This window comes from Podarcis erhardii (assembly GCF_964252035.2).
Source record: "Podarcis erhardii genome assembly, chromosome: 4".
Classification (NCBI taxonomy): Eukaryota; Metazoa; Chordata; class Lepidosauria; order Squamata; family Lacertidae; genus Podarcis; species Podarcis erhardii.
This window is the reverse complement of record NC_138508.1, coordinates 58,914,963-59,059,141: the sequence shown is the minus strand read 5'-3', so window position 1 is coordinate 59,059,141 and position 144,179 is coordinate 58,914,963. Positions and strand designations below refer to the sequence as shown.

General features: G+C 40.2%; 1 protein-coding gene and 1 long non-coding RNA gene across 4 annotated transcripts; one reads left to right on the top strand and one right to left on the bottom strand.

Annotated features, from left to right (window-relative positions):
- Window positions 1–21,165: 21,165 nt before the first annotated feature.
- LOC309340120 lies at window positions 21,166–26,329 on the bottom strand. Its single transcript, XR_014155814.1, has 2 exons — window positions 24,813–26,329; window positions 21,166–22,003 (listed from the first exon to the last, which is right to left on the bottom strand). It is a non-coding gene; the product is annotated as an uncharacterized lncRNA (long non-coding RNA).
- A 6,370-nt stretch (window positions 26,330–32,699) lies between these two features.
- On the top strand, window positions 32,700–142,459 carry KDM6A (lysine demethylase 6A). Of its 3 annotated transcripts, XM_081858569.1 has the most exons (31): window positions 32,700–32,925; window positions 33,226–33,289; window positions 60,349–60,457; window positions 70,438–70,487; window positions 78,895–78,953; window positions 80,778–80,898; window positions 87,463–87,517; window positions 90,854–90,888; window positions 91,832–91,925; window positions 93,966–94,092; window positions 95,965–96,063; window positions 96,552–96,771; window positions 97,307–97,441; window positions 97,883–98,032; window positions 98,516–98,611; window positions 100,206–100,310; window positions 102,203–102,598; window positions 107,885–108,660; window positions 117,409–117,538; window positions 119,299–119,404; window positions 120,205–120,410; window positions 121,464–121,622; window positions 122,761–122,825; window positions 123,743–123,817; window positions 126,209–126,357; window positions 130,406–130,520; window positions 131,868–132,055; window positions 133,371–133,512; window positions 137,752–137,878; window positions 139,903–140,073; window positions 141,582–142,459. In XM_081858569.1, exons 1-31 carry the CDS (start codon window positions 32,759–32,761, stop codon window positions 141,609–141,611), a joined length of 4,521 nt encoding a protein of 1,506 aa, XP_081714695.1. In that variant the 5' UTR covers window positions 32,700–32,758; the 3' UTR covers window positions 141,612–142,459. The 3 variants fall into 3 exon arrangements, with proteins under 3 accessions (XP_081714695.1, XP_081714693.1, XP_081714694.1); XM_081858567.1 differs by lacking the exon at window positions 121,464–121,622 and having other exon boundaries at window positions 32,701–32,925; XM_081858568.1 differs by lacking the exons at window positions 97,307–97,441; window positions 121,464–121,622 and having other exon boundaries at window positions 32,701–32,925.
- The last annotated feature ends 1,720 nt before the right edge of the window (window positions 142,460–144,179 follow it).

Genomic DNA, 144,179 nt, shown 5'->3' with positions numbered 1-144,179 from the left:
CTGACAGAAAAAAAGAGTTTTATGCATAAAGCTGAGTGGAAATTTAGAGGTAGCTGCTTGGAACATAAATCTCATGTATGGCACATGGCCTTGAACAGGCATGGGGGACCTGTGGCCCTCCAGTTGTTACTGGACAACAGCTTCCATTGCTCCTGACCATTGGGTGTGCTGGCTGTAGCTAGAGATGAGAAGGCCTGCAAAAAATCCCCCTTTAATACAAAAAACACTCCCCTTCCAATTTTCATCTAAAGCTTTTTTGCCCGCCCCCGCCCCCGCCCCCAAAAAACCCAGGAAAATTGAAATTTTGGATTATGAAATATTTATAAAATGCTTAAAGCAAGGTATTCATGCATTTACTCCCCCAAAACAATTTCAAAAAACTGTAACAGAAAGACATTAATATAATATGATGTGCATATCAGATTATTTCACTTCCTGTATGCTGAGAACTTTGACCTCTCAGGTTTTCCCTGATCAACTTCTGCTCCCCCACCTCTTAGAAGACAATACTTTTAAAAATTAACTGGAATAGCTCTGCAGTGTCCCCAAATATAGCATCAGAAGTCTGGAAGCAAAGTTGCTGTTCCTGTTCCAGCTTAAAACAATGACTGGGTGCTGCTAAATTGTCCAGATCTGGAAGGACCCTCAGATTCTATCAGTTCTAGGGAGGGCTCTGATGACACTAGTGATCCAATGGTGAGCTGACGGCTTCTAGACCAGGGGTCCCCAAACTAAGGCCCACAGGCCGGATAAGGCCCGAGGGACTCGTTTATCCAGCCCGTGGTGACCCCCGCTGGCTGCTCTTACTGGCGCTGCATTGCACAGCTGCCCAATTCCAGGTCGGAGGAGCACCGGAAATAGCTTGTGTGCATGCGCAAGTGTTATTTGCACATGCGCAAGCATTATTTTCAGTGCGCATCCAGGTCGGGGGAGGCTTGTGCACATACGCACAACCTATTTCCGGTGCTCCTCCGACCCGGAAGTGCACCGGAAATAGCATGTGCGCATGCATATGGGCACACGCTCCCCCACCCTCTGGCCTGCCGCGTGCTCGGTGCTGGAGACACCGGTAAGTTTGCTGACCCCTGCTCTAGACTGTTCACCCCAAATCTGTCTACAATTCTGCTTTTGGTCACTTACGTATATGGCTCTGTTACAGGGGTGGTTCGTCCTGTTTCGCCACCTGAGGCAAAAGAAGAATTGCCCCCTCCTGGCCCCACCCACCACACCCCACTTCCACTGCTGTGGTACCCTGGTTCTCCAAGTGTTGCCAATCAGCTACCTCCTCCCACCCCAGGGCGGGGGGAGCCAAGTGGCAACTGACAAGCAGGGACACCCCAGCTATTACCAATCCTGGCAGGAGCCAGGGAGCTCCTCCAAGCTGTGCCTCTTGCTGGGCTTCTCTGACCGGGTCTGGGGAAGTTGACTGGCAATGCGACATGCCAGAACACTTCCCTCTCGGCAGTGGAAGTGGGGTGGGCGAGCAGAGCACCGCCTCTTGCACTTCTGCTGCCTGAAGCGAGTGCTTCACCCCGTGTCATGGGAGGGCCGGCTCTGTTCTGTTCCATATGGGATCAAAGGAAACTGGCATACCTGTTCTGACGGCTGTTGCAGTCCTGTGGTCCTAAACGCAACATCTTTTCAACAGCGTTGTCTACAGAAGGCAATACACGGGATCTGTACATACTTTGCTTTAGGAGCAAGTCTTCTAGATAGCAGAAGGATTTTGTCCCCAGCAACTACGAAGAGGAGAAGCACCAAACTCTCTTTAAAAAATGACTTACTTGTTCACAACAAAGGAAAAGGTTTTTGTGATTTCAGGCTGCTCTCAGGATGTGAAAGCAGATGCACTGCTGGTGTTGTCAGCCTTGAGGTTATACAGGGCTGTTCCCAAAAGCCCCATTTCTTTCTCAGTATTTCTTTCTCCTTGTCATATGCAGATCCCAGAATAACATTTCCTGTCTAGAAGGCTATGATACTGATGCATTCCTTGGATTAGTGGAATTGGATCTGTTCTTAGATGTCAGTTTTCTTGTAGAGATTAAGGTCTGCTCCAGCTGGGGAAGATAGTCAGCAGATCAAAGGTGTATTTTTAGCAAACTTCCATGGGGTAATATTGCTTTAATGATCATATACTTGCATAATATTTAATATCATTAAACATTAAATTATCTAAAGCACAGATTTAATTCTCAGTATCTTCCCTAGGGAGCTGGATAATAAATGTTAATTTTCTATTTTATTTTTAAAGTTTGGTAATATACTGCCCAAATCTAGCACTTGTCACATAACAAATTAGTATGGCACTACTAGCTAGGTTCTGCATTGGATATGAATAAGATTCAAAGTTGGTATTTCAGGAAGAGCAGTAGCTCAGTGCTAGAACATCAGAAGGTCCCAGGCTCAACTCCTGCCATCTCCAAGTAGACTTCTGCCTGAAACCCTGGACAACTGCTACCAGTCACTGTAGATAATGCAGAGCTACATGGACCAATCTGACCCAGCTTTCTATGCTCCTATGTTCTGAAGAAAGTCACTTCAGAAGGTTCTCTCATGAAATCTGGCATTGAGCCTTCTGCGTGTTCCATGGGTGGCTGGTGCCCATTGGCATTTGCAGAGCAGAAGACAGGGAGACTACCAATAGTTGGAGCCAGAACAAATGATAGGTAGAACCAACTAAGGGCTGTCAATGGCTGCTGGTCATGATGGATGTACTGCACACTATTTTCCAGGGTTAGAGCTATGGTTCCAAATGTCAGTTGCTGTGGGACAAAACACAGAAGGGCTACCACCCCCATGCCTTCTTTGTGGACTTCTTAGACGCATCTGGCTGGTTACTTTTGGAGACAGGTGGACTTTTCATCTGATCGAGGATAGTACTTACATTTTTACATTCTTAAGCTCCCGGGGGATGCTATTCAGGTGGCAGTGGCAGGTGGCAATTAATCATTTGGATGATTATTAGTCTTTTCATTTGTAATTTTGCTTCACTCTAATAATAGGTTATACTCAAAATCACTAATAGGTTATTGCTTTGTCATCACCAATCATATCCAGACTTTGCAGCAATGAACAGTTTTAATTGCATTAGCCTTCTGAGTTCTGTGTAATTTTGAGGCTTTCCCCTTGTTCATCAATCTAATAGCTCATCTGCGGATGTTGATTAATGGTCTGTTTCCTAGCATATTTGAGGAAAGTGGGTGTCATCTTCCTGATGTCATTGGAAAAGAAAGAAAGAAGGTTAGGATGGCCTTTGTTAGAGAATACTTTTATTATTTTAAGCCTTCAAGTAGGGATACTCCAAGAGAGTCCTAACTGATAATCTAAGTACAGAGGCTGAGTAACAGCTAGTAGTAAAGTTAAAAAATTGTTCAAACATGTCCAGTTAAGTTAAACACTGACATCAGCTCTGCCACCCTCTCCAAATTATGATGTACTGGTGAAAGAGTACTGAGTTCTAAAAAGCAATTAAGCTTTTAAGAAGAATAGTGTTCATGTATGAGAAAGTGAGGAGAGAGCCTATAGATGAATTCTATATGATCTCTTCTGCATTCAAGTGCAATTCTGGGGAGCTGATCGTTCTTATGATAAGACACCAAATTGTACTTGGTATCAGAGTAGCTGTACTCTAGAAAAGCCTACTAAGAAGCCCAAAGCTCACCTTTGAAAAGGCTATTGAAATCTGCCAACCTTATGAAGTAGCTCATAGCAAGCTATATGGACTATATATGTTACTTCAGAATCTTGTCAGATCCAAGCTTAGGGAAACCTGATTTAGTAAAAAGGATCCAAGGAGCAAAATTAGAGGAAGCAATGCAGAAATTAGGGTGCCCATAATGCACAGTCCAGACTCGGATTACAATCCAAGTTGGAGACGAGCTATTTTAAGCAGAAACAACAAATCCATTTTGTTTTAAACTGGACCCTTTGTGGTTTGGAAAGTGATAAGAAATTGCACTGGAAAAGGGTGGGAAGACAGATGAACACCCTCCAAGCAATGCAGGATGAATGCAGAATGAATGTTCATTGCGGTATACCCATTCCATAAACAAATCAGAATAAATGCTCAATTAAGACCGGATATAATTTGACCTCTGTGTAAGCTTTGTGCAAGCAGATCAGGATGAATGTTCAATAAATAAGTCATCTGGAGGAGCCTTTAGTCTGCAATATGCATAATTCTCAATTATTTCTATTGTAAATTGTAGTGTTATGAGGCTAAAGGGGGGGGGGAGTAGACTGCATGCTAATGTCTGGATCCAGCAAGTGTAAAAATATAACACAGGCTAGCTTCCTGATGAGTTGATATCCTAGGTAATGGGCCATTAAGGGAACAAAGGAAGTGAGACTGTCCTAGGGCCTTTTCTTAATTCACTGGTAGTTAGAAGAACAAAGGTGAGAAGGGAAAGGTGAGTGGTGAGCTAGAAGTGGAAAAAGTAGCACACTGGGAAGAGAGAGAGACAGATGTTTGATTTCTATTTGAATCCAAGGCTGCAGCTATGGAGGAAACAAGGCCCTCCCAGGGTGTTAATGCTTTGAACTCCATTGTAGGCTCAGGTTGGATATACCGGTATGTATAAATAGACCATATATCATAAAAACACCACGGTCTCTGCTGTGTCTCATTTCCAAAAGGAAACATGGACCCTGAGTAAGCACCTGGAACCCCTGGAGTCTCGCACCACTTGGAGATTGGGGTGGCATATAGCAACACGGATGTCTTCTTGGAATGCTCCCTATAGACCACGGGGGCAGGGATTCATTTGAATGGGTTATCTAGCCCACCTCTTCAAAGATTATCCCATAAACTGGATCTGGTATTTTTATCCAGCTTCTGCTCATGCAATTGGCTTTGAGCAAGCTGCATGGATGACTTCTTCCAATTACATTTTGCATGTGTGTGTAATTTGCTTCTGTGGAAGCCTTCCAATAGTCAGCCTGTGGATATACACATTATATTGGGAATTGGCTCATAATCAGACAGTTTAATTCTCTGTCAGCCCATGCTCCAGTTAAGTCAAGAACCTGAACCAGCACAGGACTTTGAGAAACAGGTTTAGTGCTTCTCCCAATCTTTTTCCAGACTTGCTCAATTATACAAATGTCAGGGGCTTCTGTTATATTTTAAACCATGCACTTAATGCATACATACTTTAATCTTAAAGAGCTCAAGAAGCTGAGGGCAAGTAATAGGTTGAAAACACAATATAATTACTAGCTCTTGACTCACCCTGAATTCGGCAGGGCTCCCCCACAACAGGCATAGCAAGCCATAATCTTGCCAAGTGGCATGTCACCAACCAGATTATTAGTTGTCCCATGATGGGCAACTTCTACCAAAGATGTTTGTATGAAGTGGTTTTTCATGCAGCTTGAAGGTAGTTAGTAGTTAGGAGCTTGAGCTACAAGTTGGGAAATGCCTAGTTCAAATGAGATCTCAACTCAATGAAAAGTTGAGGCAAGCCACTACAGCTGTAACAGTGGAATAATGACACTAGCCTATCTTGCAAAGTTGGGTGAGAAGCTGTATGCAAACTGCTTTGGGCACGTTGTAAAGTGAATTTTTGGTAAAATTTTGATGTTTAAGTTGTTCTTCACTGTTACAACCATGTTATCACATCTTGATTGGCTTGGCTGAAAATGAATTACTTGGGGAAATGTTCAAAGAAATTGCTTTTTTACATGGAAAGATGCCCAGATAGTTACTTTTTCAATTCACTACCACCCTACTATTGTAGCATACAAATAGGGTCTTACATTATTTTTGGAAACTAAAGTGGTAACATGCATTGTTTGTTACTTTCATCATCACCATAAAAATAATAATAGTAATAATAATACATTGATAATGACTTCTGGACCTTTAAGAAATCAGTATTGTTTGCTGCATTGGCTTTGATACTAGGTAAAGGTAAAGGTGACTATGGGGTGTGGTGTTTATCTCGCTTTCAGACCAACAGAGCCTATGTTTTCCCACAGATAGCTTTCCGGGTCATGTGGCCAGCATGACTGAAGTGCTTCTGGTGCAATGGAAAACCATGACAGATGCCAGAGCGCACGTAAACGCCATTTACCTTCTTGCTGCAGCGGTACCTATTTATCTACTTGCACTGGCGTGCTTTCAAACTGCTAGGTTGGCAGAAGCTGGGACAGAGCAGCAGGAGCTCACCCCGTCACACAGATTTGAACTGCCAACCTTCTGATTGGCAAGCCCAAGAGGTTCAGTGGTTTAGACCACAGCGCCACCCACTTCCCTTTGATACTACCTGGTAGAGTGTCAGCCTTCCTTCCTTTCTTTCTTTGCAGTCACAGATTATAAGATTCCTCCTTTACAGCCCTGACTTTAATGCAAGTGTGGGCTGCAAAGGAAGAATTGTGAATGTACTTAAAGAGTGCTCCCAATTTTTCCATTGAAGTTGAGTCAGCTGATGTCATATGATGCCAGGAGATTAATATGAGGGTGGTCACACTTACCTACCTGTTAAAAGTAGTTCACTCTGATTTTGGCTCAGAGCCTCCACGGCTTGTGCCAGTAATCTTCCTGGTCCAGTTGGTTCCTCTTCCTCTGTGCCAGAGGCCTGATTGTTGCTCAGGGCCAGAATAATGACACCCATCCCAGCTTGCAAGTCTTTTAAAGCCACCCCCATGAGGCATGAGAGGATGCTTTCAGAAGAAATGTTTTTCTCTTGTGTGAATGCAAAAGCACTTTCCCTAGAAATCAGTGAGATTCCAAGGATATATCATAATTTCTCTTTCAGAACTCAGATCCCAGTTTCTTCCCCTTCCAGTATGGCACTGCTGCAGCTTACCTGGATAGGGCAAGATGTCTGCAAGGTCAGGGCACTGAGGGAGTCTATCAAAGATTCTGCACCTGCACAGCCCTGACCTTGTCACTGCCATGCCACATCCTGATGCTGGTGACGGGAGGGCAACTGTACCCTACCCCATAAGCCACAACTGTTTCTCTCTTTCTTTATTTCCACAGCCTCTGATGGCAGTGCTACCTATATAAAAAAAAATAGCATTTGTCCACCCCACATTGCATTTTTGCCTATTCCACACTGCTAAAAGCTCTAAAATATAGTCTTCAAAGGAAGAGTGGACAAAACTTCACTAGAACAGCTGGTGGTTTTTCAGTTTGACATGTTTAAATTATGCACTTTGCATAGAAAGCTTTCCTTATGAAAGAGTGTAGGATCACATGCATTTTATCTCTGCTAGTTGGAGCCGAGTTAAAACCAGAGCCCCCTTCAGAACAACCTAAAGTAGGGGAATCCTTCAGGCCAGATTCTAAACTGACATCCAGAATTATCCAGCCAGAAACAGAAACATGACAAATCCTTTAAAAAGTGGTAAAATTAAAAGGAGGAAAACTCCTTCCTCCTTCCATAGGTGGAAAAAAAATTAAAGGAGGCAGCAAAGTGAGGTGGAAAAAGAATAATAGGAACAGGGTTGCAGAATGATTTAATCCATTCAGGCAGGTGCATTCGGGGGTTTTAGCCAGGCACTCAAAAAGGTGTGTGCTGAATGCTTGATTGGTACATTTTGTGGATTTTTTCTTAAAGAACAAAGAAGAAATATTAAAGATTCCAAACATGTAGGCAAAACCTAGAGATGCTAGGTCTTTACTGTATCTACATGACTATTTAACTTTTGGAAATAAATCATAGCGTGCCCTATGTCAGGAGCCACCCTTTGGGAAAACCTCACATTATGCTCAGGTTGGGTGCCCACCATACGTTTTAAGCACCCCCATAAAGAATCGTGGGAACTGTAGTTTGTTTAAAATGTTGTAAGGGGTGAACTACAGTTCTCGGGATTCTTTCGGGTGCTATAAATGTACGGTGTGTGTGCAGCCTGAGACGTTTAAATTTATTTATTTGAAAGATTTATTTACTTCCCTTCAGCAAGGTTTCGTTGGCAGCTGGTGGCGGCAGCAGCAATATAAAATACATAGTTAAAATGTACTAAACAACAGCAAGCAGAGAAAAAGCCTTCTTGGTGGTGATGCCCCATTTCTGGAATACTCTCCTCAGAGAGACTCTCCTGACATCAACACTGTATTATTTTCAGTTCCGGGTAAAGACAGTTTTATTATCCTAGGATGTTAAAAGTAGTTTCTAGCCTGGAGGAAGGGTCCAAAAATGTAACAAAGCCCAAACTTTTTTGAAATGAAATGCAGCATCAGGAGGTTGGAATTGAGAGCAGAGAGGTGAAGAGGGATGAAAAGCAGCAGCAGAGAAAGGGTTAAATGCCCCCCCAAAAAAGTCGCTCCATCTTATTCCAAATCTCCTCCTCCCCTGGCTGCTATGTTGCTGAAGTTTAAAGAGTCTCCACCGTCCTGCCTGGCTTGGTCTCTGGTCTCCCAGAAAAGAAACAAAGAGCAGTGATTGATAATGCTGTGTCCCACATATAGATATAAAATATTCAGCACAGCTTTCTATATATTTAGCCTATATTTCAGAGGACAACTTCAGTTTTGTACCTCACAGCCCACTGTTAACAATTAAGTTGTCAAGCAGCATATTGTTCTGTCACGTTGGTTGCTAGAAACATTTGATGCCTACTTTTAGAGAAAATAAGCCTTAGTATTGCAAAGTTCTTGAGCTGCCATCGCCTTTCACACTTGATTTGTGCCTTACGTGCCCCCTAGCTAGTAGGTCCCCTAGGGTTATCATATTTCAAACAGTGAAAATTGTTGACCTTTTTAAAAAAAATTGCCCAAATTCCCGTTTTGGAGCTATTTTTATGGGAAATTGCCAGTTGCCAAAGACGTGCACTGCTGCCAATACAGTGTTCCGTATATGTCTGGGAAATTCCGGGTGTTTGGCAACCCCTCTTCACTTGGCATCCATTCCTTCCCCATTGTAGCAGTTTCCCTCTCTTCTCCCCAGAGTATGATTCCTGTGCTGCATTCAACATGGCGCTAGGAGGAACATTCCATGGGTGTCCATGTCTTTAATCTGTGGAGCTTGTCAGATCTTAATGAGGGGCATCACAGTTGGATAGACCTAGGAAGTAACCAGCAGAGGAAGCAAAGGTCAAAGAAAGGGGATAGGAAAGGCTAAGGCAGGGTGAGGAGTGGTGCAAAAGGATGAGCAGGGGGCAAAGGGAAGATTTTGAGAGGAGGGAAACTGGAGGAGACCCTGGGCAGAGAGAGGAGAGCTGCATGTGGCTAGGAGGCGAGGAATATTGATGTTTGCTTTGAACTAACCAGACAAGACTTTGGCTGCAGACCCCTGTTCTTTCTACAAAGGAGTTGTTCGAAAAAAGTACATTCTGCTCCTGTGTTATATTAAACTAGCTGTAGATGTTTTTCTCCACCGCATTACACTGTAAATGGATGTGGTCTATTGTCTCTTGTTATTCCCAAGGTCTCCTTCAGCATTACTGCAGCCCATATTTCCCCCCCATCCCATAAAATATTTAGATTCTTGGGGTTTCCCTTTTTGTATTGCATCCAGATTCACGCATTCTCCTTGTGTTTCAGTATATCCGTGAAATGCAAAGACTGATGCATCCACAGCTTCTTGCATACTGCTCCCCACACTAAGAATCCAGCGAGTTGCCAACTGCTTGCAAAAGAGAACAAGGAAAGTCCCTGGACGTGCATTGGAACAACTGGATTTGAAGCTATGTCTATAAGCTTTGAATACATTTTCTGTTATGAACATTCAAAATCTATTACTGGGCAGGATGCAGGAGAACTAATATTAATCAAACTACCCTGCAATTTAAAGGAGACGTTCTGCCCATTGTTCAATAAGCTGACTTGAAAAAAAAATATATGCATGTATCTTTTTGCAAGTGAGTGATGTGTGTCTCCCGTTATAATCCACAAAAGAAACATTGTAATAAACCCACCAGTGGCAATATTGATTAGATTCAGTGGAGCAACTGAAACATGCATGTTTAAATGTATGTTTGAAAACTGACAATTGTTTCTTGAAGTTATATCATATCTCACTGCTCCATCAGCTGCTAGTTTTGTGAGTTCATCATCAAAGCAATTATATAATTCTAAATTTATTTTTATGATTTGTCGGGGGGCGGGGAGGGGCGGAATCATGATCACAGCAGTTATTTAGGAGATGGATAGCTGGAAAGGCAACAGCTATAAAATACATCAGTGCCCGCTATGAAAAATCAACGAAAACACTATTGAGGTATCAAGATTAAAAGCACAAACTATTGAAAAGTACTAAGAATAGCAAGCTTTTCAAGGAAACATTTATTCTAAGTGAGTGCCCCAAGGTTTATTTTGAAAAGGGGAAACAGGATGATCTTTAATAAAACATGCTCCAGCTAAAGGAGGAGGCTTCAATCTGAACATTTGTCTCTGTTTTTTATCCTGTAACCAGAGATAACAGAACAGCCTCATCGGCACAATAATTAAACAAGATATATGCATCTGGCTCTCCTAGGTCTCATTTGGCTGGAAAAAGTTTTGGAAACCCAAGAAAGCAAGTTCAGAAGATAAAGTTAACAAATGTGTATGGCTGTTATGGGTTATCATGAACGAATCTAAACAAAATGAAGTGTTTTCTAATAATAAAAGAGAAACTTCCCATACCCTGCTGCTTTCCAAATCTTGTTAATGAGTTGTTTTTCACAAAGCACTAACAAGTTTGAGGATATTGGAGATAGTAAAAAGCAAAACTCCAGCTGCTTGAAAGCCATTTGTAGTTTTGCCATTGGACTTCAAGGGAGCCAGAATTTCAGCCTTTGAAACAGAAGTTATGATGTAAGCTTTCTGTTGAATTATAGGTGGTGGTGGGAATCCTGTTGTTTAAACCATGAATTGGAAGGAGTTTAAGTCTCTCCACCCCCCCATACCTATCTCTCATGTCATATGGGGGCCATGCGGTGCGGGGTGACCAATGGGTTTTCCTCACTCAAGTGAAATGGAAGCTGTTGCAATGCTGCTCTTTCTGTATCATGTTTGGGTAAATGTAGCTCTGAACCAGCTGGGAGGATCTCAAGATGTTCCTCCTCTGCACCCCAGCACTGGACCCCCAGAAACTGGGGGGAAGCTGGTGTTGGGAGGACTGACAACATGGGGTCCATCGTACCGTCTAGGACTTCTCTACTGATGACATAGGAAGGAATAACATTGTGCTGGCTGCCACACCAATTGAGTACAGTGGTACCTCGGGTTACAGACGCTTCAGGTTACAGATGCTTCAGGTTACAGACTCCGCTGACCCAGAAATAGTACCTCGGGTTAAGAACTTTGCTTCAGGATGAGAACAGAAATCGTGTGGTGACAGCGGGAGGCCCCATTAGCTAAAGTGGTACCTCAGGTTAAGAACAGTTTCAGGTTAAGAACGGACCTCCAGAACAAATTAATAACCTGAGGTACCACTATAATGTAAAAGAGTAGTATAAAAGAGCCAGTGTAGTGTAATGGTTAGAGTGTTGGACCTGGGAGATCAGGGTTCAAATCCCCACTCAGCCATGGGCTCACTGGGTGACCTTGGGCCAGTCACACTCTCTTAGCCTAACCCACCTCACAGGATTGTTGTGAGGCTGAAATGGGGATGAGGAGAACCCGGTACACTGCCTTGAGCTCCTTGGAAGATAAAGGTGGCTTACAAATAAATAATAAATAAAATAGAGAAAAGCTTGATGCAAGCAATGTGAACAAGGCCTCTGGGAAAGCTATGCTAGCTAGAGCTAAAGTGCTAAAGAGCTTAATGGGTTGTTGTTTTTTTACATTTTTTTTTAATGTAATAATAAGTTTTGAATACATTTTGGTACATTTGTAGTATAATAAATATTTTCAGTGTTGCTTACCATGACTCTCATATTTTTAGAAAGCAAGTCTCGTCGTAGTCAATGGCAAAGACTCCCATGAATGTGCAACCAACTTTTTTGAATTATATCCAGGATATGGAAAATGGCCCAGGCATTTTAAGGGATGGGGAAGCTAAAAACAAACCCAGAAGGTCAAACTGTGGGATATCCAGTCTCATATAACCAACATGCTTAACTCTAATTAATGCATGCAGGGGATAAGACCACAGAGTAAACTTTTTGCCAGGCTTAGCTAGGTCACACACCCTCACCTTGGGAGGAAGGGTTATCAAGTACTTTGTTCTCTCATTTTCCACCATGTAAACTCTACTAGTAAGGAGGTCTAAGCTGGATGCTCCATATTTAGACTGCATGGCTTAAGCAAGCCATCTTTGTGTTTCTATACAAATAATTTAGAAACATGTACCATTTTGGAACTTGTACAGCCTGTCTTTTCTTGTTGATGTATGGAACAACACATTAATCTGACCTTTGAAGAGTTTGCAAGAAACCATTTTAACTTACTAAACATGCGGTCTCTTTCTACACTAAGGGAAGTGGGAAACTTTGGGAGCAACTTAGATGGGGATATTTTTAAGGCCTATATTTCCATTCTTCACTTTTCTGCATGTTTTGTTATCTTAAATCTCGGCTGGGGCTCTCTCAATAAAGAGTACTTGACTCAAACCTGGATCTTAGGCATCCAGGGAATACTCATTTTTATTTTTATTTTATAAACCTCATTTACAAGGTATATCTATTTTCCCTTTTATGGGACGCGGGTGGAACTGTGGGTTAAACCACAAAGCCTAGGGCTTGCCGATCAGAAGGTCAGCGGTTTGAATCCCCGCAACGGGGTGAGCTCCTGTTGCTCGGTCCCTGCTCCTGCCAACCTAGCAGTTCAAAAGCAAGAAGTGCAAGTAGATAAATAGGTACCGCTATGGCGGGAAGATAAACAGCATTTCCGTGTGCTGCTCTGGTTCACCAGAAGCGGCTTAGTCATGCTGGCCACATGACCTGGAAGCTGTACGTCGACTCCCTCGGCCAATAAAGCAAGATGAGCGCCAAACCCCAGAGTTGTCCGCGCTGGACCTAATGGTCAGCCTTTTTATTTTCCCTTTTACCAAATTAACCACCACAAACAACCACCACCTAAGATAAGCTGTCTGGGGATGATTAAAGCACCTGCTGTCTGTGTGTCCTACAGAAATGTTAGCAACATTGAGAGCTGTGAGCCGCAGCAGCAGCCCAGGGATGGCATAATTCCACCTACATCAGCATGTGGTTCATTACCTTCACACTTAACAGTACAGCACTGTTGAAAATCCTTTTCTGAACACTGCAGCATAACTCTTAGAACTGTGAAAAGCATGCACACACAATCCCCATATGGGATATCTTCCTTTTATCATGATCTCTCATAGCTATTCTCTTCTCATGTTCCAGTTTTACCAGTCTGCATCAGCAGGGCTCCCACCTCAACATCCCTTCCTGTTTTTAAGGAAACTTCAGTTCAGACAGAATTGGGATTCAAGATGTCCTTAATGGATTGGAGGGCACAAAAAATAAGGAACCCACTGTACAGAAACATACACAATTAGAAAAAAACAGGTGATCAGGCCAACATACAAAGACACAATACATGGCAAGCAAAGTACAAAGAATGTGTTCTTCACAATGTACCCACTATTATAAGGCCTACAGTACATATAAGGGCTGCTCCAGTATCAGCAAAATAAGTACAATATGTTTTCATTATCTCTGATGCAAGGAAATCTTGGAGGTGGCGGAGCAGCTGTAGCAAACAGGACTGCAGCCCGGTGATCCCAGTTTCAAAGAGAAACTCCTTCAGCCTGTGAGGTTAATAAGGTCCCACATTGGGTGCAAGTTGAGGCAGCTGCTGTATACGGATTGGAGAACTGGGCCAAAATGAACACAATGAATTTTAATAGGGGCAAATGTCTGGTTCTTAGGCAGAATGAACCAGCTGCACAAATATAAGATGGGGGACACTTGGTTTGCCAGTAGTACGTGTGAAAAGGATCTAGGGGTCTTAGTAAACCACAAGCTTAACATGAGTTCACAGTATGATGCAGAAACAAAAAAGTGAATGCTTTTCTAGGCTGCATCTACAGAAGTATAGTGTTATGATGAAAGGAAATAATAGCGCCAGTCTATTCTGTCTTGGTCAGACAACACATGGAATACTGTGTCCAGTTCTGGGCACCACCATTTAAGAATGATATTGACAAGCTGAAACATGTGCAGAGGAGGGTGAGCAAGATGATCAGGGGTCTGGAAACCAAGCCTTATGAGGAACAGTTGAGGGAGCTGAGTATGTTTTGCTGGGAAAAGGGGAGACTGATATGATAGCCATCTTGAAATATCTGAAGGGCTGTCACATGGAAGATGGAGCAAGCTTGCTTTCTCCTGCTCCAGAGGGTAGAATCTGAAACAATGGATTGAAGTTACAAGAAAGGAGATTCCAACTAAACATCAGGAAGAATTTCCTGACAGTAAGAGTTGTTTGACAGTGGAACAAACTCCCTCGAGAAGTTGTGGACTCTCCTTCTTTGGAGGCTTTTAAGCAGAGGTTGGATGGCCATGTGCTTTTGTGTTGTTAAAGGCAAGGTGGTTCTTTTAAAATGAGATTCAGAAGCAATACAAAATACACAAGCGAGTGAGAAGATTAAAGATTTTCTTCCAAAACAGCAAGCAATGTATGCATACCAAGCAAGCACTTCAATCTGCCACTTGGAAGCCCTCTAGAAGCGGCAAAGTGACTCCCTCGTAGCCTCAGTTTGCGCGGCCCTGCGGGCAATCAGTCTGTACATGAGCTTCAAAGAAACTTTGCCCAAACTGATTTTATAGATAGCCTGTGTGGCTTCCAAGACTGGCTACGTGCATACCATCCATTAGCCACCCCCTCCCAAGGCCTCCTTTTCTCAAAACAACGTCCAACATCAAAGAAGGTACCCAGCATTATCCACAACTGATGAAGACAGCTGGGGGGGGGGCTTCTCCTCCCAATGTTCTCAGGACATTAAAGGTTGTTCTCACACCATCAAAAAAACTTAACAAGAGCGAGGGAGAGGGAAGGAACAGAGGCAGGAAAGGTAACCCTGTCAGAGCACTAACTCCTTAATACATTTTTGTCTTCCAGATGCTCCCAAACAGTTATGGATGCTTTATGAGATTCCTGCATTGCAGGAGCTTGAACTAGTTGACCTTCGTGGTCCCTTCAAACTCTAGAATTCTACGATTCTATGATTCTAGTTCATCTTCACCTCACATAATGTCTCTATGCTTAAAGCATCTGCAAGAACAGCTTTGGGTCTTGCACAGGAAGCGAGCAACACAAAGTTCTTTTTGTGCTTCCTGTAGAAACATGCCAAGTAAGAATGTCCCTGTCTCCACCATGGTAAAATGTGTGAGCGTCACACAATCTGGGACTTGTGCATTTTGCTTTGGGAGTGATGTGTGACTGTAAACCTCACAGTTGCACAGGAAGCATAAGTCACTGTCTTGGCTTCTGTGAAGAGGGTAAAACTGCTCACAGGGCACTTAAAATCAGTGCTGCATGTCTGCAAGAATCCCAGGAATACCAACTCTTTAAAGCAGGACTGACTAACCTGTGACCCTCTAAATGTGGCTGTGCTGCAAGTCCCTTCACTCTCGACCATTGGCCATGCCATTTGAGGCTCATGGGAATTGGAGTCCAACATTTCCTGGAGGGCCACAAATTAGGTCTCCTTGCTTCAAAGCACCAAACTATGTCTACTGATACAGGTCCTTCTGCTGTAAAGCTACAATGGGTGGCTGGGTGGCTGAATGGGACAACAACATCTTCTAGGAAGTTACAGATAGGTAGCCGTGTTGGTCTGCCATAGTCAAAACAAAAAAATTCCTTCCAGTAGCACCTTAAAGACCAACTAAGTCAGTTCTTGGTATGAGCTTTCGTGTGCATGCACAGAAGTGTGCATGCACACGAAAGCTCATACCAAGAACTGACTTAGTTGGTCTTTAAGGTGCTACTGGAAGGAATTTTTTTTATCTTCTAGGAAGCTGATTCTCATTGGAGCTCTGGACGTGAAGACATTCGGAGACTCTACATTGGGAATGATGAGCATAGTGATGAAAAGCAGCTGGCAAAAATGTCTGAAATTTTTAAGGAGCCCTTTCCTTTGGTAAGGTCAAATCATGAACCAACGGATGCACCAAAAACAAGCATGGCAGTGGCAGGGAGGAGCAGTGGCGTAGCGTGGGTTGTCAGCACCCGGGGCAAGGCAAGTAATTTGCGCCCCCTAACCCGTGGATTTGCGCCCCCTAACCCTAACCCCCAGATGTTGTGCCCGGTGTGGCCGGCCCCCCTGCACCCCCACGCTACACCACTGGGGAGGAATCATAGAATCATAGAGTTGGAAGAGACCACAAGGGCCATCGAGTCCAACCCCCTGCCAAGCAGGAGAGAGCTGCAGAGGCACATAGACTAGCCTTGTTATCGTGCTGCATCCATGCCTATCAGGCATGTGTTGAGTAATCACAAGGGACCTATGTGCATATTGATGTACATGTGTAGAGCTACTACAGATGAGGTGGGATCCTGAGTAGTGTCATCAGTCTCTCCTCAAGGATTGCCAACTTGTGAGTGACTGTGTGGAGGTGAATGGTGAATGGAAGCCTGCAAGGCCTGCTCACAAGCTCTTTCAAGACATGGCAGGACTCATTAAAACCTGTCCCCCAACCACCAGAGGTTCCCACACAATGACTTCCTAGGAAGAGTTGTTTCCTAAAAGGGCAGTATTTTAGGGAAATGGATGGGATGGGGCATAATCAAGCCCCATCATCAAATGCATGCACTTTGCTTTCTCATCGTTTTGTGTATGATTTTGTACAATTATGAGCAACTGCCATTTGTACCCTCAAGTTGTAGCAGGTGATACTTAGTGGAGTCTGCTATTCCAGAAATATTCTTTCGTAGGACTAAGTACAGTGCATTTAGGGGAAGTTAATAGAGAGGTGTTCGTTCCTCTGAGTGCCATAACTGTTATTCACAAATGATGACAGCCTATATGTCAAAACATTTCTCTTAAATGTGTACATGGAGATGCCTGAACTGGCAATCTGGATTTGGAACCAGGAACAAACTTGCTTATTCTGAGAAAATAGGAGGAGAATAGCTGATCAGTCATAGTTGGGCAATAGCTTCCAACCAAAATGTCACAAAAGCGTTTGCATTCTCTAGAATTCTTAATCAGGCAAGACGCTACAGAAAGTGGATGAGGGGAAGACAAAAACGAAAATAGCAAAAATTAGGCAAATGATGTAGTCATGAGCCATGGGTTATGTCCAGTGCTTTTTTCTGGGGGTACACAAGGGTACGCATACCCCTAAATATTTTGTGAATCTTTGTACTTTTGTCCATTTACTGTATTTATTTTCCCCGATCTGAACTATAAAATTGTGATTTTCTTGAGTCAAAATGAGAGTACCCCTAAACCTTTTTAAGGGGGGGGGAGCACTGGTTATGTCCAATGTAGTTCTACTCATAGTAGACTCATTAAAATTAATGAACGTAAGCTAGTCATGTGTACTATTGCCAATGGATCTACTCTAAGTATGACCAATGTTGGATACAACAGAGCATCTTGACAGATAAACTATTATGTAGCATTTTCACTATGCAGCATTTTCATGTCATTTATTTAAAAAGTGATTGAACTCATAGACTCATGAATATATGTTTGTTATTTGAAAGCAATAATTTAATTTTAGACAGTGCTTTTTCTGAATTAGCGGACTGATCCTATGAAGAACTGCTATATGAGTGATTGGGTACAATAGTTGTTATGCTAATGAGATGTCTAAATGTGTAATATGCTAACACTGTAACTTGTATTGCTGTTGCAGCAACAGCCACCATCTATAGTTTCTGGTGCAGTGACCTTTAACAAAGCGTTATGTAGTTCAGAGTTAGGCAGAAGGATTTGAGGTGGGAAGCAGCAAAGCAAGATTTTATTCAACGCAAAATTTTTACACAACTAGGTAATACTTTTTATCGAAATCTTATTTATTCAAGTTCATGCTGTTACTGAAAGAGGATTAATATATAACCTAAGATTTATTTGAACCGATATCCGTAACAGAAAAAGTACATAATATTAAACATGTAATCAGCCTTTATATATTTTGTGCTCTCCACTTCCTTATTTTTTTGGAATGCCAAGACTTTTTGCCTGCCAGCAACAAAAACCCAGACTTGATTTGAAAGCTACACCCCAAACTGCAGAACAGCTTTTTTCAACCTCCAATCAAGCAAGCAGAATTTGCCCAGTAACAAATAACCAACATCTAAGGTGGTAAACACCCTCAGGGTATACTCTCCAGGTTCAGAGAGTGGTGACAAAAGATACAGCCTCAATAGTCTGATTTAAGATGCCTTGAGTTTTTTTTTAAAAAGAAATAAGCATTTAATAAATTTAAATTTATATGATGTCAGGTGGTTGTGACTTGGGAAAAACAGCTTTGTAGGCCAAATTAGGATCTCTGCCAGGCCTAATGAAACTAGTGGGATGAAAGTCCATCACTGATTCAGTGCTGCTCATCCTGTTTTACTATAATCTACCCATCTTAATTTAATGTGTACATCAAGGCCTTTTATGCACACAGTTGAGCAGGGGCTGTCTCATTTTCTTGAATATTGGGAAAGCTCTACATTTCCTAACTCATTGAAAAGTATGGAGGAGGAAGGTGAAGAGATACCAAAAGAAGATAAAATACTTTTTATGTAGGCTAGGATGGCAGTGAGAATGCTACTAGCCCAGAGATGGAAGGAAGGAAGAAGTACCGACAAGAGAAAAATGGCAGACTAAACTGATACAGTATGCAGAGATGGCAAAACTGACGGGGAAGATCAGAAACCAGGAAGATCAAGTATTTTTAAAAGACTGGGGTAAATTCTTAATTTATTTAAACGACCACTGTAAAGAGTTAAAATCATTGGCAGGGATGTAATGACACTTGTAATGTGGAATTAAGTATGGTAACTATAGATATTTAAAGGAACAAGATGCAGAAAACCTTACTTTGAATATGGAACCCATGGAGGCAGGGAAGGAAGTCTGAAGGTTCAATAGAACCTTTTATTTCTTAAAATGTATAAAATCTTGTCAAACCAATAATTATTTTTTTTATAAAAAAAGGTAAAAGTATGAAGGAAGACACTCTTGCAGCAAAGTTTCCATGTAAGTTCTGGTCAATTGATGCAGAGCTATTTTAATGCTTTCAGCTATTTGTTCAAAATCTGAAAACATTTCTTTGCATTTGAATGATAATCTTATAAATAATATAAAGTATGATAATCAAATACAACTCATTAGATTGGGGTAAGTCTGGTCCTTTAGCACAGGAAGCAGAGAACAAAGTGTAGTTTGCAATCTACATACAGTAAAACTATAAGATCTGAGCAGGGGTTGGGGGGAATAATCACAAAGGGGGCTTTGGAGGAATATTTTGTTATTAATAGTGTTCTATAAAGTTTTTAGTGGTGTAGGGAATAACTGTTTCCTCCTAATTTCTAGTCTGAATAGTGTTAAAGCACAGAACACAGGGAAGGATTTAACTGAGAAAAATGCAGTGACCATCTTTTTAATGGATTTCCATGACAGAACTACATTTTGAACCACAAATCAATTTGATTAAAAAAAATGGAAATCAGTTTTAAACAATGGCCATGACTCTAAAGATTAGCAAATCCATGCTGAGATGCTTCCTGATTTTTGCTGGAGCAGAGGCAGAGGACAAATATAGCACAATCTTCTGTTTCTGATGCAACCAACAGCACAAAATACTATAAATCATGCAAAAACAACTGTTCTGATGTTTTTCTGCTGTTTCCTGGCTAGAGGGGAAAGGGTTCGTACTTATCTGATTATTTTGAAATCTGACACGCATATCAGCATGCCATAAATATAGAAAGCCACATATAAAACTTTGGTATGCAGTAACTATTTGTTCCTTTCCAGAGTTTCCCAATTCTAAATAATAGTAGAATGAACCTTTGTGTAAGGATAAGAGTAGTAGATCTCAGTGGTAAAGCACATGTTTTGCATGCATGTCGTAAGAACGTGAGACGAACTCTACTGGATCAAAATGAAGGCCCCTCTCAACATCCCGTTCTCACAATGTAAACCAGATGGCTATTGGAAGCCTTGCAAGATGGACCTGAGTGCAGCAGCACCCTCCCCAATTGTGATTCCCAATTGCTCTGCAGAGGCATACTGCTTGGGACAGTGAGGTTAGCCGCTGGCACCTCCTGTTTAGAGGTTCTCGCGTGGTATGATAAAAGGAAAGACCCTTTCCCCGGAGAGCTGCTGCCAGTCAGACTAGGCATCACTGGCTGGCTGGATCAACGTTCTGACAGCATAAAGCTTCGTGAATTCAGTTCAGGACACAACTACGCATTCTGAGAGTAGAACGTTAAGAGAATCCTTCTTGCCATCTCTCCTCTGTAAAGCGGACTGGGAGTGGTGGCGATTTATATAGTAGTGTGGGCTCCTACTTAGTGCTATTTGCTTTGCAACTCACCTTATGCACATTTAGGTTAACTTTGCCTGTGTACATGGCTTTGCTTTACTCGATAATGTGCAATCAATTTTTGTAAAGGTTGAATGTCTTGCTCATGATATGGCTTTTAAACTGAGGCGCCACACACCACACAGATACATTTTTATGTGAATTTGCAATATATAAATGAAATAATAATAATTTTAGTAGATGATGAAATAACAATGTGAGAGGATCCCAAGGAGTGGTGAATGCTATTTTTCAGCAGATCAATGAAGGAAAAGACAGTAACTTTTCACCTAGGCATTTTCAAAGAGGAGTGGATAGTTTGTAATTAATAATGGTTTTACAATTAATTATTGCTCCTTTAAGATATTCAAACAATTTTATGTTTTATTCTGCACCACATCAAAATTATTTAAGAACAGACAGGATTCTGATGACTCTAAATGACAAAAGATAATACAGAAATAGAAATTCAGTCTATGTCTGATCATATAAAGATTTTAGTGATGTCAACCTTTCATTGTCATTTCACATCAAGGCACTGGAGTGCAGAGTAACTGTGCCATCTTGTTTACTCATAAGCAACAAGACTGTTTCCCACTAGTTAAACACAGGATTACAAACAAGTAAGATGGCATTTTTTCACAATAGCAGAAATAATTCAGATAACAAAATCCTGGGAGGAAATTTTAAACATTCTAGAAGTCAGCAGGAATAAAATTAGGATAGGTAATAATGATAATCTGTGGTTCCAATATTTTCCATCCAGGATGAACAAAAGGAATGAGACTTTTAAGATTAGTATGAGAACATTTTAAATAAACTAATATGAATTAGTCAATATGAATGTGACAAAAACATACTGTCTCTTAATAGATCTAAAAACCAAGTTAGGAAATTATCTGGGAAAAGTCACTGGGAAGGTAATAACAGAGAATGAATAGAACTGGTTTTGGGGTTTTTTGTTTTTTACTATGCCCAGCAGCATTTCCTATTATTAGTCTCAAGAAACTCTGGTCCGGTAATGGAATTTTACTATTTTACAGTGAAATAAAGATGGCCAGGATGATTGTTGGCATTGTAATAACCTGAGATTATGCATGGTGAATATGCCTAAAGAGAGATTTGAGTGACAAACATTTATGCTATTCAGATAATGATAAATTACATTTCATTTAAACATCAATGTTTTGTGGGTAAATGGTAATTCAGTTAGTATTGGGCACAAAATCTAATTCTGGAATCTTTTCAAAAGAGCAAAATCTTAGTGACTTTGAAATGGTGAACAATGGACTCACAACTAGGGAATGATGAGGTAAGATCTGGAAAACTAAAGAGATGATCAAATTAGTATTGTACGTTTGCAGGATAAAGGAAAAATACAGGAAGTCTTGAAACCTGCTGGTTATTACTGTTAACTACTGCAGGTGGTAATATCTTCAAGTCTCTTGTTTAAACTCTTCATTCTGGTTGTTAAGTGCACTTGGAGAAAAACTTGTGCGGTATGGTTAACTTATTATAGAAATCCTAGCTAGTGGTAGCGGAGCTGCAGAGGAGAAGGTGGTGTGATGAGGGTCAAGCACGCGCCTTTTACTGGTGATTTTTATCCTGCAGTTTGCACTCTCTGGATGTTGTACTGTGGAGAGGCAGAAGGGGGATAAAATAGCAGAACGTGCATCCCAAAACAGGACTCAGATCTAACACAAGTCAAAAACTACAGGCCGATTTCACTCCTAAACCTAGATTATAAGATATTTGCTGCAATTCTAGCAAAGAGGCTGAAAAAGATTCTGTCAGAAATTATACATAAAGACCAGGCCGGCTTCTTACCAAACAGACAGATGAAAGACAACATAAGATATATAGTTAATGTGATGGAATACCTGTCTGATAGGATTGATAAAAGAGCCGCAATGATCTTTGTAGATGCCGAGAAGGCATTCGACAACATAATATGGGACTTTATGATGAGAAACCTAGAATATATGGAGATAGGCGAAGACTTTCTTAAGGGAGTCAGAGCTATCTACACAGATCAGAAAGCTAAACTGATTATAAATAATGTAGTTACAGAAGGAATAAGGATACAAAAGGGAACGAGGCAGGGATGCCCTCTCTCGCCGTTACTTTTCATAACGGTATTAGAGGTTCTTTTGAATTCGATCAGACAAAACAAGGCTATAAAGGGAGTGACAATCGGACAGAATGAGTACAAGACCAAAGCATTCGCAGATGACTTGGCTATAATGATTGAGGAACCAACAAGTACGATAAAAGCAGTTTTGGAGGAAATGGAACAGTTTGGAAATCTGGCAGGCTTTAAACTCAATAAGAAAAAAACTAAAATAATAGTAAAAAATATGGATCAAGACCAAATAGAAGCAATGCAACAATTAACCCAAATAGAGGTGGTCAAAAGGGTAAAATATCTGGGTATTTGGATAACTCCCAAAAATATAGATTTATATAAAAACAACTACGAACCAGCTTGGAAGGGAATCAAAAAGGACTTGGAGGTGTGGGCAAAATTGAAATTGTCATTTTGGGGAAGGATCTCTACAATCAAAATGAACGTGCTCCCAAAATTACTGTTCCTATTTCAGACTATCCCCATAATCAAGGGAATTAAGATCTTTAAGGAGTGGCAAAGAGTGATCTCAAAATACATCTGGCAGGGCAAAAAACCAAGAATCAAATTTAAATTGCTAACAGATACAAAAGAAAGAGGAGGTTTTGCCCTGCCAGATCTGAAATTGTATTACGAGGCCTCATGTCTTTGCTGGACGAAAGAGTGGATTAAATTGAAGAATAACGAATTGTTGGATTTGGAGGGATTCAACAACAGATTTGGGTGGCATGCTTATTTATGGCACGAAAAAAAGAGAGTCCATAAGGGCTTTGAGAACCACATATTCCGAGGTCCCTTAATTGAGGTCTGGGATAGATACAAAAATCTATTAGAACCTAGAACACCACGCTGGTTTTCACCCTTAGAAGCAAAGAGTATAAAGAGATTAAATATGGGAAGTAAATGGATAACATATGACCAACTGTTATATAAAGAAGGGGAAAAGTGGAAAATAAAACCGTATGAGCAGGTGAAGGAATATGTTTATGACTGGATGCACTATTTCCAAATGAATGAGGTGTTTAAAAAAGACAGTAAAGAACGAGGTTTCATGGACAAAGAATCGGTATTTCAAAGCAAGGTTATAGGTAATGATACGAAAAATTTATCAAAAATGTATAAATTGTTATTGGATTGGAATCTGGTAGATGAAGAAGTTAAGTCGGTAATGATTAGTTGGGCAAAGGATGTGGGCCACAATATACAATTTGAGGAATGGGAAAAATTATGGAAGGAGGGCTTAAAATTCACGGCATGTATGACGTTAAAAGAGAACACGATGAAGATGTTTTATAGATGGTATATGACACCGGTGAAATTGGCGAAGATGTATAAGACATGCAATAGATGCTGGAAGTGTAAGGATAAGGAGGGCACATTCTATCACATGTGGTGGGGCTGTGGGAAGGTGAAAGACTTCTGGGAGAAAATATACAATGAGTTAAAGAAGATCTTAAAGTATACGTTTAGAAAGGAGCCAGAAGTCTTTTTACTAGGACTAATAGGAAAGGAAATAAAAAAGGAAGACTGCAAATTTTTTAGATATGCAATCACAGCCGCAAGAGTGGTATTGGCCCAGAGATGGAGACAACAGGAAATACCGACCATAGAGGATTGGAGAACAAAATTGTTAGAATACGCAGAGTTAGATAAATTGACAGGAAAGATTAGATATTTAAGAGACCAAAAATTCATCGGGGACTGGAAGAAATATGTAGATTATCTGGAATGCTTAAGTAAAGGAAAGATGACGCTTAAGGGATTTAAAGAAGCACTGTAAAAAGTAATAAGTATTGATTAAAGGGAATAGGAGGAAAAGAGATAAATAATGTCAATACAAGATTGAGGAATGCGTAATGAAAGTGATGAATACGGATGATTTACGGGACAGCTGAGGGAAGTTTGAAAGAAAATGTAGTGATGAAAATGATGTGAAACTACTGTATATATATATATTATTTTTTGTTGTTGTTGTCGTTTGTCTTGTTTTATGTTTATGTTTCATGTTTCATGTTTAATAATAAAAATTATATGGAAAAAAAAAAAATAGCAGAACGTGCAGTTCCATCTTTAGTGCACATTTTGTAGGAAACCCTGTGCATTACTGAATGACTTTTGTATGCTACAAAGATAATTATTTCCCTTATCAGATGTTGACACGTATGTTCCTAATACCTACCCCAATATGAATTATGATCCCCATATTAAAGTAATATGAGGAAACCAAGTTGTTCTAAGAAATTTATGACAGAAATTATAGTACAGTAGGCTGTCCTTGAAAATTGCTCTGTAAATTGTGCAGAATCAAGTGACTTACCTGTTGGTCAGAATGAATCACCAAGAAAGTGTTCCTTCTGAGCTTATGTTAAGCATTTGTATTTGCAGATCTCCAACTGTCCTGGAATAATACAAGCTATTGAGATTAACCTATAACCCCTTGTACACTAAAGTGACTACCTCCTTCCCTATCATGACTGTTAAAATAACAATGAGCACCCCTTAGCTTAGCCATTCGTGTAGCCTATGTATAAGAAAGGCACCCAGTGAAACATTATTAGTGGCTAATCCACAATTGTTGGAACAATCCCTTAGGTAGATTTTCTTCTGAAATTGATTTTATTTTTGTCAGCTTTGGGGACATTTTAAAGGAATTAAAAATTAGCAGGGTTTTAACTTAATATCCTAGATTTGTAAACAATGATAGAAAACAAAAATCTTATTTATTGTAAAATTTCTAACCTGTCTTTAAATCTAAATTGGGCTCACAAGGTGCCTTAAAGCAGAAAACATGAAGCATTTAATTTCTATATGTAAAAAACAGGATACATGCAAGTAAACATGCATAAGCCTGCATTGGTAACTATTTAACATATATTTATAACATTTCTTCCATTAAGAAATTCTCAAAGTAATACACAAGATTTACAGTACAATCTTATACATATTTACTCAAAAGCATTACTCACTGAGTGCAACAGAACTTATGCACGGGTGAGCCTTAAAGACATATCTCAGGTGTGTGATAACTTCAGCCTTGTCTAATTCCACTTATACAAATTGACAAAACTAGAAGGTATGTTGTACAGTATAGCATCTCTTAATGAGGCACAGCTTTCCTGTATTAAATGACCTCCTTCCTAAAGTGTTTTATACAAGCACTGCTCTGGGCTGCTGCCCCACTTCTTGGGAAGCTGGTGTTTTATGTATTGATTAGAATGTTTACATCTTTACAGTTATTAACAATTCTGTATATTTTAAAAATTGTCTGTACATCACTTAGAGACTGTCGTGTTGAGTAACTAACGAAACAAATAAATGCTGGTGAAGGTAACTGGAAGTTGTGCTTTCCTGAATCAGACCAAGGTCCACTAGTCCAACATGCTATTCAAAAATTCTAGCACCTATTAAATTGCTGATTGGCCAAGGATGACAAATATAAAGGGATGGTTTCTGCTTTCCTTTAGTACTGTGTTTACTACGGAAAGTTTATTGATGACTGTATACTGGATGCCCATCCATCAGTTGTGAATATACAGTACTTTCATTTATGAAGACTTAGTGAAATCAGTTCTCTCCTATATCACCAACTGGAAATTATATATGACAGTGAAACTGTACTTATTTAGAGCCAATCACCACCAACAATATGTTCTCCAAAACCCTCAGCCTTCATTTCTGGCTTTCCATGTGATGAACCTGATTTTGAAAGTATATCCCAGTTGGTCAGATAGTGAGTATACCTCAAAATTGTATTTTTAATTTAGCTATTTAGCAAAATATTTTTACCACTTAATTGTAGTAAAATCTCTAAATTTTACAATATTAAAATTTTCTATGAAACCCCCCCCGTTTTTAGCAGTTCATATTTTATCTGTAAACCACCTTGACAGGGGAAAATACAGGATATAAATATATAATAACAGGAATCAGTTAACACAATTCAAAACACTTAAATATAATTAGAATTAAAATATTAAGACATGTCAACGTCTATTCGTCTGGAAAGGCTTGTCTAAACAAAATTGCTTTAAGTGAAAGCACTTCCCTGGTGTCAAAGGTGAACTTTCAGTACATATATTGGAAGAAACACACACTATATACATGCTATATTACAGATAGGTGTCAGGAACCAATATTTACGAAGCATGTAAATGTCTGGAAACCACCCCTGAGTAAGAGAGGCACATAGTTTCAAAGGCCATCTCCCCAGTTGCCTTGCCTCCAAAGGTCAGTTGGAGGAGGGATTCTGAGAAGAAGAATGTTATAGGAGCAAGTGGAATGTTATAGGAGCAAGTGGTTCTTCAGATACCGGATCCCAAGAGTTTTTGAGGGTATAGCTTCAATCCAGCAGCCAGACACAAAGTGGCAGCCAATGCAAATCTTTCAGTATAATCAGGTTAACAACCTGCTGTGTTCTGAAACAGCTGAAGTTTACAGGGAAGTTTAAGGGAAGCCCCGTATATAAATTTAACCTAGACGCAGCCAGAGTATTAGTAACTGTGGCAAGGTCATCTCTTTCCAAGAAGCAGTGCAGCTGATAGGCCAAAGTTCATGGAAAGTACTTCATGCTACAAAAGCCCTTTAATTATCCATTAATTTGACCAGAACATCCTTTGGCATCTACAAAGATTCTGAGCCCCCCACCCCACTGCCTCCTTTGACATAAGATGGTGAGGGTGATTACAATTTCCCCCTTTGAAAAGTACATAGAGCAAAAAGACTGAGAGAAGAGTGGGTACATTTTCCTATATCCTCTTTCAGCTCTGCTTTTCAAGGTCACATTAGCTGCACAGCAATGGATAAGAGAGGGTAGGAGACAAAAAATAATAATCTGGGAGACTGAGGGGAGGAAAACAGAGTGGTGGGGGAGACAGGAAAGATGGGTCCTGTGATTTGTTGGTGGTTTTGTTGCTTTCCAATAGATTTGTCCCCCGCCCCGTGCAATATACCAATGTAAGTTTTAATATTGTTGTGGGCACCCCTATCTCTGAGCAGTGAGACTCCGAACGTGCTAGCAAATACCGTACTTCTGGCGATCACCGGAGACAGTGGTGACTGATACATGGTTTCATGTATATATATATCTATGTGTGTGTGTGTGTGTGTGTGTATATATATATATATATATAGGCTTAATTTAAGAACAAATTTAAGAACAGCGATAACAGTCCAACGGCTTTGTTCCCCCATTAGGTTTCTAGCACCCCTCCTATAGTCCTGGATTCAGCACAGACAGCAAGTCAAGTTTGTGTTCCCCAGCTCCATAGAGACCGGACTGAATCCTGTTCTGCTGTTCTCTTACACCCACCAGTCAACATCTCCAGACATGCACTGGCAGAGGAAGGGGGGCAGGGGAGTGGTCAGCTCTGGGTACTATCCAGGGTGGGGTGCCATCACAGCCACCTCCCCGACGCATGCCGCACACTGCTGGGGCAAGTGCCACACATCCCTGTGGCAGGCGCCACGCCCCTGTGAGCAGTGCACCACGCCCCCGCAGGCAACATGCCACGCCCCCGGGACATGTGCCATACCCCCCGGGACGTGCACCAGCTACACCCCTACCTGTTCCCCATCCCTGGTGCCGGAGCATGCAGCTCCGTCACTGCAGACATGGGGAAGCATGCCCCCTTCTAGAAGCATCACTAATTTATTATTTATTGCATTCATATGCCACTTCTTCTCCAATGAGTTCAATTTGGTGTACATGGTTCTCCCCCCTCATTTAATCTCCAAAACAATCCTGTGAGGTATGTTAGACTGGCTGAAGGTCACCCAGAAACTAGCCACGTGGGTATTTTAACACTGGTCTCTGAGGTCCTAGTCCAGGCTTCTTCAACCTTGGCCCTCCAGATGTTTTTGGGCTACAACTCCCATGATCCCTAGCTAGCAGGACCAGTAGTAAGGGATGATGAGAACTGTAGTCTCAAAACATCTGGAGGGCCGAATTTGAGGAAGCCTGTCCTAGTCCGACACTCTAACCACTATGCCACACTAGCTTATCATGTCCATGGCACCTGTACTTTGCAAACTCCATAGTCATGCACACTTAATAGTCTCTGTTAGGGCCAGCCCTTAACAGAGACTGGTTTCACCATGTCAGCAGTTCCTTCTACTATAGTTTCATATATAAAACCACAGTCCAAGGATGATATCTGGATCAACACCAGAATCCTAAAACAATATGATGGCAGGGTGCCATGTAAAATTATGCAAATTCAAGAAGATCCATTTCAGTTTTACTGGATGCCGTTTTTACCCAGACCCTTGGAAAAGCTGTTTGTGTGCATGTGCTCTGGGGAGGGGAGAGGAACAGTGAACCAAGGGAGAAGAGAAACAAGCAGAGAAGGTGGTGCCTACAGCTCTTCCAAACTTCACATTTCCAGAAAGTTGGTGAATGAAGTCCTTACATTCCAAAATTAACGCCAGTCTTTATAAATTAATGTGGTACAGCATAACGCAATGGCTGTGGTATGGCTCAGCAGAAATACAGAGTCAATTCAATTTTCAGAAGCACCACTCCCATTTTCACCAATTAAAACCGAGGAAAAATACAATATGCAAATATGAGAAGAAAAAATGACCAAGTATTTTCAAAGGATTTCACAAACGAAACTATACAGTATTGAAGCAGAATACTTCTTCAACATGCAAGTCTTCACCATACTATTATGAGGTGTGGCAGTACTACGTGCAGCTGGAAAATAAAGAACTAGGGTAAAGACTATTTGCCTCTGGTCTACCTTTAAGTCAATTTCAAGAACTCTACAGCAGCTCGTAAAAATTCATTGGATGAAATTCTTTCTTACCTGAACATCACAAAAACAAGGCATTACACTAGTAACTGTATCTAAAAGTACTTGGAGACAAAGTTATTATTTCCCAGCTCACTCTCACAAGGACCATTTTCATTCGACAAGAATGTAGCACACAGCTATTATAGTGTAATAGGGAAATTCTAGTTAGGTTGCTCAGAAGAAAACCCTGTTGAGGTAGACAAGGCTGACTTTCAGGTAAGTGTATATATACAGTATTAGACTGTGTTTGATATTTTAGGAAATTGGGCAGTTTTGAAAAAGCCTGTTTCCATTATGTAAAACTATTGACACACACACTTTTTCGACAGACGATTTTAGATAAATACAGAATTATTCATACGAGAAGTCTCCCAGAGCGGACCTTGGGGGAAGCAAAGCAAAACATATCAGCTTTGCACTTTCTTCCTTCCGGGTGTACTGAGGGGAACTAAAGACGCGTGAAAGTGCGTTAGTTAGGGCATGTGTACGTGTGTGCGAGTATGGCGTTTGTTGTTTTTCCCCCGTAAGCGCCAGGAAACGTTTATATTTGCGCTGCCCTGTTTTTCACAGCCCAGGCTCGCCGCTCTCCACCCTAACACGTGTCTATTCTCAGGAAAGGTAATCAGCAAGGAAAATGGAGGAAGCCCTCTCGAAGCGGCCTCTGTCACACGTTCTCCCTGGAGTCAGAGGCTTCCACGCACACGGAAAGGCTGCTTTCTGCTTCGGGCTGAGGAAACACATTAACTCGGGAGTCGCTTATTTGTGTGTGTGGTGGGGGGAGTGGGGAGGCCTAAGGCAGGGCTTGCTGCTCCCTGACCCCACTTCCTAGGAAAGGGGAAGGGGCCTGCCAACGGAGCCGCGAGCCCAGGCTGGCTTTCTGGAAGTCGCCCCCTCGCCTCTCACGCGGCCAAGGCGAGCTCCCGGCAGGCGGGTCGCTCCTCCGAGGCGGCAACTTAACGGTTCGCCCTCGCTGAGAGGGACTCGGGGGAAGAGCCGCTGCCGCCGCCGCCGCAGAGGAAGCGGAGCCCCTGCGCCCAAGGCGGCCGCGCGCAGGCTCAGCAGGGGACGCCCCGCCGCCGCTTCGCGAACCGCCCCCTCAGAGGCGTCCCGGCGGGCTCGGCTCCAAGCCCCGGCCCACTCCTCTCTCTCCTCGCGCGCACACGCACCGCGCAAGGGAAGCCATTATTATTCGTTGGTGCCAGAAGAACCACGCCCCAGACCCGGCCCAAGGGAAGGCGGGAGGAAAGCAGGGCGGGGGTCGCAGCCGTTGGCCGAGAAGAGCGCCCCCTCCCCGCACCCTTCTGCGCAGGAGGCGGCCGGCCACAGGGGCAGTAACGCGCACAGGCTCCCTAGCAGCGTCTCCAGACCAGCCGCCTGTTTAAGCGCAGCAGCCATTTATGCGCACGCAATCCCAAACCTATTCCCCCTCGAGCAACTGCTGGCCACCGCCGCCGCCGCTGGGGCCTCCCCGCACCTAATTTAAAGGCCGCATACAAACTTGCTGCTACTTCGGTAACTGACAAAGTCGCTTGATTGACTCACTGACGGTTGAATAACAGCCCATAGTGTACATAAATCCCGCCCTCTCGACCAATGGCGTACGGCCAGTGATGAGGGCGGAAGCCGAAGAGATAGGGGAGGAAAGCGACTTAAGCTTCCGGTTTTCGATTGACGAAAACTCCTCCACTAGCGGGGAAAGAGTCCTAGACGCAGGGACTGCGCGGAAACCAACCTCAGATAAAATAGGACCGGGTTACACGGCCCCATTTCGTTGCAGGTTTTAAAGTTTTCGCGACAGTTCCCCCACAATCGTTTTTGCTCATTGGATGGGCCTGCGCCCTCATTCAGTGTTGAATTGCTTTTTAAAAATTATTTAATAAAGTTTTGGAAATTCAGTGCTCCCCCGTCTTGCTCCCAAGTCGTGCTACGCAACTGGGAGAATTTAAAGCACATTTCACTTCTTAAGCAAACGGTATGATTCGTTAGGCCGACGGAAACGAGTTTGTAACCAGTTATGTAACCCGTCTATAAAGCAGTACAGTATATAAACTTCGGTAAATAAATAAAGTGGGCCTCTTAAAAAACTGAACAGAAAAGGAAAGTGTGTATTTGGCCACATAAATGAAGAGGGCTGGTGTATAGGTCCTTTAACATACAAAAGTACACGTTTGACCTCGTGCCCTGACAGAACTGAAACGGGTTGATACGGAATAATGAATCTACGAATCTCATGTTTAGAAATATACTCTCGTTTTTCAGATCCTGTGTTGTTCGTCCGTCCAAGAACCAATTTGCTCTTTGAAAGTCGGCAAAGCTGGTAAAAATTCAACAGTGCAGCTTTTTACATCTCTATGAACAGGGAAAGGCCACATGCGTTGAATTTCTGCTTGCAGAACTACCTAAAAACAACAGAGTAAATGCCAACGTTTTTAAATCCTGAGTAACTTGGCTTCTCAATCCCTGCCCTTCTTCCGCGCGGGAGGTCATAAGGCTTTCAAAGCCCTGCCAGACTCTGAATGACCTGAAGAAATGCTTCCGCAGAAACCTCTGCTGTCTCTGCGTCTCTATCCGTTAAATATCTGTCCCGAAAATGTAGATGCTGTGCCGACAGGGTGTGAGGAAGGTTTGGCTCCTTTTTTACTTTTTAGAAAAGTACAGTAGAGGAAGTTTCTAACGCCACCCGCCCCGCCCCGCCCCGGTCACACATGGAGGATTCCGCGCTCCGGCTGTAATCGGGGTACCCGAAGTACAGCTTCCCAACTCCGCAGCGTAGCCGCTACGTGAAAGGCAGCGCGGCTACCAAGCTCGAGCGTAGCGGTAGAGGAGCGCTATGACTGACGTAAGTCAACAAAGGTCACGTGGGCGCGGCTGGGCGCGGCGATTGGCTGCGTGGGCACAGGCAAGCGGGGTGGGGAGGGGGGGGGTCACGGTGGCGGCGTGGGGTTCGCTGTGTGACACAATTACAACAACTTTGTGCAGCTGCTGGGGAAGTTTGTACAGGCAACAAATACACCCCGCGCGGGCGCGCGCGGGCCCCTGTCACTCCGACTCCACTCACTCCTCGCCGCCGGGGCTGGCGGCTCAGCAGCGATGTAAACACTGCTCCGCCGCCGCCGCCGCCGCCGTCACCGCCGCCAGCAGCAGCAGCAGCAGCAACAGCAGCCGCCTCCTCCTCCTCCTCCTTATTCTCCTCCCCCTCCTGCCTCCCCCCCCCGCGTCTCCAGCGCTGGGGCTCCTTCCCTCCCTCCCTCCCTCCTCCTCCTCCTCCTCCTCCTCCGAGCAGCGGGGCTCCCCCCCGCCTCTCCCTCTCCCTCCCCCTCCCTGCCGGCTGTTGTTGTTGTAATAAAAGTTGTGTTGGTGGCGTGTGTGTGTGTCGGGCACCCCGCCCCGCCCGGCACTGGGGGGGCCTTGGGGTGGGCGCGCGGGGAGGGGGGGCCTTGCGATCGCGAGTTAATTGCGCTGCGTTTCCATGAAATCGTGTGGAGTGTCGCTCGCCGCCGCCGCCGCCGCCGCCTCTACTGCTTCTTTCGGTGATGAGGAAAAGAAAATGGCGGCGGGGAAAGCGAGCGGCCAGAGCGAGGAGGACTTCGCCAGCCTGACAGCGGAGGAAAGAGAAGTCCTCGCCGGCCTCGACAGGTACCCCCAACGGCAGCCTCCGCGCTCGGGCTCGTCCGGTGTTCTCGCTCGGCCGGGGTGTGTGTGTGTGTGTGTCTTGTGTGTGCGTGCGCGTGTGTGTGTGTGGGAGAGAGAGAGAGAGAGAGGGGGGAATATAAAAAAGCGGCGGCGGTTGTGGTGCTCTGGTCAGGTCGGAGCGCGGGCGGCGAGCGCGAGGGAGCGGATGAAGGCGTCCGTGTGGGGCGGGCGAGGGGGGCAGCCTCTCGGCGGACGCGGCTGTTTTTCTCAGCCTGTCTCTCTCCCGTCTCCCCCCTTCTGCAGCCGACTCTTCGGATTTCAGAGGCTTCATGAAGATGGCGCCAGAACGAAGGCCTTGCTGTTAAAGGTAAGGGGGGATTGGGCTCCGGTGGGGGTGGGGAGGAGGCAACCGACGAGGGAGCCACCCTCCCCTCGCGTGTGTTGTGTGGGCTTGTGTGTGTGTGTGTGTTGTGTGTGGGGGGGAGCAGAGCTGGAGGAATTAAACGGCCGCCGCCGCCGCCGCCGCAGCGCGCCCGTGGGACTCGCCAGGAGACTTGGGTCGAGCCTGCCCTGCGCGGCCACCACCTCTTTCCCTGGCTTTCGGACGGGAATGGCTCTCTTGGCGCGCGTGTGGTGCCTCCCCTGTGCGCGGAGGAGGAAGAGAGGGGCGCGTGGCGTGGAAAGCTGCTCTCGGTCACTTTCTGGGCTTTGTCCAAAAAGTAGGACAGAGAGTGCCTGCGCATCTGGCCTGAATCCCTCCAGCTGGGAGCAACCTCGCGAATAATCGGGAGATCGGGCGTTCCTTATCTGCCATTGGCCACCTTGGACCTCCTTTTTTCCCTCTTGGTTTTTTAAAGCCCTTTTGCTCATATTTACTCATAAAGCTGGACAGGACCGAAGCGACCCAACTTAATTCATATAAGCACGAAAGAAGGGCTTTAGAAGAAGCGGGATCCCTTTTCTTCCATGGTGTGTCACTTTGGGGAGTCAGTCGCCAAGTGATTTGTTTACTCTCGAGCCATCTTCCTCCCAAAGTGCATCTTCCTTGAGTGAGTCTTCTCTCCCAGGCTTTCGCCTCATCATGCTGTTTTGTCAGGCCATGGGGGAGAGGCTGTTGCTGCTCACCTGAGCGTGTGGAGAGAAATCTTGTTCCTATATTTAAAAAAGTTCTTGGTCCTGTCATTTAGTTAACTAATGGCTGCTCCTGACTGCCCAAGATGGCCGGATAGGGAGGGGAAAGAACAGGGTGGGAGGAGGTAAACAGGGAAATAAATAGTAGGGATGAATATGTATATCAGTTGAAGAGCGTGGCTTTTTGGAGCTGCAAATCCCACTAATGTATTGAGAGCTCCTGCCTCCGGTTTTCTAAAGCAGAATATTGCACTTTTACAGCATGGGTAAACGGCATCAACCTGTGGAACATGCAGCTGTCTGGCGCCTAGATATGACCATTTAATTTTCTGGACAGTTTTAACCATTATTATGCTGCAAGAAAGAGTATAATGCTTATTCATTTGACACTGCATTTTCAGAGCTAGAGTCTATATTTTGACATCTTAATGTTTTGGACTGGAAATAAATGCAATTATTTCCTTATTTTAAAATTGGCATTCCCATTTGGATTTAATAGTCTACTTTAGACCTTAATGCTTGCTTACATATTTTTCCTTTTGGTGTAATTGGTGAACTTACTACGTTGTGAATGATTTTTTACGTGGATATGGCTGTTTTCTTTTATGTAATGGCGCTTTCCTCTGTTCTGTTGGCTTTCATTGCAATGTTAAAATAGACAGGTTCTCCAAAGCATTTAATGTTTAAGTAGTTATTTTATTTTTTAAAAAATCTGCTGTGCGTATATAGTTTCTGGTATGTTAGAGACTATCAGAATTTGAAATCTTACTGAAAACTGTTTTAGGATGAGACACATATGTTTTTAAAAAATGGATGAGTTTCTGCTGCTTAAAATGTTAGGCCACAATCTGCAAAGATGAACAGCCTGAGTACTTTTGGTATTGTGTTCTTTTTAATATCACATGATATAACTGTAATGTGTTTTCATTTTTCTTGTATATTTAGTTCAAATGTGTATTTATCTTTTGTATATAACTTGAGGCTTAGGTTCTTGTGACATTATTAAAACAGAGTTTGGTACTTGTGGATTTTAAGGGTTAGAACTGAGAAGGTTTCTTTTCCTATTGAGCAGAGCCCAGCAATTGGGTAACATTGCTAGAGTATAAATGAAAATGGATAGTATATTGTTATCTTGTCATTGTATGGTTTGGATTGACGTTTCTGAATATGAAAAAATATTAAGGTTAATCCTATGCATGTTTACTCCAAAATAAGTCCCATTGAGTTGGTTGGGGCTTACTCAATGGTAAGTGGGGACAGTATTGTAGCCTAAATTAAAAGTATGCAGAAATTGCAAACTAGGGCAGATGGATTTAAAACAGATGGGTTCTGTTGAAAGAGTGATGTCCCAGGCCTTATGTGGTTGGGGGCTTACTTTCCAGAATGGGCTGTCACCAGGCAAAGATTGCAGTGAGAGAGCTTCATTGAAAGTTGGTCATAGTCAAACATGTGTATAAATGTAAAACTCATGGCTGACATAGCAAAAAAACCAGTAAGTTCACCTATAGTTTGTGTCAAAACCATGGATGGTGCAACAATTTATGCCTTAAGTGATAATGTGTAGTAGGTAATGGTCATGGTGTAGAACTCTTCATTCTTAGATGATAACACCAATCCAAACCATCTGGGAACGAATTGCTTCCTCTGAGTTATAATAGTTTTTTAAAAGGCAAGATCTAAGCAGCCAGGTGAACACTTCAGTCATTTTTAGGTTTCAGCCTGGGTTCATTTACATTGTTCATCAGTAGTTCTGGTGAGGGCTGTGGGCCTTTTCAGATGCGCAAGGCCAGGCCTATGAGATGCTGAACAATTTCAGAGGAAAAACTGCCTGTGTGGAGAGTCTGACTTTTGTGTCAGAAAATAACTAGGTTCTATTTTGCTGTTGAGCAAAGTATCACTGAGTTGTGGGGGAACCTAAATGACTTTCCTGTTGGGTTACTTCCTGGGTCCATGATAATCCTGAGATATCTGTCCTATGGATTGGTAGCTTTAAGTTTTTTGTCATGTTACTCGCTCAGGTAAGCTTGTGGTTTATGATAGGAGCAAATTCATAATGTGGTCATTATTCTGAGTCTATTTTACTCCCCCTCCCCCACTGTTAGTTTTTTTTATGTAAACAGTGTTGCTTCAAGTTTGCTAATCAGTACAGTTTTAGAACATGCAAGTACATTATGGTACCTAGTGACAACAATGGCAGTCTCTCAGGAGCACTTTTCTAGGCCTGTTGTAAGAAGTTCCACTGTTTTTGTTGGATATGAAAATTATATACTTCTTGATCTAAGGTGCAGGGAGGGATATTTAAACTATGATATATGTCTGATTCTGCTCTTAATTTCCCCATGCAGAATGCATTTCCTACTCTGTACAGGGGGAAAACAGCACAGGAATATGTGTTTTGTACTTCTCATACCAAGTGAAATACTAGTGTAAACAAATCCTCAGGGTCTGATTTAATGTTTACAAGCAGTTCTTCATTTGAAGCATTGAGCTGATAGGAAAAAGGTGTTGCAAACATTTCCCTGATACCCTGCTTTGGATAAGGCTAGTGCATCTGCTTCTGTTCTTAATATGGGGGCAGGGCATAAGAGTATGATGACTCTTACTTCCTGGCTTGCAGTTAGGCATTGGTGGGTGTATATGATAAGCAAGCTTCTGGTATTGCACTCTGGTTTTTGGATCTTCTAGTTCCTCTGTGCACTTGCTTAGGTTTCTATTTGTGCTGCAGCAATTGTTTTGTTATACTGTAGACCTTATTCTAATGAAATTTGTGATAGTATGGTGCTCGAACCTTTCAGGCTTAAAGGGCATGTTAAAGAAGTGTGGTAGGCCCAATATTATCCTGGGTCATCCCTCCCCCCATGCACAATTCAATATAAGAAATTCTAGTATAAAATCTATTTATATTGCTGACTAGTGTGCCAACTAAATTCAGTATGTTGAATAACTGTGTGTAAATACATTGTATTTATATTTCCTTATAAAGTATGTGTAAAGGTATTGTTTATTGTATGTTAGGACAGAAGCCTGAATATCTAAATATCAATATCCATGTCTGTAGGTTGGTGTTTTCTCCTTGTAGCAGAGGGCAACTTCTATCTCACTCATACTCAGAGGTTTATATGCTAATGTCAGTGATAATATATTGCCAAGGAAGCTCTTAAGTAAGGTTTTACTGTTATGCAATGAGAGGTATGCCTATGCGTGTGGTTAGATAGAATTTGCCATCAGATATATTCAGTGCACTTTGAATCCATCCTCAGTCATTTTTGCCAGTACTTTGTATAATGTTTATGGTTTGTTACCCTAATGTTTAATGGGAATTCTTGTTTACTGTTGGAACAACTTTGTTTCAAAGACAGTTGCATGGAGTGAAATGTATTTTATTTTAAGGTCTCCACTTCAGTTTCATGCATTTTAGTCTTCTGTTTATTTTCTTTTTTCTCTTTTTTAAGGTAACAATTCATTGGTACATTGGGTGTGTATACAGTGGTATACGCTTCAGGTTACAGATGCTTCAGGTTACAGACTCCGCTAACCCAGAAATAGTACTCTGGGTTAAGAACTTTGCTTCAGGATGAGAACAGAAATCGTGTTCTGGCGGTGCGGCAGCAGCAGGAGACCCCATTAGCTAAAGTGGTGCTTCAGGTTAAGAACAGTTTCAGGTTAAGAACGGACCTCCGGAACGAATTAAGTATGTAACCAGAGGTACCACTGTATAACAGAAATCATATTGACTGAAGTTAGTATGACGGTAATTGACTATGTTTTTATTTAGTGTATTGATAAAATTAGGCCATAACCAATAAGTTTGTCAATGTTTTTTTAATAGAATGTAATGGACATACTGTTCATACAATGGATACACTAAGCTTCATTCTGTTAATTTATTTTTGCACTTATTCAATATAATAGTCTAGTTTTGCAAACACGTGTGTGACTAGGATTATCAGAGAATGTGTAACTTATTGTTAGGTCAGTTACAGATAGGTGTATGTGTAACTTATTGTTAGGTCTTTACTGCTTCTATTTGGAAATAAATCAATTTGATTTCTTGTGGAATTTTTTTTTCTGTTTGGTGATACAGGATGGTTAAAAAACCAATATTTTTAAAAAATAGATTTTGCTTAGTCATATTTTGGTATTGTTGTGATCTGAGGTATTTAGACAGTGATATTCTGTAATTAATTTGTTGCATTTCTAAAAAAGTAAGCCGTTTCAAGTTTCATGTAAATTGAGTTGATGGTTTAACAGCAAAAAAGAAAATATCTCTTGCAGGACAGAATCAGCTTCTCATTGTGACATAAGCTAGACAGTGCCTTATAGAAATTTGGTTTCTCACGTTCCCCATGCAGCTCAGGAGTCTCTTCTGAATATCCTGCAAGTCTTTTGTTGAATGTGTGGTCATATTGCATTTACACAAGGAATTCTGGAAAATGCCCTGCAACCCTATGCTTGTTTTCTCAGAATTAAGTCCTACTGGTTTCAGAGGGGCTTAACTCCTAAGTAATGCATAGGCCTTAGAAATGTGACTTCTCATGTGGAGCTCATTCTGTGGTTCCCTGGATTGAGGCCTAATTTAGCTACAATAATGGAAACTTTCCTACAAACACCATGAATCAGAATGATCACTGAGATACCAGTGATAGTCCTGTACCTGTAAGAGATTTCTGTAGGAATGCCATTACTGGTGGCATTTTCTACTTGGATAGATTAGACAGAAATTATATAGACATCATAAGCAGGTTGGCACAGGTCTGAGGAAGCAATATTCCAAAATGGCCATTGGCCATCCTCCTATTGTGCATCTACATCCATAAAATTTATATCAAACTATAATTAGGGAGTGTTTCATTATATTATTATCATTTTCACTAGTTATCATTTATTTTATTTTATTTCATTTCATTTATATCCATCTCTTCCTCCCAGTGTGGCAAACATATCAATAACAATAAAAACACTATAAAAACAGTTAAAAACAATCATTCTTTCAATCAATGATTCCAGGGTTTCACAAGAACATGGTGCCATCATGCCTAAATAAGAGAATAAAGAACTAGGGGTGTGCACCTTTAAATAAGCTTTGGACCATCAAAACTGATACACCCATACAGCCTAAGATTGTAATCTAAGAGGTGATGCTATACTTTAGGCCAGTACTTTATTTGGATAGTGCGTAAGTGTGTGTACACATGTACCAAGAGTAGCCGAAATAAGTAAAAATGCATAAGAAACTCTTGAGTGTGCTCCCTAAATTAAGCTTTGACACACCCCAATTAACACATCCAAAAAAGTCTTTTTTCTTCAATAGTGATCTTTTTCTTAAAGTCTGTTCATGGAAATATGAAGGAATCACTATATACATCATTCTAGGTCATTTTTGTCATTGTATGTTAAAGTATAAATCTTGGAGCTGGCTAGTTCTTTTCAGCCACCTTATGTTTCGGCATATGGCCATAAGATAGCCACATCATTTTTAGACAGGCTGCTATTGCATTTTCAGAATTACACCTTGTATTTCATTTGAGTATATATTTTTAAGAGAATCACAATTTTTAGATCTCTTGTTCACATTCATATTTTCCATTTTTCTGCAATAGGAAGTATACTGAATGATTATAATAATCCAGCCTTTTAATCTCTACTTGATTTAAATGCACGCGCGCACACACACACACGTATATATATATATAATTTTATATATACAGTTTTATAACTAGATCTGAACTATTTGGGAGCACTCTGATGAATGTGTTGCGGGAGCACCTTAAAAAGCTAAAGTTTAGAATGACTGCATTTTTAATTTGCTTGGCAAACTATTGAAAGCTGAAGGTGGAATTACAGGCCTTAAATTTTAGTGCAATTACGTTTCATACAATAAACATATTTTCTTATCAGATAGGATTCAGATTGCTGCACTAATATAGATTAAAGGTATTGCTCATAGAAAGGATAGACTCCTTAAGGATAATTTCTTGAGTTCTCTGTGGCCAGCGTTATGGATTCCTGAAGGAATTGGCGCTGTGTGTGGTAAATTATGATGTGAAGCATTTAGTTGTTTGTAAGAACCTGTGGATGGAACTTCCTCAGCAGTTCTTACAGTTGTGGTTACCACGGTCAGTGAGGGAAACCAGTGCTTTATTTTTAAAAGACCTTTTCTCCTTGGTTGTAGGAGGAGTGGCAGTTAACTAAAGGACTATAGTGGTGCTCATCGTTCCCTTGTGAACACTTCTCTTGGATCTTGTACATCAATGGTTGCAACTAATCTAACCCAACAGGCTATTTAGTAAGAGAATGGGAACAAACCCCCACCCTCATGTACCTGCTGACAAGATTAGCCACAGTTTGAACTCATTGTGTGAAATAGATGGAAGTGAGAGGAAAATTCTAAGGAGTGAGAAGCAGGGCTAAACCCTCCTCCTCTTTCATGCTCATGTCTGACTTCACTTCATTGCCATTTACTGGAAGGGTTAGACTGAGACGCACAGGTATATGAGGACAATAATTTCCATCCACTGTTCTGTTCTGTTTTTGTGTGTTCTTGATTATGTTTCATTCAGGAAGTAACTAGGGGTTTGTTACGTTATTGTTAGTGCTAGTAGTAGTTAGGACTAGGCATCACTTAACAGTGGTGCAGAGGAGCCATCTTACGAAGCGGAATTGATATTTTCAGTGTGGGAACAACACAACAAAACTACAGTGGTACCTCGGGATGCGAATGGGATCCGTTCCAGAGCCCGTTCGCATCCTGAATGGAACACAAGACGCGACGGTGTGTCTGTGCGGGTCGTGTTTTGCCGCTTCCGTGCATGCGCGTGATGTCATTTTGACCATCTGTGCATGCGCGAGTGGCGAAACCTGGAAGTAACGCGGTCCGTTACTTCTGGGTTGCCGCGGAGCGCAACCCGAAAGCGCTCAACCTGAAGCACATTTAACTCGAGGTGTGACTGTATCTGAGATCCAGTAACGTACAAGTAACTCCCTAAACAAACATAAATGGCTCCAGTATCTAAGGTCTAAATGTGGGTATTATTTCATGATCTTACTATATTTGATAATACCCAAAATGGAACCTATCCAAATCGGGACATAAGGTATCAAATCTTACCCTTATATGTTTGGCTAATTGCTGTCATTTATTGAAGGGCCAGGGCTTACATGTATGTGCTGATTCTCCTACCTGGGTCATTAAAATAGATATTAAGGTTGTAATATTTTGTGTTCATATTCCTCCATTTGATGCTCAGCAAAGTATGAACTTCAGGAAGCCTGTTTTCCTCCTTCCTCTTCTTTTTTTGGATCTGAAGGAGAAGACATCTATAAGACTGCACCACCTGCATTGATTCATGCATTTTTGAACTGTTCTCAATAAACTAGTCTCACTGGCCTAGCAATATTTCACTGTATTGTGAGTTGTTTTGAGTTAGCCACTATTCTTTGGCACCATTGCTGATAAGTAGCAGGCTAAAGCCACATGGGGGAAGACATTTCTCTTCACCTCTCCATCTCTATCCTATCTTGTCTTTTCAAGCTATTTTATTTGCAATTTATAGTCTGTCTTTCAATAACAGAAACTCAAATGTGGGCATTTGCTCTGTCTCTCTTGAAAAGTCTCAGAGAGGGGAATAAGGTATGTGTCCAGGTAGAGAGACAGAAGCATGTACAGGGATGATCATTGTGGTTCTTTCTCAACCACTTTGCCTTTCCAGGTGGAGAAAGATGGAGGAGGTAGAAAAAAGCATTAGGGGATGAGAGTTTTTTCCAGCTTGGAAATGCCTTGGAAAACCATTTAGCTTATTACTCTAAAAAAGTGAAAGTTTATTCAGTTTTAAGTCCACTTGTATGAAGAATGCTTGAGCATAAATTAAATTAATAGCAAATTTTGTAAAGGTTGTAGCTATACAGATGTTGTATAAATGTTAGAGCTGGGCCTTGCCTAACCTGAAACATATACAGGGTTTCTTATTCAGTAATCCCACAACTTACGTGGGGGTTATGTTCTGGGGATCACTCCTAAAGCAAAAATTTCACATACAGTTGACAACCATTTTGTGTGGGAGTTCTGTTCCTGGCCCACAAGCGTGTATAAGTGTGTCATGTCTTGTTTCAGCATGTCACGCCCCTGTTCCTCCCTTTTCATGACTTTTTCAATTCGCGTTCAAGTTTGCCATCACACACATGTGCGTGATCGCACGTCTTTTGGACGCATGTTGATTGGTTGTTGCCTGTAATCAAAACACATTGGGTGCAATCAGGACCAACTTAGGTTTTTCAAATTTCAGCAGTGCCCTGTGAGAGTCCAAAATTCAGCAACTGCACCTCTAGCCTTCCATTCTGCTAAATATACTAGTTGTGAAGCCCTGTGGCACCTCCTTGGCTTCGTGCCGAGTGTGGCAGAACTGATCGTGCTACCATAACGCTGCCTCTGGTGCAAAATCTTTTTTTCCCTGGAAAAAAAATAATCGATTTATTTATTGGCTAAGCACATAAAGCTGAATGCGCACCAGTTAAATGCACGTAAGTTGAGGGCTTACACTTACTATATATACTGATAGTGAGCCCCAAATTCTTCTCCTTACATAGCCAAAATAGCACTGCCTATGCACAAATGAGAAGTATCAGCTGGCTTAGGTAAAAATAACAGGTTTACAGAATTTAAAAAATATATCCTTAGGTTTTTTTTAAATAAAAAACCCAGCAAGATGGGGAGGAGCAAAGTGCTCATGAGCATTAAACCATAGTAAACTGTGATTCAGTGTTTTTGAACCAAGACACAGTGTGTTCCAGTTTTATATGTTTTTTTGCAGTTAAAAGGGATTTTTATTTTTATTTTTTAAATGCTTTATTTATTTTCTCTCTCTCTCTCTCTATATATATATATATGCAGGTTTTGGTGTCCTCGGGTGTCTTCCCGTGTAAAAGTTGGGGTGTCTAGGCGACGTTTCGACGAGGTCTCACTCGTCATCTTCAGGCTGGTGCTTTTGGCTTCTTGTTACTGGAACAGAGCAGGATCTCAGTGTTTGAGTTCCTATAAATACTGTAGAGGGGGTGTGGTGTATAGCCTCCAATGTTCTGGGCAGAGAGGAAGTTCCCAGGCTAGTGTGCCTTTTCTTCTTTTGTTCCTTAATTACTTGAGAGATATCTTGAGTGATTTCTTGAGTGATATCCTGAGTACCACTTAGGTGGGTCATTAGGTGTGGATTAGTTGTTAAAGTCTTTGTGTCTTGACCTCTTGAACTTTGTGAAGAGTTTTCCTGAGAAGATGGCTGTACTGTACTTAGTTGTGCTCTGGCTTGGCTTCGTGTATAGGGGCGAGCTGTGGTTTTGTGGCTTGTGTCAGCCAGATCTGTGTAGGGATTGCAGGGGGGTGCAGCATCCGGAGGTGCCACCATGGATTGGCTACTGGATGGTGTCTGTGATTCATCTGTGGAGAGGGTCTGGGTTTGGGTCTGGTGTGGTTGATTGGTGTTGGCGTTGGCGAAATTAGCCCTCCCCACAAAAACTGACACCAGATCCAGAGGCACACAGAACGCCAACACCAATCAACCACACCAGACCCAAACCCAGACCCTCTCCACAGATGAATCACAGACACCATCCAGTAGCCAATCCATGGTGGCACCTCCGGATGCTGCACCCCCCTGCAATCCCTACACAGATCTGGCTGACACAAGCCACAAAACCACAGCTCGCCCCTATACACGAAGCCAAGCCAGAGCACAACTAAGTACAGTACAGCCATCTTCTCAGGAAAACTCTTCACAAAGTTCAAGAGGTCAAGACACAAAGACTTTAACAACTAATCCACACCTAATGACCCACCTAAGTGGTACTCAGGATATCACTCAAGAAATCACTCAAGATATCTCTCAAGTAATTAAGGAACAAAAGAAGAAAAGGCACACTAGCCTGGGAACTTCCTCTCTGCCCAGAACATTGGAGGCTATACACCACACCCCCTCTACAGTATTTATAGGAACTCAAACACTGAGATCCTGCTCTGTTCCAGTAACAAGAAGCCGAAAGCACCAGCCTGAAGATGACGAGTGAGACCTCGTCGAAACGTCGCCTAGACACCCCAACTTTTACACGGGAAGACACCCGAGGACACCAAAACCTGCATTCCTGTACCCGTGAAAATCTACGAAAGCAAATATATATATATATACACACACACAACACATATTCAGCTTCATTTTGATCAGTCGAATAAAGATAACAATGTTCACAAAAGAGACATACAATTTAAACTATGTGTTTTCTACAGGAACCTATGACTTCCCTTCCTTTCCATATTTTCTTTTATATTAAGCGTCTTGCTTTAATTTATCATTATTGTTTTGAAAAATTCTCTTTTCTATTTCAATATTGTTTTCCTTCATATGTACTATTTACAGAAATCATTCAAAGGCTACTATCGTGCTTAAGTTACAGCTGCTTTTCAAATAATTATTGAAATTATCCCATTATAGAATGAACTACTATCTAGGCTTACGTGGTATGAGAAAGGGATTATGTGGTATGAGAAATGTTTGCTGAATAATAGAGCAGCAACATGAGAATGGGCCTTTTCTGGGGTGGCTCCCTGCTTGTGGAATTGCTCTCCCACGGGAGGCTTGCTTGGTGCTTTCATTACATATCTTTAGGTGCTATGCAAAAACTTTCCTCTTCTCCCAGTCCTTTGGCTAGTTAAACAAAGGCTTTTTAAACAATGTGTTTGGGGTTTTTGTGATCATTTGTTATTATACATATTTTTGTGTTTATTGTAAACTGCCCTGTGAACTTCAGGTGAAAGGCGACATAAAGGTACCCCTGCCCGTACGGGCCAGTCTTGCCAGACTCTAGGGTTGTGCGCTCATCTCACTCCAGAGGCCGGGAGCCAGCGCTGTCCGCAGACACTTCCGGGTCACATTGCCAGCGTGACGAAGCTGCTCCGGCGAACCGGCACCAGAGCAGCACACGGAAACGCCGTTTACCTTCCCACTATACAGCGGTACCTATTTATTTACTTGCACCTAAGGGTGCTTTCGAACTGCTAGGTGGGCAGGAGCTGGGACCAAATGACGGGAGCTCACCCCGCCGCGGGGATTCGAACCGCCGACCATGCCATCGGCAAGTCCTAGGCACTGAGGTTTTACCCACAGCGCCACCCGCGTCCCTTGAAAGGCGACATAGAAATTTAATAAATAGTAGTAATAATAACAATAGCAGAAGTTTTCTTTGGTGGATCCCCATTTGTGGAATACTCTCCCCAGGCAGGCTCACATGGTGCCTTCGTTACGTACCTCTGTGGGGGAGGTTTAGTTTTTGTTTGTTACTCTGTTTTGTGTTTTTATATTGTAAACTGCTCCGTGAACCTCAGATGAACGGTGGTATAGAAATTTACTGATGATGATAATTCCTAAAATGTGGGTTCTAATTAATTATAATAAATATTTGGAGACTTTCCATCTTCAATATTTTTGCTTCCTATGAGCATCTTCATGTATCACCCTAAGATTCTAATATGGATTTCCATCGCTGAATGTGGAACATTTTTGGGGAGGTCAATGCTGTGTCCTGGTCTGATGCTAGTCTCATAGCGCAAGACAGGTAAAGAGTTGCAGGACCAAGGATAGTTCTGAATAACTTACTGTGACAGAGATTGAGATCAGACAGACTTTTATAGCCTCTGCTTCCAGTCTACTCTCCCCCACTGTGGAGACTTCAGATTCTTAAAGGGTCAACTCTCCTGCCTGAAGATGGATACTCCTCCCATCTATAGTTTCTCTATGCTGCTGGACTGGTTAGGTACTGCAGGAGGCCTTTGGTTCTTGAGTCTTGGGAAAACTCCCATGATGGGCCTTGGTCCTACCGGACCTGGTGGTCCAGGGGTTCTTCTGGGAGCTTCTGTCTTTCAGCCTTGGGTGCAGTGGTCTCCCGATCTCCAGCAGCAGGATCAGACCCCTGAACTTGGTTTTGCTCTTTGTCTGGTTCCTAGCTAAAGACTCAGCAGCCTTGGACCCTGAATCTAGACTCTGGTCTTCACCAATAATATCAGTTTACAGTCCTAAACAATTAACAACACACAAATTATTAATGCACGTTTAAAGCCTATCCACAGTTTATTTTGCATGTGTTGCTTCACACAAAATTTCTACTCCGTTTTACTCTAGGACAGGGGTGTGTAATTGGATCTGTCTGGTGTAATCTGACGATCATCTGATTGTCAAGTGCTTTGGAGTACAATGCATGTGGCTTTGTAAGACATGGCAAGCCCCCTTTTGGCTCAGCTACACCTTAATTTGCCCCTCACCCAACATCATATATGATGTGGTTCATAAGCTATTTAGATTGGTGTTATTAGCTCTGACCCCTTCATATTCTGTTCAGAGGCAGGCTATTTCTGGTAATCTGTAAGGGTCTGTTTCTGGTCCCTGCCCCGGCCCCCATATCCTAAAATTTTTCATATGGAAGCTTTACCTTAGAGATGCCACATCCGCTAGGGAATGCGATTGTTGGTGATTATGTACAAACTAACTTTTTGTATTGATCTATTACATAATATTAATATTTCAATTTAATCTTTGTACAGTGGTGCCCCGCAAGACGAACGCCTCGCAAGACGGAAAACCCGCTAGACGAAAGGGTTTTCCGTTTTGGAGGCGCTTCGCAAAACGAATTTCCCTATGGGCTTGCTTTGCAAGACGAAAATGTCTTGCGAGTTCCTGCGGGGTTTTTTCCCTCCCCCCCTTTTTCTAAGCCGCTAAGCCGCTTATCAGCTGATCCGCTAAGCCGAAAAGCCGCTAATAGCGCTAAGCCGCTAAGCCGTCAATGGTCTTGCTTCGCAAGACGAAAAAACCGCTAGACGAAGAGAATCGCGGAACGGATTCTTTTCATCTTGCGAGGCACCACTGTACAAGCACATCTGTATATACATTCATAGATCTTTACATATTTTAATCATAAGTCTTTCAGACTGAAGTTCAGTGAACTCTTAACTGACTTATGTACCATTGAACTTGGTGGTAATTTCTTTCAAATAGCATGCATAGAATCAAGACTGTAACTCCAACATGACAAATGACAGACATATTCTAGTGGTATTCAGTTTTTTGCATAAACATGTAATGTTGTAAATGAGAGGCAGAAGTGTGTATGTGAGCCATGCCTGTATTTTCCCTGGGTGTATAGGCTGCCCTTTAGATGCAAAGGTTTAGAGAATTTTCTGAATGTGTTTAGAGACTTCCTTGTGATCGGGATCCCTGTTTTATCAGAATTCCGGGGGGGGGGGGGCTTTCTAAGTATGCTAAACTGAACATGCTTAGAATCTCTCTACAGACTCTCACACCTATTCCATGAATGTTTAAAGGGCCTCAGTTCGCCTGCAAATGTTGGAGTTAAGGATTACTGTATTTTTCGCTCTATAACACGCACCCGACCATAACACGCACGTAGTTTTTAGAGGAGGAAAATCCGTAGGCATGCCACCCATAGGCATTGCCTCCATAACACGCACAGACATTTCCCCTTACTTTTTAGGAGGAAAAAAGTGAGTGTTATGGTGCAAAAAATACGGTATGTGCCATCCTTGCCCCCATCTTCAGTTTGCAACATTGTACGTTCAGGCAGATTCCCAGAGACAGCAAATGTTTAAGTCATTAAAAACCCCAATGATGATACTAAATATTTTATATAATTCAACTTGAGGCAATATTGTACAAGAAGGATCACTCTCTTATCAGATATTTAGCTTTGTGAACAGTGGAGAGAGATTGAAAGGTCTGGGGGTGAAATGAAAAGAATGGGCTTTGGGAAATAGACACCCCCCCCCAGAGCTTTCTCTCCAATTGTTTAAAATAGAAAAATTGGGGATTTGGGGGGACTATTGCAAAGAAAAAACCAAATATAGTCCAATATATATTTTATCTTTTGGAATGACAGAAATTTGTTTTAATGCAAGGTTTTACTCACTCAAAATGTGTAATAAGAATATTTTTATGTACGTTAGCCTATAGCATTGGTTGTTGTTGTTCACCTTACATGCTGAAATGGTTTATAGCTATAAAGTAAATTATAAAATGCATAATTGAAATCTGCACAGCAATTTGATCAGAACCTTAGAACATCTGCAATCAAAATTTGCAATGAATTAAGTCAGTTATAAAGCATGACAAAACAGTTTAAAAAATTTAAAACAATAAAATCAGTAACAACCAATAATTCTTTAGGGCTTTGTGTGTTAATAGTTGAACCTTAAACCTGGATTGGTAGCTGTTAGGCACCCACTGCAGATCCTTCACTAGCGTGATATTTGCCCAATAAGGAACACCAACCAGGCTGTGGCATTCTGTACCAGCTGCAACCGCCAGACCAGCTGCATGTAGAGCGCATTACATAAGTCAAAACCTGAGGTTACCAGCACATTAGTGAGTGATAATTCCTACATATAGACCAGGAGCACAGCATCATTGGCCCGCCAGGTGTTGCTGGACAACAGCTCCCATCATCCCTTCTCATTGGTCATGGGCTAATGGGAGTTGGAGTCCAACCACTTCTGAAGGGCCACAGATTCCCCACCTTTGCTGTATACCTATACAGAATCTAAGATGCATTTTGCACCTAGAGGGCTCTGCCATCTTTAGGAAAGGACTATATAGGCCCTTCTTTAAGACTGGTTCTGCCCAAATAATTGTTTCTTTCATTTGTGAAAAAAAAGTGTGGTTTCTACATTCAAACTTTATTTTTACTAACAACTCAGATGGCAAAAACTAAGATACATGTGCATAGGTAACATAGGCTGCAACAATTTGGAGCCCTAACTCTTTAATATTGGCCACATTCACAATTTTGTTTGTATAATACCAATAGCAAAATCCTATACATGTACATTCATAAGTTACTTTATTCCTAGGTAAGTTCACATAGGATTGCAGTCGTAAGCATTTATGCATTTGGGGCTGTAAATATAGTGTATATTTCAATTTCTCTCAAAATTTCCTCCCTGCACTCTGGAGAAAAAACAGTTCCCCTCCTTCTGCTTCAACATTAGTGGAGTTGTTAAATTTCTAGATTGGGTGGGTGGGTGGGTATGAATGTCACTAAAGTTGAAATCTGTACAACTGCAACGCCTAAACAAACAGGTCATGTATATTTTTGTACAACCATTATTTCCTGTAGTACAGGGGTGGAGAACTGAGGGCGGGATTCACCTAACCAGGCCTCTCAGCAGAAGCCCTGTGGGCTCTCCCCCCCCCCCCCGCCCTGCTGAATTTGGCTTGCGTGGGTCAGTAGAACCTCCAGAACAGCACACAGTGGGAGGAGAGCGGGGATAGTTTCATATGACAAGTTGCAGTGCTTGTGTCGGTGGAACGATCGGAAGAACATCAGTAGATGAGCTTGGCAGAAGATTTTGCAATTAGAAGCATAGATCTTGGAGAAGGAAAATATAGACAATGAGAAGGGAAATTAGAAAGAATTGAAAGGTATGGAATAAGTAGTTATGTTAAGGAAATGAAGCAGTGCTAAAGTAGCTCCTCTTGCAGCTTCTTTCCTACCTTTTGAAATTAAAGCTAAAACCCTGGGAAGTGGCAACTGGCATGTTTTGCATTTCCTCATCTTGGTCAGTGCCCTCCTCCCCAACAGAGGCATATTACAGAGGCAGCAGAAGGGGGGACTGTATTGGTAGAGGCCATTGCACCCTGCTGTGTTTCTCCATTATGGTTGTTTTCAGTCAGGCTGCACACTGGCCTGATGACTGCACACTGGAGATGACGAGGAAAAGGCAGGAAGCATCTATGGTAATTCTGTATTCCCTTAGTTGGGGAGCAGTACTTCACTGCATTTATGTGCTCTTTCTAGGCTGCGAGGCTTTTCTTAGCAGCCTAGAGGCAATTCTTGCTCACCTCAGGCATGTTTAATTGCAGTGCTATAATAATAATAATAATAATGTATTTGCTGAGGGAGCAATATTTATTACTTATTCTGTTTGTAACTTTCATTCCTAAATATGTAAAATGGGTTCAGATTATGTTTTCATAATTTGCTTCTACAAACTTAAGTTCATGGATTTATTAACAGTTTTAATATTGTGTATAATGCATAGATACCATACTGATAATGGGAGCTTGCTTGACAGACTCTCTGGATTGGGAGCCATGGTGATATGGTGATTCCACTTGTTCCTGCATGACTGACTGGTTTCAGAAAACAGCATTGGGGGAATTCTGTTAGATTCCATGACATTTCAGCTGTAGATTCTTGTAAGATTCCATCTTTTCCTTCATTCTCTGAAGCATCTATAAGTTGCCATGTGGTAGGTTCAACTGGGGATTTAGAGTGAGGTGTCATCAGCATATTGATGAAACATAGCTCTTTTTCTCCTTGTCATCTGCATCAGGTGAGGAAGTGGTGAACTGTTACCTGGACTTGGTAACTGGCCTGTAAATTGAAGTTGAAACCTGAGGAGATATAGGCACTGTGGGTAGGTACCAAGTCTTGGAATTAGGTGTGCTGGATTGGACTGCAGTCCTTCTGAAGGAATAGGTATGCATCTTGGGGGTGCTTTTTGATCCCACTTTGTCACTAAAGACCCAAAGTGGACATCTTTGCAAATTTAGGCAGCTCTTCAGCTGCAGCCTTTTCCAACTGGGATAGCCTGGCTATAGTGATCCATGTTCTGGTATACTCTAGGTTGGATTTGTAACAATGAAAGCAACAATGAACTTACGTAATGTGTGTATTTCATTTCTTTTTTAATTTTACATGCCTATTACAACAGATCCACAACACATTTTTGAGGAACATTTTAAAGGGGGATAATGGAATAATTACTGCTGTATTCTTCTTAGAGGATGAGCTAGAAAATGGAAACAACATACTTTATTTGGCCAAAGCTGAATTAGGTGGAGTGGAAAGAGAATTGCTTTTCATCTATGTTGTAATATGGGACAACATATATGAAGAGCAATTCTCTTTTCACTCCAACTAATTCAGTTTTCTGGGTAACCATATACTTAAGACTGAAAAAATCCACTGCAACCCTAAATACTATAAATTCATAGTACTAATTCATAGGATATATGCAATAGAGTCGTATCAAAGTTGAGACAGTTGAGCAGAAGCTTATCATGTCTCTGTTCTGGTGCATTGCCCTGGCTAATGAGACAACACTGGTGTACAATGCATTGTGATACTTAGAAGTGCTGGTAACGTCTCCAACCTTGGCTTTGGATAACAATTCTGAGGACCTGTTAAAGCTTGCCTCAAAGGAGAGGTGTGCCTTTCAAGCCCCCAAACTCTCTACTAGCTGACTAAGTAAGGCAGGGGACTGTCAGGGGCAGTGAGACATTTTCTCAAGCCCTCAGATTGGGTTTGGAAAATATTTCTTCCCTGCTTTTTCCAGAATAAATTATATTATTTCTGAGTAAATCCATGGCAGGCTTGGGAGAGCTCACCATTTCCATATGCAAAAGTCTTTGCCAATCCTTGGGGCAGCAGCTCATGAAATGGGCTGTTATTTAATTAGTTGCTTAATCACAATATTTACTGTATACATTGCATTTATAATGCAGTATGTTATCCAACAGCTTGCTGTAATAATTTAAGAAGCCAGACATTATTGTTTATGACTCCAACAAGCACATCTTTGAAAAGTGTTGTATGCAAGTCCTTCCAGAAAAAACCTATGTAGTCAGAAAGGTAGTACAGTATAGGCATTAGAGAATAAATGCGGACTCAAATATAAAAGGGTCTTCTTTTCCTGGCACATCTTTCTATTCAAATTAATTGAAGCTCTCAGTGACTCTTTGGCTTCATTTGTATGGTTACTATTAGTATATTTTATTAAGTGCAATGGGTAATATCAAATGTTAGTCATACTCAGAGCAGACCAATTAAAATAGGTGGATAAATTCATTGTGTCTAAGTATAACATAGCTGGATATTGCTCATTGTGCTCTGTAGTTTCTTTCTCTCACTCCTCCCTGAATGAGATTTTTATTTTAAAAAATTCATAATACAGTAAAAAAAAGCAACTACAAGAAATACAAATCATGTAAGTAAAATACGGAGGCCCCTCTTTAAAGCAATTATTGTCCCTTTCCACTCACAGAGGAACAGTAGTTCCTCCCAGATCTCATTTGGGATTTTTCCTTTCTCCTCCCAGCCTTTCACTCCTCCCAGCCTTTCACGCAGGGTCTTCCATCAGCCATAGAATCATTGAATTGTAGAGTTGGAAGGGACCCTGAGGATCATCTAGTCCAACCCTCTGCAATGCAGAAATATGCAGCTATCCCATACACCAGGCATGTCCAACTCCCAAGAGACTGCAGCCTACTCCCAGTATAAAAAAACCCTAGTAGTGATCTTTTTTAAAAAAAATAATAATTTTTATTAAATTTCATATTTCCAAATTAAACACATCAAATCAATTAGTCCAAATTATAACAATACATATCATATAATCCAATTGTTTTCCAAATTGTAAATTTTTGTGGGGGGTACCCAAGCTTCTTGATTGGCAGGAGTCCAATCCTCAAATATTTGTTCTGCTTCCATATTAAGAATGATGTTTCCAGTCTCTTCTTCTCAATACTTGTCATTACTCATTTTCCTTTCCATTTTCCTCTGATATGCTCCGCAAGTGGGTTGAAAAAGACAGTCTTATTTGTATTTCTGTGTGGGCTTTGTGCTGCTCTCTCGTAAATCACTCTCCTCCAACAGTCCTTTCCGCTTGAGCGAGTAATCGCCATTTTTGTCGTTCCGATGAAATACAGTCTAGAAACTCGCTCTTTAGCTTTTCCGACCTGTTGCATCGTAAATTAGTCTTTTTGCAGGAGGGCTGCCCCTTCCAGTTCGCAATCTCCTCGAAAATAATATATCTTCGGCTCGCCCTCCCCAAGACCAACTCCAACAACACAGGTCTCTCTCTTATCAAGTTTCCATTCTTACTGCGTCACAAGAGAGAGCCCTTCTTCTTTCCAAATCCTTCACAGAGTAAAACCTTTAAGTTCATAATTATTCCCACACAATTCATTTTTAGTCCCATTTGCAATTTATTTCTGTGACAGATCTTCAGAGGGAGGGTTATTAATAATCACATACAGCAAAAAAATAAAAAGTCATCCCCCCCCCTTAGTTCCGGCATTCCAATCCATATACCATATTTGTAGTACTTTGATGTAATCTTCCTTCTCAGTCCGTCTCAGTCTTCTTCCTTTCAGTGGTAAAATTGTTAGCAGATAAAAACCTCCTGCCTCTCTTGAAGCATGTGCGTTATCTTTCCCAATTTTTTTCCTTTTAAGTAATGCAACTAGTTTCGCTCCTGGAAGCAGCTTCGGAGGAGTTCCGAGGCCCGCCAAGGGTTATGCACCCAGTGCCTCACCCCCTCCTTCTTCCGAACTCGGGGGTGATTTATGGCAACAGCGGGTGAAAACGGCATCTCTCCCCCCTGGAGAGATGAAGGGAGACTGATATACTCCCCATAATCAGCCTCTAATTACCTCGTGCGAGCTGGATAGATGTTAATATCCGCCATCTTCCAAGGCGTCCCCTAGCGGCCCCCCCTAGTAGTGATCTACCCATTATCATTGCTAAGAGTTGTTGAGACCCCCCTGCCCCCATCCTTCATTGCGTCCAACAATCAACCTGAAAGGCACCTGCGATCGACTTGTAGATCGCGATCAACAAGTTGGACATGCTTGCCATGCATGAGTATACAATCTCTGGACTTTATTATCAAGTCCCCAGACATGGGACTCCAAAAAAAGAAGAAAAAATAGAAGGAAAGGGACAATAAGAAGAGAGAGAGGAAAAGACAAAGAAAAGGAAACATAGAAAGATACAAAAAGAAAACTTCTCATTTTCCATCTGCCAGTTAACATAAAATAAAAAAGGTTTATTTAAAACATTTGGTCCATGCTAACATCCATCTTCTCCACTTTCTGTTAAACAATATTTATTTTAAGTCAAGTCAAGGTATCTCAGAATCATTGCTTTTCCCCATACAAAGTCGGAAATGGGCTCTAATTGTTGTTATTCTTGATAAATGTCAACCATATTTTTATATTGGATTTATCTTCATTATTTCCCACCACCATTAATCCTTATTGAGTGAAAGTAAATTCTTCCGTCCATGTCCATTTTAAAATCTCTCCACTGTGATTTCAAATTGGGCTAATATTCCCCCTTTTTTTTTACTATATATCCTTTAGTTCATGTCCCATTATGATCAAATTCCATTTCCTGTTGTGTTTACAATAGTATCCCAATCTCCTCCTTCAGTATCTTCCATTTTTGTTTCTCCAGTCTTTTTCCAGAGAGAGTACCATAACTTTAATAACATCATTCTCTGAATTTGCTACAGATGATACGCAGAATACTTTCTCTCTGCTAGAAGAAGGGCCAGAGCTGCTGTTGTGGTTAGTTGTGACTGATAATACCAACTCCCTGTGTATTTAATTTTAAAGGCATTTATTCTACTTGCTATAACAATGCCCTGCATCTTTGACTGGTTGCAAAGATACAACAATATATCAGAATGTATCACCTAGAATTGATTTAATCAAATGTTGATTTAAAGCTTACCCTTAAGTCTAAAGCATGCGGATATCGCCAAAGTTTTCTAAACTAGACTTGATTTATTTTTTAAAGTTTGTTTTGTCCACCGAACATTACAACCTATATATCAATTAGGAACATAATGTGTTATTCTTATTTCAACTACAGTCTTGGCTGTACTTATGCACACTAAACACCCCATTGATTTCAGAGGAATATAAGCATGTATAATTGTGCAGAACGCACAAATTGTGCAAGATTTACTTTTTAGAACATTGCTCATAGTGTAATCTCAGTTGTTTTAGATGACTGTATTTAATTTTACAGGTTTCGATTCAATGTATATTGCATGCTGAGTGTTTAAATATGATTCACATTTGGAGCTAGATTCTTTTTTTATCAGTTGCTCTTAGACGAAGCAGACTGCTTTGATTGCCCTGATGGATGCAGTGTTAGAAACTGAGATATGAAAGCTAGGAGCTAAATAGCACCTTAAACCTAGGTTATGGGCGCAACAACAGAATTTCTAGGTGCACATTTTTGTAATAAGAATACAAAGCTGAAAAGGAATGCACTGCAGCGAAAATATTATGTTCATTTTTCACATGGTCTAGTCCTTCCTCTTCCCAACCCCTAATATACTTAAGAGTAGCTGGGAGGCGTAAAAAGGTCCTCCTTTCCTTCCACTGTGCAGTTTTACTCTGAAATCTTAGGTGCACTACTGCACCCAGAGCTCAGAAACAGCTTGCACTAATGAAATTCCCTGTCGCAAAATATGCCTAGAACAATGGGAGTTTTGAACACTGGATGGATGAGCCATACCTTGAAAAGAACAGGGGTAGTGGACCCCTCAGAAGTTTTCATTATCATAAAGTTCAATTATACATAGGTACTGTGTGTAAATATCTTATACCTGGATTAGAATAATGTGGATACCATGTGAACACAGGCATCCTTGGTTCTTAGGAAGTTCAGAAACAAGTGAAAAACTTAAGATTCAAACTAGTGCCCATATTTAATAAACTTATATAGTTATATAGCCTAATTATTCCATATTATGGTGGCTCACAGAATGGAAATCCATGGATATAAGTTGTAAAAAGAATTTTAGAAGATTTGTCTCTTAATTTTGGTGGCGGGGTGTTTGTAGGTCTCAGCTGCTGTGCGTGCAGTTTCCCTTCCCAGCTCTTCTTGCAGTTCCACTTTGAAGAGCTCCCACATGCCTGTGGAACTTACTTTAGTAGCACTCTTACACTCATAGTCTAAAATGTCATAAAAGGTTAGAGCTTCCAACTATTACTACTTTCCTCTCCATGACTAATTCAAAGCAGTAGAGTGCCAGTTAGAGTCTCCTTCTCTTAAGTATTACTGTTGAGAGTGAGAGAAATGAAGAAGTGCAGCAGACTTGATGCAGTGTGGGCTTGTGGACCAGACACCTGTTGTTGTTCAGAGATTACTGCATCATTTTAAAACTTATTTCTTATTTTTAATGAATTAAAATGAATATTTAATTGGGGTGAGGGGAGGGAATTACTTGAATCTAGCAGTCCTTTCTTATTAAAAAGCTGATGATGAAGGGAAAGAACAGAAATTACATTGATGTTTAAGTCATTTTTGTTCTGAGGCTAGGAAAAGATAAAATCACATTAATTGAGCCAGATATTAATGGATTGAATAGCAGTAGAGAATCCTATAACTGGAATTAATCCGGAGACTGTCTTTTCCATCCCCTCACTAATTTAGAAGCACTCCTGTGCACATAAGGCTAAAGGATATCCTTCACAACAATTTTAATTTGAAAAGTTACACTGGGTGTATTTTGAACTTCTCTGTTCCATGATTTTTTGGCAGATTAGGTGAGGTCAGGTCCTGGCAATCAGTGACAATATAAGTGTGAGCTTTGGTTGGGGGATTATGTGAGGGGTGCAATTGTTAGGTAACTTTGAATGAAAATAGCAACAGAAACACCCCCCCCCCCGGTTTACTGGAAACTTCATTAAAACACCTGTATCTATAACAGGAATGGTTGTTTATTAGGGTTCTCTCTGACCCTGCATTTGCAAAGATCAGCAACATCCTTTAATAATAATAAAAAAGTAAATCGAAGTGAATTATACAGGACTATAAAAAATGTAACCGTAATTTTTACTCTTTCTGACTCTTATTTTTATTCTCTTTCTGTCATCTATGGATGTTATTTTAGACAAGAGAATCAATGAATTAAATATGAACTTTCCCACCATTGTCTCCTGTTGTAGTGGAGACTGAGGATTGTGCAACCCAGTGTTGGGTTTTATTTAGGTACAGTTAAAATGAGCACTGTTAGAATTCTTATCTTTGTTTATTCTGTTGGTGCATTCCTTATCAAACACATCTTTACATTTACACAAAGTTAGATGTTAAAGCAGCAAAATTATCATAATTCAAGTTCCAGCACAAGTGAACTAGTGTTTAGTTCAGTGCCCATGAAAAGCAAGCAGGTGGCAGAATAACGCAAATGATTTTTTATATTTTAGACTGAATTGCATTCTCTCCAGTCATTTCTTTTGCTTCCTTCCTCTGCGCTAGTTATCATACCCACATGCCCACAACAAGGCAGCTGTTGCTGGTCATTTTGCCAACTTAAATTCTTCCAACATTGCTTCCCTCTCTTTAAACAAAGGAAAGGAAGTGAACTGTCTTCTGTAGCACTCTTCCCTTTTATTAACAGATTCTTTTCATTTCATTTGTGAAAGCAACAGGCATAAAGGCTAGTTTTAATAGAACACCCTGTAAAATGCAGACTGCATGCAGGCAACAAGTAACAGAAGACTTTAAATTTTTATTCTCAATCTTCCCAATAAGAAAACGCTAGTGCTTCCTTTTCTGGCATGAATAGCATCACCCTTATGTTACAGTAGCATCCATATTCAGCTCTTAGAATAAACTTAGCTGCCCTTCTCATTCTTTGTACCACAAAGCCATAAAAGCTGCATTCCATGCTGGACTCTAGTGTGGCTGGAGTGAGAATTTATTCCTCTAAATGAGAATTTGTCCCTTTAAATTCACCAACAAAAAAATATATTTAAATATATCAGTAGCTGGAGGCTGGCTGGAAAGGTGATTGGAACATGAGGTGATAAGTTGTGCTAAAGAAGGCTATGATTTGCAGAGAAATTGAATGAATTCTTTGAATCTGTGTTCACTGCAGAAGATATAGGACAGATTTGTGCATGAACTAAGTGTTGCAGGATGGGAATCTCAAAGGAACTGGGGCATATAGTTGAGAAAAGAGTCCTACATAAGTTGACCCTCAGATCAGCCTCCATACCTGAGGGTTGGAAAGTGAAGTGGTCAATGAAATATCAATTTTTTTTATATAAAAAGATATCCAGGGAGGATCCTGGAAATTACAGATTCAGACAAGCACACAATGAATTGCCTTCCAAATATGATATGGGGGGGGCAGTTTTTGCAGTGGGAAGAGTGACTATTGCTGGACACAGTGGGAGGCACCAGTGAGAGCTGCTGAACCTAGAGCACACCTTCTTTTTTAAGTTGCTCTGTACTAGCTGCTTGTTCTTATTGTGGCTCCGGCCACTTAAGTCAAGAAGAGGTCTGGGTCTGGACATTATGCTAAGCTCTAGATAATATAAACCAAAATGTGTAAACCAACTATAAACCTTGGGATTATTGGATATTATTGTTAGGGGGAGATAATTGGTTTGTTCTTGTTTATATTTTTCTTATCTATTTTGTGTTTTATAATTTTATGTTGTGAACTGCCGTGAGACCTGTGGGTATATGGCGGTATACAAATTTTAACAACAGCAGCAGCAACAGCAGCAACAATAATTGGGCACCTGTTAACCATAATTAGTAAAATGTAGGCTGTTTTTTCATGATTGTTTTTACCTGGTTAACTCAACCATGTTTTAGTGTGTTGTCTAAACCAGGCCAATGAGAGATTCCGCCTGGGTTCTCCTTCATACCTCTGTTGATACACCTGCAATTTTAGGAGTCTTATGATAGTGCCAGGCCATTTTGCTGTAAGTGGCACATTAACTCTCCTCTTCCAATTTGGTCTGACAGCATCGCTAAGCCACTACTGTTACAGGGTGAGCAGGTTTGGAGAAAGACACTCCTCAGATCAATGGATTTAAAGCAAGATTATTCATAATTTAAGTTTTCTAGAGCCATAATTCGTTCTGTGCATTCTAGTACTGTCTTTTATGCTAGAGTATGGATTTAATGTTTTGATCAAAAATTGATTCCCTGCAAAATGAGAAAATCCAAACAAAACAAACAATATCAATTCAGCCCTTTAATTGTGTTTGACTGTATTGAAGCAAAATATCTTTATATTTTAACAATAGCTGTGGTGCCTAGTTGTATTATTTTATTCACACAGTTCACATGTCAGATTACAACCATTGTTTGAAACAATCTATAATTTAAAATGCATGATCTGCTGGTAGATTCTCCTCTAAATTGTTGTGATGTTCCTCTGCCCTGTAGACCAGCAATGTCCAACCTGGTCTTCCCTGCTCCAACAACTCTTCCCCCACCTAAAAAAAGCTCAACAACTCAGCTCATCCTCCCCAAAATGTTGTTTTTCCCTGTAAAATAAGCTCATCAACTGTGATCTCTCTCTAAAAAAAGTTAAACAATTGTGGTCCATCCTCTCCCAAAAAGCTCAACAACTATGGTCAATGACACTGGGTAGATCACTGCCAGTTTTATTACACTGGGAGTAGATCACATTCAGTTGGATGTGCCTGTTGTAGACCAAACTAGCCTTTCTGAGTGGCTTTTGTCATCTGAAGCAGAGCTTGTGGTTCGTTTCTCTTTAAACCCTTGGTTGCCTGGGTTCAGGTGACACAGGAAGCTAAGTTTTGGTTTGTTTTGCTTGTGACACAGGAAAAGCAGCATGGGAACCTTTCAGCAGTGTACACCAGGAGAAAAGCTGCTAACTTTAAAATGTAGATGAAGCACTATTGTATGAACACTGCTGTTATAGAATTGGGACATGTTCATTTCCACAGAAGAAAAATTAAATAGTACACGGTGTTCCAAAATGGGGATATATATATATATATATATATATATATATATGCAGGTTTTGGTGTCCTCGGGTGTCTTCCCGTGTAAAAGTTGGGGTGTCTAGGCGACGTTTCGACGAGGTCTCACTCGTCATCTTCAGGCTGGTGCTTTCGGCTTCTTGTTACTGGAACAGAGCAGGATCTCAGTGTTTGAGTTCCTATAAATACTGTAGAGGGGGTGTGGTGTATAGCCTCCAATGTTCTGGGCAGAGAGGAAGTTCCCAGGCTAGTGTGCCTTTTCTTCTTTTGTTCCTTAATTACTGTAATTAAGGAACAAAAGAAGAAAAGGCACACTAGCCTGGGAACTTCCTCTCTGCCCAGAACATTGGAGGCTATACACCACACCCCCTCTACAGTATTTATAGGAACTCAAACACTGAGATCCTGCTCTGTTCCAGTAACAAGAAGCCGAAAGCACCAGCCTGAAGATGACGAGTGAGACCTCGTCGAAACGTCGCCTAGACACCCCAACTTTTACACGGGAAGACACCCGAGGACACCAAAACCTGCATTCCTGTACCCGTGAAAATCTACGAAAGCAAATATATATATATATATATGTATATATTTAATGCAATGGTAAAGTTATCCTAAAGTGATGACTTATTTTATAAGCACTTTACATATATTTTATTTAGTACATTATATTTATAAAGTTTGTTATCTTCCCCCTCAGGCTGTTGGCTGCTATGAATCGTTAATATTGAAAGCAGAAGGAAAAGTCGAATCCGATTTCTTTTGCCAATTAGGTCACTTCAACCTCTTATTGGAGGATTATCCAAAAGGTAAGTCCATTGCCATTTCTTTTAGCAGTCTTTGCTCAGGATCTCATGTGCTTACATATTTATGAAGGAATTATTATTTAACATTTACAAAATGCCTAAAACTTTCTAAATGTAGCCTCCCAAAAGGTTGAACAGTCCTTGCCCACAGGCTTACAGTCTAATATGCATGAACAAAAGGAATGGGAAGGAAGAGAGGGTGGAAACCAAGCAATGGAACAGGTGTTGCTTCACTGGTTGGTTGATGGGGGCCCATCTTGCCATGATGTTCTTCCTGAGGAGCAGCCTCCCAGTGCCCCTACGTCACCTAGCTCATGTATCTTCTTTTAGTTCTGTGATCCTTTTAGTTCTGCGGTAACTGGCAGTTGGAGCAGAGTGCCATGCAGGGATTGGGGAAGCAAGCTGCCTGTTGCTGCTCCATCTCTGGTTGATGAATAGGACCATGATGGTTTTCCCCTTGCTATGATGACCCTCTTGAGAGGGATCCTCCCAGCCTCTGTGACCCTTGGTGCCCTGGCAGTGACAGAGGTTGTTTTTCCATTTGCAAACATTTAATCCTTTACTTATTAGAATCGTTGCTAGGATGAGTCTGGAGCAGTTCTTGTCCCCCTTTTAGCCTAGGTTCAGTGTTTGAAATACAGCTTTAAAATCCCTAGGCCCCATCATGCTCCCAGCAATGTGACTAAAAGTGTAAAGCAGCCTTGAGGCCTAACTGAATCCAAACCTCAATTAGATATTTCTCATCTTTGCTTGGACCTTCCCTCTTGTACACGTTTTGTTGCATATAGTGGGCATCAGAGACAGTTCATCCAGACTAGGAAAAGTGTGGGCTTTAGTACTACCTCAAAAGCTATTGTGCATGTGTGGTATGTATGAGTCATCCAAGGGATCATGGGTACTTTGCATGATCCTCTAAATGTGCCTGATGCACTGGGCATATGCAACAGTGTCTAAATCCAAGCCTTTGGGTTTAGGTCTTCTTTTGGTATTGTCTTTATGATGTTTTAATTATGTTTTTACATTTATTGTGTTAAATAGAGAACATAAATAAAAGCATATGTATTGCTGTAAGTATTGTAACTCGGAAAGATAGAGAAATAGCTACACAATAAAATTAAGCAGGGGTCACATCCGGAAGGTCCACGCCTAACAGGAGCACAACAAGGCATAGAAATGTTAACAACTAATAACTGATCTGTTTTTCCAAAAAAAGATTAATTGAGGAAGAGTGGCTTATTGTTAAATTGACAATTTAAATAATTACATTGCCAAGAAAAAATAATAATTTATACAGTGCCTAGGGTTCTGTATAAAATCAAACTGGTATGGAACACGTTTCAGATTGTGCGCTTCTTCTGTTTTGAGGTCTGGTCTGACATTTTGTTTTGTTTTGAATTCAAGGCAGAATCCTGCTAGTTTGCTTTTCCAAAGCTTTGTATGAGGTCTCCATTGACTTGAATTGTAAAATCAACAAACACCTATAATGTCTCCATTTTGGGGCAGAATTTGAAGAAACGTTCTGGCTTAGTACTTGTGGGAATGAAACCCAAGTTTCAAAAATGGGTGCAGTTTTTTTTATTTAAAAAATGTGCTACATGTCTTTAAAGTTTGAGGGATTTAGAATGAGGAAATGGCCTCCCCTCCCCATGGTTTTGTGGACATTTTGCTGCGATCTTTGTTGCATGTGTTATGTGACTATGTTATGTGACACAGGATTATTGCGTGCACCAAGCAGTAATGTAAAAAAGCCTCCCTGCTTTTAAATCTCTCAGTTCTTTGGCTCTCAGTTCTTTCTTGCAAATGGGGTTTGAGTATTTTTTGGTCTCTGTTTTAGAGTAGTCATCTGACAAAGTTGCTCTATGTGATAAAAAAATGCTGAGATCCACTCAGGTTTTGCAGTTCTTGAGCTTTGGTTTCCCCTTGTGACACATTTGCAAGGCACTTTAGGGGTAAAGCCATTCAGTTTCATACCAAGTTGGTTGTTACTGTTGCTTCAGTGTCTGGGGAGCTGTCCTGTGCTCTGGCTGACCAGGTGTTACAGGATCAGTTGTAGATTCTGCAGCTTGGTATGGACAAAACTTGAAGGTGTTTGTCCAACCTCCTATGCTCTCAATCCTTACCCTTCCTAGCTAGTTAGATCTTGATGGAGAGAGAGAGAGAGAGAGTAAGTAATGCTTCTTTGCATGAGGCAGTGGCCTCCACTTTCTTTAAACAAAATGCTGTGTCTGCTCCTAAATGCCCCCCCCCCCAAAACACCTGCACCTAGAGGTTTTGGACATCTATAGCTAAGTAGTCCATTTTTGGGAAAGGTATTAAAAAGATGGTGTACACCCAACTTCAGGCACTCTGGATGAAACTGATTTATTTATTCAATAAGATATCTGGGCCAGTTGAACCAAAACTGCCTCAGTCGCCTTGATGGATAACCTCTATTTGAAGACAGACAGGTTGAGTGCTATTCTGTTGTTCCTTCTGGAGTTTTCAGTGGCTTTTGATACCACAGACCATGGTATCTTGCTGAGCTGTCTCTGTTGGGTTGGGAGATGGAGGCACAGTGACACAGTTGTTCCACTCCTACCAGCTTTTGGTTTCAGATAATAGCATTAGGGAACAGCTACTTGATCCCATGGCAGTTGTGGTCTGGGGTCAGTCCAGATTCCATTTTGCTCCCCTTCTTGCTATTTAACATCTATAAAAAGCTGCTAGGTGAGATCATCAGGAGATTAGTGTAGGGTGCCATCAACATGCTCATGACACCCAGTGTTACCTGCCCCTTGACTTCTGAATCAGATGTCATGTGAGTCCTGGACAGGTCACCAGATGTAGGGGTGGGATGAATTTAAGGCCCGTACTTAAGGCTGAATCCTGACAAAACGGAGACTCTAGTTGGTGGCTCCAGGATCTGGAAATTAGGCAGCCCCGTTTTGAACAGGGTTGTACTTCTCTTAAAGAGGAGGTATGTAGCTTGAAGATGCTCCTTGATCCATCACTGGAGGCATAGATGACCTTGTTGACTAGTAATGCCTTCTACAAGCTCTGACTGGTTTAAGTACAGTTGTTGCAACATTCTGGATGTGGAGCTATACTTGAAGACTGTCCAGAAACTGCAATTTGTGCAGAATGCAGCCATTCAATTATTGAGTGAATTGACTTATTGGGACCAGCAGGAGGCCCTGAAGCACTGACTGTTAAATTGTACTGTGGCTTTGTTTTTGTGGTACTCCACCCTGGGATCAATATGAGGAAGGACAGGTGGCTTAGAAATACTTTAGAAAATAAATTAATAATGCTTTTAATAATTGGTTATGTTTGAATATAGTTTGGCCAGTCTCAGCACAGAGATTGCATTGACTTGGGACTCACAATCAATTGCTTAACTGACGATTTAATTTCTCAGAAGTTGGAAGAAGCAACAAAGGAATCATGGACCTGGTCCTCACCAGCAGGGAAGAACTGATTGATGAAGTGGAAGAACTAGGAACCTTGGGAAGAAGTGACTATGTCTTCTTGGGCTTTATTATGTATATAGAGGCAAGGGAAAGCTGTGTGTAGTTGGACATGCACTCTGGACTTTAAGAAGGCCAATTTCAAAAACCTTAGGGAGCTACTGGGTGAGATCCCATTGTCAGAAATACTCAAAAAAAAAAAAAAAGGGAATCCAAGATGGATGAGAGGTTGTTTTAAAGGTGAAATATGCAAGGCACAAATGCAGACAGTTCCAACAAGAAAGAAGAGTGGGGGTCATCTAAAGAAACCACTGTGGTTGCATAAGGAGCTTACAGATGAACTGAGATTGAAGACAGGCATATATAAGAAATGGAAGAAAGGGGAAATAATGAAGGAACGGTATACATGAGTAGCCAACAGTTGCAGGTAGGTCAGACTGGCCAAAGCTCAAAATGAGCTTAGGCTTACAAGAGAGGTTAAAAATAATTTTCAAAATTTTTTTTGGGCTGTGTTCAGAGTAAGAGGAAGAACAAGCAAGTAGTAGGTCCCCTGCATGGAGGAGATGGAGAAATGCTATTGGGTAGCAGAGAGGTGGAACTGTTCAACACCTATTTTGCCTCTTTCCTCACTAAAAGGAAATCAGTGCCCAAAAATAACAGAATAAACAATGCAAGGAGGAACCTGAAGTGCAAGATAGGAAAAGAGATGGTAAAGGAATTCCTCGCTACTTTTAATGAATTCAGATCTCCAGGGATTGATGAGCTGCACCCAAGAGTACTAAGGGAGCTTGTGGATGTAATCTCAGATGCTCTGTCTATAATCTTTGAGTGTGCTTTGAGAATAGGTGAGATCCTTGCAGATCGGAGGTGGACAAATGTTGACTCCATCTTCAAAAGGGGGGAGGGGAAGTACCAGGTAACTACTAACTGATCAACTTGACGTCAATATCGGGAAAGGTCCTAGAACAGATATTAAACAGTCAGTCTATGTGCGCTTAGAAAAGGACGCTGTGATTACTAAGACCCAGCATGGGTTTCTCAAAAGCAAGTCATGCCAGATGACTCATTTCTTTTGCTTGATAGAGTTACAAGCTTGGGGGATCAGGGGAATGCTGTGAACATAGAGTGTCTTGATTTCACTAAGGCTTTTGACAAAGTCTCCTGTGATATTCTTGTGGAGAAGCTGGTAAAATGTGGGCTTGATGAAGTAACTGTTAGGTGGATTTGTAAACCCAAAGAGTGTTCCCTAATGGTTCCTCATTATCCTGGAAAAAGTGACAAATGGGGGTGTCACAGGGTTCTGTCCTGGGCTCGTTGTTGTTCAACATCTTTATAAATGACTTGGATGAAGGGTTTGAGGCTATGCTCATTAAATTTGAAGATGATACCAATTTGGGAGGCGTGGCTAATACTGTAGAAGACAGAATTTGGATTCAACCTTAGTATATTGGAGAACTGGGCCAAAACTAGCAAAATGAATTTCAATAGGGACAAATGTAAAGTTCTACACTAATCTAGGAAGAACTAGCTGCACAAATATAAGCTGAAGGACAGTAGTACATGTGAAAAGGCTTGCCAGTAATACATGTGGGAAAGAGCTACATGTCTTTGTAGACCTCATGTTAAGCAAAATGATGCAACAGTGTGTTGCAGCAGCCAAAAAAGCTCATGATATTTTAGGCTGCATCAACATAAGTTCTTGTGTCCAGATCAAGAGATGTCATAGTACTGTTCTATTTTGCCATGGTCAGACCTCACCTGTAGTACTGTGTCCAGTTCCGGGCATCACAATTTAATAAGGTTTTTTCAAACTGGAATGTTTGCAGAGGATGACCAAGATGATCAAGGGTCTAGAAACCAAGCCTTATGAGGAATTGTTGAGGGAGTTTGGTATGTTTAGCCTGGAGAAGAGGGAATATGATAGCCTTCTTCAAATATCTAAAAGGATATCACATGGAAGATTGAGCAAGCTTGATTTCTCCTGCTCCAGAGGGTAGGACCCAAACTATTGGATTCAATTTACAGGAAAGGAAATTCGAATTCAACAACTGGAAGAACTTTCTAATGATTAGAACTGTCAGACAGTGAAATGAACTCCTTCGGAAGATGTTGGACTCTCCTTCCTTGGTGGTCTTAAAGCAGAAGTTGAACGGCCACCTGTTATAGATGTTTTAGTTGAGATTCTTGCATTGCAGGAGGTTGGACTAGATGACCCTTGGGATTCCTTCCAACTCTACAGTCTACGATTCTATGATTTCATAGAATCATAGAATCATAGAGTTGGAAGAGACCACAAGGGCCATCGAGTCCAACCCCCTGCCAAGCAGGAAACACCATCAGAGCACTCCTGACATATGGTTGTCAAGCCTCTGCTTAAAGACCTCCAAAGAAGGAGACTCCACCACACTCCTTGGCAGCAAATTCCACTGTCGAACAGCTCTTACTGTCAGGAAGTTCTTCCTAATGTTTAGGTGGAATCTTCTTTCTCGTAGTTTGGATCCATTGCTCCGTGTCCGCTTCTCTGGAGCAGCAGAAAACAACCTTTCTCCCTCCTCTATGTGACATCCTTTTATATATTTGAACATGGCTATCATATCACCCCTTAACCTCCTCTTCTCCAGGCTAAACATGCCCAGCTCCCTTAGCCGTTCCTCATAAGGCATCGTTTCCAGGCCTTTGACCATTTTGGTTACCCTCCTCTGGACACGTTCCAGTTTGTCAGTGTCCTTCTTGAACTGTGGTGCCCAGAACTGGACACAGTACTCCAGGTGAGGTCTGACCAGAGCAGAATACAGTGGCACTATTACTTCCCTTGATCTAGATGCTATACTCCTATTGATGCAGCCCAGAATTGCATTGGCTTTTTTAGCTGCCGCGTCACACTGTTGGCTCATGTCAAGTTTGTGCTCAACCAAGACTCCTAGATCCTTTTCACATGTACTGCTCTCAAGCCAGGTGTCACCCATCTTGTATTTGTGCCTCTCATTTTTTTTGCCCAATACTTTACATTTCTCCCTGTTAAAATTCATCTTGTTTGTTTTGGCCCAGTTCTCTAATCTGTCAAGGTCGTTTTGAAGTATGATCCTGTCCTCTGGGGTGTTAGCCACCCCTCCCAGTTTGGTGTCATCTGCAAATTTGATCAGGATGCCCTTGAGTCCATCATCCAAGTCGTTGATAAAGATGTTGAATAAGACCGGGCCCAAGACAGAACCCTGTGGCACCCCACTAGTCACTCTTCTCCAGGATGAAGAGGAACCATTGATGAGCACCCTTTGGGTTCGGTCAGTCAGCCAGTTACAAATCCACTGAGTGGTAGCATAGTCAAGACCGCATTTTACCAGCTTCTTTACAAGAATATCATGGGGCACCTTGATGCTTGTCAAATCAACTATTACTTGCCCAAGTTTCTCTGCTGTCCTTCTGATCTGTTTGCCCTCATATTTTCCAGTTCCCAACACTGTCAGAACTGCATTTAACACTCTGTACATGTTCAGAAATGGAGACTTGCATTATTACACATAATGTACTTTTTATTCTTAAAGCACACAAAAAGTCTTCAGGTTATGTTATCAAATAAAACTCTGACACAAATAAAACTCTGACACAGACTATAATTAAAAGGTCTGGAGAAATGGAAGGCTCACTTAATACAAATTTCATGCCTCTTTCTCTCTCTTCCCCCAGTGTGTATTCAGGCTGAACAGAAGGCTTTCCTCCCCCATCAGCCCTGCTCTCATTACTTGCACATTCTTGAAGCTTTAATCTTCCACTGTTCATCCTGAGAAACATCTAATTGTGCATGTGGAACCCAACTCCTTTTCCCAGTTTCCCTATATGAAAGACTTGAGATTGCTAACCTGTAGGTTCTCTTGCCCTAGGACAGCAGGGAATCATTTCTGACTTTTCTTAATCCATTTAGCATTGAAAATGCTCATATGTGGTAGCACTTTGCTGATCAGGGGAATGATACTAGCAAATCCACAGGCATAATGCTTCCTTTAGAGATCCCTGTCAGTAAGCAATGATCAACCAGTGTTGAACAAAGATTGTTTTTCTCACCACCAGAAAAATGTCCACAAGTGCAATATTGGGCAGTCAAGTGAATGGCTGCCATTCTATGGAGATTGCTAAGGGGGACGTCAAAGAAACTATTCGAATGAGGACCTTACCTGCTTATCTACCAATGCTTATATATATAACTGAACCTTGGGTTCTGTTTCTTGGGCATGCTAGAATACAATGAGAACTTGAGAACTGCCTTTCCTTTATATATGAATTATTGCAACATGAGTTTGCCAAGAATAATCCACAGACTGTTGGTAATTTTGGATTTCATGTATATAATTTCCTTTTGATATTTGCTGAAATTCTGTTAGGTTCCCCACAGAAGATTATGAAATACATGATTTTGTGACCTCTCATGAATTATCTACATGAAAAGAATTGCATTATCAACTGTCATGGCATCCCCCAAAGAATTCTGGAAGATGTAGAAAAGTAATGATTCTTAGTCTTACTACATTTCCAAGGATTTCCTTGCTGTAGTGAATTTATTCAGTTAGTTTGTCTGTGGTATAGATACACCATTAATATCTTGAATAGTGTAAATTGTGTATGAGAAGCAGTGTGAGGTACTTGCATAAACTCTAGCTACGGTTTCAGGTTTGTCTTTTGTATTCTTGCTGTTTCATAATAATAGACAAATCCCTTAATCCAGCAGTAGAGAACTTGTTTGGTCCAGTGAGCCAGATCTTTTATCTCTCCCCACCTTGTGAACCAACTTTGACAGGTGGCAGGACTACCCACTTTTCAGCTTTCTGATGTCATAATGATCTCAGGTGGTTATCACCCACCTGTCAGAGTTGCCCAGCAAGGTGAGAATTGATAGTGACAACAGGATTGAGACCCCACCCATTAGCTAATGGGCGCTGGAGTTAAATTCTGTTTTCTGCAAGGTTTGAGTGTGTGAGAGAGTTCACCACCTAGGCACCTGAACCAAGGAAGAGTTAATTTCCCATTCATCAGCTGATGCATAGGGAATCCTGTCCTGCTTTCTGACACCTGATGTCACATATGATCTCAGAAGTGGTACAGATGGTTTTGCTTTGTGGGAAATGACCAAATGAAGGTCAAATGGGAAGACCTTTCGGCACAAATTCATTGCATAAGCCAGAGGTTCCCCCACACCTAGACAGATTCTAATTATTCAGTTAACATTTTGTGTCCATTTTCTTCTTAAGATGTATTATTTTAGTCATATAGGATGATGCCTAAAATTCATTACAGTAACTAAAGTTTATCATTTTAAATATGTTTACTCTGAATATTTGGGTGGATATTACCTGTAAGAATTTGTTCTATTTTTGCTTTATTATTCCCCAAAACAATAACTGTAAGTCTAAAAAACAATTATTTTAAAGCAACCAATTTAGGCCTAATTTCATTTTTAAAAATCTGTTTCATATAGATTGTATTCTATTCAGATTGTTATATACGTAAATTCTTGGCTTTTGAAAAGTACTTCAACTATGCTTTTTAAAAAATAAAGGAAAGGAAAGCATTTGGGTTTCCCATAACATTATGAGTATGGATGGAGGGATTTAGATATCCTAGATGCCTGTGTCATGATGAACAGATTTTGATTGAAAACTATCCTCACCAAATAGTTCGAGTAAATGCAATTTAATGTTATGCCTTTCAACTAGCAAGAGTTAATTTCATCAGATGACGAGCTAGGAGGCACAATGTGCTTCATAATGACTGTGTAGAAATGATGAGCAATAAAAAAATACTGATAGGAAAGTAAAAGAACTATCAACACTGTTTATATTGTGTGGTTATTTTGCTCAGAGTATAAGTATGCAACCAGTTTTGAAAATGTGTGTATGTGTTGAATCAAACTCATAAATTATGGCAGTACATAAAAACAGCTACTCTTCATTTATCCTTCTATTATTCCTAGCAATTCAGTTTTGATTTAAGATTTTAGGCTGATGTGTTACGGCTTTATCACTGTAAATATCTGTTAAATAACATGTTTGAGCGAGGTTGCGATCTACATTGGACTGCTGCAGACATAATATTTTCTTTCATTCAAGATTCCATTGAGCACAATGGAACTTACTTCTGCGTAAACATGCATAGGATTCTATTGAAACCGACTGTAGAAATAAGCACACCCCTTTCCTGTTTTGGGAATGAATACCCCCTTTAATTTTAGTAAAACATTTAACTGGCACTGATAATCAGAGTCTCCATTTAACCAAAGATGGAACTTAGCATTAACCCATGGTTTCTGGACCTTGATTAAATAGAAAACCTGGTGAATATGTTTCCTAAAACACAGATAACCAGGAAAGAGGACTTTGTGCTCCAGAGAAGAGGGGTGGGAGGAGGAAGAGCACTTCTCATGGTTAGATCTTGTCCTGTTAACTATGTTGATCAAGGTTTATCATTATATCTGGAGTCAGCAAATAACCTTGTTATAACTACTACAATTTTGAGTTTGTTTTCTAAAAACTATTCTTTCTATTGCAGCATTATCTGCATACCAGAGGTACTACAGTTTACAATCTGACTACTGGAAGGTATGTATAAGTTATACTTCTAAACAGTAATATTGTTTCAAACCAGTACTCCAGTTTTTATACATAATAGATTATATGTATCAATGCCACAATGTTTTGCTATATTGTTTGTCTACACTGTTGTTTACCAAACTTCAGTGATGGTATTATGTAGCTGGCTGTGCCTGCTTTTTGTTTTTGCTTGTTTCAGGTCTGAAGTGTTCAGCAGTAGAGAACCTAAGACTGCTGCTAAAATTTACTGGGCAACATTTTCTTACACCATCTTCTTTTCTGCGTTCAATGTTGTACAATGTATTATTCTTTACCAAGTTAACTTGCAGTTATTTTCCTTCATAGAGGGTCAATCAATTTTGGATGGCCTTGGTGGTATGGTCCCTGATTTTAGACAGCATCTTCAAAACACAGGATGATAAATTGAAGTACTCATGCTGTCCTCCACCACGTTAGAACTGGCAAGGGGCAGCAGATGGATTTTCTGCTTGTCTGGTGATTGACACTTCAGCTACTCAGTGTGGACACAGGTTTCTGCCTGTGTCATAGAAGTCAACTCCTGGGGATTGTGGGAGCTTCAACCCCCACAATAAAATATATATTTATTAAAGCATTTCTATTTTTTGCCTCAATATTAGGCATTCAGGGTGTCTCAAGACACAATTGAAATGTGTTTGATCATATATACAATCATATATACTCAGAATCATTCAGTTATGTTGGAGCTTTAAATTACTGGATTGTGTATGTTTGACTTTTAAGATACCAGCTCAACTTAAGTCGCAGTGGTGATGAATATACCTATCTTCTGCAGTGGTTCTGGTTTTGAGGTGATTTTAAAAAAATAATGGATTGATATGATCTGCCACTCTGAATAAAGAAAACAGTAACTACTGTGGTGTATGGTGCACAAAATATTAATGCTAGATTTGGCTTAACAGGTTAAGACTTTTTGCATTCTTATTGAATAGAGCTTATAAATTGATTTATTTTAATTTTGCCTGCACATTTGTGATTTTGGAAGAAGTTACATTTTTTGCAAGAAAGGGAAAGAACATGAAAAGAGGGGTGTCATTAGGTGTTGATGCCTATAAAATATGTGCTTTGTTTTGGTTCTTCATTAATTTCACCCCTCCCTCCATAGTTTCTGCTGGAAAATGGCTGCCTCAAACCAGCAAAGCACAAGGAACTAAGAAAATAGGCTGTTGGTATAAGTGACTGCAGAGCTTATAGTAGAGTTTCGTGGAGATAAGTGAATTTTTGGATGGTGGGACCTTCATATCCACTTAGAGCATTGGTGCTGTTCTTTGGTTTCGACTGTTACGTTGTAAAGTAACAGTATAAGGTGAAATGACATTTGTTCCTCCCAAATTTAGGAGTTCCACATTACTTGGAGATAAGCCTCCAGTACTCCATTCATTGAGTGTCCTACAGGTATATAACTAAATGAACAGAGGTATTGGAGGTGTATCTCAAAGTATTGAATGGCATATTTTACAGTGAGAATTGGCACTTGGCAACGAAGCAGACATTGACCATAAGTAAAGTATCCTTCTAAAATTCAAAGTTTGCTCTACAGGGTAATATCTGCTGTTAGTCATATTTGGAGTAGACCTGTAGGAATTTGTGGATTTAAGTAACTTGTCCGTTGATTTCAGTTGGTGTACTCACAGTATGACTTAGTTGGATATTGCCTGTAATATTTCTTACCTTGAAGTATTTGATTTGGAGGACTTTGAAATGTCGCAGGTATTATCTTAGGCCAAGTGTGGGGAACCTTTGGCCCTCCAGATGTTGCAGAACTACAAGTCCCATCATCCATAGCCACTGACCATGCTTGCTAGGGCTGATGAGAGTTATTGTTCAGCAAAATCTAGAGGGTCAGCGGTTCCCCACCTTCGCCTTATGCAGCCATGTTGTACAACTAAATTGAAATTGCAAGGTGAAGTCTGCATTAAAAATAATGGAATTACTGTGAATTTTTGGTTCATTCCACTTACCATATTTTTCGCTCTATAAAACGCACCAGACCACAAGACGCACCTAGTTTTTGGAGGAGGAAAACAAGAAAAAAAATATTCTGAATCTCAGAAGCCAGAACAGCAAGAGGGATCGCTACGCAGTGAAAGCAGCAATCCCTCTTGCTGTTCTGGCTTCTGTGATAGCTGCACAGCCTGCATTCGCTCCATAAGATGCACACACATTTCCCCTTACTTTTTAGGAGGGAAAAAGTGAGTCTTATAGAGCAAAAAATACGGTATATGTATTACTTCAGAATGTACCGATTAGAAATGCCAACGATAGATAGTGGGATCTCATCAAATTTTGTAAAATTAACTGTTCATGCAGAGCTTATAGAAATAGTGTATGCTGCCCATAAATCTGTCTAAGCCTGTAAATTGTGAATGTAACTCTGATTTAAAGACTCCTTTTAGAATACACATCTTTACACTCCGGAAAACTGAGCAGGTGTTTTCTAGGTGTTTTGTACTTAACTAGAATTTCCAGAGACACACTGTACTTGAAAACATATTTTCCCACACATTTAAGAGCTTTATTAAAATATACTCATGATACTGAAAACTAGGTGGGCTATGTATTTCATAAGCCATTTCTTTTTAGCATTATCTTCCATTCAGGATGATGATCGGTATGACTTGTACTTTGGCCTGGACTATCAGTGGCACCACACTTCCTACATCTCTTGCAAACTGGGTGAAGATAATGGGAAAGCATTTCTCTTCTCATGGATATCCCCTCAGGCAACAGATGTTGAAATGCAGTCACATTATTATGTTGCTTTTAGTGCCTTCATCTTCAGAAGGAGATTCTGTTCTAATTTATAGTATTTACATGTGGGGTATGCATCAGATATATTTTGTAACAATATAGCAATAATTGAGGCTCTTTCTGGGCTTCTCTCCCTTCTCATATTCAAAATGCACAATATATAATTAGTTAAACATATTGGTTGCTTTTCTTACAAAAGTAGCTCAGAGACTCACATCACATACTTTGTGGTCTTAGGAAAGTGCCCATTCCGACCTGTGAAAAGGTTTCAGTATCTGATAATGATACAATCAAGTTTGCACAGTGTAAGGGAGAGCTGTACTGTTTATCATCGTGGTTCTTACACATTCCCTTAGAGTAAAACTGTTTATATATGAATCTGGATGGAACATCTTATGCAATAAAAATCTTCCAGGTAGCAGTCTCACTTGAGTGCCTAGAGAAATAATTAAGAATCCATTCTCCAGAGATAGATGAGAATTCGGTGCTGTATTATTCTGCCGCTAATTATGTCATTCTATAAACACACAAAAGTGACTGTAGCAGTTGATCAAAATTGATTTGGTTCAAAAATACTTGAAGGGTAAAAGAGAAATACAGGAAAGAGACATAGGAACTTCAAAATCCTTTCATAATGTATATTGCTGCAACTCATGTGTCTCTTGTACGGCCATCCCCCCACCTACATGTGTTCTACTCAACTATGTATATGCGCGGCGCCAGGAAATAAAGAGAATCATATTAGGAAATTGCGGGGAAAGATCGGGAGAGTCCTTGTGGCTCACGACGAGACCCTTCCTGGGGCCCAAAGAGGATGTCAGTGAAGGTGGAGGAAGTCCCGAAGAGACCTGACATGTTGCAGGGCTTTGTTTAGTCTGCTCAGCATCCCTGTGTAACAGCTGACGCGTGGGGTAGAGGGGCAGCGTAGCCGCCTTCCAGTACATCCTCCAGCCAGCCCCAGAGCTTCAACTTTAGATATTTTGAATTGGGTATTTAGAGGCTTCTTAGAGGGTGCTCCCCATTTTACACAATTTTACCGGGGGGAAGGGGCGGGGACCAGATAAGTGGTAAACTTCAAGATTGATTAAGATTTCAAGAATGTTTATCTGTGTAACCTGAAAATGCATTTATGTAGTCAGTTTGAAAGCAATTGTTGTAATTTATTATTACAGCACTTATCTACTGGATGCTTCCCGATTTCTTTCTCCATCAATACTTTATTCTGTCTTGATGACCTAGCTTTGGGGGATTCCTTACACAATTAGTAGGAACCCGCCCTGCCCCCGGTCTTCATATTGGCAGAAGATATGGAGCATTCATTGCTTCTATAAATGGACTCTTTAAGTTTTATATCAGAGGAAATAGTCTTGCTTATTGTATGCCCACATTTATTCATGACCTCTTTTGCTGAAATGTTGTTATGGAGAAACATACATAAGCTAATAATTCAAACCATGTATGTGTGGAAGTGGTAATAAAGTGTCCTGAATTGCAGTTGGAACTTGTTGAAATAGGGCTTAACCTCTTTTGGGCTTTATAGATGCTGTAAAACTGATTTTAATAGGATGTCTTCTTCTTGTTACAAATCTCCAGGATTTAGAATGAGAAGAGTTGAAAAATTGTATAGCACACTTTTCTTGAATAATACCTACCCTGGTTTAAATTTCATGACCATGATTCTGAACTAAATAACACTTTACCATGGTAACGCTTTAAGAATTTTGTTGAATATGTAATGAATATTGCACATATTCATTACATATAGGCAGAGGCTCTCAACTGTACCTCTTTATAATGCCTAGGATATTTTTATGTTATAGAGAAATACAGACTGATAGATTTGAAACACTGCTCATCTTCGGCAGCCAAAGAGTGCAAAGATGTAGAGCATGAGACTCTTCATTTCAGGGTCGTGGGTTCGAGACCCAAATTAGGCAAAAGATTCCTGTATTGCAGGGGGTTGGACTAGATCACCCCCGGTGCCTTCCAACTCTACAATCCTATGAATCTTTGAATCTATTTTGTTCTAGAAAGAAATACGATAATACAAAGCTAGTTCAACAACCATTGTAATCTTATCTTTATCTCTGTTGTTGTTAGTTTAATGATGTATGGAAAGGCAGAGTATAACATCTTTATAATAAATAACAAAAGCATTATGAGGTACTGCAGTGCATTCAATATAACCTACAACTACCGAATTTTTAACTGGGGCTGGCTATATGGAATACATCTCAGAAGTGGTATTTTTTGCCAGTTTGTTTCAGAACACAATTCAAAGTGTTCTGCCCATATGCTTCATTCATCTGAGAACCTCTTTCACCAGTAGCACCTGTCATCTGAAGATAGATGGCTGCTGACCAGTGAAGGCCACCTTGGTCATGCTGTAGCTACTGTGATTTTCTTCTTGATTTTATTGTTTTGAAATTGTATGCAACCTTTACAATCCTGTTATTGAAGTGTGGCTCATGAATTCATGTAAATAAAATTTGTTGCTTGAATAGAATTGATATCAATTATATGAAAAACCATCCCATTATTTAATTATACTGATTTATATCAGAAACTGTTGAGTCAAGTAGAGCATTGTTTTGCTGAATTTTTGTTGGAGTTACTAAATTGGGGGATGTTTCCTGGTCTTCTCTGTACCCCTCCTCAGGTCTGACTTACACATATGTTCTTTACATGTGTCAGGGGCTCAGGAGCAGAGGCACAGGAGAGGGAGGAAATGGAGAGCGAGGGGGAGGAATCCGAGGGAAGCACAGGAGATGAAAGTGGTCCGAGGGATTCCATGAGCCTCTCCAGCGAATCGGAAGATTCACAGAAGGGAGCGCCGATGGCCAGGGCAAGGGGGGTGCCAAGGGGGAAACCCCAGAAGGAAGGGGCCAGCGGGGACTCCCAGAGCAGCAGTTGGAAATCAGGACCAGCTTCCCCACCAGAGCGCAGTGGGGGGGAGGAGTCCCAGGCATCGGGACCAGTGTTCTCACCACCAGCGAGAGGAGATGAGTCAGGATTGACCACGCCTCCATCGGAGAGCGGGGAAACGGTCAAGAGGAAGGTTACCGGCTGGGCGCGCGCGCCAAGTTCAAATGTACAGGCGAGCGGCACAGCAGGTAGCCCGGATAGGGAGCCAGGTCCTAAAGCCCGCCGGAAGGAGGGGCAAGACTCAGGGGGGTCAGCGTCAGAAGAGTCCAGAAAGGAGGAAACCCCAGGGGGCAGAAGGACCCAGAGGAGGAAAGAACAACGGAAGAGGTGGAGTAAGGCTAGAGTCTTAAACTGGTGTCTAGGAGGCGGAGACTCAGATGGAGTTTCGCCGGTCTAGCTTCTAAGACGTAGAGTTGCACGCTGCGGTTTGGAAATGGAAACTAACCTTCAATAAAGACTTTTATACGTTATTACTGGCTAGCGTTGGTCCTCTGTGAGCTGGGACCTAGAGGCAGCTCTGACAACATGTTTCATTCTATCCTGGTCTCAGTATCAGGAAAGCGAGAATGAAGGTGAATAGAGTAGTAGCTGGTTAAGGAAGTGGAGATTAAGTATAAATGGATGGTTCTCCCAATGGAGTGATGTAGGAAGTGGAGTTCATTGATGATGCAGAATTATTCAAGCTGATTAAAACAAAAAGAGATATGTGAGGCGCTCTGAAAGAAAGCATCTTTCCAAAGTAGGTAAAGCGGAATTAAAATGGTAAATGTGATTCAGTGTAAGCAAGTGTCAAGTGATGTGCATTATGCCTTTCAATACTACTTATTGGGAATCATATGTTGGGAGAGCATTGTTGCACTTATTCCTGCTTCCTGGCTTCCCATAGGCATCTGCTTGGCCACCATTTAGACTGCTCCAGCAGGCTGCTCTTAAGTTCTTATGACAGCTGCTGTTAGTTCTGAGCAGTAGATACAAAGTTCTGTAAATGACAGGTTGTCATGCTTGACCTTCTGTGTCTGGTTTTAAACACTTAGGTGAGGTGTTAGAAGACTGGAAAGATGAGCTGTTGCTTTTAAACGTAAATTGTGCTGTTCTTCTTAACCTTCTTTTGTCTCACAACTTCTTTGTCTTACATCTGTCTATGGATATACAGTGGTGCCTCGCAAGACGAAAAGAATCCGTTCCGCGAGTCTCTTCGTCTAGCTGTTTTTTCGTCTTGCAAAGCAAGCCCATTAGTGGATTAGCGCTATTAGCGGCTTAGAAAAAGGGGGGGAAAGGGGGGAAAAGTCGGAAAAACTCGCAAGACATTTTCATCTTGCGAAGCAAGCCCATAGGGAAATTCGTCTTGCGAAGCACCTCCAAAACGGAAAACCCTTTCGTCTAGCGGGTTTTTCGTCTTGCGAGGCATTCGTCTTGCGGGGCACCACTGTATGTCTCTTCTCTCTAGTGTTCTCTGTTGTTTGTTTCCTATATCCACATCAACCCTGGTGTTTGTTTTAGCTCATCCACCCATTGCATAAATGGGTCTCCATACTACCACTGCTTTATATCTTTGGCCTGACTCATTAAAAAGGAAGTGTGCACTATTCAATATAGTATAGTTGTGTTAACTCACTTTTAATCTTCAGCTTATGTTGGAGGGTCAGAGAACGGTGGTTGTCGAACTATGTGCAGCCCTTTCTTGGGTGGTTGAGAGTACGTGTTACTTTGAGATGCATAAACTTGTAGGGAGGGTAATGCTGTTTCTGGAGTCAGAGCTAAAGACATTTTCTTCTGGTTGTAATTGCCAAAACAACTTTGCTTTCCGTAGAAGCTGCAATGGCTGAGTAAATACAGAGGGTGGAATTCAACTTGTGAGATGGAATGATCCCACCCTCTCCTACTGACCCTGTTCTGGGAGATCTCCTGCCCTCCTCCCTAGCCAAATATGCAAGGGCAGTAGGGGAATCTGCATTTTGCAAGCAGAAGTCCTTCCACAAGAAGGTCAATATGGTACTTAGTTTCCTTCTTTAGTGCAGTTTGAGCACTTGGAGAAGGGCATTCATTGATGATCTTAGGTTTTGTGTGAGAGCCAGTGAAGGTGATAAAGTACTGGCAATATGTCTGTAGCATGTGGTTCCAGTTGGCACACAATATAGCTGCAAGAGTACTAACTGGCTTCCAGGCAGTTTTCAATGGAGACACTAGAACAATAATTAAATAATGGTGCCACGAGGAATGTCCATGAAAGGTGTATAAGCAAAGTATGGCTATTCCAGAGTACACACCTAGTCAACAGAGAGAATACTTAAGATAATAAAACTGTGTGTCGTTTAACCTTGAGCCTCTTCCATTTGACTGCAATTCTGTCCTGTATCTTGCAGGTGTCTCTTGTCACCCCACAGTTTTTAAACATATGCTCTGTCTAAGGAAAGCAGGCCACTAGATTGCAAGTTGGATTATGACAGCAATTTTTCATTGTTTCAATTTAAATGAATGAGAAATGCTATTGATCTATCAGTTCACATGCCCCATTATTTCAGTAATGTAGCAATACTGTAAAATTTGCTAATATGAGTTACATTTTATTCTGATCACCATTCATTCTGCCAAGCAGTGCCTAAAATATCATTTTGTACTACAATACAGTTTTCGATACTTTCTTAGAAAAATGCAGGCATTCATTTATGTGTGTCAGTTAAAAATGTGTTTTCTTTTACAGAATGCTGCCTTTTTGTATGGCCTTGGCTTGGTCTACTTCCATTATAATGCATTTCAGTGGTAAGTAGATGAACGTACTTTCTACTTCTAACATCTTGTTGCATCATGTGTTGTAATTTCAAAAGTTCTGGGTATTAAATCTTCAAGTGAGTGACTTGGTTTACTGACCTTACATGTTACAGAGGGAGACAAACAAAATTCATTCACTTCCCAATTGTCTTCATTCCCTAAGAAGATGTATTGTAGTGGGAAAAGCATATGAGCAATTTGACCAAAATGGTAGAATTACCGTATGTTCTGGTGTATAAGACGACTTTTTAACCCAGGAAAATCTTTTCAAAAGTCGGGGGTCATCTTATACGCCGGGTATGAGTGTGGCGATGCGGAGTCACCTTTTGGTATGGATGAGAGGGAGCTGGTGAGCGAAGTCTGCCGCTTTGCTGGACAGCCGATCGGGGCTCGCTCGCCTTGCCTCGGGCTGCTGCTGCTGCGACGGCAGAGGCAGCGGAGGGGTGAGTGCTCTGCCCCTGGCGGCGCTTGGCGGGCTTTAGGTTGGGGGGCTCTGGCCTGTGCCTGTGCCTGCGCCTCGCCTCGCCTCGCCTCGCCTCGGGTCTGGCAGCTCTGGGCCCATCTCCCTCGCTCCAAGGAGCGGTGAGCGAAGAGGCATTGGGAGTCGGGGCCCGTGCTGTCCGCGGTCTGCGGTGGGGCTGGAGGGCGCGTGGCTTTTCTTGGTGCATGGACTTGTCGCCTCGTCCCCAACCACAAACATGACAAGAGGGGCACAGAGTGCACGGGGAGCCCACTGGGGTCACCACCAGCCCCGGGGCTGCATGGGGCGGTGGCAGCAGCCGGCCAGTCCCCGCCCCGCCCCTCCTCTCCGCCCCCACCCCACGAAGAGGACCAGAAACAGGAGGCCGGGGGGGGGGGTTTCGAGGCTTGACTTTCATTTCCCAGCCGACGGTCGTCACTCTGCCGGCCGCTCTCCTTTCTCTCTCCACACCCCCCACAACTTCCCCTCCCGTCCCGTCTGAAGAGACGCCTGGCGAGTGCCAAAAACACCTTCGCCACCTCCCGCCCAGCATTGGGGGGCGCTGCTCCAAGGGGCTGGCTGCCGCTGAGGATGGAGGAGGGATGAGGCAAGCAGGGCTTTGAAGTCCCTCCCTCCCTCCGTCCCCCCCCCCGATCCTCCTGCGAGACTGCAGTGCGAGGCTCCTGCGAGAGCTGCAGTGTGCGTACAGGGATGAAAAGACTGGCAGCCTCTAGTTGGTTGCAGGCGGGGGTAGTCTTATATGGCGAGTATATCCCAAACTCTATATTTTAACTGGAAAAGTTGGGGGTCATCTTATACGCCCAGTCGTCTTATATGCTGGAAAATACGGTATGTTCCTAGCATTATAAAATCTACTATTTAGTCGTAAATGAATATTTTTAATTGCTATAGCAACCAATTAATATGCATATTTTTATCAGAATACATGAATTAGAAAATAGGAAACTTGATTTAAATCTTTCTCTTCTTGATGATGTGGACACTTAAGGCCTGCTATTCATTTGTTACTAGTATTTAATAATATATTCAAAAGATTATTGTTCTAAAATGAAAATGAAAATATTAAAAAGTCTAAAATGGTTTTTAAACTCAATGAACCAATGTAAACACTCTGTTTGTAAGTATATCATAGCTATTCAATATTTTATTACTTAAGGTGTCTTAGAGGAATAGATGTACATGTTTTAATTTAATATCTGGGTATGACTGTGAATTGTCAGAATTCCTTTGCACTTTCTTTCTGAGTAATTTTCTTCAAGGAATAATGAGTTGGTCTTCTCAGATGCCCTTTAAGAATATTCTAGATTAAACATTTCAGTGTTCTTTCCCCCCAGGGCAATTAAAGCATTTCGGGAGGTGCTTTATGTTGATCCCAGCTTTTGCCGCGCCAAGGAAATTCATTTACGACTTGGGCTTATGTTCAAAGTGAACACAGATTTTGAGTCCAGTTTTAAGGTAAGTGTCTCCCTTTTTAATGATAGCTAACATTTTCTTCATTTTGGACTTGTTTTTCATTGCACTACAAGAGAGTGTATTAGTTTCATTTCCCCTGTTCCGTTATTACTTGGCACCTGGGTTTCTGCCTCGGAATGAGACCAGGAGTTTGCTATCAGCTAGGATCTATCTTGCATTTCATGGAGATCCTGCTTCAAATTAAATGTGAGATATTGCAAGTTTAGCTTTTAAACTCTCTATTCACATGGGACTATGGGAGGGTGTGTCCAAGTCCTATTTCATCATGTATAGAGTTTTGAGAGCCACATAATGACTGTATAGACTTAGATAAAGTATTTTGACTTACAGAAACCTTGTGTAAGATTTATCACGTTGAGAAGGTGTTCATGACTTGTATGAGGTACATTTTAAAGGGTTTTTTATTACTGGAAGGTGAGCATGACTGATTTTCCAGCAGTTTATATTGAACCTGTCTATCATTTATTTTGTAATATAAGGATTATTAAAGTATGACAAGTCCGCATATAAAGTAAAATGAACCATAAAAGGTATTAACTATGACTATCCTAATCATTAAAATGAAACTGTACAATATTTTCACTGAAAGTCTGCTTTGTGGGGAAGTGTGTATGTGCAGGACAGCTTCTCAGTGGATTGATGTTGTGTTGTGCAGACCCATTGGGTTGTTGGGCAGGGCCTCCCATCCACTGCAGAATGAGCACCTCAGCAGTTCACTGCTCTCTCTCTCTCCAAATGAATAATTTCTGATGAGCTATTTTTCGTTTCCTTTCCCCCCTGGTAATTATTCTCTCTTATCTATCACAAGAGGTTCAAGTTAAGCTTTGTGGAGGCCTGCCCATACCTCAAGTGTGGGAAACCCTTTAAACTGGGTGGAAAATACAACTCCTGTATGCACCAGTTGCCTATGACTTAAAAAGTATTTTGAGAACTGCTCTCAAAGCTGGAGGTGGGGCAGTTGTACAGTTGTACAGTTGCATTTGAATGTAGCCTATTGGGGAGAGAAGCACAACGTTGGCAAGTGTTCAGTCTGCTGACTTCTTACCTGAATAACCAGAAGTGATTATATTGCACAATTAAAAGTTGCTTCCTGGGAAAAGTAATGTCTGCAAGGGACTTCACTATGTCTATAATAAGTCCACTGCTGTTGGCTGCTTTGTATGGATGGTGTATGAGAATAACTTTGTGAGACCCTGAGTGTTGGGGGCATAATGTGAGGATAAGAGACATGGAATAAAGAAAGATGTAGCATTAAAAGCTAGAGCAGGGTGCCCATCTAAAAAAAAAGGGGGGGGGCAAACACATTTAAAAGAACAGAAAAACACAGACCACAAAATGATCCCTTCTCACCCCCAACCAAAAAAATAAAATAAAAAATCAGTAGGAAAAGGCAGTTACATCAGCTTCCAGCACACCAACTCACAGAGAGAAGTTCTTTGTACTTCTTTTCATAATGAAAATGAGGTAGGTGTCCAGTCTGGCATGCAGTGAGCATTAAGTGCAGGACAGACCAAGTCAGTGCAAACAGGAACTGAGCAGGAAGACAAAACAAAGTCTTGTGTACTGTAGATTTTTAAAGGGGATCTTTACTGAGATGTTTTGTGGGCACCATAGGAGAAACTGTCAGGCATGTTGGCGTCCATGGGTGTCATGTTGGCAACTCCTGAGCTAGAGCATGGAGTTAGCAAACTTCTTTCACCTGAAACTCTTGGCTCTCGTAAAAAAATTAATGCTCTTTACTGGCACTTAATAACCACCAGTGTTCAACAAAACTGTTATCCAAGTGCTCTACTACAGTGTCATTATATGCATGGAATTTTGCAAGTATGGGGAAAATATATGGTCTAGCATGTGGTCATTTGGACCAGGCCTGTTTTATTCATATTATGCAAATTAAGTACTTTGTTCAACTTCTTTTGTCTTGCTTATGTAGTCGATTATTCTGTTTGGATTGTGCAGCGTAGAGTGAAAGAGAGCGCTTACGCCTTACAAGCCTCCTTTCTTTTAGAAAGATGAATTAATTCCGATTTTGAAGGACTCTGGAGAGCAAACTAATGAGTTGACTTAGCAGCGCGTGCTGCACGTCCTCCCACCCTTACTCTCAACATGCCTGTCAGATGGAGCCTTGGCTATTTGCCAGCACTTTGATTACGCAAGGCTTTCTGTGTCCTAGTTATCTCAACAAAAGACATTTCTCAGGATCAGGCATCACACCTAGGTCATACAGTTAGAAAAGACAGCTCTAAGAGTTATACTCAGCTGGGTTAATGCTGTCCTATGGTAAGTTCTTGTCAGAATTGTCAGGTTTCTAATGATGGCTTGATTGGTGTAACATAGGCTTTTAAACTACCGATTATGAAATTTTGCAGCAGATTAGGGATGAAAAATATAATAAAATTACAGTTTCAGAATATCATTATAGTTTATGTGTATGTAAAAATCAAAAGGTTTTCCAGTAACTTTTCTACTATTTCTTTTTCTTTTAAGTACTACTGTGTGTCATTTTGAAGCCTCTTGATATAAAATAAAATCCTGAAGAAATAGACTGTGCAGTCCTGAGTGAATTGTTAAACATGTGTAATGCCATAGGAGATTGCTTCTGTGTGTGGTAGTAGCTTTGTAGACACACAAACACTGAATTTACAATTCTTTGTAAAGGTCACATCATTGACTTTTACCACAATCACATCAGCAGCCAAGGGCTCTGAAGAAGTCTCCTGATTAATTGCACAATCATAATTCCATACAAATCAAAAGTATGTCATTGACTTGCCTCTGTGCTTAAAAAGATGCCACCACGTTTAAACATTCAGATTAGTGCCTTGTAGGTAAATCCTCTTACTCGTGATTTGACTTTCTGTAGACTGATGTCTGCCTTGAGGTATTGTATGTCGTCTCTGAACTGCAGTGGCCTCTCCTGCATAATAACTATTTCACACAGCAGCAGCCAGCTTCAGTACTGCAATATTTGTACGAGGTGCAGATGTTTGGTAGCTTCGGCTTGCTGCAGAGATTTGGAGCTGGATATTTAATGTGATGTATTTGTTGCTTATAGTGCTAGAGACGGTAAACTGTTAACCTTTTGACAAAAAAAAGCTTTGTTTTTCTACATAGCTGTTTTTTATTGAATACTTCAGAAGGGAATTTCTGTGTTTAATTTGTAGGGCAGATATGCAGGATTGTTCAAGATGAATAGGTGGTTCATGTATGAGCTTTAGTAATTAAATATGCAGCTTTTTGATAGATGCTTTCTTTATTATTTTTTCATTACCTACCTTCATGTTCTGGGTCATCGACATCGCTTTTCATGTTCTATGCTAAATGGTCCTGGCAAATGTTATGTTTTGTATTTTTTGATATGCTGCTGTTCTGAAATTGTGCAGAATATAGTGGTACTGTAGAAAGACTTCAGTATTGTTAAATATTTTGAAGCTGAAATTTAGAAATAGTGATTTTGTTTGCATTTCATTAGTATCTCCCACTGCCATCTCTTAATTCAACACTGAACATTTGTTATTTATATGCAGCTTTCAAATAGCTTTATTTAATACTGACAGATCTGCAGTGCCCTTTTGGGTGGTTTCTCTTTCTCTCTCTTCTTTTTATATGAGGCGCCAATTATCTCTGTAATTGGTTTTTGTTTTTTGTATTTTTGTAAGGCCTCTAGATGCAGACTTGCTTATTTCTGAATCTGAAAAGCTGTATGATGGTCTTTTTGAATAGGTTTTGTTTTATAGAGTTTTCAGAAATTTTACCTCTATCAACATCCTTAAATCTTTCCAAGCATAAATAGTATTGCAGCCATTAGAGTTCTTGAGCCTTGGAAAAAGGGTAGCTTATGCACAATGAGTCAAATTTATAATTTGCAAGTTAGAGATAGCATACAATTTTTTCGTAGAAATAATTCTAAGCAGTTTAGTTTGATTATTTATTGTTTAAAAGAGAAATAAAATAAAGCTGTGCATCAACAAAACTGACTTTTTTTTTTTGTAAGACTGTGAATGCATGTATTGGTCGCTCTAGCACTAGTTTTTATAGTTCATCTTGCATTGTGATGCCATTGGAGTTCTTGGTTTGCTTGTTTAGTTGATTACCTTGATTAATGAACACTTTCGTAATTTTTTTGAATGAAAAATGCTTGTTTAAAAACATTACTGCCACCCTGGTATGGTGATGTTTCATTTATATGATGAGGGTGAAGGCATGTTTACAATATGAAGTATCATTCTGTTATGACATTCTGATAAAGGGGGTGAGTATCAGTTACTTACCCTGAACCTTGAATTGTTTGCATAATTAATTGCTCCTATTTTTCTTTTGATTTGTGTTCAAGGTAACAGCATACAGTTAGTTAAATTGTGCTAACAAATTACATACCACTATACAGTTTTATTAATCGTCTAAAATGTTAGCAGTAGCAAATTTACTTCTGAAAATCCTGAATGTTTCAATGAGGAAAAAATAAGTGCAAAATACATAACACTTTTTGAATTAATATGGACTTTTGAATGATTTCATGTGCTTTTCATATGTTTGTGTCTATAAAAAAGGGCCCTCAAGTTTATCTACAGTTGTGTATTATGAATGGCCTACCATTAACTTCTGTAAAGGGAAATGTTTCATATGTGCTCAGGGTTTTTTCATTGTGTACATGGAGTTTTTCCATATTTTTAGAATCATGAAACTCAGTATTAATGTTGGATTACTGAGTATATAGGAGAACTCCAGTAGGCAAACCTTTTGTTCAGAAATGTGATATCCCATCAGGGATGATGAAAACTTTAGAGATCAAAGTTTTCTGTCTCCAGTGGGCTATAGCTGTTGTTGGGATCCGCAAGGAGGGATCATGTCACCTGAAACCTCAAAGCACTGTACTGAATGCTGCTGAGGTACCGGATCTAATTCAGGGATTTGTTGTTAGCATATGAAGTCGAAATGACTTGGGACTCAAGTACCTGAGAGCCTTTCACAGTAGCATCCAACTGTGCATTACAGTCAGCAGGGGAAGCCCCACTTGTCCCATCTGTTGGAGTGGTTGGTAGGATGGTGACAGGGTATTCTGTCATGTGACAAGGCACCTTGCTGCTTGTAATCTAGCTGGCATTCAAAATAGAAACATTTTGGTAATGGTTAAATACATTTTTTATTTCTCTAGTGTTTTGGATCTGAGCTGAATTTGATATTTGTTGGATAATTAGTGCTACCAGGCAGAGGGCCTTCTCAGTAGTGGTGCCCGCTACCAGATGTCAAAGGAAAAAACAACTGCCAGACTTTTAGGACACATCTGAAGGCAGCCCTGTTTAGGGAAGCTTTTAATATCTGAAGGACTATTGTACAGTGGTGCCCCGCAAGACGAATGCCTCGCAAGATGGAAAACTCGCTAGACGAAAGAGTTTTCCGTTTTGGAGGTGCTTTGCAAAATGAATTTCCTATGGGCTTGCTTCGCAAGACGAAAATGTCTTGCGAGTTCCTGCGTTTTTCCCCCCTCCCCCCTTTTTCTAAGCCGCTTATCTGCTAAGCCGCTAAAAGCCGCTAATAGTGCTAATCCGCTAAGCCGTCAATGGGCTTGCTTCGCAAGACGAAAAAACCGCTAGACGAAGAGAGTCGCGGAACGGATTCTTTTCGTCTTGCGAGGCACCACTGTATTTTAATATTTTGTTGGAAGCCGCCCAGAGTGGCTGGAGAAACCCAGCCAGATGGGCAGGGTATAAATAAAAAAATTGTTGTTGTTGCTGTTGTTGATTGTAATTTTTGAGTTAGAATAATAGAATTTTAGAGTTGAGTGGGACTGCTAGGGTCATCTAGTCCAACCCCCTGCAATGCAGGAATCTCAGCTGAAGCATCCAAGACAGATGGTCATCCAACCTCTGCTTAAAAACCTGCAAGGAAGGAGAGTCCACCGCCTCCCAAGGGAGACCTGTTCCACTGTTGGACAGCTCTTACTGTCAGAAAGTTTCCCCAGGTGTTTAGTTGGAATCTCCTTTCTTGCAACTTTAGTAAGCTCGGGTGCAGTTTATTATGATAGTTTTTATGATAGTTTCATTATTTTGCCTGGTTTTGCCTAGTTAGTTGTTAATTGCCCTATATTCCTAATTTGAGGAAGGGTGGGGTGTAAAAATAATGAAATGATTAATTTTTTCCCCCTGAAAACAAACATTGACTGTAGCATTTTCCTGGTAACAGTTGAATTCTTTTATGACCTTTCATATATTTTATAAGCATTGCTGTGTTGTTTTTATGAAATCGTTACATATTTTTTGCTTTAGTTTTGTTACGTTTCGTTCTTTGAATCTTATATTTTACTTTGTCTACATAAACCTTTAATTGCTTTATGTTTCCCTATGATTTTGACATACATTGTACGTGCATCACTGTAACATACAATAAAAACATTCAGTGGTTGGATGTATGCCATTAACATTTTTTTGCACGTATTGCTTGCACCATTTTATCTTCTACTGAATCTATATAAAGTGAATATCTACCAAATATTTCTTTAGCTTTTTACAGGGGGAAAAACATTTATTTTTCTGTTCTCTTTTACAGCATTTTCAGTTAGCTTTGGTTGACTGCAACCCTTGCACTTTGTCCAATGCTGAAAGTAAGTAGCTTAATTTATCTGTGGTCTTAGTAACTTTTTAGATTTATGTCTATATCACCCTAGTGTCATGATTAATCCATTTTCCTACTTCACTGCTGTCTTATCAGTCTAAGGAGAACACTCTCTCACTCTCTCTCTCTCTCTCTCTCTCTCTCTCTGTGTGTGTGTGTGTGCGCGCGTGTGTGTGTGTGTGTGTGTGTGTGTGTAGCATTTAGTGCACTGGAGCTACTTATTATTTTCTTTTGACAATAATAATGCATCACTATCAGCAAATAACTAAAATGAATTCTTAAAATATTAAATGGTGTAAGTAGTTGTATGTTTAAATACAAAACTGTTTCTTTGTAACATGTTGGAGAGTTTCAGGCTTTTCTTTTTTGAAGGCAAACTTCTCATGGAAAACAACTACAGTGGTGCCCCGCAAGACGAATGCCTCGCAAGACGGAAAACTCGCTAGACGAAAGAGTTTTCCGTTTTGGAGGTGCTTCGCAAAACGAATTTCCTATGGGCTTGCTTCGCAAGACAAAAATGTCTTGCGAGTTCCTGCAGGTTTTTTTCCCTTCCCCCCCTTTTTCTAAGCCGCTAAGCCGCTTATCTGCTTATCCGCTAAGCCGCTAAAAGCCGCTAATAGCGCTAATCCGCTAAGCTGTCAATTGGCTTGCTTCGCAAGACGAAAAAACCGCTAGACGAAAAGACTCGCGGAACGGATTCTTTTCGTCTTGCGAGGCACCACTGTAGATTCCCCCATTACGCTTGAAATTAGTTACTGTTTCATATTTGTCTAGATAATCTTTTCCTTAGACCAGAGCTTTCCAAACTTGTGTCACAAGATGTTAGTGCAGAGGTTTTCAACCTTTTTGAGTCCATGGCTTCCTTGACCCAACTACAGTGGTACCTCAGGTTAAGAACTTAATTCGTTCTGGAGGTCCGTTCTTAACCTGAAACTGTTCTTAACCTGAGGTACCACTTTAGCTAATGGGCCTCATGCTGCCGCTGCGCTTCCGTCGCGCGATTTCTGTTCTCATCCTGAAGCAAAGTTCTTAGCCCGAAGTAATATTTCTGGGTTAGAGGAGTCTGTAACCTGAAGCTTCTGCAGCCTGAAGCGTCTGTAACCCAAGGTACCACTGTACGTTCCTTCTGTGGCACCCCAGTGGGGCTCAGGAGCCCAGTTATGTCACCCCTTGTCTGCAGAGCTGGCAGCCTCTCACCCTTTTTTTTGAAAACCCTCTCTGGTGGAGTGTATCCTCATCCTCCTCTCCTCTCCTCTCATCTCTCCTCTCCTTGGCAGTCCTCCAGGCATTTGCAGCTGCCACCCCAAAGAGAAGTTCCTCCTCACACTGCCCCACAGGGGCTTGGGAAGCACCCCTTGGCCAGCCCCAGAGGCAGCATTTGCCTGGGGAGCTTGTAGCCAGGGCTGCTGCAACAACAGCAGCTGTGCAAGCCTTTGGTCAGCCGAGATGCAAGAGGGCATCAGAGGAGGGAGGGAAGGAAATAGGGACAGAGGCCACGGTTGCCTGCAGTACCCCGACCATCATTCAAGGCACCTCGGAGTGCCACAGCACACTGGTTGAAAGCCACTGCATAAGTGTGTTGGTGCATCACACGAGCGCTCATCACGTTCCTCCCAGGCCTGGAAAGGGGTTAGTTTAATGTCCAGTTTGCTAGTAAAACTAAATTACTATGTTGTGAAATGATGCATGTCTAAAAAGTATGTCACCAAGATTAAAAGCTTGGAAAGCCCTGCCCTAAACTGTCCAATGGAAAGCCAAATTGGTGTTTACAGAGTTAGAACTGCTGTTTTTGATTGTGTGCTTTGTTTACAATTGTTTGGGTTCAAGGCTATGTTAGACTTTTCCAGTATGCTTTTTTATTTTCTTCTACTGAAGAAATTCCCTATACCCCCTATACCATATGACAAAGTAATTAGAGCTCTGTAGAGAGATTTGGCTGGTTATTTCAGATTTAATATATGATATTCGTCACCTCTGCAGATTTTTACTGTCTTTGCTCATTTTCTCCTCGTCTTCCTTCTTATCACAGACCACATCTTCTCAACTCGATCTCTTCATACTATTATCTTTCCAATTTCTTTTAAAAAATGTTTATTGTGCTTTTTCAGGCAGATGTTTTTCCTTCTCTCTGTTCTTTGCTCTCTTTCCTTTTGTCTCCCTTACTGTCAAGATTTAGATTATATTCTCCCCAGAGTAGGGAACACGTCTTTTATTCTCATGTTACTCTTTAAGTCTATATTGTTGGCTCTCAAATGGTGGACAGAGATTCCAGGTTGCTAGAATAAAATCAGTCTCTTCAACAGCTTATGCCATAATTAATTTGTTAGTCTTCAAGATGCCACAATACTCATTTTGGTTCACAAAAAAGAGTGTTAGCAACAGTGGAGAAAAAAATGACTGAAATATGACAGGGAGGAAAAGAATTCTTTATTAGGATTAAATTCAGAATCTGTAGTGTTTTTTCCAGGAAATTTACCTATTTGCCTTAAAGCTGTTATGATTTATAGTTATATATGCTCAGAAATATCTGACAGTCCGGAATGTATGCATTTATTATCCAGGCTATATTGCAAGACTGAGAGATTAAGTCCAAGCACAAATATTTCCATTAGTAGCTCCTTGGTTTATTATTACTACTACTATTACTACTATTAGCTTGAAGAATTTATCTGATTTCACTCTGTATCCTGATGTTTTGGGAAATGACCAGTGTTGTACCATAGACAACAACTTGGAGTACGGGCAGGATTTTAGTGTAGGACCACCAGATGTTTCTGAAGAATCTGTGAATATTGCTCATTTTTCAAAACTTAATGCGGCTTGTAAAGACTACAGTGCACAGGGAGGAGAGGCTTTTCCTCCCCACTAGGAAATTGTACCCCAGAACCCGTTATTATTCATGGAAGGGAAGTTCCTGTGCTAATGGAAACATTCCTTCTGGGGCTAATAGCAGATGGGGGTTGTGTGATTTTTATTGGGACTACGCCTAGGAGGAAAAGGGTTAAACTTTCCCATACCCAGCCTCCCATGCCTGCCATCTTTCTGCCAAATGATGTGGTTGATAGTGATACATTTAGCATCAAGTCTAGTTTTACAAAACTAAAAAAATACGTTGTGAACTGCCCTGAGATCTATGGGTATAGGGCTGTATACAGATCTAATAAATAAAATAAATTTTAAAAATTGAGTATCTAGCACCTGTGTAGACTCTCTTCTACCCTGATTTATCATTCAGCATCCACTCACAAACACATAAATGTTCCAACAGATGTGTATACATATATACTACAGTACTTAATTCTCTTGAATTTCCCTGCTTTTACAGTTCGGTTTCACGTTGCCCATTTATATGAAACCCAGGTAAGTGTATAATACTTTTTTGTTATTAAATGTGGTTAAGGTAGAACTATGCTATATAGCAAGAAGACTTAAGCTTGAATAAATGTGATTTAGCAAACATATTTGTCAGAATTGAGAAGCTACTCCCATCAGTGATTTTTGAAATGAGATAGAAAAGTTCACCTACTCATGAAGCATTGCCCTTACTCTGGGTGAACCTTGTTTGCCTTTAGTAACATCACTACATCAGCATATCTGTTTAGTTATATACCTTCACAATCATTTTGTAATTTGCGATTGCCTGGACTCAATTTGGGAAGGAGAAAGGCACTCTAACCAGGTGGGGAGATGGTCTAAAAGTAGCAGACAGGAGAAACGATGGCAGAAAACATAAAAAGGGACGTTTTCTCAGTTGAGGGATTTTGTTTGTGTCATGAAATATATCTTCTCTCCCCATCAGCACTAACACATAAGAGACAAGGTTTGAAGATTACTTAATTAGCTAGTAGTAGAACCAAATATCATTAGCTATGATATCCTATTTAATGTGCAGCATTTAGTTGCTCTTGTCAATTTGCTTTGATTCTTTATCAACCCAGATCAATAGCTTTCCCCCATTTTGGAGTCACTTATGGGCATCTTAAACATCAGATACCACCAACACTAACACAGTAGGACCTTCTTAATGTAGCAAAATAGGAATAAAGGGTCACTTTTATCAAAATCATAGCTAATAGATCAGCCACAAGAGTAATATGTTCATATTTTATTATGTAATACTGAACCAGCAGCTACTATTCATCATACTTGTGTTGATGTTTTATTTATCAGTGAAAACAGTATTCTACAGCTGTATGTTAATTGTTATTAAAATTCACTTATGTTCTTGTTTTTGACTATAATACCAATCCAGATTATCAGTAAAAAAATCCAGCATTTATAAATATGCTTTGCTCCTTTTTAGAGAAAATATCACTTGGCAAAGAAGGAATATGAACAACTTTTGCAGACTGAAAATCTCCCTGCACAAGTGAAAGCAACTGTGTTACAGCAGTTAGGTATGTAAAAGAAGTTGGGTACGTGAGGGAAAAGGAATTATTGTACATGATTTTCTACAGCTATTTGCTGGCTATAGAGTGGCATGGAACTTTGTTGTTGAGTCCTTAAGCTCAGAGGTGCAGTTCAGATATGACTCCAGTTGCAACAGATGATACAGGATGAATCTTTTAGTTTCCTAAAGTAACCTTAACATGTATTTTCAAAAGATTTTCTTCTATAAGAGTTTATACTTTTACACAGAGACTAATAATGAAAATTAACTTCTCTGTTGAAATGGATTGATTTAATGAGTCCAGGTCTTATGCAGGTCTTACTGCTTTTAAAGTAGGTTGGATGTATTTTGACACTGCTGTAATTGCTGTTTGTTTACGTGTTAATATTTGAGATAATTCATATTTCCTTCATTAAGTATTGATTATCTTTAGTTACCTTTAGCTACTGTTTGCCTCTAGCTGCTAGTTGCATAGAATTAAATATAGGAGTTCCTTTTTAGTTCAGATGCTAACAGATTAAAACAAATGGGACCTGCAATAAAATATTGCTGTATATGTCTGGTGGGCTATAGGTCAAATTCAGAGCCATTTGTCAGATATTATGTACACAAACTTTCCTTTCCTTACCTGACAGCATTAACAAAGGCCAAAAGTGCTTCAGTTTGCCCAGCTTGCTGTCTCTTCTATGGGAATATTGTACCTGACCATTATATGAAAAGCTGTTACACACAGCAGAGGTTATACTTTGACTTCAAGGGCTTCACTGAGTAGGAGGTAGAATTGGACAGTAGCAAGTTCTGTTTGGAAATATGTAATTGCTTACTTAAAATTTCTAGCTGTACTGCTTTTCAATGCTAGTGACAGGGGTGCCAACTCCTGGGGCCTGAGCCCTTTTGGGCCCCCAAACATTTTTGGTATGGGGGTTGTGCCCTCCAGTATTCAGAAAGTACAGAATCAAAGTGCAGAGCCAAGTGTGCCCAAGTTCCAGTGGCTGGATCCTCCTCCTCCTCTTGCCGCAAAGGGGAAGGAGAGTCAAAGTAATGGCATCAGGAAGAGGAGCCACCAGCCATTGAAGCCTAATATTCCTAGTGTTCCTAATACTCAAATTTTAAGTTCGTAACCATGGTTAAGAGGCAGATTATAGGGCTGAATGGATTCTTAGCTTGGTTGATTCAATATAGGTCTTTACAAGAGTATTCTGTTACAATATTGTGTGTTGAGCTATGAGCAAGTACGTGTTTTTTTCTCTCCTTATTAGATGTGTATAGTGGCTTAACTTCAATAATAGGTTGTGCACCTGTGGGGTTTTTTATTTGCTCTGCTTACAAAAGTTATTCTATGTGATTTATAAATTCTAAAAACCATGCAGTAGGCACTCAATGACTGCGTTAGCAAGTCATGCTCAACCAAAATTGGGGAACCTGCAGCCTTCCAGATGTTTTTGAACTATAGTTACCATCATCCCTGACCTCTGGGTATTCTGTCTGGGACGGGTGGGAGTTGGTATGCAACAACATCTGGAAGGTTGCAGGTTTCCAATCCTTGTGCTAAACCATAGCTTAGCACGACTAAAGTGAGCCACACTGAGCCTTAAGCTTTGATGTTCCCCCTCACTTTCTTCTCTGGTACAGCTGCTTGGAATAGTTTGAAAGATTTTGCTTCTTTGCTGAACCACAAATTGTGTCATCCGAACCAACAAACTAGGGTTAATATTAATGTGACTGATTTGTTCCAAACAGTGGCTTGTTTCAAACTATAGTTAACAGTTAAGGTTGAATATCTGGTGCCTACTGAATACTTCGCTTTCTTCCTGCAGGCTTTTAATTGAATTCTGATTTTATAGCCATAAATAATTTTTAATTTCATTGTATTGAGTCTCCTCTTGGAGCTGATTGTAATTAAGTAGTATAAATTGTTTAAAATTAATTAAAAAATTAATCACAACTTCTTGTTTAGACAACATGAGTTGATGTCAGGCCAGTGAGTAGCAATAACATCCCTACTGAAATACAAATAGCCATGTATATGTATATATTCTTTTTTTAGGGTGGATGCATCACACGGTGGATCAGTTAGGAGATAAAGCCACCAAGGAAAACTATGCTATTCAGTGTCTCCAGAAGTCTCTAGAGGCGGATCCCAATTCTGGGCAGTCCTGGTATTTCCTTGGAAGGTAAAAATGGGTGGTATACCATTTAAATACATTTTGAAAGTCTGCGATATTAACACATGCATACCCTGAAAGAACAAATGTCTGATTTAATCTTGGTATGAAAACCACAGAGCTAGTACTTTATCTGAGGTTAATTATTTTGGGGGGAAATGTGTCATTGCTAGGATAATTTAGCCTTTGTAGCATGTATGACATTGTTCATTATAAGTATAGCAAAATAACTTCAGCAAAACCATTATTTAAATCATTATTTGGAGATAAGACATTTGTGTTCTTTGTAATCTACGCAAAGTGATGTTGTTAGTATCCTCTTTATGTTCTAACCCAGTCCTTTACAACTGTGAAGATACCAAGCCATACATAGCTCAACATTAACACTAGGTAACACAATTCCCAGCTTAATAAGATTGTTTTTGCTCCCTGCTTGAGAATGCAGAAAACAAAGGGGATGTCAAAGCACCTTGCATCACCATCATCATCATCATCATCATCATCACTTATACCCTGCCCATCTGACTGGGTTTCCCCAGCCACTGAGCGGCTTCCAACAAAATATTAAAAATACAATAAAACATCAAACATTAAAAACTTTCCTAAACTTCAGATGTCTTCTAAAACTCAGACTGTTGTTTATTTCCTTGACATCTGAGGGCGTTCCACAGGGCGGGTGCCACTACCGAGAAGGCCCTCTGCCTGGTTCCCTGTAACTTCGCTTCTTGCAGTGAGGGAACCGCCAGAAGGCCCTTAGAGCTGGATCTCAGTGTCTGGGTTGAACGATGGGGGTGGAGATGCTCCTTCAGGTATACTGGGCTGAGGCCACAGTGTGTAGTTAGTGAGCTGTGTTGGTTTGACAGACCTGTTCTAGCCTTACCACATCTTCCTGTGTTGTATAATGCCTGCTTCTTCCTGTGTTGTATGGTGTTAATACTTGAAGAAGGGAGCGGGTGGTGCTGTGGTCTAAACCACTGAGCCTCTTTGGCTTGCCGATCAGAAGGTTGGCAGTTTGAGTCTGCGCTCCTATTGCTCTGTTCCAGCTCCTGCCAATCTAGCAGTTCAAAAGCATACCAGCATACACGCTTAACCGTCCAGGGGTCCTTTACCTTACCTGATATTTGAAGATGGTATTTTTACACTATCTTAGCAACTGAAAAATAAATCAGAATGGCTAATTTTGTATAGGCACTATTGTTGAAAAAACATGGGTGCTTACATTGGAAAGAACACTGTTAGATAAAAATAAACTATTGTGGCAAAGTCTATTCTACTTTAGTAAATATTATTCTAGAATTTATCAATCCCTGGCATTTTCATGTCACTTCCTTTTATTTAATATTAAAAATTACTCTGTTCTAATAGGCTGTTTATTTGAAGGCAAGGACCTGTATATCAAAATCCATGTATGTTTTCAGACTACAGCGTATCACAGATGAAACTGTAAACGTAGTTTATTTATTATTTTATTTTATTATTTATCCAAGGATCACAGGATGGTTTACAATATGAAAATTACATAAACACAGTATATAACATAGTAACAAAAAAATACCCCACTTTACTTACCTACCTACTTACTTACTTACTTACTAAATTTCTATTTAGAGAACAAATAAATAAGATAATCTTTTGTATTTCATGAAGTGACCCAGTTTTGGTTGTCCTGAAATTGATAGTTTGCTACTTTCATTTTCACAATGTTCTTTAGTAGATGGAACATTCCAATGGAGTTCGTTTAAATATATGAATCATAATGTATACGTATTGAGACAGCAGGCTTTTGCAATATGTAGGTTAATCACTGATATTAAAGGCAAACTTTTGCCAAATTGTTTTCAGATATGTAGATTGATAAATACATATTTTCTTTCCCCGCAGGTGCTATTCAAGTATTGGGAAAGTTCAGGATGCCTTTATATCTTATAGGCAGTCTATTGATAAATCAGAAGCAAGTGCAGACACATGGTGTTCTATAGGGTAAGTAACTACATTTACCCCTCATAATAAAGTCATGTGTTTGAGCAGTACAACTTTAAGCCCCCAGTGATATTATAACTGTAATACGAAGTTATTAATTTTTCCTTATTGCTAGATATAATGTGTAGTATGTACTCTTAAAAGCTAGCACTAAAACTTATTTTTAGATGTAATTGACTAAGGATTACAGTTGTATAATTCACAGTTTAAAATAAGTTTTTTGGAGTGGCTTCCACCCATTCCATTGTAGCAAATTAAGGTTTTGCAGCTATTGTGTTCAGGAAGATGGTTCCAGAACAATTTCTGGATTTTCCAAAAATCATACAATTTATAAAGCTGTATTACTGGATTTTCCAAATGTGAAACATGCACTTGTCTTTTATTTATTATTATCTAGAAGAGCTTGGTTAGTATACTGAGACACACCGAAGGGCTGGGTGTGATATTTGTCATCTAAAATTGATAATTGTGTTCATCTTTCTCTTCAGTGTGCTGTACCAGCAGCAGAATCAGCCTATGGATGCATTACAGGCCTATATCTGTGCTGTACAGCTGGACCACGGTCATGCTGCAGCCTGGATGGACCTTGGCACCCTCTATGAGTCCTGCAACCAGTCTCAGGATGCCATTAAATGCTACTTAAATGCAACCAGAAGCAAAAATTGTAGTAATACCTCTGCACTTGCAGCACGGATAAAGTATTTACAGGTAAAAACTTGGGTCTAAGAAGAGGGACACATTTAACTGACCTGGGTAGGGAGAAGGAATGAAAAAAACTAAGGACACAATATAATATGTGATTGTTTTGTGAATTGTGTGATCTGTTTCCATATACATTCTAAACATATCATAGCTTGCAGTTTCATTTAATTTCTCATTTTAAGTGGGTCTCTCTTAAGTATTTTTTTCTACCTTGATATAATTTATGCATATTTTGTGTTGTCTACATTTTAAGTTATCATAGCATTTAGTGAGAATACACACACTATCCTTTGCTCTTGTTTGCAGTTTCAGAACCAAAGCGCTAATGAGACCTCTGAAATCAGAGCTCAACTTTGTTCTGATTCTCACAAAGGTTTATATTCTGGTTACCCTCTTTATCCTTAGCACTTCTCTGAAACCCCAGAACTAAAATGTATTCTTTCTAAGACACAGTAGAATACGGAATTTAGGAAGATTTCATGGACTTGATCTTACTAAATTAGGCGTGTGTTAAATTTACTTTTTACATAATTTTTCCTAGGCTCAGTTGTGTAACCTACCACAAGGTAGTCTACAGAATAAAACTAAATTACTTCCTAGTATTGAGGAGGCATGGAGCCTACCAATCCCCGCAGAGCTTACCTCCAGGCAGGGTGCCATGAACACAGCACAGCAGGTGAGAAGTTGGGTTATGTTCTGCAGGTGCCCAGCTTTTTAAGGGTTCTTTTCAATCAATCTGTAGTAGTCAAGCGTATTTTGCTGTAGCACAGGGATAGTTTTCAGTGGTAACAAGACTAATTAGCAAAGGGAGATTAAGAATAGACTCCCTGTGATTTGGAGGAAATATGGGGGAACCAATTTAGAACCTTTGTGGATTTTCATGATTATCAGAAAGATTTCATCCCACATAGAAATTGCGGCAGACTTTTGTTTTAAAAACACCCCCATGAAAGGTACACATTGCTCCTTTGATGCTATGGAAATTGGTTTTCAATAAATGAGATCAGCATAGTCACACAGCCCTTATTAAAATGTGCAGCTGGTAAAAGATCTGTAGCTTAAGGAACATTTAAAAATGTATAGAACCATATTTTTTTCTTCCTCCTTTGATTCCTAGGCTTGTAAACCTCATCAAAATACTGAACCTGTACTAGGCCTCAGTCAAACACCTATTTCACAGCAATTGCCACTACACATGATTCCTTCTAGCCATGTAGATGACCTGTCCAGTCCAGCCAAGAGGAAAAGAACATCTAGTCCAACAAAGGTATATATTCTCATAAAAAGCCCCACTCAGTTACAAGAATCTGGCATCCAGGAGTATGAGTCTGTTGTTCAGATAACTCTTTAAAATGACAATCAGAATAGCAATGTTCACAATGATGACATTGCACTAGGAGTAGTTGAACATTGCAGTAGCTATAACAATAGCATACTAAAAGTTAGGGGGGAGAATCATGCCATTTTGTCTACCACCTTTGCTTATATTTAGAATGCTTAATCATCACATTAATAATATTGTAAGAACTAAGATGAATTTTGATAAACTTCTAAGTCCACCATTTGGTTTTATTTAATTCTTCATCACAGTTGATTATCTTTTACTTTTTATTCCATGATGATTATATTAACCAATACTGAATTATATATAGCAGTATTTTTAAAGGAAATATTCTTAACTTGTAGTGGACAGTTTTAATAAATTATTTCATCATTATATTCACATTTTTAATGTTAATGTTTTCCTTAGAACACTTTAGAAGCTTGGAGCAGTGGCCATACAATGTCACATCCTCCAGTACAACAACAAGTACATTCTTGGTGCTTGACACCACAGAAATTACAGGTAAATCTACAGAAAGCCTATTGTAATTTTTTCATAAAGTACATATGTCCATGCAGCACAAGTTGATCATATTTTTCTCATCTTCTGACATACCTCCAAGCTTTCATTAATTATTTCCTTTTAATTCATAATTTTTATCTGAAATATTTGCAGTTTTATATAAATGACTTTTCCTATTTTTATCTTTCACTGATCACCCTAAACCACTGTATAAATCATGAGCAGCACATGGTGCTCTCTAGATCAGAGGTTGGCAGCCTTTTTGGACCAGAAGGCACATTTTGAATTTTGAAAAGCACCAGTTACAAAATTTTAGAGAGTGCAGTTATTACTGCTTCCCAATCCCCACTATCTTCCTGTGGAAAGCCATGTCTTGATTGTGGCAAACGCACAATAATGATGTACACGCATACAAAATGATGCTGTTTCTGTCTTATAATAAGGAACGCCCCCCAGTATAAAGAAGAATATACAAGGTAGCCACACCACACTCATTCTTTCTTGCATACACTCACACCTACAGATGATAGATGAAACCAGCATCTTTCTCATTCATAAACACGCACTTCACTTACACATAACCACAAATACATCTCCTGCTCTCTGTCTCTGCTGCAGTGCATCTCTCTCAATCACACACACAGTGTATACCTGAGCAACCATCACCACACCATTCAGAAAAGCCCTATGATGGGAAAAGAAAATGCCTGCTTATTCACCTCCCTCTCAAATCTATAACAATACATGAGGGTCACATGCCCAGGGGCCCCAAGGAAGCCTTCAGGGGTGTCAAGTTGGCAATCCCTACTCTGGATGTTGTTGGACAATTCCCATCCGACCCAGGCATCATGGGCAATGGTCAGGATTGATGGGGGATGGAGTCCAACAACATATGGAATTCACTGTGTTACCTATCCCTGGTATAACTATTAAACACTTTGTAGAACTTTTTGTTAAAAATTGCTTTATTTTACAGTTTTATCATGGTAAAATATAGTTGAATGTGTAGCAGGACAATAATAGTTATATACTGTGTTTTGGCTTTAAAAACAAAATACACTTGCTTTGTATAATAAATATCCACAACTTCATGCATTTCTCTTCCTTATTCTGAGTCAGAGCCTAGGGCAGCCTTTGTCTCATTGAGGGCTAGATTGTAGCTATTGCTTCCCTTCCCCAACAACAAAATTGTTTCTCTCCCAAAGGAAGGGAAATTTTAGAGAGAATTGCTGAATAAATTTGGGAAATAAATAAGTGCCCTCAACAGTTGTCACTGTGCTTGCGCAACTGATCTGCTGTTGCCTACAAAATAGCATGAATTTTCCCAGGCTTCACTATCTGCTTGTATGATAAGAATTTATTGGTCAGAGAATTGTAGTCATTGATTTCTTATCTATGGTTTACTTAATTTGAGTAGGTTGTGTATCTGTTTATTTTTAGTACAACTTGTTTCAAGGAAAGGAATTGATGGACTGAATGGGGTGCATATAATGATAAACAGATAGTGTCAGAAGATTTTTGTCATGTGAATTGTTATAAACAAATCTAAACTTATGCAGGGGGCCTAAGTAATTTTTTAAAATTTATTTTCTAGCACTTGGACCAGCTGCGTGCAAATAGAAATAATTTAAATCCAGCACAGAAACTTCTGCTGGAACAGCTGGAGAGTCAGTGTGTCATGATGCAGCAACACCAGCAGGTGCCAACAAAAAACATTTGTTTCTGTTTTGTACATATCCTGTCTTAATTATCTTTTTTCTTTTCCAAACAATTGCCAACAAGCTGAAGAAGTCATAGGGTGGAATCCAGTCTTGAAGGAGCTGACTTCTCCTTGCACAACAAGAATTTTCCCTTCCTTTATTTTCCCCTGCAGCTCTCTGCACCCCCCAAATCTGTTTCAGGGGATTTCCCAACAGTGGCGTGTGTGTTGGAGGCTGCAGGGGAGAGGAAAAGATGGTCTCTTGCACTAGTGGAAGTCTGTACATTGACATGCGCATAGGCAAGTGTTGGATGCAACCCATAGTCATGCCTCAAGAGCTCTGTGAATTCAGTGAGAACTTTTGACATCCTTTTTACTAAAATGTGTATGTTGAAGACATGCTAGCCACTAAGTGATAGTTAGAAGGTTTCTAACTAGTGTTAAACGTCTTGCTTCCCAACTAAAATGAATATGGCAATTAGTTAGTGTCCTGCAATAACTCATCACACAATGATTGATATAGTAGCATGCATTCAGACAGTGAAATTTAACCCATATGACTAGCGTAATGTGTGAACTCAGTCCTTAGATCTGATCGAGAATTTTATAAAAACAAAGAAATCTTCAATTTTTCTTGGATTGGAGGTCAGGGACTTCCTTCACCATATGATACAATATGGTGTCTAAGTGGAAATGCTGAAAGAGAACTATTTCATTTGCAGCTCCTACCAGCAGTCTGGAACAATCATTTTGAGGAACTGTTCTCCTCTGAAATCATATTTATTACATGATGATGTATGTACTGTCTCAGACTTCTCCAGACTCCCTCTGTTGGAAGGGAAAGGACCAGTAAGGCAGCATACATTATTATGCTCCTTTATTACATGCTATCACTTCTCTCCCCCTTTTCTCCACTTGTAGTATGGGTGAGATCCATATGTTTCTGGGCTCAATATTAAGAGCTGGTTTTGACATTTAAAGCCCTAAAATATTGTCACCTGGTATCTTTAAGGGCCACCTTATTTCATATGTGCCCCATCATATACCCTGGCATTGGGGACATTGCTCCAGCTGCCAGTGCTGAACGAAGTTTCATTGATGTCTACTAGGAGCAGATCTTTCTTGGTGAGGCTGCCAGTTTTGTGGAATGCCGCCTTCTGAGAGGTCTGCCAGGTCCTGATGCTGTGCTTTTTCAGAAAGCTTTTGGGCAAAACTGATTTTAGTTATTTGTGCTGACTGATGGCACTGTTAATAAAAATCTAGCAAAAATAAGCAATAATTATTGATCATGTTTTTAATTGTTTTAGACATGTGAATTGGTTTTTATTATGTATTTTGTGTTTCTAGTTTTAATGCCAACTCTGCATGTTGACTACTTTTCTATACTACTTGACAGGAATGATGCCCCCCCCCCAGTTCCTTGGAAAAAGAAGCATCAAATGTTCACAAATACTTATGAATATAAGATTGTTTTGCACCTGAGTACAACGTGTGTGCGTAATGTAGCTAAAGCAAGGTTTCCATGTTTCTTGTGTTACAAGTGCATAGATGACTTATGAACAGCACACATATTAGCAAATTGCAGCTTTTGCTTATAAAAGACTCACAAATGATCTTCTGACCTTTTAACCCTTAATGTATGTGCTATTTCAGAGAAAAAAACAGAAACATGGCATTATTAATAAGTCACTCTATCTGCTTGTAATGTATGACGCGCCATTTGTGACAGATTCACAGGAATCAGAAGAAAATCTTACATCCGCTAAGACCATTTACTTGAGTATCATAGTTTCAGTGTGTCATATCTATTTAACCAAAAAGCCCCTCATGAAATACATGATTCTGTAAGCTATTCTGCTAACATTCTTTATATTTTACTTGCTTTTTATTAGATGAGGCAGACGGGAGTTGCACAGGTACGATCTACTGGAATTGCTAATGGGCCAACAGCTGACTCGTCTTTGCCTACAAACTCTGTCTCTGGTCAGCAGCCTCAGGTTGCTCTAACCAGAGTGCCTAACATCACGCAGCATGGAATCCGTCCAACCTGCCCTGGGCAGCCTATGGCAAATGGACCCTTTCCAGCAGGCTCAGTTCCCTGCAGCACAGCAAGAACGCTGGGTAGTACAGACACTATTTTGATAGGCAATAATCACATAACAGGAAGTGGAAGTAATGGAAACGTGCCTTACCTGCAGCGAAACGCACTCTCTCTACCTCATAACCGCACAAACCTGACCAGCAGCGCAGAGGAGCCGTGGAAAAAACAACTATCTAACTCCACTCAGGTACGCACAATATTTTTTATGTTGTATAGCAGAATGTTAGTACAGGAATATATTTTTTGCAGGGTTTTTATCACATTCTATGGTCAGAAAGATCAGAAAACATTTGAATCTGCACATTATAATGGAAAGCTATTTATTTATATATTTTAAAGGAATGGAATGGAATAGAGTGTAATTATTTTATAAAAGTTTCATTGTCATTTCATTTTTGTACAGATGCTTGATGTATAAAATCGCAGGTTTTAAAAATAATATGGTCTACTAATTGCTTTGGTAAAATAGCATCTGTTTTAATCCTGATTTGTTTTCCAAGGCAATAAGGAACTGGTAATAAATATTTTTGTCAGGAAAATCATGAAATAATATTGCAGGCTAATTCTAAAAAAAACAAAAGCAGCAATTAATACAAAGCATAAGCACTTAGTTAAATACTTGGCACTATCACTGTTGTTTTTCTGAAATCGGAAAGCCAGGCTTCAGTATTTCCTAGCCATGTAATAACTTGTACTGGATAGTCATATGTTTTTAGTTTCACAATTAATCTTTATCAGCTGTCTTTGTATCTTGCTTTTTAAAATGTTTGGCTTTAATGTAGTGTTGAATTCATCGCTAGAGTAGCGGTTAATCACAGAGGTTACTTACTGGCCATGCATGTCTGCTTTTCTGGTACTAGCACAACAATTAAATTCTAAGCGCTATAAAAAGGTGTGCAAAGAGTAAATGGTTGAAAAAATGTTTCAGTATTCAACACTGTTCAGCTACATAACATATAGGTATACTATTGTTGATATCTTTGTAGTTTGGAGCCATGGTTTTTTTTAAGTGACCAGGACAAAAATCTAGAAATACTTTGGAACACCTTGAGAGTTTCCTCTGAAATTAACATTGCCTATCTCCTAGGTGTTCTCATTAAACAAATTAATTTAATCTCAAGGATGATCTTCATATTTAATTGGCACCCACGTTCAGTACTGGGTTCATATCACACATTCAGAATAAACCATACCATAATGGCTTTCACCCCTCTCCAATGAGAGCCTCCCACAGACTACTAGTGACTCTGGAAGGATCCAACTTTCCCTGAGGTTTTGAATTTCCTCTTGAGGACAGAGTAGAAAAAGGAAGGACCAGAAGCTGCAGAGAAAGAATTACACAGAAGCAGGCCCCCCCCCCCGAAAGAAAGCTCACCAAAAGACTTGTCTGTGACAGTCATGTGAGACACGGGTGGAAGCAGGCACATGAAACAACACAGCTGAAATAAAGAGTTGGTACTCTTTTGAAATCTCTCAGCCAGACGTGACCCATGGAAGATATGGAACATTCATCCTTAAACTAGCCCTTCTCCCAGAGTACAGCACAAATCCCAATCCAGTTTTCATGGTCCATTCTACTTGTTCTCTGGAAGCAAGAAGCACAGCAGCAATACCCTCAAGAGTGGAATTTTTCATTTTCGCTGTTTCTTCGTACCTGGAGTAGAAATGGATGCAATTGGGGGGGGGGTGTATGTGTGGAATGTTTAAAGGCCATTAAGACAAACCCCACTGAAAATGGAGATCACTTCCTGCTGTGGTTTTGCAGGCTAGACTTCAACATGGCGGAAGGCAGCTTTCTTGTGTAGCACTGTTCCCGCCCTGCTTTTGCCTGATTACCGTTATTTCTCACATGAATGTGATTACAGTGGTGCCTCGCAAGACGAAAAGAATCCGTTCCGCGAGTCTCTTCGTCTAGCGGTTTTTTTGTCTTGCAAAGCAAGCCCATTGACGGCTTAGCGGATTAGCGCTATTAGCGGTTTAGCGGCTTTTAGCAGCTTAGCGGATAAGCGGATAAGCAGCTTAGTGGCTTAGAAAAAGGGGGGGGGGAAACCTGCAGGAACTCGCAAGACATTTTCGTCTTGCGAAGCAAGCCCATAGGAAATTCGTTTTGCGAAGCACCTCCAAAATGGAAAACTCTTTTGTCTACCGAGTTTTCCGTCTTGCGAGGCATTCGTCTTGCGTGGCACCACTGTAACTGCTTTTACTGGGTGCGTTACAAAATCCAGCATGTTTGATTTTAAGTTTGATTTTTAAGCCACCTTAGTTGCCTTTCTATTACATTACATGGAGTGTTAGCCTCTTAAATTTGACAGTTCTCCAAGAGGCTAGACACTGTGGAATAGCAAAGAAGTCAACACCAGAAGTCATAGAATAATGTAACAAAGGCAGTAGAGCTTTGAATTGAACTAAAGGTGGTGTTTAGTCTCCGTCTCTCAAAGTCCTTTTGTTTCTGATTTTTATGTGATTTTATGTCAAGGTCAAATAGTTTCTGCCAAATTTAGTGTTTATTACGATAGACTCAGTTTGAGGCTGTTTGGCATAAACTCTGAAGAGCTGCTAAATGAAGATCAAGAAGATCAACACCTACACCCTCAGCAATTAGGCTTTAAAAACCCACCGCAAAATATCATACATACAATCGATTATATATTTTGTTAAGTGGTTTATCCATTTGTTCTTTATACATTTGGACGTCTTTGAAGATATCATCGCCAAACTCTGCACAAGGGTTCCTGAGCTGGGGGCAGCAGTTTTTGTTGAATCAAGCTGGTGGCCTGAAGTATGACTTCACCCAATATTTGGTGTGAGAGGTCCTAACTGCACCAATTTTAATGCCTCCAACGATACCATCACATGATGGACCCAGGTTGCACTCACGTAGACATCTTTGAAGATATTGTAACCCAATTTGGAATGACAGTTCCAGCCTACACCAATTTGGATACCTCTGACGATACTGTCACCCAGCTTGGCATGAGAGTTCCTGAGGTGGTGGACTTTGTCTATGTTTTGATGCTTAATACCATTTTGAAACAAGATCGGTTTTGAAATGTGAGTTGGCTGTCACTTCAGCCAGTTTGGGGTGTGATGGGTTCAAAGTATGCTGATGTGGATGCCTCCAAATATTTTAAGGGCTGTTGAGGTATTTGGTGTGAAAGGTTGCAAGTGTGCCAAATTTGATGCATCCTGGGATATTGTCACTCAACTAGGCATGATGGTTCCTGAGGTGGAGGCAGTGGTCCTTGTTTATATTTGGACGTCTGATGCCATTTTGAAACAAGATGGCAGACTGAAATGTGACCACCCAGTTTTGCATGGTGGTTCCAAAGTTTCCCAAGGTGGCGGTTTTGCCTGTGTTTGTATGCTGTTCGATGCAGTGAGCTATGTGTCAGTGACTGTGGCATAGCCCCAAACTGCAAATTACATTATCCATTTAAAAATCACATTTTTTTGTGGGGTAGGGTTGGAGTTTCTTTGAATTCCTGGGCAATGCCAGGCAGTCCATGCTAAGATGATATGGAAGAATATTAGCTGCAGCAGTTTAACAGTTCAAACTCTTGCATCTGAATGACAGTAGAAGCAGACAAACTTTTTTAATTTAGAACTCTTACAGAACAACCCACTGCCTACTCTACATGCAGCTCTTGAAGCCAAAAGGCTTTGCCATCCCTGCTTCAGTGGCTCTCAAATACAGAGCAATGAAGGTGGGGGGTAGTGACTCATTTCCAAAAAGCAGTAGGAAATGGAAGGGCTAAACTTTAACCATGCGGGGAGCCACTAAGTAAAGTGAATTGATTGGTTTTGAATAATTGTATTAATTGGGAATTAATTGATAGTGTTATAATTGGGCTATTACTGGGGAAATATTGGGAAACTAATAAAAATTTATTTGGCAAAAAAAGAAGAAGAAAGAAATTGAAAGGGAAAATACATCTCTTGGAGATAATTTCAGTAGGTGGAGGGGGCTTGAGAGAAGAGGATACAGATCGGGGGAGGAAGTATAAAAAGACGGTTATGCATGGGTTGAATATGAAAGTATCTTGATTTGCAAAAGTTTGTAATAATTAACAAACTTTTAATAATTAAATAGGCAAATCTTAATAAACAAGTAATTAAACAGTTATTTGCACATTAGAAAAGCTAGAATGCTTATCAAGCCACAGGTCACACTGCTTGCAACTGATGGAAAGTTATAGTCAAAAACACCTGGATGGTAATAGGTTGAAGAACACTGTTTCAGTATCATAAAAGAACAATGCAGCTTTTTTTACAGGTGCATCTCTCCATTTTGGAACTCCTTAGTTGGGTGTATTATTGCCTTAATGTTAATTTCTTGATAGCAAAGCTGTTTACATGTGCATATAGCCCCAGTTCACAGGGACTGGAATGAATCCAGATATTGTCTTCATTGCTAGGTTGCCTCAGATTTATAAATTTCTGACAATTAAATGCTTTTTTCATAGCTTGATGGAAAAGGTTATTTTCTAGGGTGTTTTTAGGTCATATAGAGATTTCAGGGCACATGGGTTGTTCTCTCAATTATTCTTGTTTAAGTAAAGTTGTAGAATTATGTCAGATCTTGAGTCTAAGGGTCAAAAATGTCTTGCTAAGGCCTGGTCGTTATAATATCCATAGTTTTTGAAGCTCTTAGGTTTTACAAACTAAGAGGGAGATAAGACATTTCAGTATTTGCAATCCACTTGTTTTTTAGATGGGACTTAAAGGTATTTGCTTTGCTATGCATTGTTAATTATTTAATGTATTTTGCAAATAGCCACTTGCTCTGTGGCCTATGGCACATAAGAATTGCCCTCAAGGCAAACAGTTGAGTTTCTAGTTAATGCCTTATTTTTCGCTCTATAAGACGCACCAGGCCATAAGACACACCTAGTTTTTGGAGGAGGAAAACAAGAAAAAAAAAATTCTGAATCTCAGAAGCCAGAATGGCAAGAGGGATTGCTGCGCAGTGAAAGCAGCAATCCCTCTTGCTGTTCTGGCTTCTGGGATAGCTGCGCAGCCTGCATTCGCTCCATAAGATGCACACACATTTCGCCTTACTTTTTAGAAGGGAAAAAGTGAGTCTTATAGAGCAAAAAATATGGTAGTTAATGCCATGTAGTGTTCTGGGATCTTTGCACGTGGCTGTCTGTCCTTATCCCTTCTCAAAATGAGCTTCATGTTCAACAGTTAGTTCTGTAGTGCTGTCTCAGCTCCCTTTGCAAGAGGTTGGGGATGTGAAGGCAGCTTCTTCCCACTGACATTTTAATTTCAAGATTGCTTTTGTGAGCACACAACATGTTTCCATTTACTTGAAAATGTGTGTTTAAAACTAATGAAAAATGTGCAAATTACATTTGATTTCTGTCATGCAGTGTTTCTGTGCAAGTATTTAACTTACATACAACCAGGGATGTTCAAGGTTGTTATTATAGATAGAGATATTTAAATACTAAACTATTTTTCTTTTCTTTAGGGGCTTCACAAAGGTCAGAGTTCACATTTGGCAGGTCCTAATAGTGAACGACCTCTTTCTTCCACTGGGCCTTCCCAGCATCTCCAGGCAGCTGGCACTGGTATTCAAAATCAGAATGGACATCCTACCATGCCTAGCAATTCAGTAACACAGGGGGCTGCTCTCAATCACCTCCCCTCTCACACTGCTACCTCAGGTGGACAACAAGGCATTACCTTAACCAAAGAGAGCAAGCCTTCAGGAAACACATCAGCAGTGCCTGACACAAACAGGCATTCTGGAGAGACACCTAACAGCACTGCCAGTGTAGAAGGACTTCCTAATCATGTCCATCAGGTGACGGCAGATGCTGTTTCTAGCCCTAGCCATGGAGATTCTAAGTCACCAGGTTTACTTAGTTCAGACAATCCTCAGCTCTCTGCCTTGTTGATGGGAAAAGCCAATAACAATGTGGGTACTGGAACCTGTGACAAAATCAATAACATTCATCCACCTGTTCATACAAAGACTGAGAATTCTGTTGCCTCCTCACCATCTTCAGCCATTTCCACAGCAACACCTTCTCCAAAATCTACTGAACAGACTACCACAAACAGTGTTACCAGCCTTAACAGCCCTCATAGTGGACATGCAGTTAACGGAGAGGCGTTGGAGGACTCCCAGAGCCCCATAAAAACCAACCCTCCTCTTATTGTTCAAAAGACTAATCCCCAGATCATACCATCAATGTCGGTATCAATATATCCCAGTTCTTCAGAGGTTCTAAAAGCATGCAGGTAAGTGATCAAACTCCTCTAAAAGAAAATCTATAATTTTATGTTCCAAGTGATTTTAAAAAAAATGGTTGAAGTTGCTATTTGAAGGAATCTGAAGTATTCAGCTGTAACTATAAATTAATTTTTACCTACTGTAGATCTTATTTGAGAATGACTTGTTTCGAAGTTGTTTAGAATAAAGTTAGCTTCAGCTATAACTTGGTTGGGGGGGAGAGAATTAAATGAAATTTATGTTGGTATACGGAACAATAACTAGCTTGAAATGTATATACTGAAAATATGTATTTATGACCTATTAGTGAACTTAAATGTTTATTTGTCAGACTTTAGAAACTCCTAGGATTTCTATTACAGAGATTAAGGCCAGGAAACAAAGGGCCATGGAATTAGTTTCTTTATTCTAGAGAATCTCTATAGTTTGGTTTTCCTGGAACAACAGCTACAAATTATGTATGACATACTGCTGCCTGGCATATTGAATTGCATAAACAAATATACAATTTTTGGCATAGAAACTGCTTTGGTTGCCCTGTATGATAACCTCTGTTGGGAGAAAGACAGGGGAAATGTGTCCCTGTCAATTCTCCTCTACCTCTCAGCAGATTTCGATACCATTGACAATGGTCCCTTTCTGGAATGGCTGTCCAAATTAGGGGTGATGGATATATATGTCCAGAGGGTGATGTTTGGAGAGTGTTATTTGACCCCATGGAGCCTACAATTTGGGGTTCCTCAGGGTTCAATTTTATTCCCTGTGTTGTTTAACATCTGCATGAAACCTCTGAGTGGGGTAATCCAGTGTTTTGTAGTACGTTGTCAGCAGTGTGCTGATGGCATCCAGCTATGCTCTTCCTTTACATCCGCATATGAGTCAGTGGATGAGCCAAGAAACCGGAGGTAATCCTGACTAAGAGTGTGGTTCCCTAGACCAGATGGATTGGATGTTGCCTGCTCTTTATGGGGTTACAGTCCCTCTGAAGGAGTTGGTACACAGCTTGGGGTCCTTCTGGATCCATTGTTGTCACTACAGGCTCAGGTGACCTCAGTGGCATGCAGCACCTTTCATCAGCTTTGGTGGTGGCTGAGCTGTGCCCCTATCTGAACAAGGATAGTCTAACTTCTGTTTTCTGTGCTGGTAGCAGTTCAAAAGCATGTCAAAGTGCAAGTAGATAAATAGGTACTGCTCCGGCGGGAGGTAAACGGCATTTCCATGCCCTGCTCTGGTTCGCCAGAAGCAGCATAGTCATGCTGGCCACATGACCCAGAAGCTGTACGCCGGCTCCCTCAGCCAGTAAAGCGAGATGAACACTGCAGCCCCAGAGTCGTCCACGACTAGACCTAACGGTCAGGGGTCCCTTTACCTTTACCTTAACCTTCAGGTTAGATTATTGCAATGCATTATACCTGGGGCTGCCTCTGAAGATAGTTTGGAATCCTCAGCTGGTGCAGAATTCGGCAATCAGGTTGCTCACTGGGACGAGACAGTTTGAGCATGTAACACTGATCCTGGACCAACTGCACTGACTGCTAGTTAGTTTCCGGGCTCAATTCAAAGTGTTTGTTTTGACCTATAAAGCCTTAAATGGCTCAGGACCGCAGTGCCTCAAGGACTGCCTCTCCCCATATGGGGAGATCATCCTCTGAGGCCCTTCTTTGTGTGCCTCTGCTGCGAGAGATCTGGAGGGTGGCAACACAAGAATGGGCCTTTTCTGTAGTGGCTCCCTGCTTATTGATTGCTCTCCCCAGGGAGGCTTGCCTGACACCTTCATTACATATCTTTAGGTGCTAGGCAAAAACATTCCTGTTCTCCCAGGCCTTTGGCCAATTAAACCATCTATTTTGAATTCTCGGGGGGTATTGTTTTTGTTTGTTATTATGGTATGCATTTTTTGTGTTTTTTATATTATAAACTGTCCGGTGATCTTCACAGGAAGGGTGGTATTGAATTAGTAGTAGTAGTAGTAGTAGTAGTAGTAGTACTCCACCCATCTGACTGGGTTGCCCTAGCCACTCAGGGCAACGTCATAAAACGTTAAACATTAAAAGCTTGCCAATACAGGGCTGCCTTCAGATGTCTTCTAACAGTTGTATAGTAAAGGGTAGTTGGCCTCAATTCAAAGGAAAATTGGAAATTCCCTTGGGTAAATATAAGTTCCTGGTCAACCCTAAACTAGCTCTTTCGATCCTGCCCAGTAGCTGTCACAGTGCTTCAGAACTTTTGTGTGCAGTGTCGTCCTCTTTTACTCTGCCCCTTAATAATTGCAACTATAAGATGCAGGGGAGTAGTGTTGACTTTCTGTGACTCTTAACAGATACGCAACCCCCCTCCCCAATTTTTTCCTAGTGTTTATGTATGTAATGTGCTCTCCCCCCTACTCTTTTTTACATTCTCCCTGCCATCTGAGGTAACACAGAGGGAAGAAGATTACTACAGAAGCACAGTTGGGCCTTAGAAATGAGAGGGTCCAGAACCCTGAAGTTGGATTAAAGGCTAACATTTATTATGACATAAGCTTTCTTGGATTAGCGTCTATTTAATCATATTCAAGGAATGTTATCCTTGAGTGACAGGTATAAATACTAATGGATGTAGAGAGAGGTTAAAAATTTGCACCCATGAGTTTCTTTTCCTGTCAACTAAGGATAATGTTCAATGCATCTGATAAACGGGACTCTTAATTCATGAAAGTTTATGCCATAATAAATTGGTTAGCCTTTAAAGTGCTACAATATTCTTTGTTTACATTAGAATGGACAAGAAAATATAAAGTAGGGTAGGAGAAGGAAGAAAAGCGTTGGGGACTGACCGATAATGTAAGAGATCATAGAGCAGCAGGTGCAACAAGGCTCCTAATGTCATGTTACTGAATTCTATAGTCGTGTATATTATGTGTAAAGATTTGTTGTAAAGCTACTGAATTTCAGCATCTGTCTTAATTGCTGGGAATCCCTTTGCTACCTGCATTCTGCTTTTTAATCTGTCCTTTTAAACCTATTCTTATTTGAAAGATGTTCCATTGAATGATGCTTGCCATTAAATTTCTGTTCATTTTTTCTACGCTGTGCTCTATTAAGATGAGATTAACGAGAACTGTATATTGTTGGAAGCATGAGCTACCACTTGTAGGCATTTTATGATATATTCTGCATTATTTCACCCTCCATTGATTCTTAAGGAGCCCGGGGCAGCAAACAACAAGTTTAAAATCAATGAGAAAAATTAAATACTTGAATAAAATATTTACAGGTAATTCCTAGTATAAATATTGGTAAAATGTTTTATTAGATTTTAAATATTCAGTTAATATCCTTGCATTCTTTTAACATGCTCGGTAAAAGTATAGCACTCCTAATTTGCTGAGCAAACTTGTTAGCAACAGTGAAATTTCATTTCTGACTAGTTACACACCCTTTTCATTTACTGCCATGCCCCCAATAGTGCATTAAATAAAGATACTGTTGCTTTCCAGGAACTCCATCTGCACACGAGACAAGCTGTGTAGAACATTTGTATATAGCTCTGTGTTCCATTTTATATTTAGTAGCTTTATGTTTAATATTTATAACCTCAGTAGCACGTGAGTGAAGGGTTTTATGTATTAGTAGCATATATGTTTTAGCCTAGACACATAAGAACTTGTTTTTCAAAGCTTGACTGTGAATTGCAACTTAATAGAAGTCATTGCTGAGGCTTTGTTAATATCTCACTTAAATCTTATATTTTGTTTTGCTTAAAAATAAGGTGTGACTTCTGGAAATGGAAAGAGAATTGTAAGCAAATATATAATCTACACATTGGACCTTAGCATAGATACAACCCTACTGGGCTCAGTACAGTGGTGCCCCGCAAGACAAATGCCTCGCAAGACGAAAAACCCACTAGACGAAAGGGTTTTCCGTTTTGGAGGTGCTTCGCAAGACGAATTTCCCTATGGGCTTGCTTCGCAAGACAAAAATGTCTTGCGAGTTTTTCCGACTTTTTTCCCCTCCCCCCCCTTTTTCTAAGCCGCTAAGCCGCTTATCTGCTTATCCGCTAAGCCGCTAAAAGCCACTAAAAGCCACTAAAAGCCACTAAGCCACTAATAGCGCTAATCCGCTAAGCTACTAATGGGCTTGCTTCGCAAGACGAAAAAACCGCTAGACGAAGAGAGTCGCGGAACGGATTCTTTTCGTCTTGTGAGGCACCACTGTATTGCCTTAGTTTCCAAGCCTTCCCATCCTTATTCTTTTATTATTGTTTCTTGTGATTACCAAAATCTTTAAAATCCATTTGAATGTTAGTCTTGCAATCATCTAAAATGTTATCTCCCTATTTGAAATGGTTTCACAGCAGCTAATTAATAACTTGGCCATTATTAATTTAATAGCAGTATATTAGTAAATATTTAACAACAGAGCTTATTAATATGTTGTTGATTAATGAATCCTTTGCTGCCATTCTGCTCACTGAATGACTTGTGAACTAGCAGAGGCTTTCCATACTGGAAGTCCAGCAGGGTACGGGTGTTCTTCAATTCCTCCTCCCCCCCTGCAACCTTCCCTACAACGTTACACACTGTTCTGGAGGGTTCTCCAACCTTCTAGAACAGATATTTTACAAGTGTAGGGAGCAGAAAAGGTTAGCAGAGTTTGGAAAAATATTCCCCCATCCCCTCCCTTTAAGTTAGGCAATGCCTTCTCTGGATGGACAGTCATTTTGCGAGTGGGAGCAGAACATAGGATTTCACACTATATTTAATAGAGTTAAAACCTTTCTAAGCATCTCTATTCACCTTCCTTGAATATAATTTGTTTTCCCCATTTTTTCCCCTTTGCGTATACTTGTAAGGCCCGAGAAGATTAAAAGGATTTCAGATTTATTTCTAGAAGTTATAGAAAAATAACATATTGTTTGACAAAGTGGAATGAAGAAAGGTGGTTAATACTGTGGTTAATTCAGCCTTAAAAAATAACTAAACAGAAGCCAGACATACACATCCCAAACTTCTCATCCTCTTCCCGCCCACGTCACTGTAGTGTTATGCACACAATTCTACTGTCTCCTTAGGATGAGAGGGTTGGGGAGAGTGCATGCAACTATTACAATACTGCTCTACCATATCACTTGCTGTCTGGCATGCAGCTTTAAATGGCCTGAAAGAGGAAAGACAGAAAAGATAGAGCGGTGTGGCAGAAGAATGGTTGGTGTAGTTGCAACTTGTCTACTCCCTTGGAAGCAATTGTTATTTGCTCCAGGTGAATTGGGAAATCCTCAAAGATTCTTCAGGAATAAAAGATGGTTTATATTTTAGGCATAAAAAAAAAATTGTATTCATAACACTAAATGTTGGTCTTCTTTATATTCTGATTTCATTGACATTTCTCTGCAATACATTATTTCTGACAACTTATTTTGAGGTTATTTTTTTGGGCAACACATTATTTTGTTAATTTTTCTTAACAGACAACGCAGGAAGCACTGAACAAAGTTCTCTTAACACCTTACCAATAGAAGAATAATTATAATTACAATTACCATTTTTCTCTGTAGCTTTTCATTTTTATTTTGGTTCACTTAGCATATCAAACCCTCCAGAAATTAATATATTCTAACAATTAATATATTCTAACAATAGATTCCAGAATTAAATAAATATTATTAAATTTTATAACACATCTATTGAATTGTAGTGTTTAAATCAAAGAAATTGTTGTTTTTGGACAATTGATCAGTTGCCTGCTTTGGATGGGGTTGTACTCACTTGAAAAGCAGGTTTGTAGTTGGGGTACTTCTGGATCCATCTTCGTCACTAGAGGCTCAGGTGACCTCAGTGGCTAGTGCCTTCTGCCAGCTTTGGGTGGTAAAACAGCTACAGCTGTTTATGAACCAGGGTTGCCTGACCACTGTCATCCATGCACTGGTAACCTCTGAGTTGGATTACTCAAATTCACTTTTTGTGGGGCTGCTCTTGATGCTTGGTCCAGAAGCTGCAGCTGGGGCAGGATATTGCCAGCATGTTACCCCACTGTTGAAACAATTGCACTGGCTGACAATTATCTACTGGACTAAGTTCAAGGTGGTGCTTTTGGTGTATACAGTAGACGCTCGGGTTGTGAACGTGATCTGTGCGGGAGGCACGTGCGCAACCCGCAGCGCCGCGTCTGCGCACGCGCAGGTCGCGATTCAGCGCATGCGCAAAGCGTGATTTAGTGGTTCTGCGCATGTGCGAGCGCCGAAACCAGGAAGTAACCCGTTCCGGAACTTCCGGGTTTGGCGCAGTGCGCAACCCAAAATCACACAACCTGAAGCATCTGTAACCCAAGGGATGACTGTAAATTGCTATTCAGCTTGGGGCTGGGATATCTGAAATATCATCTCATCCTTTATATGCCAAATTGACCCCCTGCACTCTACAGATGAAGATCTTATCAGATCTACACCATGTCAGACTAGGGCCTTCACTGTTGTGGCACCTAGCCTTTGGAACTCCCTCCCCTTGATTTATTATTCTTATTACTACCACCACTACTACTACTACTAGACAGGCATCATCTCTGTTCTCTTTTTGGCACCTCCTGAAGACCGTACTCTTTTCAGTTGCCTTTTAAGCTGAGATCTTTCCCAATCTGTATCTGTATTGGATTTGTTTTAAATGTTTCTATTGTTTTATCACTAGGTGTTTGCTTCCCTGGGCTCATTTGAGAGGAAGGTGGGATATGGTGGTGGTGGTGATGATAATGACAGTTCTCAGGATGATCTCCTGTTAGCATAAAGTCAGCATAAAATTGGACCCCCTGCTTTGGGGGTTGCTTTGGAGAGAAGCAGCATATTGAATTTTGATATTGAATATGGGCAGGGAAGATTTCCTTTTGACCATTCTTCTCCGGCTTTGTGCCCTCCAGATGTTGTTGGACTGCAGCTCTCATCACCCCCAACCATTGGCCATTCTGGATGGGGCTAGTGATAGTTGTATTCTAAAATATCTAGAGGGCACTAGGTTGGGGAAGGGTGTTTTGATTGTGATCTGCTTAAAAGTTCAATCCTGGCTTGTATAAGTAAATAATAATAATGTAATGCTGATGTTTTCATCCAGCCACTACTCCTTCCCCAAATACTTCTTTTTCATCTGTTCTTTGCTATATGCAGTCACAGCTGTTTAATTAAATCTTTTGACTACCTCACATCAAATATTATAAAAATAGAATGTTTCTAGAGATGTCAAAAAAGACCCCGCAGCATATTTATCATTCTAGACATTTCCTGTACTGTTATGAAACTTCTGAAATTGAATAAAGCTTATCTCATGAGATCTGCAAAACACGGTAGGGCTTATTTGCACATCACTTTAAACCATAGTCAAACTAAACAATCTTTAAAATGTGATCGTGCATCAAGCCAGAGCACACTGCTGAAATTCATGAGTTCATTCCATGCACCACTTCACTCTACCACCTCTCCTGCTGGTGTCACGCTCCTGGTAGCAAATTGGTGGTTTAGCTTACTTTGAAACCATGAGTGGTAAGCCATGAACAAAATCAAGGTTTATTTGGAAAGAAACAAACCATGAACCAGGTTCAGACAGTACACTAAACTAAGCCATTGCTTGTCTCCTGGCAGCACAGCAGCTGTAAACCACAGCACCTTTAAACCATAGTTTAGTTTTACTATGGTGGATCAGACCATAGTTAGTGGCTACAATTACTCCTTTTTTAAAGTTTTAATAGATTTGTTGTAATGCAGTCATACCTCTGGTTGTGAACGTGGTCTGTGCAAGAGGCACGTTTGCATTCTGCAGCCTGAAGCACTATGTCTGTGCACGCGCATGACGTGATTCAGCGCTTCTGCGCATGTGCATGACATTTTGTGATTCTGCACATGCGCAAGTGCCGAAACCCAGAAGTAACCCCTTCCGGTACTTCCACATTCGGCGTGGTCCGCAACCCAAAAATGCACAATCCGCAGCTTTCGTAAGCTGTACCAGTTTTGCTCTGTGTTGTTTTTTTTAAAGAGAAGAGTTGGGTTTGGACTTCAAATTTTCCACCACCCCTAGCCATGGCATAACTCTGATATTTGTATGAATGCAGACCCTTTTGAATGTGTATGTGTGCCCATGTACTCATGTGCATGTGCTTTCCTGTATTCTGTCAGAAGGATTTACTGGTCACATAGCTGTGTTCTTTGCTATCTACCTTCTTTCCGGCTGTTCTTCTCTATCCCTCCCTTCTGGGCTATGAAATGGGGAGGTGAATGAAGTTCGCAGTTAGCTCTTTGCTTTTAGCAACTAGATGCGCGCATCTACCTTTGCTCTGTTTCCTACTCCTCTGAGTGCACTGATACCTTTGAATATATTTATGTTGATGCTCTCTGAACCTAATTAGATGTCTTCCAACTTTCCAAGAGTTGCATCCAACATTAGTTCTATTCAGAGTAAAAACCAAAGAAATTCATGGACATGACTTAACTTGGGTTCATCAACTCTGAGTAGAACTAACATTGGCTACAGCCCCATGTGAACAAATGCTCCTTTAAAATGGAGACAATAATCTACTTAATGTTTCAAGTTAATAATCTATTTTTCAGATAACTGCTATTGAAATTGATCTTAAACTCAAATATAAAAAGTTCATATATATGTATAGAGAGTGTGTGTGTTTTTCACACTTGATAATCAGTTCACTTTTGAACTTAAATTGTATTTATAGTAATTAAAGGTTCATATTTTTCTGCATTCATTAGGTGTTTGTATAACCGTTTTTGTTTCTCCTTAGGAATCTGGGTAAAAATGGCTTATCTAACAGTAGCATTTTATTGGATAAATGTCCTCCTCCAAGACCACCACCACCTCCATATCCTCCCCTGCCAAAGGACAAGCTTAATCCACCTACACCTAGTATTTATGTAAGTATCGTCTAGACAGTTGTAAGAACATTTTGTTGCCTTTTAAAATAAAAGACTATATGCTGATCATGTTTTACTAGAAATAAGCTAGTTCATTAAGCTAGTTGAAAAGAATATGAGAATAAGTGAATTCAAGAGAAAAATAAACTTTGAATAACTATCATGTTTAAATTGGGTATTCAAGATTTAGATAAAAGTATTCAAAGTTAGGGACATAATATTGGCAATCTATAGAATAAGAATGGAAACAAGGTGATAATTTGCTGGTTAAAATTGTATAATTTTGGAACGCAGGAGCGAGAGATGTGAGGAAGCCCAAAAAGCGAAGAAAATATTTTTACTATAAGATGTTAACTGTATTTCTGTTGTTGTTTTTTTGTTCTGTTTTCTGTTTATTCTGGTTTTTATTTTATTGTATTAAGAAAATCTTCAATAATTTTTTTTTTTTTAAAAAAAGAAATACTCTTGTTATAATCCATAAAACTCTTTAGATTTATAAAGGGCCTAGTACGCATCAAAACATTTTTCACAAAGCATATTGTCTTGTACCCACCTCCCAGTGCTGCATTTTAAACAGCTTTTCAAAGTGGTTTATAAAGCAAAATGACTTATTAAATGCAAATACTGTAAAGGGATAGGAATTCTGCTGAACAAAAAGAGCTCATCAGGCTCATGGCCTGGCCGCTATTTTAATACCTATTTTGGAAACCACCTGGAAATGCAGGTTTATAACATGGAATAAATCTTTCAGTGTCTATGTTTGTATGTGATATTAACTATGGTTTAGCAGGCTGTGAACAAGCCTAGCTTCCTCCCACATCTGCGCATTCCCAGATCTGCCTCTCTTTCCACACAGCCAGACCCAGAACTTTGGTTTACATTTACAATGGTTAGTTCAAACCATTCAGTTTCAAAAACCATGGTTCAAAGTGGGCTTGCTTTAAACTAGGGTTGTGGAACCTGTGGTCCTCCAGATGGTTTTAGACTCCAACTGGCTGATCCAACAACGTTTGGAGGGAACAGGTTCTCCACCCTTGCTTTACACTTGACATTAACTACAGTTAACTAACTACAGTTTGTCATTACAAACCAAAAATAGAAGCAAAATATTATGTGAGCCTAATAGGTCTCATGAAGCTGGACTCATTTTGGTCTCAGAGAACCATAGTATAGCAGGATGTTCAAATGCAGTCATTGTATGCTTAACATTTTACATTCTGGAATTCAGATTATGTATCTCTTTGTTTCTGTCTCTGACAAATATTTCAGTTGCCAACATATTCCTATAACATACATAACCTTGTAACTTTCTAAATACTGCAATAAGTACTTTTTCTATAGCATCTAGGAAAAAACAACCACACACTAGAGAGCACACATCTTGTATCATTGCAGAACAGTTGCATGATGAACTGCTACTGCTTTCTGCATATCATTTTAGCCAGTGCTTTTTTTTCCTGGGGGGTACGCATATCCCTAAACATTTTGTGAGTCTTTGTCCATTTGTCCATTTACTGTATTTATTTTTCCTGATTTTCTTGAGTCAAAATGAGAGTACCCCTAAACATTCTTTTAGAAAAAAAGCACTGATCTAAGTATACTTCTTGAAGTATCCTTAGCAACCTATAAATAACTTCTAATGAGTAGCAATACCATGCCATGATGCATGTAATTGTTAGGAAGCATTATGACAAGGGACTGATACTACTCTGCATTCTATTTCCTTGCATTAATACTGAACTTTCTCTTTACTTTTGTAGTTGGAAAACAAGCGTGATGCTTTCTTCCCACCTTTACATCAGTTTTGTACAAATCCGAACAATCCTGTTACTGTAATACGTGGCCTTGCTGGAGCTCTTAAATTAGGTAAGTTTGAGTTAGAAAGATTTACTTTGTTTGGGCTGTATTGAACTAAGTCAAATGCAGTGTATGGCCATGGAAATCGGTTGACTTGTCCATTGATTTTTAAGGGTCTACTTATGTATGATTTAATTGTACATGGCCCTATATTAAGATATTTTTCTTTAATACAAATATTTGGAAGTGGAGGTGCTCCTAAAGTACTTAAAGCTCACTTGGTCTGTGTATTTTTGTTTTCATATAGTTTATGGTAACATGTCTTTTAGTTGCCAATGCATAAAACAGTAAAAATGTACTGAACTGGAACTGGTAAGGTATGTTCTATGAACTCAACTGCCTATCTAACTCTGCAAATTCAAACTGCTCAGTAATTTTTATTGATCTCTAACCAATACTGCAGCACACAATTTTAGACTCTGGACTTACAGTGCTCTGCTCCCCTGGCCTTTAGATGGTAATGTGTATTATGTCACTTATTTCAAAATATGGTGAGCCAGTTCTGCTGCACTGAGGGGCTCTTCTGCTGATGCTGCTGGGTAGGGTCCTGGACATCTGCCACAGGTTTTGGTAGCTTTTTGCTTTGTGAAATCTACCATCCTTTTAAAGGAGATTTGGCTGAAGAAAGTTTTCTGAAAACCTGAAACTGTTCAGCAGGTTTTGATTCAGCTGAGAAATATTTATTGAATTGATCATGTATTAATGTACTCATAGCTAGTACTGTCTAAAGCTTTAGCTTGCTTACTTATTTATCTCTGCAGTTCATGCAGCAAAAGAGCTCTCAGTTTAAGTACATGCTTGTTCCCTAGATCTAGGACTCTTCTCTACCAAAACATTGGTAGAAGCTAATAACGAACACTTAGTCGAAGTAAGGACACAGCTATTACAACCATCGGATGAAAACTGGGACCCCACTGGAACAAAGAAAATATGGCGTTGTGAAAGCAGTAAATCTCAAACTACCATTGCTAAATATGCACAGTACCAGGCCTCTTCATTCCAGGAATCATTAAGGGTAAGTAGGGCATTATAATTTATTTGTCAATTAAGATCTGTTCCTGATCTGTATCATATAGGCACACTTTACTCCAAAAGCATAGGTTTTTGAGATACAGTAGAATATGTACAGTCATTTACAGCAGGATAACCAAGGTGGCTAAAATACCTTGTCGTTTGCAGTTAGGTCCTCCTTTGAGGTTCTAAGCATGATAAAAAGTTATTATTAACATTTTAGAAAATAAACATTCCTTACCTTTATAAGACAACCTAACATTTGTTTGTTTGTTTGTTTGTCTATTAAATTTCTATATCACCCTTCATCCAAAGTTTACAAGGTGGTTTACAATATAAAACCACAAAAATGCATACAGTATGAACAAACAAAAACAACACCCCCCCCCCAGTATTTTTATATATTGAAAATGTTATTCTTAAATGTGGAGAAATCACGCTTGCTTGCACTGTTTTTATATTTGGTACAGGACAACCTGCAATCTGCTATACGTTAGCAGTTGCATTCTGTTCGCTTTTATGCAGTTGCCACAACATTTACCATATTGAGGAAGAAAACTCTGTTTGCCAAGTTGTTTCATGCTTTATGAAAACTATACCGGGGTGTGTGCCTGTGTTTCTAACTACTAATATCTAGCACAGTCTTGGAACATGGGCTGCCTTGAGAGAGCTTAAGAGGTATACAAACCCAGTAATATTAGCGGGCTGATGCACGTATAAGAGAACAGTGAAAAACAACCTTTGCTTGATAAACAGATACAATTTGAAATTATTTGTGCGAAATTATTTGGAGGGGGGGTTTAGATTACTGCAGGAAATGAGAAACAAAGGAACAAAAGATAGACATTGTAATATTAAATCTAAAATACTTACTAAGAGAATGTAGCCTGGGGTTACATATGGTGGAAGAATGTGAAAGAACCAACAGGGGCTGTGAGCAAGGCAAAAAATGGTGACAAAAGAAATGGAAGCTGGACTGGTTTGGTGGGTGGGTACATTCTGAGATTCTGTTAGTACTTTGTTGGGCTGATCAGGGACACAAATGGGATTTTTCTAGATTGCCAATGGTGATGGGGGAAATGGGATATCCACTGAAGATTTTCGGCTGCTGGTTGGAGAAGGGAGCCAGCATTGTATTCTCCCAGATAATTCCAACGCTGTTGGAGGGTGGGGGCTTCCAGAAGCATTAAGCCTCTTTGATTCTGAGGGCAAAAAGGTAAGCTAGAAAGATCAGAGAATGTGTCAAAGCATTGAGCGCAATAGAACTGTGGGTGGTTCATGAGTGGGGCCCTACTTTTCCAAGTGGAAAACGTAGGGAAATGAAACATGTCCGAATAGTTTTTGGACAAATGTAATACTGTTAGATGAAAAGGAATGTCTCAAAGGCTTTCTGGTTTTTTATATGTTAGATAGTAAAACGTTAATCTGTAGTGGAGCAACCACCACATCCAATTCCCCACTGGCTAACTGTGGCTGAGGCAGAGACCTTCTTCTCTTTTCTCCCTTTTCCCACTCCAATTGACATACTTGTGAGAAATAAGGGTTACACTAACCCAGGGCAAGAGTAGACCTGGACCCGCCCTTTTAAGGGACCTGTTGGGGGAATGAAGTCTTAGGATCTTTTGGCTCCACATTCTTCTCAATATGCCCCTGAAATGTTCTCCCCTTCTCTCCTGCAAATCACTTCCAGAACGTGGCTGGTGGCACATGTACAACTGCAGAGCTTTCTGTGGGTATTCCAGAGGGCATCCAACAGCCTGCGTGCCAGCCCGCTGGCAGGTCATATTATTGATACAGTGGCAGTTAATGCTGCTTCCACAAATCCTTCAGCCAGCTTTGGGTTTACTCTCCCATTAACTAACAGAATTCTGGAATTAGAAGCAAGAAAGAATAGTGCAAATTAGAATCAACTGTAGAAGAGTGTGCCCTACATTTAGTATTCTCTCTCTCAAGTTTTTTTAATGTTGGAATTATAGATATACTGATGCCATTGTGTTTTTATTAATTGTGTTTTTATATTTTGCTGGATGTTGCCCGGAGTGGTTGGGGCAAGCCAGTCAGATAGGATGATGATGATGATGATGATGATGATGATGATGAAAATGTGGGTGCTGCTCAGGGGATGATATTTTTATGGTTGTTCATTGAGATGATTAAAATTATCCTGTAAACTAAGCCTTTCATGAGCTGAGTGGCTTTTCTCGTGGTCAAAAGAGGAGGCAATGACTTTAGGCATCTCCCAGTAAAATCACTTTTCATAGAGGTATCAATAGCTGTTCCATACTGTACTGTTTAAGTTTACCAAATATTTGTAGAATTTGATTTTTTTAAAATGTCATGTTTGACTTTTGCAGGAGGAAAATGAGAAAAAAAGTCACCATAAGGACCATTCAGATAGTGAATCAACATCTTCTGATAAGTGAGTGGATAGAATTCAGTAGGTCCCCTTCACATGTGCTCCCAACAGCATAGGAGCTGCTTCTTAAAGCACTCTATACTCCAGAATGAGTGGGGTTGATTTCATGTGGTTTTTCCACATATTTAACGAGGTGAGAGAATGTGGTCAAGACCAATGTGATCAGCTCCACTGGTATTCACATGCATGCATCCTGCATAATGGGATTACACCACATAGAAGTAACTGGAAGCATGTGTGAATTAGGTCACAGTGTAAGGAGAAGCGATAGAGTAAGTGTATTAATATATCGGCTCTCCATCTTCAATGGAAAGAAATGTAGTCGCCTCAGACCTTAAGCTGGTGAAGAGGGTTTTCTCAGCCACATACATTTCCAGAACTACATTGATTTTTTATGTCTGGATACATATGTATTGTGTGTTTTGTATTCTTAATGTTTCCATTTCTAATCTTATATATGCATAACTCAGGAATATATTTTCTATTTTAGATTGCCCCCAGCACAGGCATGAACAAACTTGTAGCCTTGTAGAATCTGTTTTGGTTTTTTTTTACTAGAACCCCAAGATTCACCAATCAGTGAGGTGCAAACTAGTGGCAGGGTATGGTAGACAAACCCTTAGAATTAAGGAACAGGGTAACTAATAGCACATGCTCAGCCCAGTAATCTGATTTCAGTAACAAAATGGTTTCTCTTTTGAAATATTTTTTTTTAATTGAATTACCAAATTTTTACAGATTGACTTCAAATTAAATAGTTACATTGTTTCATAGCCTTTCACACAAAGATGCATTCCTAGCTCATGGTGATCACTTAGGTTTAAAATACACACAGGCTAGGAAAGTCACATTTTAAGATGCTGGTGTTTTTTTTAAAAAAGTTAACATTTATAACTATAATTAATCTATTTATTTTATAGCTCTGGGAGGAGGAAAAAAGGACCTTTTAAAACTATCAAATTTGGGACCAACATTGATCTTTCAGATGACAAAAAGTAAGTAAAGCTACACGTACATAGTCACCACAGGGGACTAAATCTTCTCAGGATACCAAACTTTGAATATTTTTTCCTGGATTGTATTATTTACTTAAATTTTACTGAGCTGCATCCCCTGAGTCAATAATATGGAGTGTTGACTGCTGTACCTTTATTTTATAAATTAGGTAAGATAATTAATAGAACAGTGCTGGATTTGATAGCATCCTTTTTTTTAAATAATTTTTATTGGGTTTTTACATTTTATAACAACAGACACACACACAAAGACAAAAACACACAGATACAATTTCATACCCTAATTTTCTTCACCCACTTTCATTGACTTCCCCCCACCCCCTCCTCTTACATCCCAGTTCCAATAATTAATTCAGCAAGTTCTTACCTAACCTCTTAAACATATTCATATTACTTTTAAAAATTTAATTCTTTTTGTTTATCTATATTCAACTTATCCAATTCTCTTATAATCATTGATTTCTTTTTTTTTTAAGGTCGATCTAACTTCCCTTCCACAAATTTTTCCCTTTATTATATTAATTATAGATCACATTGACCAAATAAACAAATCATAACATTTTATAGTTCTATTCTCTCTCCCCCCCCTGCCCCGGTTTCTGTCCCTTCCCAAACAAATGTCCAAAAAACAAACAAAAAATAGTTCTTAGCCCGGATTCCTCACGTCCGAGGCGTCTGATTCTCTGTCAGTCCCTCTCTGCCAACTATATTGGTAGTCCTCTTTGTTGGTCCTAAGACCCCGAAGGAGTTCAGTCAGAGTCACATCATATTTTCTTTCATCCAGAATGTTTAAAAGTGGTTGCTGCGAAGGATCATCTACTTTTCCATACTCAAGAGGAAAGTCCCAATCATGTTGCTTTATTCTTTTTAGTTTTAATATTCCAAGTACTCCAGGGACTTCCCTCTTCTTCTTTCTCATCTTTCGCAGATTTGTAATCCAAAGGTCTTCTTGCTCGTACTCTAACAGTGTAGATTCCTGATTTGATAGCATCCTGAATCTAGCAAGTTCTGATTATTTTAGGTAGTGTTATGAATATGGTACACCAAGCTAGATGGACACAGATATGGGAAGATGTTGAGGGTATGTGATCCAGAGCAAAGGAGACTGAACCCTTCCTGCTTCCTTTTCAGTTCGTATGTTCAGCTGTATTTTTAATCATCTACAGTTTCTGAGCAGGCTTCAGAAGCAGCCCCACATAAAATGCATTGTGGTGATCTACATGAGAGATTACCGGAACATGGATAACCTTAGTGAGGTTATCTCTGCCCAGGAGAGGGACACAGTTAACACACTAGCCTCATCCAGTGAAAGGCACGCTATGACTCTAATACCACTGGACCTTCAGTAACAAGCATCCACAGACTACATATCTGGTCCTTTTCAGGAGTGCAGGACTATCCAGAACAGGTTGAACAGCACCTTCATGGGCATATAAGCCATACTTTAAAATAATTTCTGTTTTAGCAGAATTCGGCTTCAGTTTACTAGACTATCCATTACTGATTCTGAACACTGATCTCACATGCTCACTGCCTCACCCGAGCCTAATGTAAAGAGGGGTGAGACATGGTGAGATTTAGTTCCAAAACTCTAGATTGCTGTGCTTCGTCCTGAGGTTATGGATATACAAAAGGAGTGTGAAGGTGCCTGATATGGGAAGGTTGTTCTGTGAAATTATCACTTTTCATCTCCCATGTATGTGGTGGACACTGTATTCTTTTCTTCCTTGGGGTCTACCAACATATACGTTAAGGTGTAATCTCCAAACAGCTTTCTGCTCATGAAAGGTCCAGGTGAAAGACCTTGTGCATGCTTGTGTGTCAGCATCTCAGTGTTGGAGCCATGGCTCTTGTGGAGAACTGAGTGGTGTCCAGGGTGGCATCAGCTATGAAGGCTATGGTCCTAGAGATTGATTGGATTCAACATGATTTGATTTGATAGTCGCTTTATCTTTCCCAAGGCAAGCCAAAACAACTTACAACCAAATCTTTTGTAAGGTCTGGTGCAAGTTTTGCTGGGGGCCATCCAGTACATTGGCTACCCACAGGAGTACCAAATGAATGTAGATGGAAGCAGAGCATGAGGCTCTCAGTGAAAGAAAGCAGTTGGATTTGTTAGTTCTCATAACCAGCAAACCACCATAATCATTCTGCGATCCTACACAGCCTATTGTGGCTGGGCATTGGGTTTTTGTTCATGAAAAAGGCTTAAGACAGTATAAATTAGCTATCTGATACAGCTTCCCAAAAGGGTCAATAGATTTTACTTGTGTACAAATATGAAGGGCTTTTTAGGGTAAATGTGTAAGTAATGTAATTGGTTTTTGCATCTCCAAATACCACGTGGATTAATTTGCTGTTTTACAACAGGTGGAAGCTACAGCTTCATGAACTTACAAAGCTTCCTGCTTTTGTGCGGGTGGTATCAGCAGGAAATCTCCTCAGTCATGTTGGTCATACAATCCTGGGAATGAATACAGTCCAGTTGTATATGAAGGTGCCAGGCAGCAGAACACCAGGTGAGTAATGTGGAGTGCTACATACTGACACAAAAAACCTCTTCATTTTTACCATTTCTGAATTGTTCTGTCTTCTTTTTGCAACTTTACTTTTCATTAATAATTCTGAATTATACATTTATACATCCTATTGATTCTGAAGATTTTCTTAGTAGTGCTTGCAGCTACTTTCTTAGTGGCTCTTTGACTGCAATGATGACCATATAATATTGCAATTGATTTTAGTTTCCAACAAATGTAGCATAAGATCACTAATAAAACCCAACAATTAAAAAGCTGCCTTGGATTCCTGGGGGCGGGGGGAGGTGGAGTGTAAATGAAATCAATAGTAATAAATGGATAAAAATCCATTCTTCTTGCTCTTGCTGCTCTGGCCACATGATGCAGCTCCTTAAGTTCCTGTGATGACTTCCTGTCTGCTACAGGATACTTCACTAGTTTTTCTTCCTTAGTTTCTAATGTGGGGATCACTAACACAGCACCTTCATTTGCACCCACAGGAGGAGCCCCAGACTCTGAGCTTTCCCTTCCCTTCCCTTCCGCAAGTCTCTAGTCCTTTTAGAAAGATGTTAGGAAGTAAAATGTCTGGATGCCCTTAGAAGCAATTTCTGTGAAAATGAGTTAGCCTGGCTGCTGGCTTTCTCTTTCCATTTAGTGCAATTTTCCCACGTGCATTTAATTTTCTAATAGTCTGTGGAACCTTCTAGAAACAAGGAAGCATCTTTCCTGTGGTAGGTTCATCTGAGAGCAGGTCCATCCAATAATTTTTTTCCTGCAAATACTACCACACAATAAATTCAGGTGGATGTTAAATAATCCACTCCCCAAATGGCAAATGCAGAATGTGAAAACTTTGCAAAGAGGCTTAGGCATGTCTCCTGCTGTGTAGGAAGTGATATCTAGGTGCGCATTAAGAATTCACTGCAAAGTTAACTTACTGTACAGTTGTATACATGTCTACCTCAGATGTAAGTCTCTGTGTTTCATGGGACTTACTCTCAGGTAAGTGCCGATAGTTATGCTTTATTTCTTCATCAACAGTTTATATACTGCTTAATTGCATGGCAGCCTAGGCTGTGGTATAGTGTTGGAACTGGGGTAAATAAGGTACGTTTGCCTTTAATAGCTTTTGCTTCACAGCCAGGACCAGGAGGACATAGTCAACTTCCTGTGGTAAACTTAAGATTGTTGTGGGGTGGGGGGAAGCAGTGACTGAACTCTCTCTAACATTGCACTATGCCATGACGTGTTATGTTCCCCTGCCTCTTGACAGCCATTTTGTGACTGGCAGCAATAGCACTCTATCAAAATGTGCCGGCTGGTCTAAGAAGGTTGGCACCCCCTGTTCTAATGCCTCCATGGCCTTGAGTCACTTTATATCTGCCCTTGCATCCCAACATATCCCTTCACTTGTTCTGCACCATCACCCTCAGCCATTCAAAGACCACCTGTTCCCCTCAGAATGGCTGCTGTTCCTTCCATGTTGCCTGTTATGCATGAAATTGCCTCCAATAGAATGTCTGTGATGCCACTTCTATTGCTTTCTTCAAATTCCTCCTCAAACCCCACCTTTTAAATGATGCTTTTGACACAACTCATTAGTCCCCATATCCAACTGCAGCTGAGAATAATGGCATATTCTTTCCCTATTTACCCAAGGCGCCATTCCCCTCACTTCCTTAGTTTTATGGATGTTAAGCCCCCTGAGACAGGGACCCACCACTTCATTCTTTATAAAGCGTCACGTGCATGTATGATACTATATAAAGAATAATAATAATACTTGTACACTAAACTACATCAAAGTCACTTTTGGTCACCCTGATGAATTACCTTTACAGAGAGGAGGGCAAGCAGAACTTGTAGTTGCTTCCTGATCTCTCTGTGGCTTTCAATACTAGTGGCCTTGTTATCCTCTGGGACCAACTCCATGGAGTGGTAATTGGGTACCCTGTGTTACAGTGTTTCCTTTCCCAGTTACAGGACCAAGTCCAAACAGTAGCATTGAGAGAGGGCTTTTCTGTCCTCTGGCAGTTATGCTTTGAGGTGCTGCATGGCACTGTTTTATCCCCAATGCAGTTTAATATCTATATGAAGCCACTGGGAGCAGTTAATAGGATTTTTGTGGCAAGGTGTCATTAGTACAGGCAGTGACCATTTTAGGGGCATTCAGTGTGCCATCACCAATGTGCAGGTCCTTTTGGACCTGGAAGAAGGTGGGTCGGGGGCGCTTATGCGTGCCGATGCATGCAGGGGCCAGGAATGGAACCCCCACACGAAAAGGTCGCTGCCTGTATGCTGATGATACTCAGCTCTGTTTCCCCATAACATCAGAATCGGGAGAGGCCATATAGGAAGTGCACTGGCGCCTAGACATAGTGGTGGGACTCAGCTTGAATCCTGGTACAATGGAGGCACTATATGTGAGCAGTTCCTGTGTCTTGAGAAATTTGTCAATTGCCTGCCCTGGACAGGGTTGCACTCTCTTTGAAGGGGCAGGTACACAGACTGGGTGTGCTCCTGGATTCAGTTGTGTGTCTGGATGCCCAAGGAGCCACAGTGACTAGAAGCATGTTTTTCCAGCTATGCCTGGTACAACAACTACAGCCATTACTGGACCAGGACAGCTTGACCACAGTAGTTCAGATGCAAGTGACTTGCAAGATTGGATTACTTCAGTGTACTCTATGCAGGGCTTAACCTGGAAAATACAATTAGTACAGAATACTGCAGCATAGTTGCTGACAGGATTAAGACCCTGCCAACGTATAACACCTCTGCTCTGAGATGTGCACTGGTTGCTGATTTGTTACTGGGCCAAGTTCAAGTTGTACCTATTGGTATATAAAGTGCTTAAGAGCTTGGGACCCACTTACTTGCGGGATCACCTTACCCCATATGTACCCACTTGACTGTTTTGTTCTGCAGAACTGGCCACATAATAATTGTTCTGCACTTGTAAGAAATTGGTCTTTTAGTGTGGTGGCAGCACCTACACTTCGGAACTCTCTGCCTATTGACACCAGGCAGGCAGCTTCTCTGTAGTCCTTTTGGGGCCTTCTTAAAACATTTTTCTTTAGGCAAGCCCATCCAGGCATGTCAGTGTAGACATGTTTTAATCTTTTCTTAGTGTACTTTAAAATGTTTTGATGTGTTTTTAACTTTTTTTGTTGATTATTTTAATACTTGTATAAACCGCTTAGAGGTTTTATTACAATCAAGTGGTATATAAATTTTCTAAAGTAAATAAAATATAAATTCAGAGCTGCATTTTAAATCCCAAAGCTTGCTTGGAACACGTGTGTCTCAGAACATTATCTGATAAATAGCAAGGAGTATGTAATTGTCTCAATCCTCCTTACATTTGTAAAATGAATTGGTAATGGTTGCACATTACTGCAGCTTTCATCAGAAGTTAACTATGCATCAAAGTTCCTACAATATTTTTTTGAAATATCCTCCTTCCAACTCTAAATTCTATGATTCGTATCCATTATTATATAACCTATAACTTGCTGAAATAATTAAAGTTTTAAAAGTACTAGAATCTGACAGCCCTGATTTCAGGCAGTTTTGAACATCCCATTTTTCACCTGGATGCTTAAGTGCATTGTGGCAGCTCAACTTCTGGTTTTCCTGCATGAGAAACATCTATCTAGCTTCTGATTAGGTTTTTGACTGCAACTGTCTTCAATTAGATATTTAAATTTATAATTGATGTATGTTAGATGTCTTCAATATCAGATATGAAATGTGGGGTATTAATTTGTAAATATAGTAAGTTTAATTGATGGAATAGTACCAGTCCTAGTCTGTTGCAGAACAGTAACCCAAAAATGTTACAACACCTTAAGAAGAGATAAAATCATATTCTGGTACATGAAATAATATATTGCTTATGAAATCATATGCCGCAATGAATTTGTTAATCTTTAAGGTACCACAGGACTCTTATCATTTTTGTTTGCATGTTATGCTCCATATTTTTATAGTGCCCTGCAAACATCAATCATCACTATTATTGTTTTTTTTTTCTTATTAATTTCAGGTCATCAAGAAAATAACAACTTTTGCTCAGTCAATATAAATATAGGTCCAGGTGACTGTGAATGGTTTGTTGTTCCAGAAAATTATTGGGGCGTCATGAATGACTTCTGTGAAAAGTACGTTCAGTATTTTCCATCGCCATATGCTGTGCTTCCAATTATTTCACAATCCACTCTGTCTCTAAACAGTGCTATTTGTGATGCTTATTTGGGAGGATATATTACTTTGGTTTGTCCTAGTACAGGGGTTGTCATTGTGGTGTCTTTGGACACCAGTGTGCCCACCAGTATTTCCTATGGTGTCTGCAAAAAGGCTCGGCAAATATCCTCTCAAAAATCCACAACACACAAAAGACTGTTTGCAGTGGCTCAGCTTCTTCTATGCTGCACATGCCCCCTTAAACATGCACACATTCCATTGGCTGCCCACCCTTCCTTCCATTCTAAACAGAAGCGGAGGTACAAAAAGCTTCTCTCTGTGAACAAGCATGCAATGGTTTCCCCTCATTGATGGTTTTTTTTGCAGGGAGGGGGCAAACCTGGACTTTTGTGTGGTCCTGACTCTTTTTTTCCCCCTTTTGGATGTGGTAGCCATTATAGCATGTTCTCATGGAGACCATTTTGCTTTATACCACGCCCCACACCTTTCAGCCACTTTGTGCTTGGCACCCACAGCACTTTTTAACAATTCTAAATATGCACACTGGCCCAAATACGTTAGCAACTCTTGTCCTAATATATTACTTTTTCATCTCTCTCTTCTGCCACCTTCTATATGTTGTGGTGTAACAGCAATATTGATGTGGAAATGTAGATATGCATTGTTGCAGCTAGAATCTAAAGAACCGCTGCAAGTTCCAACCCATCATCCCCAGCCAGCAGGACCAATAGTCGGGGACGATGGGAGTTGTCATCTAACAACATCTGGATGACAAGTTTCCCATCCCTGGGCTAGCCCGAGAGCTTTTGGGCTTGTGTTTCTTCAAGAGGGGTTTTTCCATCTGCATGGCAAACTTTTAGATAGAAAGGGTTATATGTGATTTGGTAAGAGGGTCTGCTGTTCAAAGAAAAAGATAATAAACTCCTATCCCCTGGACATCCCTAAAACTAGCAGTTGTGAATAAGCCCAGTGATGGTAGCAGATATTCTGTCACAACTAAAGTGGGTATTACTGAAGCTGTATTCCCTGGAAGCAGCAATGTGCTTTTAAAAAAATAGTACTTAGTGCAATAAATCCCCTAATTTAGTTAGTAAGTTCTGCAAACATCAGGATGTAGCAGTTCACTTTGGCTTGGAGGTGTTCACTAAAGTGAAAGTTTCCTGTTTGAGCAAACTTACCTCTTAAGATTATTTATAATAATCTTTTGTCCTTTTATTGTGTACATCATTTTGGATTGACATGTTTTTGATGTATATAGAATATTTCTGTTGATAAATATTTACATTCATCTTTTCCTGTTTCAGAAACAATATGAATTTTCTTTTGGGCTCTTGGTGGCCTAATTTGGAAGATTTGTATGAAGCCAATGTCCCAGTATATAGATTTATTCAGAGACCTGGAGATTTGGTGTGGATAAATGCTGGGACGGTACATTGGGTTCAAGCTATTGGCTGGTGTAACAATATTGCCTGGAATGTTGGCCCTCTTACAGGTATGATGATGTGTTTTTACAGTTACACAAATACTTCATAAAAGCACTGACACAGCTTTCAACAGACCACCCACATTTTTCAAAATAAGAAGCCCTTAGACTGTGATTTTGCAGAGGGCATGAACTAGAATAATGCATATGACAATTCCAGATCCTAAAATTCATTCTGAAAAAAATCCAGAGGAAATACAGACTTTTCTGAGATCAGCTCTCCAGCGTAATTTTACATCAAAAGTAACTGTTTGTAACAGAACAAATTTGGATTAATTTATTTATAGTCAAATATATATATAGGATTCTGTGGATGGAATAACATGAGATGATTTGTCCGCATTTAGATAATATTTCAATTTAATAGGACTAGTAAGAATAAGCTTTCTGCCTGTGTAACCCCTTTGCTCCCCCTTCATGGCAGGAACAGTCCAGGAAGTTGTCAGTTAACTATAGTGTCTCATTTTGTCTGAACCAGGAAGCTGCTTACCAGCTTTGGAACAAGCTAGGGAATTCCTCCATGGTTTGAAGTTGGCTTGATATCCTGTCTTTTTCCAAAACTGGTAACCACAATTGCCCAGACGAAACAGGAAACTATCGTTGATTAGAGGCTTCCAGGTTTAATCACACCCTGTACAAAGGGAGGAACAAACAGGCTGCATGTGTGAAGAAAGGACTCATTCATTTTTCTGCTTATTAAGACCTGGTAGGATTGTATGAAGTAGCAAAGTCAGATGTCATATTCCCTCTTTGTGAATATGCTGTGTGCACACATGCCTTCTCCCTTTACACATTGCCATCCATCATCCATCCTGATTCCTCAGACCATGGCTTGCTGTGATGTTCGAAGTGGCAAAAGCTCTTCTTGCAGACCAATACTGAAAGCCTAGGTTGATGAGGTTTGCTGTTTTGGATACCAGAGGAGGAGGATAGATGTACGGCTTTTTCTAATCCCCCAAATCATAGTTTGGAGAATGTGATATCTGAATGAAGCCACAAATTGTCAATATCTGAGGCAATTAAAAACATTTTTTGTTCTGCAGGAATATGATTTCTTTACAAAAGGCTACACTTAAGAGACAAGGAAATTTCAGTTTGGTTCTTTTATCTGTTGCTAAAGAAAGAACTGCCATTATCATATTTCTCCCCTGTTTTCTATTTCGGTGTGGCATACACAAAAAGTCTACCAAAATCATTTATTTTGGAAACTGCTCAGAGGTTTTGAATTTGACTGTATATATATTTTTTCTTAACTGAGAATGACTACAGTGGTATTTTCGTATCTAATTGGTACCCTTACTTTTCTCTCTTTGTTTTATTGCAGCCTGTCAATATAAATTGGCTGTAGAACGGTACGAGTGGAATAAATTGCAGAGTGTGAAGTCAATAGTACCTATGGTTCATCTTTCTTGGAACATAGCACGGAATATCAAAGTCTCAGATCCAAAGCTTTTTGAAATGATCAAGTATGTACATTTTAAATCACTATGCTTGTTAATTCAGAGTGTGGTAGTCAACTAACTTTTACTTGAAGTACACCCATTGAAATTAATGACGTTGACTACTTTAGGTCTATTAATTTTAATTAGTCTACTCTAAGTAAATGTTAGTTGAATTCAACACAGAGTTATTACTTTAATTTACTGATTGATACAAAGGTACAAAGAACAGAGTTCTTGGTGAAGCAAACTAGCTATATCCAATGGATAGATATATTTTTTTAAAAATGGCATGACCCAGTGGTGGAAAATGTGCTGTAAGTTGCAGGCCCTGAGTCTTCACCTGATCACTTGGAGGCTATTTCTGAGCATTAGTTTGATAAGACAACATGTTAATGATAACTCTGCCTTTGCTGCTAAATTAAATATATGTTTTGTTTTTTAAATATTAAGCATCTTTCTGAATGAATAATGCAACCAAAGTACAACTTGCAATAAAATGTTAAATAAACATGACACCCATCATTCCCACCATTTTACATACATTTCGGTTGTAAACAAACCCCACAGTTGCTTTTATATAAAAAGGTGACACATCCACACCAGTAGCAAAAACCCCCGAAAAAAACCAACGAACAAACAAAAGTGTTCTGGCCAACAGCAAGCATACTACACTCTAGTGGCTGTGAGCAGCATTGCAGTGTAGAAACACCTACTAAACCGACACCAGTTTTCCCTTTAAGCTGAAAGACTAGAAACTACTGCAGTCTCCCCACCCCCTTTGGCTTTCACTGTTCTGATTTTATGTTCTGTATGTGAATAGCTGTAAGAAAAATCCTCTGGGTCTGTAAGTCAGATGTAAGTTGGGATGGCCATTCGCAGGGGCAGGGTGTCTAATATTTTCTTTGGCTTCTAACTAAAAGCAGTAGGTGCTCTCTTCTCTGGCGTAAGAGTTAAATTCCCAGTAGGTTTGTAGAATGCGTGGTACTGTTTTCTCCACTCTTTCCAAACTGTCCTGGCTATAGAGCTTGGTGAAAGGTGGTGAAGTTTCTGCTGATCCTCCTCAGGTGACAGACTGGTGCGGATGCTTTTCATTCCTTCTCTGTCCCCTCCTTACATGAAGGCATCTCTCTCCCTCCGTCTCTCTCTCTCTCTCTCTCCCCCCCCCCCATGTTATGTTGAGAATTAGAAGAAAGGAATATAAAGGGGGAGAAAGTTACCAGTTAAATTGCCAAAAACGAGAGAGAGAGATAGAGAGATTTCAGTGTACAACTCAATAAAATTGCCTATCCATAATATAGCATACTGTGTTCACATTTTCAGGATATTATTGAATAAATTAAATATGACTCAAAACATGTTTTCATGTAGTTATCAGCAATGACATTGGTGCAGTAAAAAAAAAAAGTTGCATTTGGAAGACAACTTAAGCATTCTAAAAGAGCCTATAATTAAAATGCAACCTAACATTATTCTAAAAGAAATAAAAAGGAGACAGAGCAGATAATGGGGTAGCGTTCAAAGAGGGAGGAACCTGAAGTTTGGAAGAAACCAAGTGCAGTTCAAAAAAGGCAAGCTGGAAATAAAAGCTAACAACAGAAGTGTCAGGAAAAGTAAAGTGGCCTCTTATAAGTACACAACACCAAAAGGTGGTTCTAGGAAGATCATTCTAGTAAATATTTCATGCAGCAATTGGGATCCAATGTTAAAAAGATTATAACAGGTAGTTAGGGGTTCTGTAGGTTATTTGGAAGGCTTCTGGAGGGAGAATAGGATTGAGGGTGAAGCAGGATCCTAAACAGCCACTCAATCTGCTTTGTTATGGCCTTTCTCCAACATTCTTTGACTGGCATGGATTTCTCTTGATCAAATGTGTGTATAATCAGGCATGTATCACTTAACCAAATAGATGGGGCACACAAATATTAATTCAGCCTACTGTACATTATTGGTAGTCAGAGCAAATACCAGAGCATATCAGTTGCCAGAACCCAGTAAGCCATTAACTACACTGTTCTTTTAATCTGAAACAAAGATTTGTAACTTTCCAAGTTCCCCAACAGTCAGGACAGACAAGCAGACCTTGAGGTCAAGGGTTGGTAATTTCCCATCACAAATTATTGTATCTCATAGAATCTTCTGTCATTAAACATTGAGGAACTCAACTAAGTAGCTCTCATCTGTGCTGAGCATAAATTCTTCACTGTTGTAATACTTTGGGCATCAGAGAAATAGATGGGGGCAGAACAGAATGAACAATAGAGAGAAGAACAGGAAATGATTGCACTGAAATAAAGACATGAGCAATAATTCTCCATTTCTGCCTCAAGAGAAAGATATGTTAGCTGATGGTGTTGACCTTTCTTAGCTGTAATTTCCAATCACATTTGCCTGCTCCCTGGCCCCATCAGCCTGTATTATAAATTGTTTTTGTGTCATACAGGAGTGGTTGGGTTTCAGGTGCTTTTTGTTAAGATTTTTCTTTTTTAATTGAGTCTATAGAATGAAAGTAACTTTTGACAAATTATAAAAAAGGGGGGAACTTGGGGTGATATTTCTGTTAAGTAGAATGTGCAGAAACACAACACTAAGAGGGCATACATTTTTAGATATTGAATAATAGCTCAAAGGTAGTCACATTAAATATTGTCAAGGGATTAATAAGTATCAAACTGAGATTAGTATATTGAAAATACTGTTGATTAGATGCTATTGTGTCATACAATTAAAGCCCTATTCTTTTCTAACGACTGATTTTTTTCCTCTTTTGTCAGCAATGATTTGAAATATGATTGGTGGGAGGGAGAGAATTTGAGTTGAGATGGAGCCCAGCATTATTTGAATCATAGAGCTGTAGTGTTGGAAGGGACCCTGAGGGTCATCTTGGACAGCCCCTTGCAATGCAGGGATATAATACCATTTATCACTGATATTCCATTGGCAGTTAAACTTTTAAAAAGTTTTCAGTAATGGTTCAGTTTGACCTAGGGAAGATTAAAACACAAACACTTTGAAAAGCCTTGCCAATGTGAAGAGAGCCCTGATTCTGTTTATGCCATCTTAGTTTAATACACCCTCCATTGGAAAACCAGTCATGCTTTCTTGCTAACCCCTTCATCACTTAACTGCTGGAGAGGGGGCAGAGCTCTCTTACTTCTCTCATTAGAGTGCCTTTAGGCTCTGGAGTCCGTGGCTCCCATACTTTTCCAGGGCTTCTGAGTCAAATAACAATTGAGCGTAGGGGCCCTGGAGAACTATGTTTCCAAGGGTTCTTTGCACCCAATATACTGCTGGTGGTGTTTTCTTATTGGCACGCTAAAAGACTGATGGAGACAGAAAGAGGCCTTGAAGATGCCCCCATCCCACTGTTAGCGGCGGGGGGATTTTGGGGGAGAATTGATAGGGATTTTTTAAATTATTTTTTTTGCAGTCTTCTTGCACGTACTCATAAGACTTGTGGTACTTTGAACACTTTTGAGGAAAGTGCAAAAACTAAGTCTAAAACAAGTAAGAGACAGAAGGAACTTTACATATCTTTAGCTGTCAAGTAAACACGCTTCACTTAATTATATTGCACCATAACCACATCAAATGGGAAAGATACCTAGGCCAAGTTATTATAAACACCAATTTTAAGATTATCCATCGATTGCAGAGGACATCCCCCCAAAATCAACATAATTTATAAATGAATATTTGGTTGTTAGAAATGCACACTGTCAGATTGTATATTTATCTTGAAGTTCATATTTACTGGCTTCAAGTCCTACAAATAGTTATACAAATAACAAAGAATGGTGTGAGATTTGATGCATTAAGATTGCTGCAAAATAATATAATGAAGGTGCCTTTAAAAAATTGTATGTTTGATAGTTCATTTTTTGTTAGTTGTGAGGACAATACTCAGTATTGTGGGATAGCCACTATTTCTAACATTAGTTATTTAAGGGGTTGGAAATAGCATGAATAGACAAACTAACAAATATGGTTTGTAGGGGGAAATTATGTGTATTAATTCTTTTTTCTAAATGACATCCTTTTATGTATTTTATGTATTATTTTGAACAGTAAATATGTGTGTATTTTAACAATAAAAATGGGGAAAAAATCTGTGATGCCACTGGTGTACTCCTATATCCCACAGGAGAGGCAGTCGTTTGGCCTTTCATAGTAGCAAAGTTTTAAAAACAATAAAATTCTAACAACAAATTCATAAAACGGTGTTAAAATTAATAATCATTTGAATTATTCTAATATCTGTTGCAGGTATTGCCTGTTGAGAACTCTCAAGCAGTGTCAAACTTTGAGGGAAGCTCTAATTGCTGCAGGAAAGGAGATTGTTTGGCATGAGAGAACAAAGGAAGAACCAGCTCATTACTGTAGCATATGTGAGGTTAGTAAATATGTATGTGCTGTGGGTTAATATTTGCTTACAGTTTTAAAATCTGATTTCTGACTGATTTCTCTTAGACCTTTCCCCAGTTGTTTGCACTTCAGTGGTAAAGTATCCCACTCCTCTTCTTCTGTGAATGGCATCTTTAGCTCATTTGAATCAGTCAAAACCATTCCGCAGACGAGTCATGCAGCTGATACTGGGAAACACTAAAAATCTTTCTCCTTTAGAGATGCAGTCCCAGAACTGCAAGTGCGTTGTGGATCACTTGCACAGCAAGGGAAGCTAAGGGATGGATAGTGGCTAGCAGAAAGTTTTAGACACTGCAAGTTCTTGGTTTGAAGGAGGAGAATGCCAGATTAGAACATGTCTCTAGTTTCCCTCATCACAGAGATAGTAAGAAGGTGTATACTTGCTGTGGAAGAAATAATCACACTCTGAATTTCTGGGCAATTGACACTTCTTGGATGTCTTCTGGCTCCAGAAGCAAAGGTGTGGCTGCATGTGTATATAACTGGGTTTTATTCAGACTAAGTTAGTTGAACTTTGATTTTGATGGAACACAAGTCAAGTCATGGCTAACTTGCCTCATTGATTTCAGAAGGAATTGAGGCAACTAACAGGTCTAGTTTGATATAATGCTAAATCCTAATTTGCTTAAGAAACTGGCCTGGTTCACCCAACTCTAAGAAACATGCAGGATCCTGTCATTCCTCCCTGGTTCTTTTTATTCCTACACTAAGCTTAGCTTGTCTTTCAAACCTGTAGCCATGGCTTAAACATGAGCCCAACTTGTGGTTAGTGAATAGAAAGCTTAACCACGAGCCTAGGTTCAGGCTACATGTTAAGCCAACACTTGGTTTAGCTCATTGTGGTGCAGGAGCAAAAATGACCAAGGAGGAGCTAAGCAACTGTGACCCCACACATTTGCACAGTCTCAGTAAGCCATAGTTCACCTTACACTGTCATGTGAACCAGGCCAATGATTTAACCACAAGTTTTCCCACAGATGATCAAACAAACCATGGGTTATTTGTCCAGAATTTGATTTTCCTTCCAGCTAATCCCAAATTGCATATTGCTTAGTGAGCACATGAGGTGAAGTAATCAAACAAACCATAGTTAAGGAAAGGTGCTAGGTTTACATGTAATGCCTAGACATAGTTAAAGGAAAGGCTTTCAAAGCATGGCTTCAGATTGTGGTTTGTTGGCAGTAGGCAAACCAGAGGTAGGTAAGCTGCTAGGCAGGGTTCAAATGATTTTTTTAAACCCTGTTTAAAAAATTTTTTAAAACTGTTTAATAAAACATAGTTTAAGAAACCAAGGCTCATTATGTGAAAACCAAGTCCCTGTCTTGATCTACTCTATTGATTTATTTGGTCTGGCTTTACTTTATCCATAGTAGTACTAGTGGTGTTTGTTTTTTACATAGGTCTATTTCAAGTTACCGGACTAGTGGCATCTCCCTTTAAGAGAAGAGACAGTCCTTTAATTTCCTGACCTGCCTTATACTCTACTATTGCTCTTTGTGCCTTCAGTATCAAAGATCTTTAGACTGATCTGTGAGGGTTTCTTCACCTCCAATACAAAGTGTAATATGGGTTTTATTATGTGAAGGCTATCAGTAGAATTTATTCTTCTGAAATATGCTGGGTCTTGATAGCAAGATGTTCTTACTTTCCATTGTACAATACATTATCAATGGCCAAATATTTATACAGGCTTTGAAAACTTAGAACTTGCTCCACACATAAAATAGCATGTCATTTCATGGCTGGGAGCAGCCCATAAGCTCGACTTTGGATGGACTCTGGCTACTAGATTTCAAAAGAGCTATGCTGTTTCATTCAGAATTACCTCCTTAATTTCCTGCTGCCACTACCCAGCCAATTCTCAACTGTTTTTGCCATTCTAGCTCAGTTGCCTATATAATATATGCCATGCCAAATTAAGTCCAGGTCTAGCTCTGCTGTCACATTCATATTCTGCTACAGCTTAGTTTTGCTTGCTTTTTGTATCCACAGGTGGAAGTCTTCAATTTGCTTTTTGTCACAAATGAGAGTAATTGTCGAAAAACCTATGTCGTACATTGCCTAGACTGTGCACGAAAGATATGTGGGAATCTGGAAAACTTTGTGGTGCTAGAACAGTACAAAATGGAGGATCTGATGCAAATCTATGACCAATTTACATTAGTAAGTAAAACTGTATTTGTGAGTCAGTACTTTATTAATATATGCCAACAGTTTGAACATACTGGTTGTGCTATTCTTGTGTAACTATATGTTCTACTTGCTACAAGAAAAAAACTTGTGCCATTTAGGCAATCACTTACTGTATATAATATAATTAGAACTTCAGGAGAATCCTGGGTTATGTTAATTTATTTCATTGATTTACTACTAAGCAAAATCTTGGGAGCAACTATATTGCATTAATTTTGCTAGAATATCAGATGTAAAGCATGTGGAATCCTTCATTTGCAACTGATGAGGTACCAGAATAAGCAAATATGTATTATTTATTTATTAATAAAAATATGTATGTACTGCTATATCACAAAAAATATCAAAGCAGTTTACAGCATTAAAAAGATAAAAAACCATACAATAAAAACACAAACAAATTAGAAACAATTTAAAAGCAAAACACTTAAAAACAAGTGTCAATAAACCATTGTTGAGGATATACTCTTAATTGCCTGCATAGGCCTGGTGGAATAAATAAGATTTCAAGTTGGCATGAAAGGTGCCTGCTGGATCTCTATTGGCTGAGGATGTCGCAGGACTGGGCCAGTGACACTAAAGTCTGTTTCTCTTTGTTGTCAAATGAGCCTCACCAACTCAGGGGATACCCAGCGATGCTCTAGCAGATGATCTTGGTGACTGAGCTGGGATTCAAAGGTTCAGGTTATCCCTGAGCTACCCTGGCCCTAAGTTGTAAATTAATGTAAGAACCTTGAACTGAAAAAAGGCCTCAGCACTCACCCTGACGACACTGGTTCAGGGACATGGATTGAAGAAGTGTATTTGTTATTGGGAAGGAATAATTTTTAACCTGTTCACTTAGAGTTCCTAAGTTGGAATGTCTGGTGTTGGGAAGGGAAAGCATATGGGCATTGGAGACAGGTTGGAAGTTGCTTACTGACCTTACTTTGGCATGGATTGGGTTGGAAGAAAACACTAAAATGAAAACAAGGACTCCAGTGCTACTTCTAGCTGGATGGGCTTGAATCATATATCATTCCTCTGTTCATGTCAGGGTGGGGGCCACTGTAGCCCAATGTACTTTTCCAACCTATCCAAAAAGTTAGCCAACCCCAAGAGCAGATATTCATGGACTGTAGAGGGAAGGAGAGATGGGAAAGGCATATTCTACGAATGCTCTTCTCATTCACTGAAAGTTTAGGTCCAAACCATTGTGTGATGGTGAGAATTTGCAGAATGCGTGCCTTCGAGGGAGCTAAACAATAAGGGTAAACTGAAGCTTGTCAATAAAACTTGGAAACCCATCGAATAAGGGGAGTCTTAAGCAATCTTCTGTGTGAAATGTTCAGAAAATAGTATTGCAGCATCCAGATACATAAAGAAGCAAACTATGAGCCAGTGCACTTCCATTCTAGACTGAACAGTAACGCTTTCTAAAAACAGGTTCAGTAAATACAACTTTTTTAAAGGTAATGTATTGTGTTATCTCTTTTCAGGCACCTCCATTGCCATCATCTTCATCTTGACATTTTTCCAAGGACATTTACATAAAAACTTTTCTGATATTCAGGAAGTGACCCAGTTCTGCACCACTGATTTTTGTAGCGATCCCATAAGGCTGCTGGCTGAAAGCTGTGTCTATGCAACCTTCCAAGTGCGGAGTGTCAACCAACTGGACAGGAGAGAGCACAGCTCCTATTCCAGAATTTGAAATATAGAAAGCTCATTCAGCTGATTTTTTAAAAAAGAAAATTCCACGTTTTGTATATATCTGACAAAACTGGCAACATTATACAGACTACTGACTTGAAGACCACCTCTTTTGTATTTCTCTGTTTCTGGGCTGATGAATTGGTTTCATCTATTTTTCCTCCCTTCAGAGTTTTCTCTTGGAAAGTACTAGCATAGCTGGTCATTTCTTTGTAAGGTAGTTAGAATTTTAAGTCTTTCTTTGGGCTACACTTTTTTTTTTAATGTGAAAGGTTAGGTGATACTCTTTTTTTTTTTTTTACTGCTTTTATGTTATTCTGTCTTGTTTTGAAACCATGATGGTTACTTTTTGTTTCCTAAATGAAATTTAAAAAAATTAACAGCCAAGTCACAAAGATAAATGGGTTGCACATAGACTAAAGAATAAACTTCAGATTTGTGATTTTGTTTCTAATCTTGATGTAAATTTACACTATTTATAAATACATATTTATTGCTTGAAAATATTTGTGAATGGAATGCTGTTATTTTTTCCAGATTACCTGCCATTGAAATTTTAAGGAGTTCTGTAATTTCAAACACTACTCCTATTACATTTTCTATATGTACATAAAACTGCTTAGCATTGTACAGAAACTTTTATTAAAATTGTTTAATGTTTAAAGTTTTTGTATTGTTTGAGTTTTAAAAAGAATTTATGTACATTGCCCCGTTTTTGTTAATTTTTTTGAATCTGGTTATATATATTTTATATATACTCTTGTGCGTGTGTGTATATATATAATATATATAGAAAACTGAATATAAATATATGTATAAAAATTAGAGCCTAAATTTTTCTCGTTTTAAGTTTTACATCTATGGTAGATTTGAGGTGTCTACTGTAAAGTATTGCTTACAAAAGTATGAATATTTTTAAAAAATATATATGGTATGTATCCTCAAGATATGATATGTCCTTCAGACTGGTTTATTGTTAAATTGCACTTCTTGCAATTACAGACAAATATAGCTGATGCCAAATCGTAGTAGTAAGAAATGAGAAATAGCCTACCTAGCTAACAGCTCAAAAATAGTAGCATTTTGAAGATTAACTCTAGACACCTTGAAATTTAGCAAGGTATGATCAAGTAAAATAGAATTTTGATGAGACTGATATCTGAGAAGATGACCAAAAAAAGATTTGTACATTCCAGTTGCTTTTTTGAGCAAGTGTAAGGCTATATTGTCTTAAGTACAAATCATGTTCTATTACTGCTTATTTTGTAATTCAAATTCAATTGTAAATTTTAAAGACATTATAATCCTTTAGGGCATCTTATCTGTTTACAGTTTAAAGTTAATAATAGCATTTTATTTTATTAATTTGCTTCCATACTTTCTTAACTGTTACATGGAAACACATTAAATCTAAATCCAAGATCTTTATTCATCCCAGTGGATTAGTTTACTGATTCATAAAGTTCTGCATCAAGTGCACTGATAATTGCAGCTTCCTAACTGTGGTATTTGATGTTGCTGAAACAAAGCACCCCCTTCTTTTTACATTAACAGTTTTTAAATGCTTCTCTTTAGTTAAAAGGATGAGCAGCATTTTCCCAAACCAGAATTTTGTTGAAAGCCAGAGTTTACATACGTTGATGTATCAGATACAATTACTTTAATATGAACACCAGCTTGGAACACAGAAAACATTTCGGGGAATAGAACAGAAGTAAATGGATACCAGCCTAGCTAATCCAATCCAATCTCCTCTCAAGTATTAGAATGTAGGCTGGCTCTATTCACTGACCAGACTGATTGTTCACAGAAAGTCAAATTTTACTTTGTGCTGGAGGAAGCAGAGCAACTTACTTCAATAAGGCTGCTTTACCTGTACCTACTCTAGTACTTTCTATAGGTTGCATTTGATGAGATGATGGAATCCTTGTTTTATAGCCCATGAAGAAATGAACTAAAGCCCCAGTAGTTTATCTGCTTATCACAACTCTCAGGATAGTGTACCTCCGTATTGTAGCCCCCACAGGTGAGGTACCCTTCAGAGTGAAAAGAACCCTTTGGCCATATAGTGCCAAATGATTCAGTCTTCTTGCCATTTGACCCAAACTAACAAAATGAAATTAAATAGGGACAAACGTCTGGTTCTACGCTTGGGCAGGAAGAACCAGCTGCACAAATATAAGATGGGAGATGCCTGACTTGCCAGTAGTACACAAGAAAAGGATTTAGGGGTCTTAGTAAACCACAAGCTTAAGGTGCATCAACAGGGTAATGCAGCACCAAAAAACGCTAATGCTATTCTAATCTGCATCAACAGAAGTCATAGTACCACTTTGAACAGACCACACCTTGAATACGGTGTCCAGTTCTAGGCACCAGAATTT

Coding starts and splice junctions, on each gene's coding strand:
- KDM6A (XM_081858569.1), top strand. CDS start 32,759: ATGAAATCGTGTGGAGTGTCGCTCGCCGCCGCCGCCGCCGCCGCCTCT. Junction 32,926..33,225: donor GTCCTCGCCGGCCTCGACAG/GTACCCCCAACG, acceptor CCCCTTCTGCAG/CCGACTCTTCGGATTTCAGA. Junction 102,599..107,884: donor AACTATCTAACTCCACTCAG/GTACGCACAATA, acceptor TCTTTTCTTTAG/GGGCTTCACAAAGGTCAGAG.